This window comes from Zea mays, chromosome 3, assembly GCF_902167145.1.
Source record: "Zea mays cultivar B73 chromosome 3, Zm-B73-REFERENCE-NAM-5.0, whole genome shotgun sequence".
Classification (NCBI taxonomy): domain Eukaryota; kingdom Viridiplantae; phylum Streptophyta; class Magnoliopsida; order Poales; family Poaceae; genus Zea; species Zea mays.
The window spans coordinates 181,531,990-181,675,372 of NC_050098.1; the positions used below are offsets into that span (position 1 = coordinate 181,531,990).

The following is a 143,383-nucleotide window of genomic DNA, read 5'->3' on the forward strand; positions in this document are numbered from 1 at the left end:
GGAGCTAGCTGTGGTCCCAGTCCCTGCGGGGGGTCAGGACTCACAGCTCGAGCAAATCCACGAGATGCAGGCCAGGCTCGACGAGGGAGCAGGAACACTTGAGCCGTTCCGCCGGGACATCGGGCAGGAATGGGCAGTCCAACCTCCGGCCAGAGAAGCGCGTCATCTACCCCAGGGCGTCCAGCACCGCATCGCCGACGATGTCAGGGCAAGGCCGCCACCGGCTTCCAGCGGGGTCGGCCAAAACTTGGCTGCAGCGGCAATACTTCTCCGCGCGATGCCGGAGCCATCAACCACCAAGGGGCGGCGTATCTAGGGAGAGCTCAAGAATCTCTTGGAGGATGTCGCGGTCCGACGGGCCGAAAGCTCTGCCTCCCGAAGGCAGGGGTACCCCTCGGAGCATCGCACCGCGACTTCCCGTTTCATGCGGGAAGCCTCGGTCCACACCGGGCGCACACGCAACACAGCGCCTGCGGCCCTGAGTCGCCTCGGCAACGAGCACCATCACCGTAACCGTCGAGCCCACCTTGACGAAAAGGTGCACCGAGGCTACCACCCCAGGCGTGGGGGACGCTACGACAGCGAGAAGGATCGGAGTCCCTCGCCCGAACCACTCGGTCCGCAGGCTTTCAGCCGGGCCATACGACGGGCGCCGTTCCCGACCCGGTTCCGAACCCCGACTACTATCGCAAAGTACTCGGGGGACACGAGGCCGGAACTGTGGCTCGCGGACTACCGGCTGGCCTGCCACCTGGGTGGAACGGACGATGACAACCTCATCATCCGCAACCTCCCCCTGTTCCTCTCCGACACCGCTCAGGCCTGGCTGGAGCATTTGCCTCTGGGGCAGATCTCCAACTGGGACGACCTGGTCCAAGCCTTCGCCGACAACTTCCAGGGCACGTACGTGCGCCCTGGGAACTCCTGGGATCTCCGAAGCTGCCGCCAGCAGCCGAGAGAGTCTCTCCGGGACTACATCCGGCGATTCTCAAAGCAGCGCACCGAGCTGCCCAACGTCACCGACTCGGATGTCATCGGCGTGTTCCTCGCCGGCACCACCTGCCGCGACCTGGTGAGCAAGCTGGGTCGCAAGACCCCCACCAGGGCGAGCGAGCTGATGGACATCGCCACCAAGTTCGCCTCTGGCCAGGAGGCGGTTGAGGCCATCTTCCGGAAGGATAAGCAGCCCCAGGGCCGCCAGCCGGAAGATGTCCCTGAGGCGTCCACTCAGCACGACACCAAGAAGAAAGGCAAGAAGAAGTCGCACGCGAAACGCGACACCGCCGACGCGGACCTTGTCGCCGCCGCTGAGTACAAGAACCCTCGGAAACCTCCCGGAGGCGCCAATCTCTTCGACAAGATGCTCAAGGAGCCGTGCCCCTATCATTAGGGGCCCGTCAAGCACACCCTTGAGGAGTGCGCCATGCTTCGGCGCCACTTTCACAAGGCCGGGCCACCTGCGGAGGGTGGCCGGGCCCGCGACGACGATAAGAAGGAGGATCACAAGGCACGAGAGTTCCCCGAGGTCCACGACTGCTTCATGATCTACGGTGGGCAAGTGGCGAACGCCTCGGCTCGGCACCGCAAGCAAGAGCGTCGGGAGGTCTGCTCGGTGAAGGTGGCGGCGCCAGTCTACCTAGACTGGTCTGACAAGCCCATCACCTTCGACCAGGGCGATCACCCCGACCGCGTGCCGAGCCCGGGGAAGTACCCGCTCGTTGTCGACCCCGTCGTCGGCAACGTCAAGCTCACCAATGTCCTCATGGACGGAGGCAGCAGCCTCAACATCATCTACGCCGAGACCCTCAGGCTCTTGCGGATCGATCTGTCCTCGGTCCGGGCAGGCGCGGCGCCTTTCCACGGGATCATCCCCGGGAAACGCATCCAGCCCCTCGGACAACTCGATCTACCCGTCTGCTTCAGGACTCCCTCCAACTTCCGAAGGGAAACCCTCACGTTCGAGGTGGTCGGGTTCCGAGGAACCTACCACGCAGTGTTGGGGAGGCCATGCTACGCCAAGTTCATGGCCGTCCCCAACTACACCTACCTCAAGCTCAAGATGTTGGGCCCCTACGGGGTCATCACCGTCGGCCCCACGTACCGACACGCGTACGAATGCGACGTGGAGTGCGTGGAGTATGCCGAGGCCCTCGCCGAATCCGAGGCCCTCATCGCCGACCTGGAGAGCCTCTCCAAGGAGGCGCCAGACGTGAAGCGCCATGCCGGCAACTTCGAGCCAGCGGAGACGGTTAAGTCCGTCCCTCTCGACCCCAGCAACGACGCCTCCAAGCAGATCCGGATCGGCTCCGAGCTCGATCCCAAATAGGAAGCAGTGCTCGTCGACTTTCTCCGCGCAAACGCCGACGTTTTTGCGTGGAGTCCCTCGGACATGCCCGACATACCGAGGGATGTCGCCGAGCACTCGCTGGATATCCGAGCTAGACCCCAACCCGTGAAGCAGCCTCTGCGCCGATTCGATGAAGAAAAGCGCAGAGCCATAGGCGAGGAGATCCACAAGCTAATGGCGGCAGGGTTCATCAAAGAGGTATTCCATCCCGAATGGCTTGCCAACCCTGTGCTTGTGAGAAAGAAAGGAGGGAAATGGCAGATGTGTGTAGACTACACTGGTCTAAACAAAGCATGTCCAAAAGTTCCCTACCCTCTGCCTCGCATCGATCAAATCGTGGATTCCACTGCTGGGTGCGAGACCCTGTCTTTCCTCGATGCCTACTCAGGGTATCACCAAATCAGGATGAAAGAGTCCGACCAGCTCGCGACTTCTTTCATCACACCTTTCGGCATGTACTGCTATGTTACCATGCCGTTTGGTTTGAGGAATGCGGGTGCGACATACCAAAGGTGCATGAACCATGTGTTCGGCGAACACATTGGTCGAACGGTCGAGGCCTACGTCGATGACATCGTAGTCAAGACGAGGAAAGCCTCCGACCTCCTTTCCGACCTTGAAACGACATTCCGGTGTCTCAAGGCGAAAGGCGTAAAGCTCAATCTCGAGAAGTGCGTCTTCGGGGTCCCCCGAGGCATGCTCTTGGGGTTCATCGTCTCCGAGCGGGGCATCGAGGCCAACCCGGAGAAAATCGCGACCATCACCAACATGGGGCCCATCAAGGACTTGAAAGGCGTACAGAGGGTCACGGGATGCCTTGCGGCTCTGAGCCGTTTCATCTCGCGCCTCGGTGAAAGAGGCCTACCTCTGTACCGCCTCTTAAGAAAGGTCGAGTGCTTCACTTGGACCCCTGAGGCCGAGGAAGCCCTCGGGAACCTGAAGGCGCTCCTCACGAACGCGCCCATCTTGGTGCCCCCCACGGCCGGAGAAGCCCTCTTAATCTACATCGCCGCTACCACTCAGGTGGTCAGCGCCGTGATCGTGGTTGAGAGACGAGAAGAGGGGCATGCATTGCCCGTCCAGAGGCCAGTCTACTTCATCAGTGAGGTACTGTCCGAGACCAAGATCCGCTACCCACAAATTTAGAAGCTGCTGTACGCGGTGATCCTGACGCGGCGGAAGTTGTGACACTACTTCGAGTCTCATCCGGTAACTGTGGTGTCATCCTTCCCCCTGGGGGAGATCATCCAGTGCCGAGAAGCCTCGGGTAGGATTGCAAAGTGGGCAGTGGAAATCATGGGCGAGACAATCTCGTTCGCCCCTCGGAATGCCATCAAGTCCCAAGTCTTGGCGGACTTTGTGGCTGAATGGGTCGATACCCAGCTCCCAACAACTCCGATCCAACCAGAACTCTGGATCATGTTTTTCGACGGGCGCGGGCCTGCTCTTCATCTCGCCCCTCAGAAAGCACCTATGCTACGTGCTACGCCTCCACTTCCCGGCGTCCAACAATGTGGCCGAGTACGAGGCTCTAGTCAACGGGTTGCGCAGCTCGTCATCGACCAAGTCATGAAGAACTCCCACTGCCGCAACCCGAAGATGGAAGCCTACTGCGATGAGGTTCGGCGCCTGGAGGACAAGTTCTATGGGCTCGAGCTCAACCACGTCGCCCGACGATACAACGAGACTGCGGACGAGCTGGCTAAGATAGCCTCAGGGCGGACAACGGTTCCCCCGGACGTCTTCTCCCGAGACCTGCATCAACCCTCCGTCAAGACCGACGACACGCCCGAGGCACCCTCGGCTCAGCCCGAGGCATCCTCGGCTCAGCCCGAGGCACCCTCGGCCCCCGAGGGTGAGGCACTGCGCGTCGAGGAGGAGCAGAGCGGGGTCATGCCTAATCGAAACTGGCAGACCTCGTACCTGCAATATCTCCACCGAGGAGAGTTACCCCTCGACCGAGCCGAAGCTCGGCGATTGGCGCAGCGCGCCAAGTCGTTCGTCTTGCTGGGGGACGGGAAGGAGCTCTACCACCGCAGCCCCTCAGGCAACCTCCAGCGATGCATATCCATCGCTGAAGGCCAGGAGCTCTTACAAGAAATACACTCGGGGCTTGCGGTCATCACGCAGCGCCTCGAGCCCTTGTTGGAAACGCCTTCCGACAAGGTTTCTACTGGCCGACCGCGGTGGCCGACGCCACTAGAATTGTCCGCACCTGCCAAGGGTGTCAGTTCTATGCGAGGCAGACACACTTGCCCTCTCAGGCCCTGCAGACGATACCCATCACCTGGTCGTTTGCTGTGTGGGGGCTGGACCTCGTCGGCCCCTTACAGAAGGCACCCGGGGGCTACACGCACCTGCTGGTCGCCATCGACAAATTCTCCAAGTGGATCGAGGTCCGACCCCTAAACAGCATCAGGTCCGAACAGGCGGTGGCGTTCTTCACCAACATCATCCATCGCTTTGGGGTCCCGAACTCCATCATCACCGACAATGGCACCCAGTTCACCGGCAGAAAGTTCCTGGACTTCTGCGAGGATCACCACATCCGGGTGGACTGGGCCGCCGTGGCTCACCCTATGACGAATGGGCAAGTAGAGCGTGCCAACGACATGATTCTGCAAGGGCTCAAGCCGCGGATCTACAACGACCTCAACAAGTTCGGCAAGCGATGGATGAAGGAGCTCCCCTAGGTGGTCTGGAGTTTGAGGACAACGCCAAGCCGAGCCACAGGCTTCACACCGTTCTTTCTAGTCTATGGGGTCGAGGCCATCTTGCCCGCAGACTTAGAATATGGTTCCCCGAGGACGAGGGCCTACGACGACCAAAGCAATCGAGCTAACCGAGAAGACTCACTGGACCAGCTGGAAGAGGCTCAGGACATGGCCTTACTACACTCGGCGCGGTATCAGCAGTCCCTGCGACGCTACCACGCCCGAGGGGTTCGGTCCCGAGACCTCCAGGTGGGCGACACAAGCTCACGCCTCCCTGGGAAGGGCCGCTCGTCATCGCCAAAGTTCTCAAGCCCAAGATGTACAAGCTGGCCAACAGTCAAGGCGAGGTCTACAACAACGCTTGGAACATCCGACAGCTACGTCGCTTCTACCCTTAAGATGCTTTCAAGTCGTTCGTACACCTCATTCACACACAAAGTCTAACCATCAAGGAAGGGTCAGCCTTGCCTCGGCAAAGCCCGACCCTCCCTCGGGGGCTAGAAGGGGGGAACCCCCTCCACGTCAAAATTTTCCTCAGAAAAGATCTTTTCTGCCAGAACGTCTTTCGTGCTTTTCGACTACTTCGAAAGTGGGATCCTGAAAACGACGGAGTACACGTAAGCAGCCAAGGCTGACCGAGCCGAGGGACTCCTACGCCTCCGGGATACGGATACCTCACTCATCACCTTCTGCGATAAGTAACTCACGTTCGGATAGGTGATTCCGCGGACCGAACAAGTCTTCACGCTCGAAAACTCTTCTGCCGAAACGATTTTTCGGGCCTTCTCGACTATATCGATAGCAGAACCCTACGGACGAGTAAGAGTACACGTAAGCGGCAAGGCCGACCGAGCCGAGGGACTCCTACGCCTCCGGGATACAGATACCTCACTCATCACCTTCCGTGAAAAGTAACTCTCGCTCGGACAAACAATTCTGTTACCGACAAATAAGTCCAGATACTCGAAACAAGAGGAAAAGAAACGCAGCTTTACAACACGACGACAGTATGTTTGGGCCTCGGCGGCCGCAGAAAACATACGCACACTACAAGATAAACCGATCTTGCAGGCTCGGACCTCGACGGAGGGGGAGCAGCAGCACCCTCGGCGTCAACTACACCTTCGGCGAAGTTCGACCTAGCCTCGGACGGCAACGCGGTCGGAGGATCTCCACTCCGAAGGACGACATCAGCACCGCGCCCGGGCCATCGCCGCCAGGGTCTTCTCCAGGAATCCGGCTCGAGCAGACAGCTCGGCCGGCCACCCCGAAGCCTCAGCCAGCTGTCCCCCGAGGACATCAGCCCGACTCGTGGCCTCAGCAACTCGACTCCAGCGTCGGTCCCACCAGTGGACAGCCCGGCCAGGCTCCGGCCGACGAAACTTTCTTTTCGAGCCAACTCTGCCTCTGTCCATGCTGACACCGCTGCCTCCGGCTTCGTCTCATCGAAGAGCGGCCGAGGGTTCCTTTAACTAAGCAAGAGAAGCCTCGGGCGGCAAGGCCGACCGAGCCGAGGGACTCCTACGCCTCCGGGATACGGATACCTCACTCGTCACCTTCGCACGAGGCAACTCACACTTGGTTAAGCGGTTCAGTTAGCCGACAGGCGAGTCCTAGTGCTCGAAATGAGGAAAAAACACGGCTCCGTGCCGAAAATACATACATGTTCCGGCCCCGACAGCCACAATGAACAAGACACCAGCACTCAGGGTGCCATTACAAACGAAACTCCAGTTCCACCTCTGCAGGTACGAACAACCCCCACGATTGGAGGGCCTGCGGAGCAACAGAAGGCCGACGGATGGCTCGCCGCCGCTCGCTCCAGCAGCAGCGACGACGACTTCTGCTCCGAGCGGCCGAACAACAGCAGCGATGACCTCAGGGCGGATGCTGCTACCATAAGGCCCTTGCCCACGTCCCCGCTCGAGGGGCGAGGACGAGCAGAAGGCCGTAGAGTTGGAGGTCAGTCCGCGGGCGGCACCGACTATCTCGTCGGTGGAGAAACCTCTTCCGGCTGCCGCGGCGGAAGGTGGTGCCGGAAGCAGCGCCGAAGCCGCTCGGACCGGAGAGCCGGACACGCGGCAGCTGTCAGCGTCACGAACGGCGAACGCCCTTCCCCCCGATCGCTGAGGGAAGGAGCGGGCCGCTGCCCGCGCGGAGACCGGCCCCAACTCGGCGCACTCCCCTCCCCAACACTAATGATGAACATCCCGAAGCTGAGGGAGGGGCAGAGGTCGCAGCCTGGCTTGCTTCTCCCAACCCAGAAGCTGGTGGTCACCATCTCGGGTGACCACCGGCGAGGGGATGCTACCGGGCTGCCTGATGAAAATCCTTGAAGCCGAACGATGGCTGAAAGGTACCAACTTCTACGAAGTTGCGTTCCTCCAACGACAAGGCGGAAGAACTGCGAGTGTCCCCCATCCGGGGGCTCGGAAGGTGGAAAGACGCGATGCATAAGGGGAGCGCGAAGACATGGTTGCCTTTCAAGGAGTCACCCTCCTTTTAAAGGCAACTCTCCCCACTTGCATCCTCAGCCACCGCGGGCTGAGTCTTCTCCAACACGCTCCAAGGTCCTCCCCCTACAACACGGGGGCTGGGTCCCACGCGTCATGCAAGCTAGCCCAGGGCTGAAGAAGCCAAACCGCCACACGCGGTGCACGCAACTGCCCAGCGGTTACGAGCATTCCTCCACTTTCGCCCAAACCAGTGGGTGAAAGGGCGGACCGCCATGTAGGCGGCATGCAACCACACCAAGGGGGCGCACCCTTTCGACTTCGACGCGTCTAGCATGGAGGCCCAGGCCCACACGTCATGTAACCAGCGCGCCGGTTGCTACGTGCAAGAAACTGCACCGCCACTCGCGCCACTACCGTGCCTCCTCGACTGCGAAACCAGTACCGCGACTCGAGGCAACCCTACGCATGAACCAACAGTGCCAACCAGGCACATCGGTCACGGGTCAGTCAGCCGCGGGAGAAGGCGTGGCGGTCGATACGGCGAGAAATGGGCCGGCAGTAATGGCGGTGGCAGGCGGGCGGAAGCAGCGGTCGAGTCGTCAGCCAAGCTCACGTCCCCTCCTGGGATAGCGAGAGAACCCTCTCCCACGGCGTGAAGACGGCGCGCCCGTGTTCCGTTCCTCGAACGGCTCGCGCACACGCAACGGCTGCCCCGCGAACCACTCGTCCCATCACATTAACTCTGCGACAGGATAGGCGACACCTTTGGCGGCAGAAGCAGGCGACGCTTCGCTTCTGCCATAATGACCGCGTCAAAAAAGGTGCGCCACATCGTTCGATTTCGTATCCTTTTCCTCTTCCTCTTTCTCTCTCTTACAACAGGGACCGGGAAAGGGGATACCTCGAAAGGGATCCTTCTCCGCGAAGGAAGCGGGCCCCGAGCCCCCTACTGATCAGAGGTTCGAAGGCTGGCCCCTCGGAGGGGTTCAACAGCCGCCTCAGAGCGCTCGGGCTCCACGCCCACTACTGGTCAGAGGTTCGAAGGCTGGCCCCTCGGAAGGGTTCAACGGCCGCCTCAGGCCACTCGGGCTCCGCGCCCACTACTGATCAGGGGTTCGTAGGCTGGCCCTCGAAGGGTTCGACAGTCGCCTCAGACGCAGAGCGAGGGATGACCCTGGGTACGTTCGATACATAACCAAGGCTCGGGCTACGCTCCCAAGGTACCCTAGGACATTTCCGAGACCAACGGGAACGATTTTGTAACGGAATCCCATCAGAGGGAGGCATTGAGCCCTCGGACCCCGTCAAAAGGGGACCGAGTCCGGCAAATCACCCGCAGGTACTTTTGGAGCGCGCCTCCGGGCCACTAGCCGACCCCTAACAAATGGGGCACGAGCGTCCACTCGGATTACCCATTAGGAGCTCACTGGAGACACCATGTTCGGCGCCCTCCAAGGGCAACATGGCGCTTTTCCCCCCTCCTCCTTGCGGAAAGGCGACGCAGGGGCGTATGTAAAAAAGTCGAGTCTGTCCTTGACCGTCCTCTCGCTCTGTGCGGAGGCTCGGGGGCTGCTCTCACAAACCCGGCTCCAGCCAAACCGTTGACAGCGTCAACATACCAGCCCGAGAACTTTGGACCCGACCGTGCACCCGGGCTACAGCCAGCTCGCATGAGGGAACAACCAGACTGGCCGAAGCATCGCGAAACACATTAAGACCTCGAAGGAGTCAAACCACTCCTTCGAGGCCTCGGGGGCTACACCCGACGGGTGCGCTCGCGCGCACCCACCGGAACGAAATGCAACCGAGAAAGGCCGGTCCCCTTGCAAAAAAGTGCGACAAAAGCCTCCAAGCGAGTATTAACACTCCCTTTGAGGCTCGGGGGCTACTGTCAGGGACCATAATTAGGGGTACCCCCAAGACTCCTAATCTCAGCTGGTAACCCCCATCAGCACAAAGCTGCAAAGGCCTGACGGGTGCGATTAAGTCAAGGCTCGGTCCACTCGAGGGACACGATCTCGCCTCGCCCGAGCCCAGCCTTGGGCAAGGGCAGTCGACCCCGGAGGATTCACGTCTCGCCCGAGGGCCCCCTCAAGCGACGGATACACCTTCGGCTCGCCCGAGGCCCATTCTTCGCCGAGAAGCAACCTTGACCAGATCACCACGCCAACCGACTGTATCGCAGGAGCATTTAATGCAAAGGTGGCCTGACACCTTATCCTGACGCACACCCTTCAGTCGACTGAGCCGAAGTGACCGCAGTCACTTCGCCGCTCCACTAACCAGTCTGACAAGAAGACAGCGCCGCCCGCGTCGCTCCGACTGCTGTGCCACTCGATAGAGTGAGGCTGACAGCGGCCAAGTCCGGCCTCGGGCGCCATAGGAAGCTCCGCCTCGCCCGACCCAGGGCTCGGACTCGGGCTCGGCCCCAGAAGACGACGAACTCCGCCTCGCCCGACCTAGGGCTCGGACTCGGGCTCGGCCCCGGAAGACGACGAACTCCGCCTCGCCCGACCCAGGGCTCGGACTCGGGCTCGGCCCCGGAAGACGACGAACTCCGCCTCGCCCGACCCCAGGGCTCGGACTCAGGCTCGGCCCCGGAAGACGACGAACTCCGCCTCGCCCGACCCCAGGGCTCGGACTCGGCCTCGGCCTCAGCCGACGGTCTCCGTCTCGCCCGACCCAAGGGCTCGGAATCGACCTCGACCTCGGAAGACAGACTCGACCTCGACCTTGGAGGAGCCTCTGCCTCGCCCTACCCAGGGCTCGGACCGACCACGTCACAAAAGGGGCCATCATTACCCTACCCCTAGCTAGCTCTGGCTACGGGGAACAAGACCGGCGTCCCATCTAGCTCGCCCCGGTAAAACAAATAATGATGGTGCCCCGCATGCTCCATGACGACGGCGGCTCTCAACCCCCTTACGGAAGCAAGGAGACGTCAGCAAGGACTCAACAGCCCCGACAGTTGTCCTTCCGCAAGGCTTCAACGCTCCTCCGACGGCCACGACATCACACGAACAGGGTGCCAAAACCTCTTCGGCTGCCACGACGGCATGTACTTAGGGCACTAGCTCCTCTCTGCTAGACACATTAGCACACTGCTACATCTCCCATTGTACACCTGGACCCTCTCCTTACGCCTATAAAAGGAAGGTCCAGGGCCCTCTTACAGAGGGTTGGCCGCGCGGGGAAGGACGGGACGGTGCGCGTAAGCCTCTCGCTCCCTCCCGCGCGGACGCTTGTAACCCCCTACTGCAAGCGCACCCGACCTGGGCGCGGGACAAACACGAAGGCCGCGAGTTTCCCCTTTTACGCCTGTCTCCCTCCGGCTTTCCCCCCTTCGCGCTCCGTCTCGCGCCGACCCATCTGTCCGGTGTGCCATGAGTCTAACGGCTAACTGTCAGAACTAGCCATTGGAAACGACCGTTGGCGCACCGGTGGCGCACCGGACTGTCCGGTGCGCCATTGCGCAGTTAGATGCCTGTAACGGCTAGTTGGTGGGTGAGGGCTATTTATACCCCCTCCACCCACCATATTCAATGTCTTGCACTCCACATTTATTCCAGCACATTGCTAGAGCATTGCAAGCACCAAAAGCCTAGTGAGGAGATTAGAGAATCTTAATCCGCGTTTGTTCCTCATTAGCGCTAGCGAGAGCCACCTAGAGCACACACCACTTGCATTAGGCTTCTCTTGGTCAAGCGAAAGTCTACGGCTTGTTACTCTTGGTGATCGACATCACCTAGACGGCTTGGTGGCGTTGGGAGCTCGGTGATCACCGTGAAGATCTTGTTGGTGACCCGACTCAAGTTTGTAAGCGGTCTCGAGGGATCCACCGCGCTGGAGTGGCAAAGGATCATCTCATAGTGAGCACTTGGTTCTTGCGAGGACCAAGGGGGAGCTATACCCTTGCGCGGGTGCTCCAACGAGGACTAGTGGAGAGTGCCGACTCTTCGATACCTCGAGAAAAATTGGAGGAGTCTTATAAACCTTGCTTTACATGCCACACTTAATTCAAGCACTTTACATTGTGTATTTGTTTAGCAAGTATTTGAAGTATTGTCTTAGCATTGTTGCATTTCTAGTATTATATTCTTAGTGCTAGTTGTTGGGGTGAAGTTGGGCTCTTGCTTAGCTCTTGCTTCGGTTTTAATTAGTGTTGATTTTTAGAAAAGCCCAATTCACCCCCCTCTTGGGCATCGTGATCCTTTCAATTGGTATCAAAGCCTTGTTGCTCGTAGATTAGCTTAACCGCTAGAGTTACGATGTCCGGTGGGGATGGACCTCCTCCTGTTTTTGATGGTGAAGATTTTCCTTATTGGAAAATTCGTATGGAAGCATATTTAGAGGCTATAGACATTGGTGTCTATAAAGCCGCCACACAAGGATTCCCCGAACCTAGAGATCCCACAAATCTTGTAGGTGATGAGTTCAATTATGAGAAATGGAATGCTAAGGCCAAAAACACCCTTTTTAGAGGCCTTTGCAAAGATGTGTTCAATAGAGTAAGAAATCATAAAAATGCTCATGATTTGTGGATGGACATTTGTGCTCTACATGAAGGAACTAGAAGTGAGCGTGAGGAGAGATATCACATAGCCATGAGAAAGTTAAATTCTTTTGAAATGCTTGCTAATGAAAATGCAAATGTTATGTACTCACGTCTCAATATTCTTGTAGAGGAAGTTAATGGATTGGAGCTTACTCAAATCTCACAATCGGATGTTGTGAGGAAGATTCTCAGTGTCCTCCCAATAGACAAATATGGACACATTGTCACTGTGTTACATCAAATGGATCTTTCAGTTACCACACCTACACAGATTTTGGGAAAGATCAATGCCCATGAGATGTACATGCACATCAACGACAAAGAAGAATCATCTTCCAAAAGAAAGGATTTGGCTCTCAAAGCAAATCTGAAAGAAAAGGAAAAGCAAAAATACAAGTTGAGGAAGAATCCTCAAGTGATGATGACCTTGATGCAAACATTGCCTTGATGGTAAGGAAGACCACCAAGATGTTGAAGAAGCTAAATAGAGAAGACATCAAATTTGATTCAAGAAAGAAGAAATTCTTTTCCAACAAAAGAAAGCCCATTTCTGAGATGGACTGCTACAACTGTGGTGAGCTCGGTCATCTTGCCCATCAATGTAACAAGCCCAAGAAGAATAAGTTCAAGGGCAAGAAAGAAGATGACAGCAATGATGAAAAGAAGGAAAAGAAATTCTTCAAGAGGAAGGATGGGAAGCAAAAGAGGTTCCACAAGAAGAAGAATGGAAAGGCATATATTGTTGGTGACTGGCTCACCGACATTGAATCATCAAGTGGATCTTCTTCAAGTGAAGAAGAGAATGATGAAAAAGTTATCGCCATCGCCGGGGACTTCTCTTCACCACCACCATCGCCATCATCGACTTCTCACCTATGCCTCATGGCTAGAGGTGAACGGAAGGTACAAAATGATATTAATATTGCTGATGATAGTGATAGTGATAGTGATGAGGAATTTGCTTCACCTTCATATGATGAACTAGCTGACTTGCTTAAAGAATATACTCAAATTATTAGAAAGTCAAAAGCTAAATGTGATAGGTTGAAAAATGAAAATGAATCTTTAAATGCCAAATATGACATAGTTATGAAAGCTAGTGATGAAATAAAAGAAGAAAATAAAACTATGTCATCAATTGTAAATGAGCGCACAATCTCCCTAAAAGATGCTAAGGATAAATGTGACAAATTAAATGAAGCTAATAGGGAGTTGCAAAATAGACTAGTAAAAATCAAGGAAGACTATACTCAAATTAAATTTGATCATGACAATCTTCTTGTTGAAAATGAACTTTTATCTTGCAAAACACATGAGGCTATTAACCCTGTTGTTAAGATTGATGTAGCAACCTCATGTGATGATTTGAGTCAAGAAGAGCAAACTAGTCTACATGCTGAATTGACTGAAAAAGTTGAAGTCCTGACTTTAGACAACCAAAAAATGAAGAAATACTTGACTGATGCAACTACTAGAGGAAAGGTTGCTATTGAGAACAATGATTTCAACAATGAGTTGGCAGTGGATAATCAAAGGCTTAAAATGAGGTCAAGAAACTAAAAAGTGAAAATGAACATCTTGCAACAAGTGTGCAAAAGTTCAACAAGGGTCAATACCTCCAAAATGAGCTGCTTATGGACACTGTCATGAAAAACAACAAGAGTGGTACTGGATACAATGCTTTTGTGCAAAAAAAAGCTACCACTCAATACAAGCCAAAGCAGACTCACAGGCCTATCAAATGCTTTGAGTGTGGAAATGAAGGTCATTTTGCCCACAACTGCAAAGCCAAACCACCAACTCCCTTGCCTAAGCACTCAAGACCATTTGCTTTCAATGCTCATTATGTTCTAAGAAAGGTTGCAAATGGAAAGGTCAAAGTTACATTCCTAGGTCCACCAAACAAGAGTAGACCTAGACAAATCTGGGTCGCAAAGTCCTTGATTGAGAGAGTCACTGATCCTATGCAATATAGGGCCCTCCAAACTCAAGCTTGACTTGTCTCTGGATGTAGGTGAACTACAAGACCGGTGGGAGCCATTGGGTTATTGACAGTGGATGCACACAACATATGACAGGCAACCCACGGATGTTCACCTCACTTGATGAGAATGTTGATGGACAAGATAAAATCACATTTGGAGACAATTCAAAAGGAAAAGTGCAAGGACTAGGCAAGGTGGCAATTTCAAATGACTTATCAATATCAAATGTTCTCTTGGTTGCACCTTTGAGCTTCAATTTATTATCAGTGGGTCAACTCTGTGATCTTGGACTTCAATGCTTATTCACTCCAACAGAGGTTATTGTAACAAAGATGGATGATGAATCAATGGTGTTCAAGGGATTTAGATACAACAACCTCTACTTAGTGGATTTCACTTCAGAAGATGCAGACTTAAGAACTTGCCTCTTCACCAAAGCTTCACTTGGATGGCTTTGGCATAGGAGGCTTGCACATGTTGGGATGAGCACACTCAAGAAGGTATTAAAGAAAGACATGGTTAGAGGATTAAAGGATGTGGTGTTTGAAAAAGACAAGCCATGTAGTGCATGTCAAGCTGGAAAGCAAGTTGCTAATACACATCCTACTAAAGCTTTCATGTCAACATCAAGGCCACTAGAACTACTTCATATGGATTTATTTGGACCTACAAATTATGTAAGTGCCGGTGGCAACCTCTACTGTCTAGTGATTGTTGATGACTTCTCAAGATACACTTGGGTGTTCTTTCTTCATGACAAATCTGAAGTTGCATCTATATTCAAGAAGTTTGCCAAGAAAGCACAAAATGAATTTGATTGCAAGATCAAGAAGATTAGAAGTGATAATGGCAAAGAATTTGACAACACCAACATTCATGAGTACTGTGATGAAATTGGGATCAAGCATGAAGTATCTGCCACATACACACCTCAACAAAATGGAGTTGTTGAAAGAAAAAATAGGACCTTGATCACTCTTGCAAGAACAATGATTGATGAGTATAACACACCGGAGATGTTTTGGGCTGAAGCTGTCAACACTGCTTGTTATGCATCAAACAGGCTATTTCCTCACCGGCTACTTGCGAAGACTCCCTATGAAGGGCTAAATGGGAAAAAGCCAGACGTCTCCTTCTGGGTGTTTGGGTGCAAATGCTACATCTACAAGAAACACCATCACCTAGGGAAGTTTCAAAGATGTTGTGATATTGGTTTTCTTTTGGGTTATTCATTAAAGTCCAAAGCATATCGAGTATTCAACCATGCCACTAGTGTGGTAGAAGAAACATATGATGTGGAATTTGATGAGACTAATGGCTCCCAAGGAGCACTTGAAAATCTTGATGATGTAGGTGATGAGCCACTTAGGGAAGCAATGAAGAACATGCCTATTGGAGCTATCAAACCAAAAGAAGATGAAGAAGAGGTGCAAAACATTGACAGGTCTTCTTCATCAAATGTACCACAAGATGATGAAAAAGATGAGAGACATGCAAATGAAGATACATTTGTCTCTCATGAACAAGCAAGGGTACAAGCCGAAGATGTTGATGCTCCAGGATCTTCTTCCCAAGTGGTTAAGAGGAGAAACTCATCACTACTTCAAGCTCATCCTCAAAACCAAATCATCGGGAGTCCTTCACAAGGGGTTATTACTCGATCACATAGACATGCCTCTTTTATTGAACATCACTCCTTTGTTTCTTGTGTTGAGCCTACTTGTATAGATGAGGCGCTACAGGATCCAGACTGGGTGAATGCCATGCATGAAGAACTTAACAACTTCACTCGTAACGAAGTTTGGACCCTGGAGAAGCCTCCACAAGATGCAAGAATCATTGGAACAAAGTGGGTGTTCAGAAACAAACAAGATGATCAAGGTGTGATTGTAAGAAACAAGGCAAGACTAGTTGCAAAGGGATTCTCTCAAGTTGAAGGCTTAGATTTTGGAGAGACCTTTGCACCAGTTGCTCGACTGGAAGCCATCCGTATCCTACTTGCATATGCATCATGCTATGATATAAAACTTTATCAAATGGATGTAAAAAGTGCATTTTTAAATGGCTTCATAAATGAACTTGTATATGTTGAGCAACCGCCTGGATTTGAAGACCCTAGATATCCTAACCATGCTTACAGGTTGTCCAAGGCGCTATATGGGCTAAAGCAAGCTCCAAGGGCTTGGTATGAGCGCCTTCGCGACTTCCTCATCGAAAAGGGCTTCAAGATCGGGACCGTCGACACAACTCTTTTCACAAAGAAACATAATGGTAATATTTTCATTTGTCAAGTATATGTTGATGATATAATCTTTGGCTCGACATATGACTATCATTGCAAGGAATTTGGTGAGTTGATGTCGAAGGAGTTCGAGATGTCAATGATTGGTGAGCTAACGTACTTCCTCGGCTTTCAAGTCAAGCAAATGAAAGATGGTAGCTTTCTCTCACAAGAGAAGTATACCAAAGACTTGTTGAAAAGGTTCAACATGGAGAAGTGCAAACCAATCAAGACCCCCATGCCTACAAATAGACATCTCGACTTAGATGAGGGAGGTAACCCGGTTAATCAAACTCTCTACCGTTCTATGATTGGTAGTTTATTGTACCTTACCGCATCTAGGCCCGATATTATGTTTAGTGTCTGCATGTGTGCTAGATTTCAATCTAATCCTAAGAAAGCTCATCTTCGCGCTGTTAAGAGAATTCTTAGGTATCTCAGGCACACCACAAGCGTTGGTCTGTGGTATCCCAAAGGAGCTACTTTTGATTTAATTGGCTATTCCAATTCAGATTATGCCGGTTGTAACACTGATAGGAAAAGTACTTCTGGGGGATGCCATCTGCTTGGTAGATCACTAGTTTCATGGACATCCAAAAAGCAAAATAGTGTTGCCTTATCAACTGCCGAAGCGGAATACATTGCCGCAGGTGCTTGTTGCACACAAATTTTGTATATGAAACAAACTCTTCTAGACTATGGCGTAGTTCTAGAAAAGGTACCTTTGTTGTGTGATAATGAGAGTGCTGTTAAAATTGCTAATAATCCTGTACAACACTCTCGCACCTAGCACATTGATATCCGTCATCACTTCCTTAGAGATCATGTTGCTAAAGGAGATATCATTTTAGAAGGAGTGAGGTCGGAAGATCAATTAGCGGATATTTTCACTAAGCCACTTGATAAGACCCGCTTTTGCATGTTGAAGAATGAACTAAATATTCTTGATCTCAGAAATTTTATGTAAAATGTCAAATGGTGTTGTCAAGCTTGCATTGCATGTTTAAATTTCTTGTATTGCATCTAGGGCTTGTCTAACCTAGCTGAGATAACCGCCAACAAAGCGAGTGAAAAAGCTTAACTCGGATCAAACTTGACAAGTCTTAGTTTTAAGCTTTTAGCACTTAAATTCTTACTTTTTATGCAATTGTTGGTTCTTGAAATATGCATGAGGTACTGCACTTAGGGGGAGTATTCAAAACTCAAATCACTCATGAAAACCCCTAGTGCAAGCCAAAATGCAAATTTCACCATTTGTCTATTTTCTCTAAAAATTATCTAGCTTATGGCAAAATATTTTGAAAAATATGAGAAAATATATGAGGGTGCCAATACCTGTCCCAACAAGTGTTATTTTGTGTGTTTATAAGTTGGGATTTGGTTTGGTTGGGAACTAGATAGAAAATTTAAAAAAATTCAAATTTTCCCTCTGTCTGGGCTCACCGGACAGTCCGGTGCACCGGCTGCCGCGCGCTAAAACTCCTTTCTCCTGTGCGTTGTCTGGTGGTTCACCGGACAGCTACTGTGCGATGTCCGGTGTGCACCGGACAGGCACTATAGACTGTCCGGTGTGCCCATATCGCGTTTTAAAAAAAGGCCTCCAGCCCGAGACCGAGCTAGAGGCTCATTTATCCCTCTGTGCTCTCGGTTCTCTGCGACTGCTCCCCCTCGCCGGCGATCTCCCCTCCCCAGCGGCGATCCTCCGGCGACCCTGTGCCTGCGCTCGTCTCTTCTCCCTCGCTCGGTGAGTAGCTCTCAGCTCTCCTCTCCCTCTGTCTCTTCAATCTATTTCTTTAGACAGTGAGCCAGTGCACCACCCTTTGTGTGCCAATTCCAATTTCCTGTGAAATCCAGTGAAACCAAGTGGTCATATGTGTTTCTCTGTGTGCCTTGAGTATCCTTGCAGGTTTCTAGCTCCTTCGAGAGGGTTTTCCCACCTCAAATAGCCATTTCACCGAAACCCTAAAACTCCGCCCACCACGTGTTCGGTGAAATGCGCAAACCAGCCAAAAATGCTCCAATTGAACCCAAATTTTTCAGGCACCTTCACAACACTTCCAGTAACATATTTGCCAAATTTCACGCCAATCCAAGATTCCAGGCTTTAATTTTTACCAAATTCCCCGTTTCGAGCGATCATTTCTGAGCCGAGTGCCCAAATCTCTTTTTCTTCGCCTAAATTCAAACCAAGCACACACTTCAGTCATATTCACCTATATAAACCTATTCGTGAAGTATCGGCTCAATTCCATGTCGTTTCGTGCCTCAATTCAAATTCCAAACCTCCTATGGCACTGTTTATCGTTCAAACGTCGTTTTTCACCTCTCGATCGTCTCATCTCCTGTTTTCTGTGCCATATTTCTCTGTGTATGTATTTATTCACATTTCATATACTTATGACTATGTGACTAATACGTGCTCACCTCTTCTGCCATTTCAGTGACCTTGATTGCCCGTGTGCCGTCTCCTGTCCTGCCTGGATCGTCACCTCTCGTGTGAGCTTTCCAGGTAGTCATCTCATCCTTTGCTATTCTATCGGATATTATCGATCTGTGCTTAGTCTCTCTCTCTCATTTACAGTCATCAGTTCAGGATGTCGCGCACGAAGAATGTGTCGGCGCCAGGGGGAGGCGATGATGAGGATCCTCGTCGCCCCTTCAGGCAGGTCAAGGGCAAGACAATTTACTTGGAGCAGCAGGAAGGCCGCAAGAAGCGGCGTACGGACAGAGCAGCCCGTGCAGCGGCAACAGCAGCAGCAGCAGCCGCTGCGCAGGTCGAGCTTGGAGATCAGCCACAGACTCCGTCAGATCAGATTGCATACCGTGTTCATCGTCTCGCCTCCCGGCCTCACTCCTCCACTCACACCACTGCTTCCACTCCACCACCCACTCTGCCTGCTCCCGTCACCCCAGTTGCGCCATCCACCACCACAGCCATACCCGCTACCTCCACTATGCCAGCTTCCACTGCTCCTCCTCCCGCTCCCGCTTCAGCTCCTCCTGTCCCTCCACCTCGATTCCGAGAGCGCGATGAGACTGAGGTACGACCACTTGTTGCGGATCCCAGACTTTTTGACCTTCAGCGTGCTACAGCGGCACGGGTACGTAGGTTCAGATACGTACCCGTGGAGTCTTGGTTACCAGCTCAGAGGGACCCTGCAGCAGTTGACCTATTCAACACCCGTATTCAGGAGTCTTTTTTTAGAGCTCAGATGTCTGCACAGATAGCTCTGCGAGTGCATCGGCTCTTGGACCTTCCAGCTTTTCTGCTCGCCGCCGGTGCTGACTCTGAGGCGCACCTCACATATCTGCCTGGCCTTCTGACCCTTTTGACTACCAGCGGCAGGTATGTTGAGGAGTGGGTCCGAGTCTTCTACGCGTCTGTATGGATAGACCCGGATCATCACTGGATGAGGTTTCGTTTTGAGCGAGAGTATGTCACCATTACTGCCAGTCAGATTCGCCAGCTCTTTGGATTTCCCGAGTCGACGACTCGACTTCACAGCCTATGCTACGACACTTCTGACCCTCCTCGTCGCCCTCACGGCGGTGTGGCTCCGGGAACAGCTCACGTCGCGGCTCAGTTCCGCCCGCCATTCTCAGATGGGTCGCGACGTTCACCGGCAGATTTTACTACAGCAGCCAAGTACTTATTTGAGCTCATCAGATGGACTCTTCTGTCGAGGATGGGATACAGGGAGGCTACCACACATATCCAGCTCTGGCTCCTTGGTGCCCTGGTCTCTCACTCTGAGTTTGACGTCATGGATTTCCTTGTTTGTGAGATCGAGGACACTGTTTTGGATGGCATTCGTGCTCGTCGACAGTTGCCATATGCTCACTACTTGTGCCACATCTTTGCGCAGCTGATTCGGCCTCCACAGTTTCAGGGCACGCTTGAGGCCTCACGCCTTGTTTTTGGATCCTACCGTCCTTCGCCTGAGGCTCCTGTGCCAGCTTCTGCTCCTGTTTTTGACTCTCAGGTCGAGGATGCTGCTCTTCGTCAGTTCGACACTCAGGATACAACAGTTGATGATGATGATGATGATGATGATGATGATTTTGGGGTTCCTCCTCCTCCTCCTCCTATGCCTCCACTCTCACATGATCATGAGGCTGGGAGTTCTAGTGCTACCCCTGCTGCCCCTTTGGCTATTGACCCTGCTATTGCTTCGATTCTCCAGTCTCTCACTTAGCAGTAGGCTCACCTGGCAGCCGAGCAGACCCGGTTATCCGAGAGGATGCTCTCGATGTTTCAGACCATACAGGACAGGCAGGATTCGCTTCAGCAGCAGCTACTCCAGGATCGGGCTGAGAGCAGGGCATTCATGGCTCTTATGCTACAACATTCTGGTGTCTCAGTTCCTCCAGTTCAGTCTGCTCCACCTCCTCCGCTTCACGCTCCTGTTGTGCCAGCAATTCAGTCAGGACCCCCTGCTCCTACTGTTGGTCCTTCTTCTCCGCTCCGGCCAGTCACTCTGGCTTTCACGTCACCGGTTCTCAGCTCTGTCTGCCCTCAGCCGCCAGTGCCACCAGCATCTGCTGTTACCACTACTGCTGTGGCAGTATCTGTGACCACTTCTGTTCCGGTAGCTCCTGCAGCGCGGCCTTAGTCCGAGTCAGTACCAGCTCCAGCTTCTACCACAGATCCTGGATCCGAGACTGACTCTGACCCCCCACCGGCGTTCGCTCTGCTGCCTCGACCGCGACCGGATGCGCCCTCACCGCCTCCTCCCGCTTCAGATGTTTAGGTTCGAGTGCCCTTTTGGTGTTTGACGCCAAAGGGGGAGAGATATGAGTTGTGAGAGCTAGGGGGAGTTAGAGAGTTAATAGAGAGTCATTTTGATGTAATATATGTGCTTGCTACTCTCTATACTAGCTTAATGTTTTTGGCTCACAAACTCGATATATACTCTCGTTGCTTATGATTGACTGTGTGTATTATGTTTTCACCTTATATTTTACACCAGTCTTCTAGTTCTTGATTCATTGATTTAACTTCACTTTTATATGAACAAGAATCTTATGATGTGTATGCGCTCACTCTTATTATTATGGTACACGTTCTTTCTGTCAAAGATTACTGAGTATAACTAACCATCCTTTCTATTGACAGAAACTTCAAAACAAACTACTCTCACAAAACTTGTAGGGTTGTCATCAATCACCAAAAAGGGGGAGATTGAAAGCATCTAGGCCCCTGGTTGGTTTTAGTGATTAATGACAACGTAATATTATATGTGACTAACGTATGTTTTGCAGAGACAAATGGTAAGTTAGGTCGCATTACAGGTAGAAGTACTACAACGGTGAAAACAATCCCAGAGATAAGAACTCGAAGCGACGGCTAAAACGATGAAACAAAAGGTGAAGGACTACGGAGTCCGAGTGTCAAGGAGATGTGGACACTCGTGATTTAGTTAGGTCTTTTATTCTCTTTTAGCCGTACTATAAAGAGGGGTTGTCGATGAGTAGTTTGACCAAGAGAGTTCTAGTGTAGTGTTGGTGCACAATCACACTCACATACAGTGCTAGGTGTCACTCTAGAACTCACTCACAAGTTAGAACTGAAAGTCGCCTAGAGGGGGTGAATAGGGCGAAACTGAAATTTACAAAGTTAATCACAACTACAAGCCGGGTTAGCGTTAGAAATATAATCGAGTCCGCGAGAGAGGGTGCAAAACAAATCGCAAGCGAATAAAGAGTGTGACACGCAGATTTGTTTTACCGAGGTTCGGTTCTCGCAAACCTGCTCCCCATTGAGGAGGCCACAAAGGCCGGGTCTTTTTCAACCCCTTCCCTCTCTCAAACGGTCCCTCGGACCGAGTGAGCTTTCTCTTCTCAAATCAACCGGGAACAAAACTTCCCCTCAAGGACCACCACACAATTGGTGTCTCTTGCCTCGGTTACAATTGAGTTTTGATCACAAGCAAAGAATGAGAAAGAAGAAAGCAATCCAAGCGCAAGAGCTCAAAAGAACACAACAAATCACTCTCACTAGTCACTAAAGCGTTTGTGGAATTGGGAGAGGATTTGATCACTTGGGTGTGTCTTGTATTGAATTCCTAGCTCTTGTAAGTAGTTGGAAGGTGGAAAACTTGGATGACTTGAATCTGGGGTGGTTGGGGGTATTTATAACCCCAACCACCAAACTAGCCGTTTGGTGGAGGCTGTCTGTCGCATGGTGCACTGGACAGTCCGGTGCACACCGGACAGTGTCCGGTGCGCCAACCACGTCACCAGGTTGTTGGGTTCTGACCGTTGGAGCTCTGACTGCTGGGCCCGCCTGGATGTCCGGTGGCGTACCGGACATGTACTGTAGAGTGTCCGGTGCATCGTCTCGCGCGTGCCTGACTTCTGCGCGCTCTGGCGTGCATTAAATGACTCTGCAGGTGACCGTTGGCGCGAAGTAGTTGTTGCTCCGCTGGCTCACCAGACAGTTCGGTGAATTATAGCGAAGCGAATTCCCGAAGCTGGCGAGTTCAGAGTCGCTTCATTCCTGGAGCACCGGACACTGTCCGGTGTACACCGGACAGTCCGGTGAATTATAGCGGAGCGCCTCTGGATTTTCCCGAAGGTGAAGAGTTCAGCGTGAAGTCCCCTGGTGCACCGGACACTGTCCGGTGGCACACCGGACAGTCCGGTGCGCCAGACCAGGGCACACTTCGGTTATCCCTTGCTCTCTTTGTTGAACCCAATTCTTGGTCTTTTTATTGGCTAAGTGTGAACCTTTGGCACCTGTATAACTTATAGACTAGAGCAAACTAGTTAGTCCAATTATTTGTGTTGGGCAATTCAACCACCAAAATCACTTAGGAACTAGGTGTAAGCCTAATTCCCTTTCAATCTCCCCCTTTTTGGTGATTGATGCCAACACAAATCAAAGCAAGTATAGAAGTGCATAATTGAACTAGTTCGCATAATGTAAGTGCAAAGGTTGCTTAGAATTGAGCCAAATAAAAATACTTATAAGATATGCATGGATTGTTTCTTTAATTTTTGACATTTTGGACCACGCTTGCACCACATGTTTTGTTTTTGCAAATTCTTTTGTAAATCCTTTTCAAAGTTCTTTTGCAAATAGTCAAAGGTAAATGAATAAGATTTTGCGAAGCATTTTCAAGATTTGAAATTTTCTTCCCCTGTTTCAAATGCTTTTCCTTTGACTAAACAAAACTCCCCCTTTTTGAAATTCTCCTCTTAGTGTTCAAGAGGGTTTTAAGATATCAGTTTTGAAAATACTAACTTCTTCCCCTTTTGAACATAATAAGATACCAATTTGAAATTTACCAATTGAAAATCTCTTTTTAAAGTTAGGTGGTGGTGCGGTCCTTTTGCTTTGGGCTAATACTCTCTCCCCCTTTGGCATGAATCGCCAAAAACGGAGTCATTAGAGCCCTTAGAATTACTTTCTCCCCCTTTGGTCATAAATAAATGAGTGAAGATTATACCAAAGACGGAGTCCTTTTCCTTTGGACTCAGGCTCTCTCCCCCAAAGATGGAGAGTTGCCCAGAGCGACGGCGAAGGATGAGTTACGGAGTGGAAGCCTTTGTCTTCGCCGAAGACTCCAATTCCCTTTCAATATACCTATGACTTGGTGTGAAATAGACTTGAAAATACATTAGTCATAGCATATGAAAGAGACATGATCAAAGGTATATGAATGAGCTATGTGTGCAAATTAACAAAAGAAGTTCCTAGAATCAAGAATATTTTGCTCATGCCTAAGTTTGTTAAAAGTTTGTTCATCAAGTGGCTTGGTAAAGATATCGGCTAATTGATCTTTAGTATTAATGTATGAAATCTCGATATCTCCCTTTTGTTGGTGATCCCTTAAAAAGTGATACCGAATGGCTATGTGTTTAGTGCGGCTATGCTCAACGGGATTGTCCGCCATGCGGATTGCACTCTCATTATCACATAGAAGAGGAACTTTGGTTAGTTTGTAACCGTAGTCCCTAAGGGTTTGCCTCATCCAAAGTAGTTGCGCGCAACAATGGCCTGCGGCAATGTACTCGGCTTCGGCGGTAGAAAGAGCTACAGAATTTTGTTTCTTTGAAGCCCAAGACACCAAGGATCTTCCCAAGAACTGGCAAGTCCCCGATGTGCTCTTTCTATTGATTTTACACCCCGCCCAATCGGCATCCGAATAACCAATTAAATCAAAAGTGGATCTCTTAGGATACCAAAGCCCAAACTTAGGAGTATGAACTAAATATCTCAAGATTCGTTTTACGGCCGTAAGGTGAGCTTCCTTAGGGTCGGCTTGGAATCTTCTCCACATGCATACGAAAAGCATAATATCCGGTCGAGATGCACATAAATAGAGTAAGGATCCAATCATCGACCGATATACCTTTTGATCTACGGACTTACCTTCCGTGTCGAGGTCGAGATGCCCATTGGTTCCCATGGGTGTCTTGATGGGTTTGGCATCCTTCATTCCAAACTTGCTTAGAATATCTTGAGTATACTTCGTTTGGCTTAGGAAGGTGCCCTCTTGGAGTTGCTTTACTTGAAATCACAAGAAATACTTCAACTCCCCCATCATAGACATCTCGAATTTCTGTGTCATGATCCTACTAAACTCTTCACATGTAGATTCGTTAGTAGACCCAAATATGATATCATCAACATAAACTTGGCATACAAACAAATCATTTTCAAGAGTTTTGGTAAAGAGTGTAGGATCGGCTTTTCCGACTTTGAATCCATTAGTGATAAGAAAATCTCTAAGGCATTCATACCATGCTCTTGGGGCTTGCTTGAGCCCATAAAGCGCCTTTAAAAGTTTATAGACATGGTTAGGGTACTCACTATCTTCAAAGCCGGGAGGTTGCTCAACATAGACATCTTCCTTGATTGGTCCGTTGAGGAAGGCACTCTTCACGTCCATTTGGTAAAGCTTGAAGCCATGGTAAGTACCATAGGCTAATAATATACGAATTGACTCAAGCCTAGCTACGGGTGCATAGATTTCACCGAAATCCAAACCTTTGACTTGGGAGTATCCCTTGGCCACAAGTCGGGCTTTGTTCCTTGTCACCACACCATGCTCGTCTTGCTTGTTGCGGAACACCCATTTGGTTCCTACAACATTTTGATTAGGACGTGGAACCAAATGTCATACCTCGTTCCTAGTGAAGTTGTTGAGCTCCTCTTGCATCGCCACCACCCAATCTGAATCTTGGAGTGCTTCCTCTACCCTGTGTGGCTCAATAGAGGAAACAAAAGAGTAATGTTCACAAAAATGTGCAACACGAGATCTAGTGGTTACCCCCTTATGAATGTCGCCGAGGATGGTGTCGACAGGGTGATCTCGTTGGATTGCTTGGTGGACTCTTGGGTGTGGCGGCCTTCGTTCCTCATCCTCCTTGTCTTGATCATTTGCATCTCCCCCTTGATCATTGTCGTCATCTTGAGGTAGCTCACTTGCTTGATCTTCTCCTTCATCAACTTGAGCCTCATCCTCATTTTGAGTTCGTGGAGATGCTTGCGTGGAGGAGGATGGTTGATCTTGTGCATTTGGAGGCTCTTCAGATTCCTTAGGACACACATCCCCAATGGACATGTTCCTTAGCGCGATGCATGGAGCCTCTTCATCACATATCTCATCAAGATCAACTTGCTCTACTTGAGAGCCGTTAGTCTCATCAAACACAACGTCACAAGAAACTTCAACTTGTCCGGAGGACTTGTTAAAGACTCTATATGCCCTTGTGTTTGAATCATATCCTAGTAAAAAGCCTTCTACAGTCTTAGGAGCAAATTTAGATTTTCTACCTCTTTTAACAAGAATAAAGCATTTGCTACCAAATACTCTAAAATATGAAATGTTGGGCTTTTTACCGGTAAGGAGTTCATATGATGTCTTCTTGAGGATTCGGTGTAGATACAACCGGTTGATGGCGTAGCAAGCGGTGTTGACCGCCTCGGCCTAAAACCGATCCGATGTCTTGTACTCATCAAGCATGGTTCTTGCCATGTCCAATAGAGTTCGATTCTTCCTCTCCACTACACCATTTTGTTGTGGGGTGTAGGGAGAAGAGAACTCATGCTTGATGCCCTCCTCCTCAAGCAATCCTTCTATTTGTGAGTTCTTGAACTCTGTCCCGTTGTCGCTTCTTATTTTCTTGATCCTTAAGCCGAACTCATTTTGAGCCCGTCTCAAGAATCCCTTTAAGGTTTCTTGGGTATGAGATTTTTCCTGCAAAAAGAACACCCAAGTGAAGCAAGAATAATCATCCACAATAACTAGACAATACTTACTCCCGCCGATGCTTATGTAAGCGATCGGGCCGAATAGATCCATGTGTAGGAGCTCCAGTGGCCTGTCGGTCGTCATGATGTTCTTGTGTGGATGGTGAGCACCAACTTGCTTCCCCGCTTGGCATGCGCTACAAATCCTGTCTTTCTCAAAATGAACATTGGTTAATCCTAAGATGTGCTCTCCCTTTAGAAGCTTGTGAAGATTCTTCATCCCAACATGGGCTAGTCGGCGGTGCCATAGCCAACCCATGTTAGTCTTAGCAATTAAGCAAGTGTCGAGTTCAGCTCTATCAAAATCTACCAAGTATAGCTGACCCTCTAACACTCCCTTAAATGTTATTGAATCATCACTTCTTCTAAAGACAGTGACACCTACATCAGTAAATAGACAGTTGTAGCCCATTTTGCATAATTGAGAAACGAAAAGCAAATTGTAATCTAATGAATCTACAAGAAAAACATTGGAAATAGAATGGTCAGGTGATATAGCAATTTTACCCAATCCTTTGACCAAACCTTGATTTCCATCCCCGAATGTGATAGCTCGTTGGGGATCTTGGTTTTTCTCATAGGAGGAGAACATCTTCTTCTCCCCTGTCATGTGGTTTGTGCACCCACTGTCGATGATCCAACTTGAGCCCCCGGATGCATAAACCTACAAAACATGTTTAGTTCTTGACTTTAGGTACCCAAATGGTTTTGGGTCCTTTGGCATTAGATACAAGAACTTTTGGTACCCAAACACAAGTCTTTGACCCCTTGTGCTTGCCCCCAACATACTTGGCAACTACCTTGCCGGATTTGTTAGTTAAAACATAGGATGCATCAAAAGTTTTAAATGAAATGTTATGATCATTTGATGCACTAGGAGTTTTCTTTTTAGGCAACTTAGCACGGGTTGGTTGCCTAGAACTAGATGTCTCACCCTTATACATAAAAGCATGATTAGGGCCAGAGTGAGACTTCCTAGAGTGAATTCTCCTAATTTTGCTCTCGGGATAACCGGCAGGATACAAAATGTAACCCTCGTTATCCTGAGGCATGGGAGCCTTCCCCTTAACAAAATTAGATAATTTCTTAGGAGGGGCATTAAGTTTGACATTGCCTCCCTGTTGGAAGCCAATGCCATCCTTAATGCCAGGACGTCTCCCACTATAAAGCATACTACGAGCAAATTTAAATTTTTCATTTTCAATTTCATGCTCGGCAATTTTTGCATCTAGTTTAGCTATATGATCATTTTGTTGTTTAATTAAAGCCATATGATCATGTATAGCATTAATATCAACATCTCTACATCTAGTGCAAATAGTAGTGTGCTCAACGGTAGATGTAGATGGTTTGCAAGATTTTAATTCTACAACCTTAGCATGCAATATATCATTTTTACTTCTAAGGTTGGAAATGGTAGCATTGCAAACATCAAAATCTTTAGCCTTAGCAAGCAATTTTTCATCTTCATCTCTAAGGCTAGCAAGAGATATGTTCAATTCTTCAATCCTAGCAAGCAAATCATCATTATCATTTCTAAGATTGGGAATTGAAACATTACAAGCAATAGAATCAACCTTAGCTAACAAATTAGCATTCTCATTTCTAAGGTTGTCTATAGTCTCATGGCAAGTACTTAGCTCACTAGATATTTTTTCACATTTTTCAACCTCTAGAGCATAAGCATTTTTAACTTTAACATGCTTTTTGTTTTCCTTGATTAGGAAGTCCTCTTGGGAGTCCAAGAGATCATCCTTCTCATGGATGGCACTAATTAATTCATTTAATTTCTCTTTTTGTTGCATGTTTAAGTTGGCAAAAAGAGTACGCAAATTATCTTCCTCATCACTAGCATTATCATCGCTAGAAGACTCATATCTAGTGGAGGATTTGGATTTAACATTCTTCTTTTTGCCATCCTTTGCCATGAGGCACTTGTGGCCGACGTTGGGGAAGAGAAGTCCCTTGGTGACGGCGATGTTGGCGACGTCCTCGTCGTCGGAGGAGTCGCTAGAGCTTTCGTCGGAGTCCCACTCGCGACAAACATGGGCATCACCGCCCTTCTTCTTGTAGTACCTCTTCTTCTCCTTTCTTCTCCCCTTCTTGTCGTCACCCCTGTCACTGTCACTAGAAATAGAACATTTAGCTATAAAGTGACCGGGCTTACCACATTTGTAGCAAACCTTCTTGAAGCGGGGCTTGTAATCTTTTCCCCTCCTTTGTTTGAGGATTTGGCGGAAGCTCTTGATGACGAGCGTCATTTCCTCGTTGTCGAGCTTGGAGGCGTCGATGGGTGTTCTACTCGATGTAGACTCTTCCTTCTTCTCCTCCGTCGCCTTAAATGTGACCGGTTGTGCTTCGGACGTGGAGGGGCCGTCAAGCTCGTTGATCTTCCGTGAGCCCTTGATCATAAATTCAAAGCTCACAAAACTCCCGATTACTTCCTCGGGAGTCATTAGTGTATATCTTGGGTTACCACGAATTAATTGTACTTGAGTAGGGTTAAGAAAAATAAGTGATCTTAGAATAACCTTAACCACCTTGTGGTCATCCCATTTCTTGCTCCCGAGGTTGCGCACTTGATTCACCAAGGTTTTGAGTCGGTTGTACATGTCTTGAGGCTCCTCCTCTTGGCGAAGACGGAAGCGACCGAGCTCCCCCTCGATTGTTTCCCGCTTGGTGATCTTGGTTAGTTCATCACCCTCGTGCGCGTCTTGAGCACGTCCCAAACTTTCTTGGCGCTCTTTAATCCTTGCACCTTGTTGTACTCCTCCCTACTTAGAGAAGAGAGGAGTATGGTTGTGGCTTGGGAGTTGAAGTGCTCAATTTGGGCCACTTCGTCCTCATCATAATCCTCATCCCCTACGGATGGTACCTGTGCTCCAAACTCAACAACATTCCATATACTTTTGTGGAGTGAGGTTAGATGAAATTTCATTAAATCACTACACCTAGCATAATCTTCACCGTCAAAGGTTGGTGGTTTGCCTAATGGAACGGAAAGTAATGGAGTATGTCGAGAAGTGCGAGGGTAGTGTAAGGGGATCTTACTAAACTTCTTGCGCTCATGGCGCTTAGAAGTTATGGAGGGCGCGTCGGAGCCGGATGTAGATGGTGATGAGGTGTCGGTTTCGTAGTAGACCACTTTCCTCATCATCTTCTTCTTGTCCCCACTCCGATGCGACTTGTGGGAAGAGGGTTTCTTCTCCTTCCCTTTCCCTTTGTTGCGGGACTCTCCCGATGAAGCTTTCCCGTGGCTTGTAGCGGGCTTGTCGCCGGTCTCCATCTCCTTCTTGGCGTGTTCTCCCGACATCACTTCGAGCGGTTAGGCTCTAATGAAGCACCGGGCTTTGATACCAATTGAAAGTCGCCTAGAGGGGGGTGAATAGGGCAAAACTGAAATTTACAAAGTTAATCACAACTACAAGTCGGGTTAGCGTTAGAAATATAATCGAGTCCGCGAGAGAGGGTGCAAAACAAATCGCAAGCGAATAAAGAGTGTGACACGCGGATTTGTTTTACCGAGGTTCGGTTCTCGCAAACCTGCTCCCCGTTGAGGAGGCCACAAAGGCCGGGTCTTTTTCAACCCCTTCCCTCTCTCAAACGGTCCCTCAGACCGAGTGAGCTTTCTCTTCTCAAATCAACCGGGAACAAAACTTCCCCGCAAGGACCACCACACAATTGGTGTCTCTTGCCTCGGTTACAATTGAGTTTTGATCACAAGCAAAGAATGAGAAAGAAGAAAGCAATCCAAGCGCAAGAGCTCAAAAGAACACAACAAATCACTCTCACTAGTCACTAAAGCTTTTGTGGAATTGGGAGAGGATTTGATCACTTGGGTGTGTCTTGTATTGAATGCCTAGCTCTTGTAAGTAGTTGGAAGGTGGAAAACTTGGATGACTTGAATCTGGGGTGGTTGGGGGTATTTATAACCCCAACCACCAAACTAGCCGTTTGGTGGAGGCTGTTTGTCGCATGGTGCATTGGACAGTCCGGTGCACACCGGACAATGTCCGGTGCGCCAACCACGTCACCAGGCCGTTGGGTTCCGACCGTTGGAGCTCTGACTGCTGGGCCCGCCTGGATGTCCGGTGGCGCACCGGACATGTACTGTAGAGTGTCCGGTGCGCCGTCTCGCGCGTGCCTGACTTCTGCGCGCTCTGGCGCGCATTAAATGACTCTGCAGGTGACCGTTGGCGCGAAGTAGCCATTGCTCCGCTGGCTCACCGGACAGTCCGGTGAATTATAGCGGAGCGAATTCCCGAAGCTGGCGAGTTCAGAGTCGCTTCATTCCTGGAGCACCGGACACTGTCCAGTGTACACCGGACAGTCCGGTGAATTATAGCGGAGCGCCTCTGGATTTTCCCGAAGGTGAAGAGTTCAGCGTGAAGTCCCCTGGTGCACCGGACACTGTCCGGTGGTACACCGGACAGTCCGGTGCGCCAGACCGGGGCACACTTCGGTTATCCCTTGCTCTCTTTGTTGAACCCAATTCTTGGTCTTTTTATTGGCTAAGTGTGAACCTTTGGCACCTGTATAACTTATAGACTAGAGCAAACTAGTTAGTCCAATTATTTGTGTTGGGCAATTCAACCATCAAAATCACTTAGGAACTAGGTGTAAGCCTAATTCCCTTTCAAGAACGAAAACCGATTTGAGAATCAGCTGAAAAACAAGAGTTAGGGTTTCTGGCCCTGGGGCACCGGACTGTCCGGTGTGCACCGGACTGTCCGGTGCACCCTCTGCTAGGTGGGGCCAGGCTGGTTCGGGGAAAAAGCTTCCCTTCATAGAAACCCGAGAGCGCATGTTTCAGAAAGGAATTTTAGTGGCGCACCGGACAGTGCACCGGACAGTGCACCGGACAATGACTGTTCACTGTCTGGTGTGCCATGAGTCCAACGGCTAACTGTCAGAACTAGCCGTTGGAAATGACCGTTGGCGCACCGGTGGCGCACCGGACTGTCCGGTGCGCCATTGCGCAGTGAGATGCCTGTAACGGCTAGTTGGTGGGTGAGGGCTATTTATACCCCCTCCACCCACCATATTCAATGTCTTGCACTCCACATTTATTCCAGCACATTGCTAGAGCATTGCAAGCACCAAAAGCCTAGTGAGGAGATTAGAGAATCTTAATCCGCGTTTGTTCCTCATTAGCGCTAGCGAGAGCCACCTAGAGCACACACCACTTGCATTAGGCTTCTCTTGGTCAAGCGAAAGTCTACGGCTTGTTACTCTTGGTGATCGGCATCACCTAAACGGCTTGGTGGCGTTGGGAGCTCGGTGATCACCGTGAAGATCTTGTTGGTGACCCGACTCAAGTTTGTAAGCGGTCTCGAGGGATCCACCGCGCCGGAGTGGCAAAGGATCATCTCGTAGTGAGCACTTGGTTCTTGCGAGGACCAAGGGGGAGCGATACCCTTGCGCGGGTGCTCCAACGAGGACTAGTGGAGGGTGCCGACTCTTCGATACCTCGGGAAAAATTGGAGTCTTCTAAACCTTGCTTTACATTCCGCGCTTAATTCAAGCACTTTACATTGTGTATTTGTTTAGCAAGTATTTGAAGTATTGTCTTAGCATTGTTGCATTTCTAGTATTATATTCTTAGTGCTAGTTGTTGGGGTGAAGTTGGGCTCTTGCTTAGCTCTTGCTTAGGTTTTAATTAGTGTTGATTTTTAGAAAAGCCCAATTCACCCCCCCTCTTGGGCATCGTGATCCTTTCACAGGGAATACGAGTGGGACGTCCGATGACGACGAAAACGATGGTGCGCACTGAAAGGGAATTAGGCTTACACCTATTTCCTAATTGATTTTGGTGGTTGAATTGCCCAACACAAATAATTGGACTAACTAGTTTGCTCTAGTCTATAAGTTCTACAGGTGCCAAAGGTTCACAATAAGCCAATAAAAAGACCAAGAAAAGGGTTCAAACAAGAGAGCAAAAGACAACACGAAAGGCACCCTGGTCTGGCGCACCGGACTGTCCGGTGTGCCACCGGACAGTGTCCGGTGCACCAGGGCACTCGAGGCCAAACTCTTCACCTTCGGGAATTTTCAAGGGCGTTCCGCTATAATTCACCGGACTGTCCGGTGAGTCACCGGACTGTCCGGTGCACACCGGACTGTCCGGTGTGCCAGCGGAGCAACGACTACTTCGCGGAGCAACGGTCGACTGCAACGCATTAAATGTGCGCCTACGCGCGCAGAGGACAGAGCAGCGACAGAAGGCGCACCAGACAGTCTACAGAACCTGTCCGGTGCACCACCGGACAGCCTAGAGGCCCCACAAGTCAGAGCTCCAACGGTCGAACCCCAACGGTCTGCTGACGTGCCTGGCGCACCGGACAGTGTCCGGTGGCGCACCGGACTGTCCGGTGCGCCATGCGACTGCAGCCTTCCAATAGCCATTTTTGGTGGTTGGGGCTATAAATACCCCAACCACCCCACATTCAATGGCATCCAAGTTTTTCCACTCTTATACACCTTACAAGAGCTAGCATTCAATACAAGACACATCAAAGAGATCAAATCCTCTCCCAACTCCACACAAAGCTTTAGTGATTAGAGAGAGTGATTTGTCGTGTTCACAAATCGCTTCTTTTCTTCCTTCATTCTTGTGATCAAACTCAATTGTAACCAAGGCAAGAGACACCAATTGTGTGGTGGTCCTTGCGGGAACTTCGTGTTCCGTTTGATTGAGAAGAGAAGCTCACTGGGTCTAAGTGACCGTTTGAGAGAGGGAAAGGGTTGAAAGAGACTCGGTCTTTATGACCACCTCAACGGGGAGTAGGTTTGCAAGAACCGAACCTCGGTAAAACAAATCATCGTGTCTCACTCTTTATTCGCTCATGATTTGTTTTGCGCCCTCTCTCTCGGACTCGTTTCTATTTCTAATGTTAACCCGGCTTGAAGTTGTGTTTAAGTTTGTAAATTTCAGATTCGCCCTATTCACCCCCCCCCCCCTCTAGGCGACTTTCAATTGGTATCAGAGCCGATGCTTCATTAGAGCCTAACCGCTTGAAGTGATGTCGGGAGATCACGCCAAGAAAGAGATGGGGACCAGCGAAAAGTCCATTTCAAGCCACGGGAAGGCTCCATCGGGAGAGTCCTACAACAAAGGGAAGGGGAAGGAAAAGGAATCCCCTTCACATAAGTCGCGTCGGAGCGGTGACAAGAAGAAGATGATGAGGAAGGTGGTCTACTACGAGACCGACTCCTCATCGCCATCCACCTCCGGCTCCGACACGCCGTCCGTAACTTCTAAGCGCCATGAGCGCAAGAAGTTTAGTAAGATCCCCCTACGCTACCCTCGCATTCCTAAACATACGCCCTTACTTTCCGTCCCATTGGGCAAACCACCAACATTTGATGGTGAAGATTATGCTAGGTGGAGTGATATGATGCGATATCACCTAACCTCACTCCACAAAAGTATATAGGATGTTGTTGAGTTTGGTGTACATGTACCATCGTAGGGGATCAAGACTATGATGAGGACGAAGTTGCCCAAATTGTGCACTTCAACTCCCAAGCCACCACTATACTCCTCGTCTCTCTAAGTCGAGAGGAGTATAATAAGGTGCAAGGGTTGAAGAGCGCAAAGGAGATTTGGGACGTGCTAAAGACCGCGCACGAAGGAGACGAGGTGACCAAGATCACCAAGCGGGAGACGATCGAGGGGGAGCTCGGTCGCTTCTGGCTTCGCCAAGGGGAGGAGCCACAAGACATGTACAACCGGCTCAAAACCTTGGTGAACCAAGTGCGCAACCTCGGGAGCAAAAAATGGGATGACCACGAAATGGTTAAGGTTATTCTTAGATCACTTGTTTTCCTTAACCCTACTCAAGTTCAATTAATTCGTGGTAATCCTAGATATACACTAATGACTCCCGAGGAAGTGATAGGAAACTTTGTAAGCTTTGAGCTAATGATCAAAGGCTCAAAGAAAATCAACGAGCTTGATGGCCCCTCCACGTCCGAAGCACAACCGGTCGCATTCAAGGCGACGAAGAAAAGAAGGAGGAATCTACATCAAGTAGAACACCCATCGACGCCTCCAAGCTCGACAACGAGGAAATGGTGCTCATCATCAAGAGCTTCCGCCAAATCCTCAAGCAAAGGAGGGGGAAGGATTACAAGACCCGCTCCAAGAAAGTATGGCTACAAGTGTGGTAAGCCCGGTCATTTCATTGCTAAATGTCCATTATCTAGTGATAGTGACAGGGGCGACGACAAGAAGGGAAGAAGAAAGGAAAAGAAGAGGTATTACAAGAAGAAGGGTGGCGATGCCCATGTGTGCCGCGAGTGGGACTCCGATGAGAGTTCCTCCGACTCCTCCTCTGATGAGGATGCCGCCAACATCGCTGTCACCAAGGGACTCCTCTTCCCCAACGTCGACCACAAGTGCCTCTGTTGGAACTTGCTCTCTGCTGCAAGGGGATCCAACGGTGGGAGTAGTGACGTAAACAGGGTTCTCGCGCAAGATGGCAATAGCTCTGTTAATCTAGCCTCTCACGGGCACTGTGCGGGGGTATTTATAGGTATCCGAGTGCCCAGCGTCTTGTGTTAAGGACGCATGTGCCCTCAGACACCTAGGTTATCCCCAGAATATTCCCATAAAGTGGGGTTACAGACTGTCATTACAGAGGCGCCTTTACAAATTAGGCCCGTAACACGCAGTGGCCACGCAGGGCCTGCGACAATGGGCCGGATCACCCGTGGGCCTCCATGCTGGACGAGGCCGCACGGGGAATGACCTCGTTGTAGGTCTTGCCCCGATGTTGTATGGAGCGAAGGATGCCTTCGCCCGTTGTCTTGTCTCCGTTGGACCGACGACCACGGCGAAGGCCTCGAGCGGAGGGTGACGTCTTCGCCTTCGCCCCAACATTTGCCCTCCGAGGGACCAGTTCGACTAAGTCATCTGGTGCCGAAGACATCGCTAGATGGTGGAGACGCTGCCCTCGCTCGAAGTGGTTCCGCGGGGGTTTTTGACATGACCGTTGATTGACACCGTACTGTTGGACTGCGGGTTTCCCGAAGCGCCGCGCCCTATGTATAAAAGGGGGCGGGGGCAGCGCTTTTTGAACTTTATCCTTCCGTGCTCCGTGAAAACCCTAGCCGCCTTTTCCACCGTCTTGCTGCTCGTCTGCCCTCCTTGCTCCTGTTCGCCGGAGATCTGGCTCGAGTGAAGCAAACTGCCCGCCGTCGCCGACGGTATGTAGCGATGTCGACCTCTTCTTCTTCCGCTGCCGCTACGCCGCCGGCCGACGCGTCGTCTGAGGAAACGCTGAGTACTTTGGCGATGGAGGAGTTGCGCGCCGGCGATACGATGGATTTTGGTGTGTCGTGGATGTCGTCGGTCTGCGTGCAAGATATGCAGCGGTTGGGTTACTTTGGCAGCGGAGTCACCCGTGTCCCGGGGACGGAGGAAGTCCCCGCGCCGGAAGGTGAGTTGGTTGTGTTCGAGGCGTTCTTCGCCGCCGGTCTCCGCCTGCCTGCGCACCGATTTGTTGGAGAAGTCCTGCGCAGATTTAGCGTTCAGATCCATCAGCTGACTCCGAATGTCGTGGTGGCACTGTCGAAGTATGTCTGGGCGACGACTTCGTACGGCGGACAGCCATCAGTCGAAGTCTTCGCGAAGTACTATTGCCTGCACTGGCAGAAGAGGATGATTGGGGATGAAGTTGCTCAGTTTGGGTCCTGTACGTTTACGCCAAAGACCGGCAAGACCACAATGGAGGTAGTGGAGTTGGTTCCCTGCGCCCGCAACAAGTGGGGTAATTGGCAAGATTTTTGGTTCTACGTTGCGGAGGGTACCGTCGAAGACCATCCGGGGCTCCCCGTGTCTGAGATGTGCTCGCATTTCTACTCAGCATACCCGCCTTTTGAAGTGGCGGAGGAGGATGCGGACGAAGGGGCCCTTCGGTGCGCCGCCGGCCTGAGCAGTGGGCGGGATTTGGTTGAGGAATTTATTGCGTACGGGGTATGGCCTTTGGCGCATGGCTGGGCGTTGGGCGAAGTGTGCCCTCGCCGGATGCCTTCCCATGGTGGGAAGCTGGTGCGAAGTCCCGCCTTCGCGCTGGATCTGCATAGCCGCGATCCGACCGCCTTTGTGCGTGAGGCGGAGGATGGGGCGGTGCAGATCATTGGTCGGTACGTGCCAAGGACAGAGGGCCAGCGTAGCTGGGATATCCGCGGGTCGAATGACCGTTTGAATAGGGTTTTTGAATTGAATCGACTGCCGTATGGCGGTTATCCCGGCCAGGACGATGTGGATCGTCGCGGGAAGAAACCGGTGGTAGAGTCTGGAGACGACCCCGCGCCGGTGGCCGCCCCATCCTCTAAGAAGAGGAAACTAGGTACTGCTATGGGAGGACTTGGGGTTTCCGATGGTTTTGCTAGAGAATTGATGAGGACATGCGCGGCCCCGGGGGGAAGGATGTCTTCGCCCGAGCTCCGGGAGTCTTCGGCGCGGATGTTGAGGGTTACCGGGGGTTGGTGGCCTAGGAATGTTCCTATCCCCCGCGCGGCCGGCGAAGACTTTTTTACATCTCGCATGGTTCGTGAGTGGAAAGTGTTTCCTTACGGGCGGAATATTGCTGTTGTTCTGTCGGCAGTGATGGACAAGGATCGCCAAGGAGCGGCACAGAAGCGCCAGGCGGTCGTCAGGCTTCATGAAGCCAGGCCAAAGAGGCAGCGGGGGGCTGCGAAGGCTACTGCCCCCGGTGGAGGCCAGCCGCCGCTGGCGGCGAAGTCGGCCGTCCCTGCATCCAGCAGGGCGCCGGAGGTTGCGGCTGCCGCCGGTGGTTCCAAGGCTGCGAAGGCTGCACCGGCGTCCGGCAGGGTGCCGGAGGCCGTGAAGGCGGCCCGAGGGTTGCCGCCGCCGGGCAAGCGCGTCGCCGACTTCGCCACCGACATTAGTGTGGACGACTATCTTGTTGGTAAGGCGCTGGCTCGTCTTTTTTTATTGATTTGTTGATACGTCGCAGGGTCGGACGAAGGCCAACTTGTCATTGTTCCGCCTGCCGCGGCGACCACGGCGGCTGCCGTAGTGCCAAAGGCGAAGGGTGGTGCTCTTAGTGCTGGCGGCGAGATGCCGGCACTTGCTGCTGTGAGGGACGAGGCGGGCACTGTGTCCCGTTGGCTGAAGGAGATGAAGGAGGCACTAAGTCAGGTACGTGGAGCTAGACTTCGGTTCGGTTTTTTTTCTTCGGCTTCGTTGGGGCTGTGGTCTTACGTGTGTTTTGCAGGCGGCTGACTTCGCAGACCGTGCGGCGTCGGGGGCCCTCACGGCAGTTGTGTCTGCCGAAGTCGAGAGACTTCGGACGCAACATGCCGATGCCGTCCGGGAAAAATCGGCCGCCGACAGCAAGTGCCGCAAGCTGGCAGACAAGGTGGCCGCGCTGGAGGGGGAGAAAGCTGACCTCCGGCGCCAACTGGCGGAGGAGAGGAGGGAGGCCAATGAGGCCCTCGCCAAGGCGCAGGCTGCGTAGGCGGAGGCCAATTTGGCGCGGGTGGAGGGCGGTCTTGCCAAGGAGCGCGCCGAGCAGTTGGAGGAGCGGCTCCGCGCCCTGCAGAGCCGTGTGGAGAGGGCCGAAGCCGCGACGCGCACGGAGGCTGAGCGGACTCGCAAACAGCTTATGGATTCATACCATGAGCTGGGCGCGCGGACCGCTGAGTTCGAAGTGCCGGACCGAGAGCCCGGACTTCGCTGCCTGGAGTGGGTGCAGGAGGAGTTGCAGGCGCTCCCCACCATCGTGGAGGGGTTTATGTCTTATGCTTCCCTGGTCACCTGCGAGGGGGCGATGAACGCGCTCTCTCGCGAAGGGTGCCGGCACTACGAAGTCTTCGACCAAGCTGATGAAGATTTCGAGCGTGATATCTATAAGGTCGAGGACTCTGTAGTGAAGGAATCCGCCGGAGCCCTCTACGACCGGATGTGGGGCCCCCACGGTCGAGAGGTGGTCAGGGAACGGGCCGAGACGACGAGGGGTCAGGTAATGTCTGGCCTTTGTTTGGTGTTTGTTGGGTGTGGGCTATGTATGGGTTTGCTGAATTTGTGTGCTATGTTTCAGGCGGCGCGTGGTGAGAGGGTGGATGACTTTGGGGCTTTGAACAGCACGCTGCCTGACCCGGAGTCGATCCCGGCGGAGGCCGCCCTGGAGCCGCTCCCGGAGACCGCCGAAGGCGCCCCTGAAGCCCCCGCAGCCGCCGCGGCCGGCGAAGGCCCACCCCCGGAGACCGCCGAAGGCGTTCCTGATGCCCCCGCAGCCGCTGCAGCCGGCGAGGGCCCGCCGCCAACTGTTGCGTCGAGGGTTGAAGACCCTACGACGGTGGCGGCGGAGGCGACGGCGAAGGCTCCCGCGACGGCTGGGTCTTCGCAGGTGGCGTAGTGGGTGTGGGTAGTTAGGGAATTTTGGATATGTTGCTGAATCTTGGTTGCTGCGCAGGTTCAAGATTTTGGGCCTGCGCACACAACTGCCTCTACTATTTTTTTGGCGGCTTCGACCGTGGATGATGGTAATAAATCGGATGGGTCTACATCTAAGTTTTCTGATTTTGGTGACTCTGGGAGCTCGGTTGTGTGGACTGAGGAGTCGTCGGATGAGGACTTGGACTACTTTGCGGCCTTGGATGTGGCAGCGGTGGAGGCTTCACCGCGCGCTGTGGATGCAGAAGATGTGCCTGGTCCGAGTACTGGGCGTAGGCGGCGAAGGGCGGTTGCGAAGCGTAGAGTGAGTGGGGCGGACGGCGGTCGACTTCGTGTGAGTAGGGCCGGCCGGCAGGAACTGTTGTCCTTGCCGGCCGCCGTGAGTACAGGTGAGGGTGAATTGCGGAGTCTTTTTGCGGGTGAGGAGCTTAGGACAATGTTATTCAACTATAGGGAGATGGAATTATTCCGAAGGCTGAGCCGATGTAGAATGTGATGCCCTCGCTTGTACATGTGTAATGGCTTGTATGATGAAGTTGTGTGCCCTCGCACATTCGGCTATGCTAGCGAAGGCGTTACGTACTTGGTCAGGTGTAATTGTTATCGTGCTAGCCCGGCTGCGCCCGTAGGCGACTTTTGCACGGATAGTCTCCGCGGTAGACTTCGGTTTCTCGCACTTGTTGTGCTAGTCTGGCTGCACCCTTAGGCGACTTCTGCACGGAGTTGTCGCACGCAAGGGTGGCTAGCGCTGAGCCTCGCGGTGACTTCGTATTGGTCGAATGTCGAAGACCGTCGTCGCGGTCTTTTTTCGACGCATGTTTTTGCGGGGGATTTTTCACTTTTATATTACATGGCTCCGCCTCGTTAAAAACCTCACCCCCCGGGAGGAAAAGAGTGCGGGCCAGAATAAGATTGTTTTTGCGAATTACAAAGGCGAATCAGCCCTGATGAGTCAAACAAAAAATTTGCGGAGGTTGTCGATGTTCCAGGAGTGCTCCAGGTCTTCGCCGTTTGGCGTTGTGAGCATGTAAGCGCTGGGGGAAGCTTTCGTCTTGACTATGAAGGGGCCCTCCCACCTGGGCTCCAGCTTGCCCCGGGACTCTGTCCGAGCTGTTCGGACGAGTACGAGGTCCCCTTCGCTGAATTCCCTCGGGATGACTGCGTGGTCACGCCATGCCTTTGTCCGGGCTTGGTATTTGTTTAGAGCCTGCAGGGCGAAGACTCGGTCTCCATCGATGAGATCCTTTGAAGTGGGCTCGTCCACGTCGAGGACGGCTGACGGAACTGTTCGCGGGGACCCATGTTTTATTTCTTGTGGGGTCATGGCCTCCGATCCGTATAGAAGGCGGAAAGGAGTGAACCCGGTCGCCCTGCACTCAGTCGTGTTTAGTGCCCAGACCGCCTCGGGTAACAAATCGGCCCACCTGCCCTTTTTTCGTCGAGGAGCATCTTTTTGACAGCTGTGAAGATTTTTCCATTGGCGCGTTCCACAACTCCGTTGGACTGCGGGTGATAGACTGAGGCGAAGGCGAGCTTGGTGCTGATGGAGAAGCAAAAATCTTTGAAGTCTTGGCTGTCAAACTGCTTGCCGTTATCGACTGTTAGTTCGGACGGTACTCCGAAGCGGCAAACAATGTTTTGCCAAAAGAATTTTTGGGCAGTCTTTGATGTTATTGTGGAGACAGCCCTTGCCTCGATCCATTTGGTGAAGTATTCGACAGCGACGAAGGCGAACTTAAGGTTCCCCTGAGCCGTGGGTAGGGGCCCGACGATGTCTAGGCCCCAGCGCTGGAGAGGCCATGTGTGGGCGATCAGCTTTGTGAATTGCGAAGCGCTGCCTGATCGAGGGGAAAACTTCTGGCAGGCTTCGCAGGACCGTGTGACCCAATTTGCGGCGCAAATCATTGCGGGCCAGTAGAAGCCTTGGCGGATCACCTTAGCAGCTAGGGCCCTTGGCCCTACGTGAGAGCCACAGGTACCACTGTGGACTTCGCGTAGGATCTGGACACCTTCGGTTTCGGTGACGCATTTGAGCATTGGCTGACTGACCCCCTTCTTGTAGAGTTGGCCCTCAATCAGTGCGAAGTCCCGGCTTCGATGTTTGAGGTGCTTGGCCTCATTGATGTCGGTTGGGTGATAATACCCCTGTAGGAACAGAGTTATTGGTGCCCGCCAGTCTTCGGTCATGATAAGGTTGACTATGCGGTGGCCCTCGTTGTCATTGGTTATTTGGAGCCCTTCGGGGCTCCGGACGGCTGGTGTGCCGATGACATGGTAGAACACGTCGGAGGGCAGGGACTCGCCTCTGGCGGCAGCCTTAGCCAATGCGTCGGCCTCTTCATTCTTGGCCCGGTCCACATGTTGCAAAGTGAATCCCTTGAATTGTCTCTCGAGACTTCGGATGGCCGCGAGGTATTGCATGAGTGCGGGGTCCTTTGCTGCATAGTCTTTCTCGACCTGGCCGGCGACTACCTTGGAGTCTATTCTGATGATGCAAGTGGTGACCCCAAGGGCCCTCAGCTTGCGGAGACCGAGGATGACTGCTTCGTATTCTGCTATGTTATTTGTGCATCTGTCGGATTCTAGAGCGAAGATGAGGCGAGCCGCATATCTGTGCTTGACTCCGGTTGGTGAGGTGATGACTGCCGCGGCGCCTGCCCCCGCATGGCACCATGCGCCGTCGCAATGAATCGTCCAAACCTTCTCTGCGGACGGGTCCGGCTGTGTTATTGGCCCAGTCCAGTCGACGACGAAGTCTGCCAGGACTTGTGACTTGATGGCTGTCCTGGGCTCGAAATTGATGTGGTAGCCGGAGAGTTCGGCCGCCCACTTAGCAATCCTCACCGATGCTTCCGAGTTTCTGAACAATTCGCCGAGTCCCTTGTCTGAGGTGACCCGGACCTTGAATGCTTCAAAATAATAGCGCAATTTGCGCGAAGACATAACGACTGCGTAGGCAATCTTCTCCAGTTCTGTCATGTTACATTTGGACGACGTCAGCACTTCGGAGACGTAATAAATTGGGCACTGCCTGATCGCGCCCTCAACTGCCTGCTCCTGCACCAGTGCCGCGCTGACCGCATGCGGCGAAGCCGCAACATAGAGCAACAGAGGTAGTGAAGAGTCGGGGCTTGTAAGGACTGCCAACTCCGACAGGTACTGTTTTAATGAGGCGAAGGCCGCTGCCTGCTCTGGTCCCCAAGCGAAGTCTTTTGCACCACGGAGAGTTTTGAGGAAGGGGAGACTTCGCTCAGCGGATCTGGAGATGAATCTGTTGAGGGCGGCCAATCTCCCCGTCAAGCGCTGGACGTCTCTGGCGGACTGCGGAGGCGTCATGTTTATGATGGCTTGAATTTTGGTTGGGTTGGCCTCGATGCCGCGGTGTGATACCAGGTAGCCCAATATTTTGCCTTGACGAACGCCGAAGACGCACTATTCCGGGTTTAGGCGGAGTCGTGCGTCTCGCATGTTCGCGAATGTCTCGGCGAGGTCAGTGAGATGGTCCGCCTTGCTCTTGCTGGCGACGACGATGTCGTCCACATATGTGAATATATTTCTGCCAACTTGCCCTTCGAGCACTATCTTGGTAAGCCTGGAGAAGGTGGACCCGACATTCTTGAGTCCCTCCGGCATTCTGATGAAGCAATATGTGCCGAAGGGGGTTATAAAGCTGGTGCTAGCCTTGTCTTCCTCCTTCATGTATATCTGGTGGTAACCGGAGAAGCAGTCGAGGAGTGACATGACTTCGCATCCGGCCGCGCTATCGACTATTTTGTCGATCCGCGGCAACGGGAAGTTGTCCTTTGGGCAGGCCTTATTGAGACTGGTGAAGTCGATGCACATTCGCCACTTCCCGCTCTTTTTCTGCACCATCACAACGTTGGAGAGCCACGTGGGGTATGCCACCGGCTCGATGAATTTGGCTTCCAGGAGGCGGTGCACTTCTGCCTTGGCGGCCTCTGTCTTCTCGTCGGACATCTTGCGAAGCCGCTATTTTTTCGGCCTCACCGAACGGTCGATTCCCGAGCTGTGCTCAATTATGGATCGGCTGACCCCGACCAGGTCGAGGGCTGACCAGGCGAAGACATCTTTGTTCTTGGACAGGCAGCAGAGGAGCTTCTCCTCTTCATGCGAAGTGAGGTCTTCGCTGATAGTGACTGTCTGCTTGGGCGTGGCCTGGTCGAGGGGGATAGTCTTGGTCCCGTCGTTGCTCTGCAGCTGTGCCTTGTCGTGCTGTTTATCGGTTGGGCTGGCGGGCGCGGGGACCTCGCGCTGGGCTGTGAGGCAGTGCACGTTTCTTTGACCAGGCACGAAGTCCCGCTCTATGTTGCGCGCAGTCTGCTGATTGCCGTAGACCCTGATGACGCCTAACGGACCTGGTATCTTCATACATAGGTACAGTCCGTGAATGGCTGCTTTGAACTTATTGATAGAGCCCCGGCCCATGATGGTGCTGTACGGATATACCATATCCACAATGTCAAAGGTCACTTGCTCACTTCGGGCATTGGGTGCTACACCGAAGGAGAGAGGCAGCTCTATTTTGCCGACAGGAAAGGTGCCCTTGCCGCCGAAGTCATACAACGGGTTATCCGAAGGCTTGAGCAGGTTGTGGCTTATGCCCATGCGATCGAAGGCGTGGAGGAAGATGATGTCCGCCTGACTGCCATTGTCGACTAGGACTTTGTGTAGGTCCCAGCCTGCCACGCTGCAATTGATAACCATGGCGTCGCAGTGGAGGGCGCTGCGCAGGTCGACGTCTCGTGCGTCGAAGGTTAGCGGTATGTGGGACCACTTTGTCTGCACGACTGGGCCAGTGATGGCGACGTGGTTGATGCTGCGGTAGTGGTCCCGCTTCTGCCGCTTTGTGTCGAAGTCAGTGTTGGACCCCCCAGTTATCATGTGAATGACTCCGCGATACGGCTGATTGGCGAAGTCTTCCTGCTTTGGGGCGTGGGGGATGTTTTGATGTTGCTGGTGTGGTGGTGGGGGTGGGGGAGGTACGATTTGTACTTCCTGATGGTGTTGGTAAGCGTGGTGCGGTGGATGCAGGGCGGGGGCGTGGATATATGGTGGAGGGGGTTGGTGGTAGGTGTGCGCGACAAGTCTGGGGTTGTCGGCTGGCTGCGCCCGTGCCATCCTGTCTTTGGTGGCCTTCGTTTCTGGGCAGTCTTTGGTTTGGTGGGCGCAGTCTTCGCCATGGAAGAGGCAGTAGAATCGGCGCGGCGGCTACGCACGCCCCCGACCCCTACCGCGAGTTCCATTTCCGCGGCCCTAGGGGGGATATTCCTGGCGACGAGGGGCCTCAGCAGCGGGGTGCTGGTTGGCGATGTTGTGCACTTGCTGTTGGTTGCGGCCGTCTCGACCGGAGTCTTGCTGCGGAGTCCTCGTCCACGTGCGGCTGGACTGTGGAGCATCTTTGGGCTTCCTTTGGGACTCAACCTTGCGCTGGTGGAGCTCTTCGGATTTGGCGTATTTTTCAAACAGCTGATATAATTCCTGGAGGTTCTTGGGTGGATCTCTGATGCAGTGGCTGTAGAGGACGCCGACGCGAAGGCCACTGATAGCGTAGTGGATAGCAATCTGGTCATCGACTGAGGGCAGCTGTGACTTGAGTGTTAAAAATTTGCGGTAATACTCCCGCGGAGTCTCCTTTTCCAGCTGCTTGCAAAGCGAGAGTTCGGCCAAGGCGTCAGTGTCTGGGCGGTACCCTTGGAAGTTGAGCAGGAACTTGTCCCGGAGGCTTCTCCAGGAATCAATGGACAGCGGAGGCAACCTGGTGAACCAGGTGAGAGCTGGGCCTTCGAGGGCGATGATGAAAGACTTGGCCATTGTGGCGTCGTCTCCTCCGGAAGATGCAACGGCGACCTGATAACTCATTATGTATTGTGTTGGGTCGGTGCTGCCGTTGTATTTGGGATAGGTCCCTGCCCAGAAGTTGGCGGGCCAAGGCATCACTTGCAGGTGTGGCGCCAGGGGACTTCGCTCGTCGAGGTAGTTGACCCCTTGGAAAGGCGCGGCGTGCCGGAAGGTGTGGTCGCGCTGGGGGAAACGCGGGTCTTCCGGTTGTGCGCGTTGTTGCAGGGGTGGCCCGTGCTGCAGGCCGAGGTGGCCTTCGCGCGTGTCTTCCAGTTGTGCGCGCTGCTGCAGGGGTGGCCCGTGCTGCAGGCCAAGGTGGCCTTCGCGCTGCATCAGCGCGATCTCCCGCTCGAGGTCCTGGGCCTTCTGCTCTTCGTCGCGTATCATTCGTCGTACCTTGGCTAGTGCGGACACGCGCTAGCGCTTGGCCTCCAATATCTCTTTCTGCCTCTAGAGATTGCGGTTCTTGAGGCGCAGGGCGCGCAACTGTAGCTGTTCTTCCGCTGAGACACCGAGGACTTCACCGTCCTTGGTGAGGTCCGCGCCCTTCGGTGGGGCGAAGCCTGGGGGAGGCTGCGATTGTCCTTCAAGGCCGCAGGTGCAGAGAGTGTCGTCTTCACGGGTGCGGAGAACGTCGTCTTCAGTGGCCTCTTGGTGGGTGGATTGGGTGAGGGCGAGGGCCTTGCCCTTTCTCGCGGCAAGTAGTGCTGCCTTCGCAGCCTCGTCAGCCTTCGAGCTAGCTTTCTTGGGTGCCATCACGGGTGGTTTTTTCGTAGCACGAACGGTGGGCGCCAAATGTTGGAACTTGCTCTCTGTTGCAAGGGGATCCAATGGTGGGAGTAGTGACGTAAACAGGGTTCTCGCGCAAGATGGCAATAGCTCTGTTAATCTAGCCTCTCACGGGCACTGTGCGGGGGTATTTATAGGTATCCGAGTGCCCAGCGTCTTGTGTTAAGGACGCATGTGCCCTCAGACACCTAGGTTATCCCCAGAATATTCCCATAAAGCGGGGTTACAGACTGTCATTACAGAGGCGCCTTTACAAATTAGGCCCGTAACACGCAGTGGCCACGCAGGGCCTGCGACAATGGGCCGGATCACCCGTGGGCCTCCATGCTGGACGAGGCCGCACGGGGAATGACCTCGTTGTAGGTCTTCGCCCGATGTCGTATGGAGCGAAGGATGCCTTCGCCCGTTGTCTTGTCTCCGTTGGACCGACGACCACGGCGAAGGCCTCGAGCGGAGGGTGGCGTCTTCGCCTTCGCCCCAACAGCCTCATAGAAAAAGACGGCAAAAGGAAGAAGGTAAAATCAAGATCCTCCACTAAATATGAAACCTCTAGTGATGAGGATAATTGTAGTGATGAGGAGGATAACTTGCGCACCCTTTTTGCCAACCTAAACATGCAACAAAAAGAAAAATTAAATGAATTAATTAGTGCTATTCATGAGAAGGATGATCTCTTGGACTCCCAAGAGGACTTCCTTATTAAAGAAAACAAGAAGCATGTTAAGGTTAAAAATGCTTACGCTCTAGAAGTAGAAAAATGTGAAAAATTATCTAGTGAGCTAAGCACTTGCCATGACACTATTGCAAACCTTAGAAATGAAAATGCTAAATTAATTGCTAAGGTTGATTCTAATTTTTGTGATGTTTCAATTCCCAATCTTAGAGATGATAATGTTAACTTACTTGCTAAGATTGAAGAATTGGATGTCTCACTTGCTAGCCTTAGGATTGAGAATGAACAATTGATTGCTAAGGCTAAAGATTTTGATGTTTGCAATGTTACTATTTCTAATCTTAGAAATGAAAATGATATATTACATGCTAAGGTTGTAGAATTAAAATCTTGCAAACCCTCTACATCTACTGTTGAGCATACTTCCATTTGTACTAGATGTAGAGACATTAATGTTGATGCTATCCATGACCATCAAGCTTTAATTAAGAAACAAAATGATCACATAGCTCAACTTAATGCTAAGATCAATGAGCATGACTTAGAAAATGAAAAGTTTAAATTTGCTAGAAGCATGCTCTATAGTGGGAGACGCCCTGGCATCAAGGATGGCATTGGCTTCCAAAAGGGAGACAATGTCAAACTTAATGCCCCTCCTAAGAGATTGTCCAACTTTGTAAAGGGTAAGGCTCCCATGCCTCAGGATAACGAGGGTTACATTTTATACCCTGTCGGTTATCCCGAGAGCAAAATTAGGAGAATTCATTCTAGGAAGTCACACTCTGGCCCTAATCATGCTTTTATGTATAAGGGTGAGACATCTAGCTCTAGGCAATCAACCCATGCTAAATTGCCTAAAAAGAAAACTCCTAATGCATCAAATGATTCCAACTTTTCATTTAAAACTTTTGATGCATCTTATGTTTTGACTAACAAATCCGGCAAGGTAGTTGCCAAGTTTGTTGGGGGCAAACACAAGGGATCAAAGACTTGTGTTTGGGTACCCAAAGTTCTTGTATCTAATGCCAAAGGACCCAAAACCGTTTGGGTACCTAAAACCAAGAACTAAACTTGTTTTGTAGGTTTATGCATCTGGAGGCTCAAGTTGGATCATTGATAGCGGGTGCACAAACCACATGACAGGGGAGAAGAAGATGTTCTCCTCCTACGAGAAAAACCAAGATCCCCAACGAGCTATCACATTCGGGGATGGAAATCAAGGTTTGGTCAAAGGATTGGGTAAAATTGCTATATCGCCTGACCACTCAATTTCCAATGTTTTTCTTGTAGATTCTTTAGATTACAATTTGCTTTCCGTATCTCAATTATGCAAAATGGGCTACAACTGTCTTTTTACAGATGTAGGTGTTACTGTCTTTAGAAGAAGTGATGATTCAATAGCATTTAAAGGAGTGTTAGAGGGTCAGCTATACTTAGTAGATTTCGATAGAGCTGAACTCGACACTTGCTTAATTGCTAAGACTAACATGGGCTGGCTCTGGCATCGCCGACTAGCACATGTTGGAATGAAGAATCTTCACAAGCTTCTAAAGGGAGAACACATTTTGGGACTAACAAATGTTCATTTTGAGAAAGACAGGATTTGTAGCGCATGTCTGGCAGGGAAGCAAGTTGGAGTTCATCATCCGCACAAGAACATCATGACGACTGACAGACCGCTCGAGCTCCTACACATGGATCTATTCGGCCCGATTGCTTACATAAGCATCGGCGGGAGTAAGTACTGTCTAGTTATTGTGGATGATTATTCTCGCTTCACTTGGGTATTCTTTTTGCAGGAAAAATCTCATACCCAAGAGACCTTAAAAGGATTCTTGAGACGGGCTCAAAATGAGTTCGGCTTAAGGATCAAGAAAATAAGAAGCGACAACGGGATGGAGTTCAAGAACTCATAAATCGAAGGCTTCCTTGAGGAGGAGGGCATCAAGCATGAGTTCTCTTCTCCCTACACGCCACAACAAAATGGTGTAGTGGAGAGTCAGAATAGAACTCTATTGGACATGGCGAGGACCATGTTTGATGAGTACAAGACTTCCGATCGGTTTTGGGCCGAGGCGGTCAACACCGCCTGCTACGCTATCAACCGGTTGTATCTACACTGAATCCTCAAGAAGACATCATATGAACTCCTAACCGGTAAAAAGCCCAATATTTCATATTTTAGAGTCTTTGGTAGCAAATGCTTTATTCTTGTTAAAAGAGGTAGAAAATCTAAATTTGCTCCTAAGACAGTAGAAGGCTTTTTACTAGGATATGATTCAAACACAAGGGCATATAGAGTCTTTAACAAGTCATCAGGACTAGTTGAAGTTTCTTGTGACGTTGTGTTTGATGAGACTAACGGCTCTCAAGTAGAGCAAGTTGATCTTGATGAGATAGGTGATGAAGAGGCTCCGTGCGTCGCACTAAAGAACATGTCCATAGGGGATGTGTGTCCTAAGGAATCCGAAGAGTCTCCAAATGCACAAGATCAACCATCCTCCTCCATGAAAGCATCTCCACCAACTCAAATTGAGGATGAGGCTCAAGATGATGAAGGAGAAGATCAAGAAAATGAGCCACCTCAAGATGACGGCAATGATCAAGGGGGAGATGCAAATGATCAAAACAAGGAGGATGAAGTTCCAAGACCGCCACACCCAAGAGTCCACCAAGCAATTCAACGAGATCACCCTGTCGACACCATCCTCGGCGACATTCATAAGGGGGTAACCACTAGATCTCGTGTTGCACATTTCTGTGAGCATTACTCTTTTGTTTCCTCTACTGAGCCACACAGGATAGATGAAGCACTTCAAGATTCGGATTGGGTGGTGGCGATGCAAGAGGAGCTCAACAACTTCACTAGGAACGAGGTATGACATTTAGTTCCACGTCCTAATCAAAATGTTGTAGGAACCAAGTGGGTCTTCCGCAACAAGCAAGATGAGCATGGTGTGGTGACTAGGAACAAAGCCCGACTTGTGGCCAAAGGATATTCAAAAGTCGAAGGTTTGGATTTCGGTGAAACCTATGCACCTATAGCTAGGCTTGAATCAATTCGCATATTACTTGCCTATGCTACTTACCATGGCTTTAAGCTTTATCAAATGGACGTGAAAAGTGCCTTCCTCAACGGACCAATCAAGGAAGAGGTCTATGTTGAGCAACCTCCCGGCTTTGAAGATAGTGAGTACCCTAATCACGTATATAAACTCTCTAAGGCGCTTTATGGGCTCAAGCAAGCCCCAAGAGCATGGTATGGATGCCTAAGAGATTTCCTTATCACTAATGGCTTTAAAGTCGGAAAGGTCGATCCTACTCTATTCACTAAAACTCTTGACAATGATTTGTTTGTATGCCAAATTTATATTGATGATATTGTATTTGGGTCTACTAACGAATCTACATGTGAAAAGTTTAGTAGGATCATGACATAGAAATTCGAGATGTCTATGATGGGGGAGTTGAAATACTTCTTAGGATTTCAAGTGAAGCAACTCCAAGAGGGCACCTTCATTAGCCAAACGAAGTATATTCAAGACATTCTAAACAAGTTTGGAATGAAGGATGCCAAGCCCATCAAGACACCCATGGGAACCAATGGGCATCTCGACCTCGACACGGGAGGTAAATCCGTCGATCAAAAGGTATACCGGTCGATGATAGGCTCTTTACTTTATTTATGTGCATCTTGACCGGACATTATGCTTTTCGTATGCATGTGTGCAAGATTCTAAGTCGACCCTAAGGAAGCTCACCTTACGGCCGTAAAACGAATCTTGAGATATTTGGTTGATACTCCTAAGTTTGGGCTTTGGTACCCTCGGGGATCCACATTTGATTTAATTGGTTATTCGGATGCCGATTGGGCGGGGTGTAAAATCAATAGAAAGAGCATATCGGGGACTTGCCAGTTCTTGGGAAATCCTTGGTGTCTTGGGCTTCAAAGAAGCAAAATTTCGTAGCTCTTTCTACCGCCGACGCCGAGTATATTGCCGCGGGTCATTGTTGCGCGCAACTACTTTGGACGAGGAAAACCCTTAGGGACTATGGTTACAAATTAACCAAAGTTCCTCTTCTATGTGATAATGAGAGTGCAATCCGCATGGCGGATAATCCCGTTGAACATAGCCGCACTAAACACATAGCCATTCGGTATCATTTTCTAAGGGATCACCAACAAAAGGGAGATATCGAGATTGCATACATTAACACTAAAGAACAATTAACCGATATCTTTACCAAACCACTAGATGAACAAACTTTTAACAAACTTAGGCATGAGCTAAATATTCTTGATTCTAGGAATTTCTTTTGATGTTTTGCACACATAGCTCATGAATATACCTTTGTTCATATCTCTTTTATATACTATGACTAATGTGTTTTCAAGTGAATTTCAAACCAAGTCATGGGTGTATTGAAAGGGAATTGGAGTCTTCGGCGAAGACAAAAGGCTTCCACTCCACTCCATCAAGTATTCACCCTTCGTCGTCGCTCCGAGCAACTCTCCAACTTTGGTATAATCTTCACTCATATGTTATTTACCAAAGGGGGAGAAAGTAGTTCTAAGGGCTTATATTTCACTCTAAGTATTCGTTTTTGGCGATTCATGCCAAAGGGGGAGAAAGTATTAGCCCAAAGCAAAAGGACCGCACCACCACCTAATTTTAAAACTAATGATTTTCAAATTGGTATCTTATCGTGTTCAAAAGGGGGAGAATGTAGTATTTTCAAAATTGATATCTTAAAACCCTCTTGAACACTAAGAGGAGGATTTTATTGAGGGGGAGTTTTGTTTTTAGTCAAAGGAAAAGCATTTCAAACAGGGGGAGAAAATTTCAAATCTTGAAAATGCTTCTCAAAATCTTATTCATTCACCTTTGACTATTTGCAAAAGGAATTTGAAAGGGATTTACAAAAAGAACTTGCAAAAACAAAACATGTGGTGCAAGCGTGGTCCAAAATATTAAAAATGTAAAGAAACAATCCATGCATATCTTATAAGTATTTATATTGGCTCAATTCTAAGTAACCTTTGCACTTACATCATGCAAACTAGTTCAATTATGCACTTCTATACTTGCTTTGGTTCGTGTTGGCATCAATCACCAAAAAGGGGGAGATTGAAAGGGAATTAGGCTTACACCTATTTCCTAATTGATTTTGGTGGTTGAATTGCCCAACACAAATAATTGGACTAACTAGTTTGCTCTAGTCGATAAGTTCTACAGGTGCCAGAGGTTCACAATAAGCCAATAAAAAGACCAAAAAAGGGTTCAAACAAGAGAGCAAAAGACAACCCGAAAGGCACCCTGGTCTGGCGCACCGGACTGTCTGGTGTGCCACCGGACAGTGTCCGGTGCACCACCGGACAGTGTCCGGTGCACCAGGGCACTCGAGGCCAAACTCTTCACCTTCGGGAATTTTCAAGGGCGCTCCGCTATAATTCACCGGACTGTCCGGTGAGTCACCGGACAGTGTCCGGTGCACACCGGACTGTCCGGTGTGCCAGCGGAGCAACGGCTACTTCGCGGAGCAACGGTCGGCTGCAACGCATTAAATGCGTGCCTGCGCGCGCAGAGGACAGAGCAGCGCTAGAAGGCGCACCGAACAGTCTACAGAACCTGTCCGGTGCACCACCGGACAGCCCAGAGGCCCCACGAGTCAGAGCTCCAACGGTCGAACCCCAACGGTCCGCTGACGTGGCTGGCGCACCGGACAGTGTCCGGTGGCGCACCGGACTGTCCGGTGCGCCATGCGACTGCAGCCTTCCATCGACCATTTTTGGTGGTTGGGGCTATAAATACCCCAACCACCCCACATTCAATGACATCCAAGTTTTTCCACTCTTATACACCTTACAAGAGCTAGCATTCAATACAAGACACATCAAAGAGATCAAATCCTCTCCCAACTCCACACAAAAGCTTTAGTGGTTAGAGAGAGTGATTTGTCGTGTTCATTTGAGCTCTTGCGCTTGGATCGCTTCTTTTCTTCCTTCATTCTTGTGATCAAACTCAATTGTAACCAAGGCAAGAGACACCAATTGTGTGGTGGTCCTTGCGGGAACTTTGTGTTCCGTTTGATTGAGAAGAGAAGCTCACTCGGTCTAAGTGACCGTTTGAGAGAGGGAAAGGGTTGAAAGAGACTCGGTCTTTGTGACCACCTCAACGGGGAGTAGGTTTGCAAGAACCGAACCTCGGTAAAACAAATCATCGTGTCTCACTCTTTATTCGCTCACGATTTGTTTTGCGCCCTCTCTCTCGGACTCGTTTCTACTAACGCTAACCCGGCTTGAAGTTGTGTTTAAGTTTGTAAATTTCAGATTCGCCCTATTCACCCCCCCTCTAGGCGACTTTCACGCACATGATGTGAAACGTCCTCGTGGACGTGCAATAGCCACCGCACGAGTCGGTGTCGGGGCTGGTGTCGGACGAATACGGGGAGGAGGCGTCTGCTACTACGCCCTATGCCGAGAATGGGGTGGCGCGGAGGTTGAGACATGAGGGAAGAGAGAAAAGAAGTAGAATGTGCAGATGTATAGATGACCAAATGGGCTGTGTCTGGCGAGTCGGCCCGAGGCACGACCCATTTAATAGTGTCTGGGTCAACCCAGCACGAGCGTCGTGCGGTGCTAGGGTCGTAGCCTCGGCCCGTAGTGCTGGCTCAGTCCGACACGATTATTTTTTATTTTACAAAAAAATATATATACATATGTACATTTTATATTCAATACTACAAACACTCGAGCATGATGTTCTACTGGTTAGACAACTTCACCCTGTGTCTTCCAGTCTTCTTCCATTAGGGTGTGGTTTCAAACCCCACATGCTGCACTGATTTTTAATATTTTACGTTGAAGTAGATATTGAGATATTTTAGGCCAGCTCGGCTCGTTATGGCTCGTTGCTGTAACGAGCTCGGCTCGTTAGGAAGCTCGAGCCACCTCGTTAGGCTCGCGAGCCACACAATCAAATACAAATATATATATATATATATATATATAACGAAAAATCATATTTTAAGTGTTTAACACCATAAACCCAAAACCTTTATAATAACATTATCATATCATCGTTCTAGCGCTTCTAATCGTTAACTAGGTTAGTGCCCGTGCGTTGCAACGGGAACATATAATATCATGATAACTTATATATATAAATGTGTTATATTGTTATGAGAAAAGATTTTGTAATCAAGTGGTGATCCTGGCTATACATATAAATTTTGTTATTTTAATCTACCTGTTTCACCACTACATTGCAACCATCAATATCATGCAGACCTATATATAAAACGCGAGTGCACAACAATTACATGAAAACAAACAATATATCGACAATTGTAGAGATATTGACTGTCTCATACCAAGATGTTATGGCCTCGATCTTGGCTCCCTAATAGTATTTCAGTAGGAGAATAGGCGATGGTATGAAGATCGTGTAACTTTGTAAATGAAACTTAAAGAATTGTTGGCTTACATTGATGTCAGATAAAATAAAATGTTATCTGTCACGATAACTGGTTCAATCGGGAATTTAACATCTACTCGAGCGACAATATTGTATTTCTGCAGTAGCCCATAAAAATCCTCATCATGGTAGTCGTCGAACAACCTGAAGCTATATTAAACATACTTTCCGCTGTAGCCCATAAAAATCCTCATGAAAATATATGTTGCCAGAAGCTCAAAAAAGTTATTACTTTGTAAAGCCTTTTATTCTCATCAATTCTCATGTCGTCATCGAGTTTCTGATCAATTATCATGTCGTTTACTTTCTAAAGCCATTTAATCTCATCAGTCATCATGTCGTCATCGAGGTTCTGATTTCAAGTGAGCTTATGCGGACAGTCTCCCTAGGTTGTTATATGTTTCATGTTTGTTGACGCGAGAGGTACTATGGGACTGCTACAGATAACTGTCGATGCTTCTTAAGAAATGCAAGTGAGTGGTTGTCTCACAGAGCAACCGATGTAACTGGAAAAGAACATGAAGAGAAACACTAAAGGGTGTTTGCCTTTGTGTTGAATGGTATATTCGGAAAAGAACATGAACAGAAGCAGATGACAAAGAGAATTGTGAACGGATCCAAGTGCACCGAACTCAAAGTATACTACCAGCTAAGCCTCCCCACTATCATTTTATCTAAAAATTAGCATCAACCGAAATATACCAGAAGAATGCATATAAACTTTATACCCCAATAAAAAACCCCAATACACACAAGCTCGACATTGTATTACTTAACATATGTTATATAAAATAAAAGTTATATTAGAGGAAGCATAAGAACAACAAGAGACTACTTTCATTCAGAAAATGAACCAAGACCAAGTTACTTTTTGTAATAATGTATTATCTTTTTTTCTTCCATACTATTCATGTGCTTATACTTATCAACCATTACTAAGCAAAGAAGGGAGTAGGAGATGTGTAGAAACAATCATGCTAACCTTTGATAGTAGAATACAACACCTCTAAAATGCTTAAGTGGATCCAAGAATGGGAGAGCCTCTAATTGTCGACAAGCTAGAAAATTATTCAAAAAAATAAAAGTTATATTAGGGGAAGCATAAGAACAGCAAGAGGCTACTTTCATGTCAGAAATGAACCAAGACCAAGTTGTTTTTTGTAATAATGTAACATAGCAAAAGAGTAGCCTAAAACAAAAATTTATCCATGAATTGAACTAAGTGTTGATGGTGATTGGTGCAGCCAACTCAGGAGAAGGACCGGGCGTGGTAACGGGTTACCCCCGGTCCCAACCAAAACTGGCCGCTAGATGCTGAGCAAGAGTGTACCTAGTTGAATGCACATTATATTTAGAGGTGTAATCTCTATTTTGTAAATCACATTGGCTCTACCCTATGTCAAATATTTATATTTGTAACCATCTATTTAAAAAGAAACACACAAAAACAAAAAAATGAACTAAATAAATCATAATTAAGGTGGCCCAAGAGAGAGGACAGACGCATTTCTATTGCTTGTCCTATGCTTCCCACGTGCGGACAGAGAGCAAAAAGAGCTAGAGACATAAATAAAGGCTCTATCAGAATTTATACTCGAGACTCTAGCTCTGCTACAACTATGTTCGGTGGTTTTTATTCCGGCCGCTCGCATGGAAATAATTTTATGTCAAGAACACAATACGTATATATCACAGTATACTGTATTAGTTGGTAGTCAGGGCTGAACTTTCCTAATAACTGAATTGAATTGGACACTGAACACAAACAAAGAAGCTAAAAGAGCGCAGGACGACAGACGACAGTTACCACCTCATCATTGCAAAGAGCCGAGCGAGGAGGGATGCATCAACTGTGTCTACAACTATACGTACTGAAAATTCAGAAGTAGCATTTGTTTATTACTTCATTGTGGTCGTAAAAGTGTGACTAACTTTCTGGTTACCGTTTTCTGAGTTTCATTTATAACTGATGGGTTTATATAGTTTCTCATACTCTTTCTAGTAGTGAATGTTTGGATATTTTTTCATCTTGCAGGAAAATACCTAGGGATTTGACCGAGGCATCACTATCTGGCGCTGGGCTGGATTATCCATTGTAGCAGCATTAGCAATGTTTTTTGGAATAGTATGTTTTTTGCCCCCCCCCCCCCCCCCCCCCCTCAGTTTCGTCTGTAATCAGTTGCAGTTGTTGCTGGCACTTCTTTTTCTGTCAAAGACTTTTAGCACCAAAAAATTAAAAGCCAGCATGATAGGTCTTCTTTCATGCTCCAATTGGTGGTTTTAAACAAGTGTATGGAAATGAATCAATTAAAACATTGACGCTACAGAAACAATAGGAGTGAGGAATGAAACATTGTTACTGAAGTCAACTATATATGCTACAGAAAACCAAATGATAATGCACTTATATCTGCAATTCTACATAAGCAAAAGGAGTGAAGTAGTCCCAAATATGGCCTTAGTTACATTCTAACATTCTGTATCCAAAATATTCCACTTGGACACACTAAACATTTCAGTTACATTTTGTATCCTAAATATTTGTTGCTCTGGATCCAATACATCGTGGGTTGACATTGTTTAAATATTGCAATGTGCTTTACATGCTAGCAGTTTGAAGTTGACTTGATTTCTCATTCAAGATCTGCGGGCTTTATCTTATTCAATGGTGGACTTTGAGTTTTGAATGAACACAATGATGATTTTATATTGCAGGAGTTGAGCAGTTACTTAGCAGTCAATACTACCACATCTGTGATCGTTGATAGGAGTTCAGATGGGGAGTTTTTACGGATAGATTTCAATATGAGGTAAGCCCTATGGCATCCCTCAAGTGTTGTTTAGTTTGGTGTTAAATATAGCAATATGTTATCTACTTATGTGCCCGTATGGCCATATGGTTGGATGAATTACATTGCTACCCATTAAACTTCCCCATCGACTTGATCCCCATCGACCTCAGCTGCAGGATCGCCTCGGCCGCCCTGGTCCTGCAGGTGTCGGACAGCGAGAACTTCCCCACCAGATCGCCGTTGCAGATGTGAAGGGTATCGACCACCCTGACCGACATCCCCGACAGCCGCGGCGGGTGATGTCGGCGGCGACGAGGAAGAGGCTTGCCCTCGGAGAAAACTGTTGCCGGTCGCTGGCTCGATGCCTCTTGTGTCCGGCAGAACCACTCCCTTGCCTTCTCTCTCTCTCCCCCGCTGCCCCCTCAGCGGCTTTGCTCTCCCGTGTTATGTGTGGAGGAGCCTGGAGCCCTGCGCCACGGAACGGAAGCTTCTGCCGGATCTCTCTCTGCTAGGCCGCGGATTACTAACGCCCGCTGGATTTGAACTTGTTTCTAAGCTTTCTCTTGCTTCGGCTCTCGATTCCGGGGAGCGGTTCTGCTGGACCGGGACCTCTACCACTCCACCTGAGTTTGGGGCCTTTCCGCCTTTGTATGCTCCGTGACGACAACATTATTCTACCACGACGCTTCAGGGGCTGGAGCTGTCGCCCCCTATCGCGGGGGTGCCGATGGAAGGGGAGAATTGGCGACATTAGCGGATCCAGAAGGTGGAGGTGTACCTGCGTCGGATGAACCTGCTGCAGGACCAGGCCAGGGCGGCGCTGGAGGAACTCAGGTCCGCGCCGCACGCTGGGGGCATGAACACTTGATTGTCTTGGGTTCAGCATCTCCTCCAGCGTCGCGTCTTCATGCAGATAGCGCATCGTCCATATAGTTCCGAGGCCAAGGGATCACGGCCCGGGTTGTTACGCTCGACGGAGATCAGCATGAACCATATTCTGTTGCGATTCGCGGGGGATAGATACGAAGAAGAAGACCCCTCTGGTCGTTCGCGTGACCCCATTGGTCAGCCAGGGATTCGTGAGCCGCACGCGTTGGCATTTCTTTATGCAGTTGACGGATCGGACGGAGGGGCGCACGGGCGATAGCGTGGGGACGAACGGTCCAGATTGATCAAAGGCAGAACGCAAGGGAGGCAGGCTACTCTTGCAGCCTTAATATAGTAGTATAGATATTAAATTAAATAACCAAATATTTATTAACCTACGGATTTATAAACCCTTATTATAATAAGATAGCAACAAGTATCATTATAAAACAATTCATCATCCATTCCACAAACATGTAACATTATTGCACAACACTAACATCATATGTGCTAGAAACAAAGTTCACAAAAACATAACCAATAATCTCTACTACTCCTTAAGCTCTTAGTGTAGGCGTCCACAACACCAACGGTGCACGGTTCTGCCATCTATCCCAGCTTGAAAGGTTCCGAGATCCCCGCCTCTCTACGCTGACCCGCCCCTTGCGCCGCGTCTCTCTCGCTGCGTCCTTCCGTAGTCTCCTCCCGCAATCAACGCGTCCTCGCCTTACCATGCCGATCTAGCCCCGGCTCTCCATGGAAGGTGTGACCTCTGCACCCAACTCTCCAGGGAAGGCGCGGTCTACTCTCCATGGCCTCCCGCAATCAACGGTCTCTCGCCCCACCGCGACGACCCTGCCCTGGATCCCCATGGAAGGTCGTGGAAGGTGCGACCGAGCCCCAACTCAACATGGAAGGCACGATCCACTCTCCTCGCCCCATCATCGGCGTCCACTATCCATCGAAGAGTCCTGCCTTCCCCACAGATGGCCGGCGAACCCATCGCCACCGTGCCATCGGGGCCTGAATCCGTGGCCGAGGCCGACCGCCTCCTGGCGCTGGCCGAGTCGGAGCTCTCCACGGGCAGGCATGCCCTTCGCGCGCAGGTACGCCCTCCGCGCCGCTCGCCTGTACCCGACCTCCCCACGTGCCCCAGTGGTGGCCACCGCCGCCAACGTGCTCCTCGCCGACGCCTCCTCCCACCACGCCGCGCTGCTGCTGCCCGAGCCCGACGACCCCGACGCCTCGCCGCTCTCCGTCTCCGAGCTCTGCCGCCACTTCAAGTCGCTCATCAAGTCCCTCCGCGTCGGCCTCGACGCCACCACCGCAGCCGCCTACCCCTCCGTTGCTGCCGCCGCCGAGGAGGCACTCGACCGCGCCACCAAGGCCTACGAGGCGCTCACCGCCCCTGCCCCTGGGACCTTCTGGACCGCCTGCGCCGGGTGCCGCCTCCTCCACGAGTTCGAGCGCAAGTATGTGGGATACTGAGTGCGATTAAGGTTCATCAAGTGAAATTTAGATACTGAGTGCGATTTCGGTTTCAGCTCTGGAAATTGTTGATCAATTAATTGTGGGGGGGAAGCGTCTCTACTTCCTTCTCGGTTGGTCAAGGCGGACAAGCGGTCGTCGGTCTGGTATCCCCTTCCTGTGTCCTCTCTCCTCTGTGTAGATGGCGAATTTGTGGAGTCCGAATAATCTGAATGTTCTCGCATTCTTTACATAATCCCTTGCTAATTTATGGCAAGTTTTATTTGTTCCATTTGTTTTATGGTATGATGATCTGGATCTGATGAGCCCATTCAAATTCTTTTGTCGAGCCGCCGTCCCTCTTTTTCTACTGTTTGTTTGTGCATCGGAATTGCTGGATCTATACCAAAATCTAAAAAGTGTAGGCTATACAGAGAATTAAGAAGTTGTCTTGACCTCACTGGACCTAGAGACTACTCATCACCAGAGGAAATGGTATTATGCTCTGATAATATATTCTTAAGGATTAACCATGTTATTTTCTTTTTTCTAATTGTGCTATTACATTTAGGTACAAAGACTAACATCAGCTTCTACTGTACTAAGGAGGGTGTTGGATAACCCAGCACTCCAGGACTGTCAAGAGAATAATGGATTTGGAGACATGATGGATGAAGATGTTATAAGCAATATTTCGGTTCGCTTGAAGTTAAGCCTTACTGTTTAGGACTTCACTCTCCCAGTGACACCTACTTTACCTGTTGTTTTTGGTCTATCCTGGCAAAATTCCTTTTTACTGTGTTTCATTTCCATTTCTGTGATGTGCTCAACTTTACGTTTGGATAAAAGTTAGTAAGGTAAAGTAAACACATTCACAAATTCAAGTACTGAGAAGAAAAAAATGTACGTTTCAAAGTAGTTGTCCAAGTTATGCCAACTTGCTTTTATGTAACGACAGCAAGAAAACTGATCTAAGACCTGCATTGTGGTGAATTTTGCAGCTGTCCGGCCGCATGTACCGCGTCACCTTCACCAACCGGCTCAACGGGGCCGCAGGCGCGGTGCCGTGAAGCAGATACGGACCGCCGGGAAACTGTACCTCCACAAGTAAAATATTTATTTAGCCCTCTGTCTTTGTTTTTTCCATATTCTAAGTTTATACCTGATAACACATTTGCACATACTTGATGCATTTGTCTATGGTATTTTCTTTTTATAAAGTGAATCATCTTGACAATGAAATAGTGCATTTATCAGTTTTGTAATGGGACATCACTCCTCAAGTATCCAGAAGGTAAACTAGATGTAGTTCTCATACATCAATTGGGCAAGTTTGAGAGATAGTTGTCCCAATTTGTCCATAAATTTATTTACCTGTACCTCCACAAGTAAAATATGTATTTAGCCCTCTGTCTTTGTTTTTTTCCATATTCTAAGTTTATACCCGATGTATAAATCTACAGATACTTTCTTACCTTTGTTTAGTTACGATAACCTTTATTCATCAATTATTTTGTATACTTTTCTAACCTATGTAAATTTAGAGGTTAATTTGGATTGTTTAATATTTAAATGTTGTGGGTGGATTAAGGGGTTATTTAGTGTTTTAAGTACAAATAGAGGAGGACAATTCATGCACATACTTTAGCTTTTTATTGCAATGATAGATAATTTATATGAAGTTTAGGACTTATTTTGGATATAATATGTCAGAATGACAGAGGTGAATCTCTAGATATAGGTTCAGGAGGGGGTTAATTGAAGCCATTTTTGTAATGAATATGGTGGGTATCTTTTTTAACCAAACAAAATGGATTTGATGGCTATGGTCTTCTATGAGGATTACTGGATTAGAGTGTACAACTACGTTGATTGCTACCAAAATAGTATCTAATCTAATTAGTAAAATGACGTATCTCTTTTCTGACACGTTTGCGACACTGAGGCCGACTCAAATATCTCATTAAACAACATGTGCATGTCTACGTTTATGTGTAATGCTCATGTCGGCTGCACATAGGCGTTTCTTAGCTTGATCTGATGGTGATCAATTGAAAATTGTTGTTGTAGATTTTCCTGGAGATCGAATTGTCCTTTTGTGATCCTAGGTTTGGATACAGTGTTGCGATTTTTTGCTCTCCCACCGTAAGAACACAAGATGTGGATAGAAAATTGTTGATAGTCTTGGTGTTGGTTGGACTTACTTTTAGTGTCCCTATAGTGAATTACTTTCGTGTCTTCATAGTCAATTCAAAGCTCCTTACAGACACCTCATGTTTCACAGTGTACCACATTTGCAGGTACATAATGCGCTCGACCACATTAATGTTGTTGTTAAGAGTCAAACGGTGGTTTGTGTTCACAACTGAAACCATTGGATTTTGTTTTTGACATCCTGAAGGAGGAATTAACCGAGAGCTTGCTGCCGCAAAAAAGGTTGCTTTGCTACTTCTATGAATCTTCAGACTTAAGTTCATACAAGTTCAAAAATAAGGACTTAAGTTCATACCACATCTTTTTCTGGACGTGCACTGGCAATTCTGGCAGATTTCTCACATCTGAGATCGAGAGAAGAAAGCATTTTCAAGGTTGTTCCAACCCTCAGGAGAAGGGTGACAAAATACATTTCTATAATCACATTTTGTTATTTTCCTTATAAAAGTGTTAGTATGGTTTTTTTGATATGCCACGAGTCGTTATTAATATTGTTGACCAGACGTATTGATGTTTTTTTCTCTTGTAGGAGAATAGCTGATCTGTTGATGTGCTTGGCCTTAAGACTGCTTTTGCAACCTTCATGGGTAAGGCAAGTAAACCTTCCTCCTTTGCCTCTCTGATGCTATGTGTTATGTAATAATGGCATAACCCCATCGGTCGCTTAGTAAGCTATCTTGTCTGTTATTAACTTACATTAAAATTCTACCACAGATTCCCATCAACAAGAAAAACAAGAAAGATAGCTACTAGGAGAAGCTTTAATACGCTCGATACCTGACATGATGAGTTCCTCAATCAAGTAAGCCACATCTCCCACGAGCATGTATCTTTCTGGATGTCTGGTTACAATAGCAGCTACTCATGTGGTTGAGAATAAAATACAAAAGATAAAGATAAATATTCAGATGATCGTCAGTATAGTCTCATCCACGACAAGTTCATTATGATTTACATAGACTTCATTTTTACACCCAAAATCAAAAGAAAATAAAAGAAAACCGGCATAACCTTGTCTACGTTTCGGTTTCGTTGTTAAGTGCAGTGCATGCATGTTGCATGATCTGAGTACTCTAACGCTAACCGAAGGATTCACCATCTTGTCCCCCTTTCAGGTTGGCCCATCGGATCCTCAGCGCTTTTCGTTCATTTTGGTCGGGAACAAGATTGATTCAGATGGCGGGAGCAAACAGATGGTCAATTTTCCTGAATGCGCAAGCTTTCTCATATATATAGATTCGAAATACCCTGCAGTCTCTTTGCCTTTCCCGTAGGTTCTGGAGAAGAAAGCGAGGGAATGGTGCGCCTCCAAGGGCGATATTCCATACTTCGAGACCTCTGCGAAGGAGGACCACAACGTCGACACTGCTTTCCTATGCATCGCTAGGCTCGCCTTGGAGCATGAGCATGACCAAGACATGTAAGTAAAAGCATCTTCTGTTTCTTGTTCGGGTACAAAGTTCAGTCCATGTCATTTTTTTGGATTATGGTCTTGTTGAAGTTCTACCAAAACGCATTTACTGGTTTTTTATTGGGAAAAAATAGCAAAGAAGAACCTTTTTTATAACAAAAAGGGAGCAAAAAAGATGCTAGGAGGGTTCAGGTCATCCTGTGTCCGTGCAGGTTGCCAAATCCTGGCGACTCCCAGATTGATTTGCAGTTCTAATCATAGATACGCGTTTGATATTTGTCCGTTTTGTGTGCCCCCAGTTACTTCAAGACAGTTGCGGAACAAGTCCCGGACACTGAACAGACAAGCAGATGTGCTTGCTAGGAGCCAACCATTTCCTGGAAGGCTGTAACTACGTGAATGTTACTGAAGGACTGGCCCCCGATATGTTCCCTCGCAGTTTTTCTTTTGAGCTCCAGTAACTTTATTACTGTTCTGTGTTGCTCTCACTGGATTTTAGCACTTCTGTAAGTTGTCATCTTTTAAAGTTAAGAATTTTTACATAAGTCTTACACATCAAACAAATCCACCATATACATTAAGATGCAATGCTTATCGACCACTCAAGTAATATGCTCTTGTAACCTAAATTAATCAAAATTGTGCAATGATTAGCAACCGACTTGTACTAAGGTAGAAAAATAACAAGTAGAAATTTATAATACATAATATCATGTATTGCATCTGAGTACAAGCACGTGTAGGTCCACCAAATAGGTTTGATACAAGGAAACAAAATGAAGAACTTTAAAAGACGATAACAAAAAGATAAAATGAAAATTAGATTCTTTAATTTTAATATATCTTATCATAACATGTTCATTCTGTAGCAACGCACGAGCATTCACCTAGTCAAATATTAAATATGCAATGTAGGTATGTAGCCATGCAATAATGTAAATATTAAGCACATGACACATCTAAATATGTCCATATCACAGATCACAACTACGAGAAAACAAGACTATTAGAGATGAGACGACACCAACGACTAGATAAATTTGTATTGTGGCTTAGCTCGTTTGGCTCGCAAGCTAACCCGAGCTGGCTCATTAGAAAATCGAGCTAGAATACTAGCTTGACTCGCTACAAAATTAAAACGAGCCAAGTCGAACCGAGCTACTAACAAGCCGAGTCAAGCGAGTTATCGAGCCATGAGTATTTCGTCTTGCCCTAAGGAGAGAGAGAAAAAACGCTGACGTCCAGCAAAAATACATTTTTAAAACGCCATAGTCACGGATTCGGTTGAACTCCGAACCATGAAAGTGCAAGCCCAATCCGCTCCTCCCACGGCCCACGTCTCGTCAGTTTTTTCCTTTTTCCCGTGGCCCGTGGGTGTGCGTCCTAGGTGTGCGGCGGGCGGTGCGCCGTGCGCCTCCTCTCCTCGCCGCGACGCTGCCGTGTTCGCGATTCAGCGCCGTGCTCGACGCCCCTCCTCTCCTCAGAAGTCAGCGCCGCATCTCCGGTTGCAGAGACTTGCGCTGCCACATCTCCGCTTTTCGTCCTTCAGTTGCTCGACGCCCCTCCTCCCCTCAGAAGTCAGCGCAGCGTCTCCACTCTCCACGCCGGCGCGTCGGCGACGCGGGTCCTTCGAATAAGACGGTTTGTTCTCGCATCGGGCGTCAGCCGGATTCGAGGGACATAGATGATGGAAGTCGATCTTGGGTGCCACCACGTCGAAGCGGCTTGTGCTGTGTAGATCCGGCGAAAGCGCGCAGGCAAAGCCCGGGTCTGCGTCGTCATTGGCCTCATGATCTTCGTATTGCCATCGCGCTAAAGGTTGGCTGATTGGCTCCTTCTTTCTCGGCCCCACCTCTCTCTCATTTATCGTGTTTGAAATTGCACGTCATCTTCGAATTGAAGAATTATATGTTTAATTATCTAGATTCCATCTTCCTGTGATCCCTTTTTGCGTCCCAACCGAAGAACTGCGTAATATGGTTTTCAGTGCTACGTCTAAGCGACCTGATCTTAATCTAGATTTGGTCGAGAGGTATTTTTATTGGGAAATCGCTAAACGATGGCCAACTATGCTTTTGCTTGTGTCAGTTATTTCAAATTTGCTGATCACAGTGCTAGGACATTTACCTAGGCCTGAACTTTGACATAGTCTTTAGAGACTACAGATTGATATTACTAAATAGGAGTAATTGGCAGTACATGCTAATTATCAGTGCCGTTCTGCAGGGAACGAAGGCGACGAGGTCTTAAACTTTGATTGATATATGCGGATATGAAAATGCATGCAACTACATGCTAGAAGTCTGTCTTGGTTGTGTTGGAGAAAAATTCTTTGTTACGTTTTTGTTGATAGCGTTGAGTGCCAAAAATGGAGCTTCTCCCTGTTGAAGTCGTTGGCAACATTCTTTCCCATCTTGGTGTTGCGCGTGATGTTATGATTGCCTCTGCGGTATGCCGCAAGTGGCGAGATGCATGCAGGAGGCATCTCCGTTTGCTGTCCTTCAACTCCAATGACTTTCCACGGGACATGACTACACGTCAGTTGGAGATTGTCATCACACAGACTATATTTCAGACTATGGGGCTGCAACGCCTTTCGATTCACATTGATAACACCCATGAGTTCTCTGCAGCACCAGTGATTGCATGGCTCATGTATACCAGGGAGACCCTCCGAAGCCTGTCTTACAATGTCAGGACAATACCCAATGTAAGCATTCTTGAAAAGTGTGGTAGGCAAAAGCTCGAAGTGCTAGATTTGGAATTGGACCATAACACCATCACAGGTGTCGAACCAAGCTATCAGAGGTTCACTTGTCTGAAATCCCTTTCCCTGAGGCATGTCAGCATTTTGGCCTTGGATTTGAGCCTTTTAGTTGCTGCTTGCCCAAGAATAGAGTCATTAGCACTTGATGTCCTTGAGGTTGTCACTTCAGAATTACAGTCTACGATGGAGCTCACAAGCCATACATTGAAAAGTCTATTTGCAAAATCGGTAGGTGTAGATAAGATCATACTTGATGCAGATAATTTGGAAGTTCTGCACCTGAATGCTTTAAATCTCGATCTGTTTGAGCTTAACGGGAAAGGAACACTAAAACATTTTAAGATTGATGATGTCAGTGTTACTCATTTGGATATTGGGGACAATACTGATCATTTGGAGGCAGTAGACGTGAGCAACTTCACAATAGTCTGGCCAAAATTCTATAGCATGATATCCAGGGCATCTAATTTGCGTATGCTACGATTTTGGGGTGTTGTGTTTGATGACGAGGATGAGATCGTGGATTCAGAAACTATAGCTGTTTCATTTCCTCTTCTTAGGCATCTTTCATTGAGTTATGAATTACGAGATGGGTTACTTCACTACAGCCTTCAGGGATCATCATTACTGGAGAATGTCTCAGTTCTGGAACTTGGTTGGACAGTAATAAGTGAGCACTTTGGACCCTGGGTGTTTGGTATGATTGGAAGGTGTCCAAATCTCAAGAAACTTGTTATTCATGGTGTTCTTTCTGAGACAAAAACGCGAGAGGATCGCCAGATGTTAGCAAGCTTTACCTCATTCATAGTCTGTGTCATGAGGAAGTATGTGCATGTTGATGTACAATTTGAGTATGAGTGACAGCTACTAGGTTGGGTGGGCATCTTGTCATTGTTCAGATGAAGCTGTGCCATCAGGTAACCTCTTGCTTATTGTGGCTTCAAAATATTTTATTCAGCATGGTCTTATTACAGATTCTCAGTTCTCTTTGTGTTACTAGCTTTTTATAAATGGTTTCTTTTGGGTCTAATGTATGTCCTGTAAGAGTGTTACTTTGTATGCAAAACCCTTGGCACCATAGTTATTAAGGCGGTAAGGCGACATAATGCGATCGCCCCCTTATGACCTTTTAGGCGGTAAAGTGTAAGGCGAGGCGATGCCTTAGTTATAATCAATAATTGAAAGGTAATAAGCAAGCGGCCTAGTAGGCCCATTTCGGTATAGTAGGCCCAGTTTAGCCTAGTAGGCCCATTTCAGTCTAGTAGGCCCAGTTTAGCCTATTAGAAGAGAAAAACATAAGAAAAAAAACCCAACCCAACCCAACAATTTTAGGGTATGACCTCACCTCCCACACACGGCAGATTCTCCCTCCCCTCCTTCATCACAGCCGCCAGCTCTCCTTCATCACAGCCGCCAGCTTCTCCCTCCTCTCTCCTTCTCCGCCAGCAGCTTGTCCCTCCCCGCCAGCAGCTTCTCCCTCCCTGCATCTCTCCCTCACCGCAGCAGCCATGTGCCGCGCCCTGCACCGCGACCCACGCGCTGCCTCTGCCGCTGTCACCCGTGCACCACCGCCGCGACCTGCGCGCCGCCGCCAACGTCGTCTCTTCCCTTAAGACATCCCTACATCACTCCAAGGCGTCCTCATAGCGCCGCCTTAGAACTCTCCAAGGCGCCAGGGTGACGCCCTACTCTCCAAAGCGGATGCCTTAGGCTCCAAGATAAGGTGACCAGGACACCTTACGGTAGTACGCCTTAGCGCTTAGGCGTCGCCTAAGCGACACCTTAGGGACGCCATAACAACTATGCTTGGCACCGAACATAACTTTTCCAAAACAATCTATTCAAGTCAGGTGTTTAGGATTTTGATGTAGTTAATATTGGAACAATAGTAGCCAACAAGGGATTAAGTAATTTTAGGGAAGACCTGGTGCAACGGTAGAGCCTACCGTCTGTAACCGGAAGGTCCCGGGTTCGAGCCCCAGCCTCTGCATGTTATGCTGGTAAGGCTTGACGCTTAAAGATACCCTTCCAGACCCCGCACATTGCGGGAAGCCTGCGGCACTTGGACGCCCTTTTTTTAGGGAAGGATCTCAATAATGTAATTGGCTGTTTTTTTGTTCATGATTTGCTTATAAAGAGCCAGCTTGGCTGTACCACTTATATTAGAATAGGCGACTGGTTGGGGTGAAGCTCCATCTGCTTTGTGCTTAGGGAGAACAAGAGTTGGGAGAAGTAGATTGATTGATCTATTACTTGTATTTTCCATATTGCATCAAGGACTTTATATATAAGTCAGATTACAATCGCCCTTTGCGCAAGTTATCAAACTCACTATATTTAACTAAATCTATGGAAAATATTTGCTAATAAAATATCTGAACTAAATCTAGCTATTCCTTATTTAGTCGCCTATATGTGTGCCTCCACATAACATCACTACCACCCTCGACCAACAACTCATCCTTGAGCTGGAGAAGGGGGTATTGCTGAGGAAGATGGCTGGTGTTTGCACTGAACAAGGATTTGGCGAACACCACAACGGAATTGGATCCAGAGCGGTTTTTTGGGTAATGGATTGGTGACGTCGTTGTGGGTATGCAACAAGGGTGGATGGGACGTTGATGGAGCACCCATGAACTTCTTCAGGAGGCCAACATGGAACACATGGTGCAGGTGAGCCCTCTGCGCAGGGGTACGCAATGTCGTCCGGTACGGCTCATATTAACGCTATCGGTGCTTGCCTTTAGATGAGACACCCAATGATGGTGTGAATGTGAAGGCACACCCAATTACCCACTTGGGAGGATAAGGCATGATGGCCTCAATCATACATCTTCTTAGTCTTAGCTTGAGTTTGCTCCAATCGAAAGCGGACATCTTCTAAGCACTATGCGTGCTCTGCCAGGTTTGTGCCATGGTGGGGACATAAATGTTCGCTACCTTGTAGGAATGCAGAGGGGGTGTCACAACCATATACGAGCTTGGACAAGGTTTCCTTGAGTGTTGTATGGAAGGACGTGTTGTTGATGTACTTGACCTATGGCAACCAACATACTTATTGCCAAGGCCGATCACCTGTCATACATTGGAGGTACACCGTGATCTTGTTGATCATTTCTGTCTAGCTGCACAGTAGGGTTGGAAAGTTGGTCTCATGCATAGCTTAGAGCCCGACTCCTAGAATCGGGCTTGCCAAAATATAGAAGCGAACATGATCGGGGACGACGGAGGTCAGAATGTCGTGAAGGCGGAAGATCTCGACGAAGAATATCCGCTATCGATTCAACAGAGTAGGGGTGGCTCATGGATAAAGTGGGCATACTGCGATTAACCATCATCAAAATCATCGATTTCACCCATCTTCGACAGCCCTTCAATGAAGTCGAGGGCTCAAGGCTGGTATTGCTCTAGATGGTGGTGAGCACTGACATGGAATGGAGCAGGCTAGCTAGGGCTAAGGTCTCTGTCTTCTTGTGCTGACAAACACCATAGTTCCTGACATAGTCACCCTCGACGATGCAATGCTCCTGTGGAACATGGAAATTGTGGTGGAAGTTGTCTAGTCTTATGTACCCAGTGGTGGACATGGGCCTAAGGCCCTAGTCGTTGGCCCAATATCACCTTATACCCATAGTGTTAGGGCCATAAACATGAGCCTAGCAAAAAAACAAGTAGGACCTAGCGCATGCTTCGGCTTTTGTTTCTAGTTCCCTCGCGGTTGTCGTCCGTGCCTGTGGACGGAAGACTGAAGACCTAGGGGCATAGAATCACTGAGTCGCGCCTCCGCTAGTTTGTCATCTATCGTCACGCCATTCCGCTACCGCGTCGACAGGTAGCCGCCAAAGTCACCACGCTTGCCTCCGCCCCGGCTAGCCACCCACAACCCAGTGGTGGAGGACACGCCAAAATCAAGATGTCGCTAATGCAACAATGTCATAACAGTCAAGCATCAAGTTGTACCACAACACATTCAGTTTCACGCCATTGCGAGGCATATCGTTGAGCAGCCGGCATGCGTCGTCCACAAGCCCCGACTTGCATAACCCATTGACGACGACGGACACGACGAGTGGCAAGACGGAGTCTAGGCATGAGCCGAGCGCCCGCGTTAGGAGGCCCACGACGTCCACGAGGCGCTCGATGTGGCGGAGCGAGGACGTGAGTGAGCACAGGTCGAGGTCGACGAGGCAGGACACGATGGCATCGAGCGCCTCGGACGCGCGACATGCTGCCTTCGCGTTCGCGTCCGCTCGGATGAGCATGTTGTGGAACGCCGCCACGGCGTGCGGCGACGCGCCATGCGGGATCGAGGAGGCGGTGAGGTCCATGAACCACTGGGAGGCAGGCGTGAGCAGGACAGGAGCACGAACCTATTGGCAGCAAAGCGCCGTGCAGTAAGGAGCTACACGAAGGTGGGAACATGGACAGAGGTGGTCTTGGACGCTGGGCGCTTGGGAGGGATAATAATTTTGTTTTTCTTTTATTAATATCTTATTGGGCTGGGTAAAGGTATTGCCCAAGCAATACTGGGCCATATTAGGTCCTCTGCCCTTGCCACAACCCATGGGAAGACCGAAGGGGTCAGAGTTGCCGAGTCGGCGCCACCACCACTGCCCACCACGACGACCTGGAGGTCCTCGCGCAGTCGCGCTGGCCTCCAGAACTGACCACGCGCCCACCGCCCACCACGTTACGCTCGTGCCCAGGCCGCTAGGCGGCTGCTGCATCATGCATTCACACATGTGTGGTTGCGGCATGCCGACACCGCCCACTGGTGACTAACCACCTGACCCTACCAACCCATTGCCCACCGGCTGGCCTCCCTCCCTCAGTCATGGTAGGACGAAAAGTTCTAATTTCTCTTTCTCTTATTAATTTTTATTCAAATTCAATAGATTGATACTGAAACTGAAATAAAAAAATCAAATATGGATGATGGTTATACATCTCTTATATTAAAAGCTACGGGGATTCTTGGTCCCTCGGAGCAGCCACGTCGCTCAGAAAATGTTAGTCGTTCGATCTCAACACCCGATCTCTCTCAACGTCCGATGTTTGAATCAACGCGATGGTGCACAAGCCCAACGCTCGCTTCGCTCTTTCGTCCTCGCGAGGCTGCTGCCCACCACCAGCGTCTTCTCTCTCCCGTCCTCGTGAGGCCACCGCCCACCAACGCTACCGCTGCGTCCTACATCGTCTCGCCCTCGCCCACCTCGTCGTCCGGAGCTTCGCTCTCCCATCCTCGCGAGGCTGTCGCCCACCACCGCCGCCTTCTCTCTCTTGTCCTCGCGAGGCCGCTGCTCAATAAAGTTGTCGCCGCATCCTGCATCCCCCTCGCCCTCGCCCACCACCGCCGCCTTCTCTCTTCTGTCCTCGCGTGGCCGCTGCTCAATAAAGCTGTCGCCGCATCCTGCATCCCCCTCGCCACCTTGTCGTCCGGAGGACCTAGCATCCAGATCCGTCGCCCGAGCTGCTATACCCGCCGGTTGTCACCATCTATTTATTCATTGTTAGAAACTTGGGTTTAGTGCTCAGGAGATTTCCACATGTAAGATTTTCATCTACTTGAGAAGATATGGCAGAGACATACCTTTGTTATTTTGAACTGAAACATTGTCGAACACTGTTAGGTGTCCATCGATGTTGTTGGTGTTAGGTGTCCATCGATGTTGTTGGCCTGGTAGATGAGTGGGTTGCTCGTTGTTTTGAAGAACTTGATTATGTAAATGTAAATTATGGGGAAATGACACTTTGCTGACGTGATGAAAGATCTTCCATAGGTAATTACTCTGGTAGCCATAAATTTTCCCTGTGGAAGTGGGAAGTTGTGTAACAAGATGGTTTATAACATCTATACTCTATATTGTTACTGAATACAACATGTAGAAATTTATTGGAAAATTCACTTTTGTTAATTTAATAGAAAATCCCCCAGGTTGTTGTACCAAAGACTTACCATAGATACACATCTAGAAAAGTTCTTACCACACAAGAGAGAGAGAGAGAGAGCACATAGGACGATGTTGGACCATTGGTCAGTGTAGGAGTCATTTGCTATCTGAAATAGGTTAGTTTGGAAATCATTTCTTTACATCTTATAAATACTATCCACATCTTACATGATCGAACATATGCATGCACTCACTTGCTGAAGGTAAGGAATAATGCTCTTCAGTCTTCACCATCTTTTCCATAGTATTCCTGTCTTACATGATTGAAAATATGTGTGCACTCATGTCACCTTTTTTAGAGAAAGTATCTTCATGCTATATTTATTGTTATTTGCAGTTGCTTGATACTGGGTTCTTCCACATTGATCCACATCTAGGCAATATGATCAGAACACCTGACGGAGATTATGTTGCAGAACTGTATCAACTCCCTCTAATTTTATGTTATATTATATTTGGTAGGAATTTCTACTGGGTCTGAAACTTGTAACATACAGTTTTCTGAAGATCTACGAAAGATAGTGGATACTTATCAGATGAGTGCTTGCACTGCCTTTCAAGTCATCCGACTAATCGCGATTAGTCGGGCTGGTCGGTTTAGGGTGGCCGATTAGGGAAGCCGACCCGATCAGAACACCTGGTCGCCCTGGTGTTGATGAATTTCAGTTGGATGAAGATCTTTAGGTCACTGGTAGTGTGGTAGTAAGTGTTTCTTTGCTGTTTTGAACACCTGCATTACTTTAGGGTCATTGGGAGCTACTGTTTTAAGTTGGATGAACAAATGTCTTTTCTTAAATGAGTATTGCAGAATCAATGTTTTCAAGTCGGACGACTTGCTGGTCGTTCTGGCTGACCGACTAGGGCGATTAGTCGGACGACTTGGGTGATTAATCGTGATTGGTCCAAACCGACTTGGACGATTAATCGCGACTAATCACGATTAATCGGACGACTTGAAAACATTGCATAATTCATGTCATGTTTACCCTTTATATATAGTTATCTACTATGTTATATACTCTATACAAATATGGTCTTATATACCATATATACTCTATACATATGTCCTAGATGAACAAGACGACTAGTAGACGACCAGGGTCGACCAGAGGTCGATTAGTTGACCTAGTCGTCGACTAATCAAGATTAGTCGCCTAGTCGGACCCCTAGGTCGATCAGTTGGTCGCTCGACTAGAAAACATAGTGCATTGCAAAAGTTACTAATGCTTCCATCCTTTTGGAAGCTTTGATGTTGTCATTTTTTATTGAAAGTGGTGAAGTTGGAAGAATAAATATTGTTGAGGGTGTTGGGGTATGTTACTTTTATTTTATGTATGTTGTCAGTTAGCTGATCGAAGGGCGGGCCTGGTGCAGCGGTAGAGCCTACCGTCTGTAACCGGAAGGTCCCAGGTTCGAGCCCTAATGCATATTATATGGATAAGGCTTGGTGCTTAAAGATACCCTTGCACAGACCTCGCACAGTGCGGGAAGCCTGCGGCATTGAGTACACCTTTTTTTTGTCAGTTACCTGATCATTTGTTTCACCCTCCCCACCCAAGTACACAATGTTGTATTCATGTGAGTGGACAGGTTCTAATTTTAAGAGCAATTTCTCGATGGCCATTATTCAGATTGGTCCACTCAGATGCTGGCCAGGTGGATTGTGGGCCTGTTTGGTTCGCTACCTAACTTGCCACACTTTGCCTAACTTTTCTGCCTAAGGTTAGTTCTTCAATTCGAACAACTAACCTTAGGCAAAGTGTGGCGCAGTTAGCCACGAACCAAACAGGCCCTGTGTCTATCAAGGTCAATAGGTGATATTGACGTCGAGGAATTTATAGTTCCTGTCCCATATGTGAAGCAAGTAAATGTGCATAACATATATGAACTATTTATATAGGTGCAGTGGTGGAAAAGGTTTTTCATGCTAAAAGATTCCCCTTGTTATACAAATCTGCCATTTTTTTGCTTGTAGCATCTGCCCGTTTTTTCCCTGACAAACGTGTCATCAATTAATTTGTAAAAAAAATGATAGATTAAGCGGCGATCGGCATGCTCTGCCGTAGCACCGACTCGACACACGAGACAGCGTGTGAGCAGAAGACCGAGGTGAGATTTCGTACACACTCATCCCAAACGGTCTGAATCAGAAGGGGAATCGCTGGCGCGTAGGCTATGAATACTGTGAGACAAAAGAGATTTGATATTTTATTGCTAGCTGCAGATCAGAGAACCTGAAGTATATTGATTTCATAGGTGGTTCTTGCTGGATCATGTAAAGCTCCATCTCTTATAATAGCTTGAACTTATACATATTTGGTACTTGTTTTAAATTTATAATGCACAAATTATTGATATTCGTATAGATGAGATGATATGATATGATCCATGATGTTCTTCTGCTACTTCAGAGCTCTCTTTGTTCTCTGTGACTGACAGCAAGAGATGAACCAACGTGTTTTGTTGCATTGGGAGCAGAGGCTGGAGATAATCGTAGGAGTTGCCAAAGGTGTTGCTTATCTGCAAGGACTAAGAAAGGAAGTGATACACAGTGATCTAAAACCATCCGACATACTCTTGGATGAAAACTAGAGAGCTAAAATTGCAGATTTTGGCACCACAAAAGTGTTCGTGGATGGCCAGACGAATCCAACACTTGTACAATAGAGTATGGCTGAAACCTGACCTCCTCGTCTGCTGTTTCAATTCAAGTACAGTAGAATCACTTGGTAACATGCATATATAACATCAGTTAGCTATGATGTAAGCTTCCTAAGAATTTGTTTTTTTTCATAGTAGTATTTTTCCCCAAACTAAACTGCAAGATAAAGTTGTGGTAACAAAGTGTAGGATTTATCCTAGCCACCTACTCTATAGTGCACATTTTTTGCTTCTGTTCTGTTCTCCATGCGCGCCAATCCGTCCTCAACTTACTGAACTTTTTTTAGATTAATAGCTTACTAAACTGTTTATATTGGCAACAGGGGACACAGGGCTCTAGAGTACACTGTTTGAGATCCAGTGTTTCAAAGTCCAGCCAAAAATGTTGAAATTCAGGTTCAGTTCAGAACTAAGTTTCAGTTCTGTCTAAGCCATGATAGTGTTCAATTTAGTTATTAAATAATTGTTGTTCTTTGGTTACAAACAATTGTACTTTTTAATTGTTGAAACATTATACTTTTGGTTAATTCCAAAGTATTAAATAATTGTAGTTGTTTGATGAATTTGGACAATGATGATGATGATTTAGAATCTGATCCAGAGTTTGATGAATGATGATGAAGAGATGGTATACAATACAATCAGGGTAGGGGCAAAAGTTTAGGTAAGGCATTACATGTTCTTCTATAGCCCATTGGTCTTGCCATATGATCTGTGAAAGAATACTCATAGAAAATCTGTGAGTGCTACTTATATTTTGCTACCTTTGTTAGATTGTTCGAAAGCAAAAAAAAATAAAAAAATAAAAAGAAGACTGGACCAATACTAGAGGAGCTATGGGACATTTTATCACTCCAGGTTTTGTAAGTACCTCAGAATCTATGGAAAAATTGAGACTGTCTAATTACAAGAATTGAATATTTGAATTCCAGTTTGATTGATAGTTGAAGTATTGACGAATCTGCAATTGAAATCATTAGCCTTTAATTGATTTGGGATTTTAAGTATACTGTATAGATGCTACATTCTTTGTGTCACATATATGTTTGCTTTTTTTATCAATATATTATGACAAAAAAATGCTAGAGTCCAGATAAGGCATGCAACGTGCGCCCAATTTTCTAGTATTCTTCACAATGAAGAGGACCAAGATAACATGGAAGATGCGGATGCATGGACTCACTAGTCATTAGTTATTTATTTTCGTGTTTACCGTGCAATGTTCTTAACGTTTCAGTTTGATCATTTATCTTTATTTTAGTTAATTCTCGGTGCAATGTTAATGGGATAGTTTTTGCCAATAGTTGCAAACATAATGGGTAGTTTTCACTGCTAAGTACCCTAGTCATGAGCAAAGCCTGGGTCTGCTACTGTTTGTAACCCTTCATGGGCGTCGTTGTGCGCTGCAGCTAAGATCACCGGAGCAGCTAATGGCTTGTTCGCTGCGGCTTTAATCCGACTGCGGCTGCGGCTTCTACAGTATTTTCTCTCTAGGGATTGCAGCTGCAACAGTATTTTGCAGCTGCAACAGTGGTTTTTGTAGTGCAGCCGAACGCGCTCTAAGATCACCGGAAGGAGAGTGTAGTCGCTGGGCATGAACATGTGCTGGCCAAACATAACGAGTTCCGAGGTCCGACCCTAATGGCGTTGTGCAAGGCCCACAAAAATGCTGGGTCTGCTTTAGTTGCTGCTTGTATGCTGTGAGCCTGTGACTAAGGAAGTTGAACGATGGTGTTGAGACGGCAAAGCAGGTAGCAGCAGTGCCACATTGGCTCATTGTGCCTAGATAGTGTGTCTGCCAACATGTTCAAGCATCCTGGCTTATGTTCAATAACAGAGCCAAAGCCCAGGATCTTACATTGACTCTATCCATCTTTTGTGATGTCATGTTCCAGAAATTCTGATTTTGCAAATTTATGGTGGCTGAACTGCTCCCCCCTCCCCACCCCACCCCAATACTTCAAACATCTCTCACTGGTGGGTTAATGTAAGCTCAATGTAAATCCAAAGCAAGCACCTAGAACTAGAAGCCCATTGCAGTTTTGGGCTTCTGGCATTAGCTTTATTTGTATTCACATGTCTAGTAATACAGTTGATTCTTGTTAGCGTCTATCAGCACACCCTTCAGAGCAATAATACTATGGTTCATTGCCCTTGTATGCCACCCAATATTAGAAAGACGTATAACTTTCTGTTTCATTTTGTGCATTTGGCAAATTTGCAACTGATCCTACATCACGAGGACTGCTTTGTAAATGTCAGCTCGGGTGCATGTCGGATCTACATTGTTAAAGAAAGTTCGTGTTGACATTTTCAATGACTGCATGCCATATGCATCACTGTAGAGGCTCCTTTTCTCGAGCAAAATCATTCCCTTTCTAATATTTCAACTGGAATTAATTGCTTGTGTTGAGATTTATTGCCCCATACAACATGATATTAGAATCTTTTGATATATTCGTGAGACTAATTTTGAATGAAAATTCTTTCAAATACTTTAAAGTATTTTATTCGGAAAAGGTGTAAATTGACAGCTTCATGCTCGCAGTAAAGTGTATGATTGATTACCCTGGGAAATTCGGCATTCACCATTGCCACTTTTTACCTTGACATTCCACTCCAAAGGATTCCATGCTAAATTGATAATTACTCCACATGTCAGCATCAGTGCTTAATCCTAGTTATCCAAGAGAGTTTGTTATGAAATCTAGGATAAGTGTTTGTGCTGTTATCCCGTTTGAGTTTTCGTTTTACAGTTGTTTATAAAACAGAACATGTTCTATGGCGGGCCATGTCGAATTTATGGGTCCGCTCTGGCCTGCCAATAGGTGCTCCTTACTATTGATGCAGGTTCACTTGCTATTCACGAATTGTCATTTAACAACTTGCACTATCGGATGAATGCTGGATTTGGGCTGGGTTGACAAATTCTCGGTTGCACCGTTCTACTATCATTTTCTGCATGAACTGCTTATTAAGTTCTGCACCCCCAAAACCCAGGATCTGTTGTCCATTGCTAGTTAAACTAATCCATTGGCTGCTATTATGGGAATCTCATGTTAACCACCCTATTGAAATATGGTCCCCTCTCCTGTTGACCTGTTACCTGTGTTTCATAAAATATGATATGATGAGACAACTCACTGGGTTGATAGGAAAGTTCAAACTATTGACTTTTCAGTGGCAGTTGCTTTGCTATACAAGTTTAGAGGTGAGAATTTCGTAGCGGCATTGGCATTAACCAGTAACGCACTAGCACAAAATCTTTCTTTTCACTCTCAGAGTCAAGTGGATGAAAAAAAAAGAGGATGCAATCCGTGGAAGCATTTGGATTATCCATATTCTGGCCACTGAGCGTGAAATTTCCAACTGGCAAGTCATGTCAAAACCAAAAAAAAAGGTTCCAGCGAAATTTAGGAGACAGAATGAGATGTAAGTGGTGCAAATCCAAGACTATGATGTCGTCGCGAATTGTGATGTCATGTATATAATAATAGAAATTGCCGTATCTCGTTTTCGCTCTTGTAATTTGCCATTGCTGGACGGCAGAGAACGATTCGCGAGAGCTTCAGGTCCATCTCCCTCTTCTTGCGTGTAGCTCACCTGCTGATTCCCCAATATTCTCTGCCCAATAAAAAAACTGGAAAAGAGACTGTACACCGCAGGCCTATTATTGCATTTGCAAAATCTACCGAATCTCTCTCTGAACAACTAGTTGGACTGCCTGGCGACCTTCTACTGGCACTGGTTGAGGTATACCCTAAACAGGTGGCAGTGAGAGAAACCAATAAGAAATTTCTATAGCGAATGGACTTGGTTGGGCTTCTGCAGCTCATAGATTATTAAGCAATTTGGTGAGGTGGACTGAGGAGCTGGCCAACGAGTATAAATGCAACTTCTTTTGTAGTTGTTTATGGTGCGCTTGAGGCCCTACTTAGGGCACTAATGACAAGTCACAAAAATGTGCTTAGTGTGCTTCCCTATCTGCAGTTATCCACGACAACCTCAGGATCCAGGAGGGGACGATGGGCGAATGGCAGCCAAGACGCCAAAGTGAGGGTTTCCGAGTAGGCTCTCTGCTTCGGATTAAAGACATCTGTTCAGACTGCTGTAACTGTAATCCACGTAGACAAAACCCTGTAGAAACCGGTACGGATTAAATCCAAGCGAACAAGCTGGAATTAGCATATCTGAGGAAACAATCATTTAGATATTTGGTGCATAACAATGCACTGATGCTGACCCATGTAGACAGGGATAACTCCAAACAAACCCATTTCTAGAGCTGAAAGTTGGACCGTGCCGTGCTAATCTTTTTCGAGCAAGCATGGCACGAAATAATTTTGGGCTAGGCCGTGTCACACCCAGATACTAAAAGCTAGGCCCGGCACGCCCGAAGCACGGCAGACCCATGATCATGCCGTACTGGTCTAAGCACGGCATGGACAAAAAAACTTGTATATACCTAAAAATACATCTTCAAAATATCCATAACTTTGCTATAGACTAAAAAATCATATGAGGAAGAGAAATCAATGTTTTCTATAACTTTTGTGAAGAGATAAAAAATATTAAAGCATGAAATAATCATTTAAACGTTAGTTTTCTAATTCGTGCCTCACTTCATGTCGTGTCGACCCAAGCACTGCCCATCTAGTTATGCCGTGCAGTGACAGTACATCGTGGCTAAGATTGTGGTCCGGCTCTTTTTTTTCGTGCCGGGCCGACCCCAAATGGTCCGGCCCAAACTTTCACGTATGCCCATTTCCAAGCACATACTAGGAATTATATATATGCTCCATACCCCTAGGATTTATATTTTCACACTGCAGGTTGTATCCCTATCATATTTCGTGGTGCTTTTGCTGCTTCAGACTAAACAAAGTTAGTTACTTGCGATGACAATTATAGATGCATGTAGTATTGTGGAGTGAGGGTATAGAGTTTGACGAATCTAATCAACTCTCATGTCTCTCTTAGTCCTATCTAACGCTTTCTGCCTTTCTTGATCTGCCCTTAATAACATGATAGGACAAGAGATGGAAGTGCAGAACAACTTCTCTCTCTCTCTGTTCTCTTTTGCCCCTCTCCTCCATGTCTATCTCCTCTCTATTCAATGCTCCTTTTGTTTGAGTACTTGCCGTCTCAGAGGCGAGGGCCAGAGGGCGGCCAATGAGAGGTACAAAGGAGTGGAGTAGGAGACAGAAACGCTGACAGAAAAAAAGTCCTAGCACGTCCCTCTCTCATCTCTCCCTCCCTCTGCGTCTCCCCTCCCCAACAGCACAGCTGGCTGTTACAAGCCTGTGAAAAAAAGAGAGAAGAAGACGGCAGGACGTGTTCAAAAGGACAAGATCTTCTTTGCAGTACAGTGGATGAAACTCCAAGGCTGATTCAATTCGCCACTACTCATCAAACAAGGGAAAGCAGCGTGCGGTGTGGGGAGCTGAGAAGAGAAACAAACAAAGAGGATGAAGGGGCTTCTGCTGCGCTTGCATGCTTGCTTTTGCCACAAGGATGGCAATGGTATTGGTATTGGTATGCCGTATGCAATGCACGCAGCATCTATCTCCGATCCTTTCTCTGGCTTGGCTCCCTCCCCCGCCTTCTCTTTTATACGAGAATTTTGTCACCAGCATGCATATATAGACTTGTGGACGTTATAAAAGTGAATATTTTCTACACACGGAGGAGAAAGTATGTCTGCTAAAAGGATTAAAATACTCTTAGTACTGGTCTCGTCCATCGTCAATCGCTTATTTGCAGTAGTACGCTATCGATATGCGCCTGGTTTGCCATCGATACGTGTCTCAAAATTTATATTATCTTTCTAGCATCTTAGCTAACTGAAAATCCAGAAGCCACCGATAGCTACAGTTTTGATATAGGAATTATCTTCATTTGCCATCATATGAGAAGATACGATTTTTTATGATGTAATAAACCCTCCTGTGCAATTAATATATTGTCGAAACTTTATGATATTTTTATTTGAGTATTTTAACGACCTCAAACAAGGGAACTATAAAGCTTTAGATCTCATAAAAAAAATATAAGATTCATATCAAAATATCTTCGTTCGACACTGTACGAGGAAAAAATATTTTTTAAGATGACAAGTATTTGTACGCACTTAGACCATTTAATTTTCCAGCAGCTTACCTATCATCATCCTCATATTCAAACTCTAATCTGCCATCAGTGTAGTCTACAGTACACAATTGTGTTTTGGATGATCATATAGGTGAACTGCTGGACACGGTCTTATTGTGCTATTTCTGAAATAAAAGTTACTCCCTTCATTCTAAATTAAAATTCGTTTTAACTTTTTAATAGATTCATACAATAATTAATATATATGTTTCGTATAGATATCTATATGTCTAGATTTATCATCTATTTAAATATAAACATAAAAGTATAGAGCTAAAAACAGTACTCGCTCTGTTCTAAATTAAAATTGGTTTTACATGATTAATGGATTCATACAATACTTTATGTATATGTTTTATATATGTGCCTAAATTTATTATCATAAATCATAAATTTAGATATAAACATAAAAAATAATAGATAAAATGAATAATATTTTGGAGGGAGTACTATTTAAGGGGAGGGAGTACTAAAATTTTACAGATAAAAAACGTGGCGAAGCTAGTAGCAGCCATGGTAAGACCAGACATATCACGCGCAAAGAGGCAGCCTAGTTCTGACACCGAGCTTTGCCATATACGTAGTTTGTGAGGTATGCATGTGGCAGGTCTAATGATAAGGATGATTGTCGAATTGAAATTTATTTATTTTAACTAGGGTATTTTGTTCTTTTAACTCGAGATTCTCTCTTCTTCTATGTTAGAAGAATATTTTTTAGTGATAGTAAGTTACTTGTAAAACCATTTTTTTCTGCAATATCCACGGGACTAAATGAACTAGTGAAACTTGATGTACGCTAACCCATCGTTCGCTGATGTCACAGATACAATTTTGCTCTTTTATATAGTCCATCGCCACCGCCCACAGCGCTTCCTGCTGGTCTCTTGTTGGTCGTAGAACTAGCAGTGGCCATGGTGCAAGGCGAGGAGAGTTCTTGGAGGATGGAGAGGGCAGCGCTGCCTCTCAACCAGGCGCTCGCGTACGGAGTCCAAGCCCACGCCGCCGCCGCCGCTGCACCGCCGACCTGCTTCCTGTACTTCCTCTCTCTCTCTTCTCTCGACTTACTTCCGGTTTGTCTTCGATATACCCCTCTGGCTCTGCTAGCTAGCTAATCGTCTTCTACCTCGCCTCACCCAACAACCCAATTCCAAGAGGCCGCATCCGCATGCAGCAGAGCTCTGCCGCTGCCCGCAACCTTTTCCGCGTCGCAACAAGGCTCGCAAATAACTGGCTAGCTCCCCCTCCCTCCCAGCACCAAACCGTATTTTCAAATGCCTGGGTGCGCAACTTCTTTGAAGTATATATTTTTTTTTCTCGCCCTCCTTTTATCCGTCTTTATAACAGACCGATTCCACGAGCTTATGCCGCGCCACTTTGGTTGGATTACACCTCCGCCGCACGCACCGAAATTTTTTTCTTAATGCTCGAGGCCTGAATCCTGCGAGTGCGAGTGATTTGTTTGGGCACCAAGATCGATCGCCGGCCGGCACCATCGTCTTTTGGCCCTCATCCTTATCTGCTGCCTGCCCCAGAGCCACGGCTACAGCAGCTACAAGCCTCGTGCTTTAGGCAGTCTCGGCCTTTCCATTCTTGAAAAGGCTTTATCTGCTACTAAAATATGTACAATATATTTGAGAGTATGATAAACACGTATGTACAAAAAATAAAATTTAAAAATGTCTTTAATATGGGTATTTGAGTATAGAGAACGTGATTTAGAGGACGTTGTTGGAGAGAAATGAAATATAGAGGATGAAATCTTTTAGAGGAGACTGTAAAAGGCAGATATAGAGGATGAATATAGAGGACGTTGCTGGAGACAGCCTAAGACCAGACATATCACGCGCAAAGAGGCAGTCTAGTTCTGACACACCGAGCTTTGCCATATACGTAGTTTGTGAGGTATGCATGTGGCAGGTCTAATGATAAGGATGATTGTCGAATTCAAGTTTATTTATTTTAACTAGGGTATTTTGTTCTTTTAACTCGAGATTCTCTCTTCTTCTATGTTAGAAGAATATTTTTATTGATAGTATGTTACTTATAAAACCTTTTTTTTTTTGCAATATCCACGGGACTAAATGAGCTAGTGAAACTTGATGTACGCAAACCCATCGTTCGCTGATGTCACAGATACAATTTTGCTCTTTTATATAGTCCATCGCCACCGCCCACAGCGCTTCCTGCTGGTCTCTTGTTGGTCGTAGAACTAGCAGTGGCCATGGTGCAAGGCGAGGAGAGTTCTTGGAGGATGGAGAGGGCAGCGCTGCCTCTCAACCAGCTGGCGCTCGCGTACGGAGTCCAAGCCCACGCCGCCGCCGCCGCCGCCGCGGCTGCACCGCCGACCTGCTTCCTGTACTTCCTCTCTCTCTCTCTCTCTTCCCTCGACTTACTTCCGGTTTGTCTTCGATATACCCCTCTGGCTCTGCTAGCTAGCTAATCGTCTTCTACCTCGCCTCACCCAACCCAACCCAATTCCAAGAGGCCGCATCCGCATGCAGCAGAGCTCTGCCGCTGCCCGCAACCTTTTCCGCGTCGCAAGAAGGCTCGCAAATAACTGGCTATAGCTCCCCCTCCCTCGCTCCCAGCACTAAACCGTATTTTCAAATGCCTGGGTGCGCAACTTCTTTGAAGTATATATTTTTTTCTCGCCCTCCTTTTATCCGTCTTTATAACAGACCGATTCCACGAGCTTATGCCGCGCCACTTTGGTTGGATTACACCTCCGCCGCACGCACCGAAATTTTTTCTTAATGCTCGAGGCCTGAATCCTGCGAGTGCGAGTGATTTGTTTGGGCACCAAGATCGATCGGCCGGCACCATCGTCTTTTGGCCCTCATCCTTATCTGCTGCCTGCCCCAGAGCCACGGCTACAGCAGCTACAAGCCTCGTGCTTTAGGCAGTCTCGGCCTTTCCATTCTTGAAAAGGCTTTATCTGCTACTAGCTTCGCCTTCGCCTTGGCTTCTATAGCTCGGGGGGCGGGCCGCGGCGGGCGGGCGATGACTGATGGTCTCTGTGCGCTACTGCTTGGGCAGGGACTTCCAGCCTGCGGCCGCATCCGCTGCCTACTTCGGGTTCGGTGAGCTGGAGGAGGCCCTCATCCACGGTGGTGGCGCCGCCAGCGCCGGCGGCGGCGTCGATCCGGGCGTGATCATCAAGAACGACGTCGCGCAGGCAAAGTGTAAGTGTTTTTTTTTTTGCCTTCTCCGTCTTCCTTCTGTCTCAGGAGTCCGGCCGGACTGGGCTACTTGCCAAAAAGGCTCGCGTTCGATCCTTGCTCGGCTGCGCACGGGCACAGCGCCGCACAGGGCGAGACATGCCTCGCCTTTTGTGTTCCTGCCGGTTTCCATTCCTATGCAAACACAGTGTGCATAGTATGCAGTGCGATGCCGATGCCACACAAACATGGAATCCTCTCTTCGCCGACTGTGTGCATTCCCTCTTAGCTCCTCTAGTGTCCCATGGAGAGAGAGAGAGAGGAGAGAGATGCATGAACAGGGAAGGCATCGACGACACTCGGTAAGTCCCCCGTGTTAATTCTCTTTGTATGTATGCATGCAGCAGCGGCAGGATATCTCGCGGGCGCTGGCACCGGCAGGCCCCCCACGCTGGAGATCTTCCCTTCGTGGCCAATGAGGCACCAACAGCAGCTGCACAGTGTAAAGGCCCCGCCACCTCCCGATGTCCCATGATCACTGATTCATGCATGCACGCATTCATTCATTCATTCATTCATCGCCTCGCCGCGCGCCCGTCTCTCGTCGTCTCCTCCGCTGGCTCGTCATCGTCGCTGAACCCAAGAAAAGATGTGGCTGTTTTTCTTGGTGATTCGCTCTCTGCATGTGGTCTGCACTCTGCATCTGCACCTGCAGGCTGCAGCCAGCCACGACGAGGCGAGCTAAAGAGGATGAAGACGAGAGAGGGAGATCGAGAGCTAGCGACGGTCGTTGTCGATCGGTTCCCTTTTTTGTTACCGCACTTGGATTTACCGCAGCAGCAGACATGGCATAATAAATCCTTTTACCCGCCGCTCACTGTTGCTGTGTAATTGCTGAACAGGGGAATTCGCAGTCAGTAGGGAGCACCGGCACTGACTCGAGCTCAGCTCAGAACACAATGTCTCAGATGGAGTTGGTGTCCCCAGCCTCCTCTGCGCCGCGGCAGGAGGTCATGATGGTGACCACTGATGATTACAGCTACAAGCCAGGCCTCGCCGCTGCGCCCGCTGCTGCCGCCCCGCCGAGCTTTCAGCAGCACCACCCGCTCCCGCTGCAGCTGCACGGAGGAGAGGGAGGGGGAGACCATGACAAGGTACCACTGCCTCCTCCGCCTGACCGCTCTGGCCTGGCTGCCCCGCACCAATGTCCAGTGCACACAGCGCAGCGCAGAGCCACAACCCTCCATCTTTTACTGTCACAGCATGCACCGGCCCCGTCCGTGGTACTAGCAACACCACCCCCCCTCCTACAGTCCTACTAGGTAGACGGCTAGCGGCAGTACACCAGCTCCAGCCAACCACCAAGAGAAGAGCTCCGCCCAACACGACTCACCCACCAGTCTCTTCAGAATGTTGCTGTCCAGTCGTTGAAAAACTTGGTCTTTGCGGTACGCACTGTGGTCCGTAACATGCTGTTCTTTCATGTCACACGACACACACCAACGCCGGCCGAGGCAAATGCACGTACGGCAAAGCCGCCAGTGGTGTGCGTGGTGAGGTGTGGTGTACGGTACCCCCACCCCAGCCGCTCTGCAGCTTACCTCATGGCCATAGCAGTATAGTTAAGGGGCACTGGGCCAGGCTAGGTTGCCTCTAAACACGAAGGCATTCCATGCCATGCATGCGTGTCCCTTGCGTCGCGATGTCATGTGGGATGATGTGGCCTGATTGCTTGATGCTTGGGGGGAAACCAGGCAGTCCTGCTGCATGATTGGACTAATGACATCTCTGGTCAATCCTACGGAGAGGATGCGCGAAATGATGGCGCCAGGGACGAGGGTCATCCCTAACCTCCCTTTTGTCTCTCTCCCGCACCCTCGCTCGCTGCACCAGAGAAAAGCCGTGGCTGCCAACAGCGGCCGGCGGCTCACTGAGCTTTCGGGGACAGCTACAGCCAAAAGCTAGTATTTGTGTTTGGAGAAGATGGACAGTGGCCGTGCTGCTGCGCATCCATCGACGCGATAGATGATGAACGACATGAGCTTTTTGCATTGGCCTGTTTCTTTCTGTGCCCTGTGCTTGCCTTTAGTTGGCGAGATGGCCACTGTGTTGATGTGGTGGAGTGGAGGAGAAGGGGACGGAAAGGGAAACGCTACTATACTATACTATACCAGTACATGGCTACATGCATGCTCTAATTCCGCTGGCCTTCTCGTGGCGTCCTTTGCACGTACAGAGGAAGCATGGATCCACAAGAAAAGATGGCAAGTTGGTAGATGCCAAGGTAGGATATACATAGCTCTGCCCCCTTGCTTGTTGGCTTGTTGTTGCATGGTCACTCCACCACTTTGCATGGACCTGCATCTGCTTCGTTTTGCTCCCACTACTCACCATCGAACTTGAATCGCTGTGAATCCTTCGTGTCCCTGCAGACGGAACGGCGGCTGGCGCAGAACAGAGAGGCTGCGAGGAAGAGCAGGCTGAGGAAGAAGGTGCATATGACTGTGACTGCCAGTGCCACCCATGAAACTCAGTGACTTTGTTCTGTTTCAATCAGCGAAAAGAACGCATGGTCCTGGGATATTGCTGAGAGTAATAATATACTAGCCTCGTCCTTTCACTGCAGGCTTACGTGCAGCAGCTCGAGACTAGCAGGATCAGGCTTCAGCAGGTCGAGCATGAGCTCCAGAGAGCACGGTCACAGGTTCGTTCAAGCCCGAACTCCCAAACACCTCTGCTGATGACCACCTGATGCATCGGATGGAAGTTCGTATCGTTCAGAGCTTTGATATGTCGTGGGCTTACCGTGGTCCAGGGCCTGTTCGTTGGAGGGTGCAGCGCCGCCGGGGACATGAGCTCTGGTAATGCTCAGCACCGTCCGTCCGCTTCCTCCATTCATTCGCAGTACCACTGCTCCAAAGCTTCGAGCTTTTTGCCATGCAGCTGTGGCCTGCAGCTGCAGCTTAGCTGCCGCAGCCGCAGCAGGCCGCAGCGCGGTTACCGAGATGCATGGCCGGCCGGCTTCGTTTGGCGTGTAAAACGTGTGCTGCCAACTGACTAGTATTAGCGGACTATTAACTCCGGTTTTATCGTACGTACGTACCATGCATGCAGGCGCCGCCATGTTCGACATGGAGTACGCGCGGTGGCTTGACGACGACACCAAGCGGCTGGCGGAGCTCCGAGGCGGGCTGCAGGCGCACCTGCTGGACGGCAACCTGGGACTCATCGTGGAGGAGTGCATGCAGCACTACGACGAGCTGTTCCAGCTCAAGGCGGCGCTCGCGCGCTCCGACGTCTTCCACCTCCTCACCGGCTCCTGGGCCACCCCCGCCGAGCGCTGCTTCTTCTGGATGGGCGGCTTCCGCCCGTCCGAGCTGCTCAAGGTACGCGGTCCTACTGCGTGCCATCGCCATGCCGTCCGTCCGTGCACCCGCGCCGTACTGAGCCTCTTTTTTCTTTGGCATGCAGATCCTGATACCGCAGCTGGACCCGCTGACGGAGCAGCAGCTGCTGGGGATCTGCAATCTGCAGCAGTCGTCGGAGCAAGCGGAGGAAGCTCTCGCCCAGGGCCTGCACCAGCTGCACCAGTCCCTGGCCGACACAGTCGCCGCGGGCACGCTCAACGACGGCGCCGCCGCCCCCAACTACATGAACATCATGGCCGTCGCACTTGAGAAGCTCGCCAGCCTCGAAAATTTCTATCAACAGGTCACCATCTTTTTACCCTCCATTTCCTGCATCGTTGACCGCCATCCTCAAGATCTTATTCTCACTGTAGATCATGGTCAGTAAACCATTTTTTTAACACCAAAAAAAAATTACACGGCGAGAGAGAAAAAACTAGCATAAACTTTCAAGTACATTAGTCCTTCCCTGTCAGAACTGCACAGCAACGTAACAGTTGCAATGGAGCTGGTCCTCGTCCTACGAGCTACAGGGTCTGGTCCTGCTTTCTCCATGGCAGGGGCAGCCCAACCTTTTGTCAGAAAGCTAGCTTTAAGGGCCCCAAGCGTAAACCTGCAGATAAACGGATAACCATCATTACCACTTTCCAGCACCCATAATTAGCTTGTAATTAAACAACAAAAAACAGGCTAATGCCGCTGGCGACAATTATTGCATGTTTTCTAGTGTGTTGGTAGGGACCAAAGAGGGCAAGGCTTTGATCCCTTTTGTTTAAGTGAAGATTTGGCGAGGAATTGTTCCTGGTCACACATGTGTACTGGCAGTACATACACGTAACGTACACACATGTATCTTTCTACAGAAAGTCAATGGCCGGATACTTACACAGTTGGCACTGTGTGTAAATAATGTCCCTTGTGTGTTTGTCTTCTCTGGGCCGGCCATCTCATTTTTGTTCCATTATTTTATTAAAAAAACTCCTTTTTATTCTCCCCCGTCTCTGTTTGCTGGCGCCTCTGAAGTACAGAGGGCCCACAGCCAAAATACTAGAGGCCTGGTGTTCCATGCCTTGAAAAAGTTGCAAGATTCAATCCATGCATAGTGGTCAGGAAAAGGACACAGACACCTAAAATTCAGCCCCATGGACAACAAGAAGCCTAAAATAAAGATGGGGCTTGCTGTTCCATCAGAAGTTGTTAAAGAAATGGTCAGGCCTTTCTATCGATCATCTCCTCTCTCAGGGAGTAAAAGCTGATTGCGACCTCCATTTTGTTAGTTTGTTTCAACTTTCCTGAGCTTTGATTCCTTTTGTGGACGGAACTTTGCTAGAAGGCAGATGTAAATTAAGCATACTTTTAGCATTTAAAAATTATTCTGGAATAAATGCACTTGTAGATCATGGATCACCTAGTTTTAAAATTGTTCTAGTACAAGTGCACTTCTAGATCAATGGACCACCTAGTATTTGTAGATTTTGCTACCCTGTATTTCTGAAGTGCAATTATTACATGTTAAAACAATAGGAGTGTATATATGTAATTTTATAGTAGCATTGATGTCTCCAAAACATTCTATAAATCCACTTATTTTAGAGCTTAAAGTATATTTCCTAGATTCATGATTGGAGCAATGATTTCACACAAAGCCTTGCAATGAACAAAGTCGCTAGGAGCACAGTATATTTAGATTATAAAGGTGCATATGAAGAAGATTTGCAACAAACACGATCACAGATGATATTGTCACCCTTCCTTTTTCCCCCTCTCTTTCAGGATAGAGGCTGCTTATTCTTAATAATATCAGATTTCTTGTTGCTTTAGGTTTGGCTGAAGATTAAAAAGAAATGATAAGGACAATACACCATCAGTATGAAAATAAATGCTACACTATCTAAACTCCAAACTTTGATAAAAACAAGAATTCATTAGATTAAGCTTAAGCAGCAACTGGGAACTTTCAGCAATTGTCCAAACTAGAATATAACTGGGAAAAGACAGAAGAACAGCACTAGAATAGATGCAACTGCATGATCCGAGAATGCCCTGTCATTCAAGATAATGGAAGCGCCAATGTGCTCATGTGCAGCATAGCAAGACAAGGAACAACACTGATGCGACATCTCACCTTTTCATATATGTGTTTGTTCGTGTTCCAACTGCAGGCCGACAATCTAAGGCACCAGACGTTGCATCAGATGCGCCGGATCCTGACCACTCGGCAGGCTGCGCGGTGCTTCCTCTCCATTGGGGAGTACTACAGCCGCCTCAGAGCTCTCAGCAACCTCTGGGCTTCCCGTCCCCGCGAGTAAGATTCAGACTTGATCAACTGCAAAAACTGGAGTTTATTGTTGATCAACTGCACTGTAGTTGTTCCCAACTCCCAAGCATGCCTTAATCACATGTATTCCTTCGGGTTTTTTTTTGAAAGATAGAACCACTTGTTTTCAGATTTCATTATATGAAAAGTCAGAAATGGACATGGCTGACACTGGCATGCATTATTTCTCGTGTAACAGCAACTTCATCGGGACAGAGAGCCTCAGCCCCACAGCAACGGAACTGCAAGCCCTGCACCACCAGCAGCAGAACCAGTTCGCCGGATTTTGAGGCCTCACCTGGTGAGGGAGGGTGTAAAACTTTGGCCGCGAGGGTGGTGTTACAAAGATTAGAGGTTTTGAGAGGGAGATGCATTGTAATGTTCTATCATTAAAGTACTGAGAAAGCAACATCACTAGGCGAAAAGGGCGGGGAGAAGGAATTGCTGTAGTGCGATGTTGGGTGGCTCACCTGTTCATATGGCTCTTGAACTGATTGAAGGGTTAGCACCGCAGAATTTTTGTGCGTGTCAGGAGAGAACAAATCAGTTACACAAGATTCTGGCTGCTCACTTGCCAGAGAGGACTAACTGCAATTAGAGTGACAGATTAACCATTAAATACCTTTCCAAATCAAGTATTTTAGCAAACACATTGTCGGTAGTAGACTATCTCCAAGGACAATACTGGACAGAAAATAATCCAGTCTGTAGTCCAACATAAAAAAATGCAACAGCTACCGGTGGGAGCCGATTTCCTGTACTAGATTATATGCTGAGCACTGATGGAAAAGAAAGACTGTGACATGGTAATATGTCTGAAGCCAATAATGCAATAAAAAAATGACACTAAAGAAACATGGGCAGTTAAACAAGTTAAATGGTGCAGTCCCTCTGTTTCAAATTGTAAGTCGGCTATGGCTTTTCTAGATACATAATGACTTAAAATTTAGCCAGAAATATCAATATTCTGCAATACATGTAGAAACAGCATTAGGAATCTTACATAAACTGACAAGCAAATTGTAAGATGCAAGATCAGAACTATCGATGAGCAAATGAAGGAAAGGAGAAGCAGCTTTCACATGATCTGAGATCAACTTATCACTTATCAGTTGACTCAATTCCATAATCAGTTCTGCTACCAATATCATCAACCATGAACACTTAAATTAGGTTGTTGTTGCACGAGGCACAAGAATTTACATCAGAAGATATCACAAACAACAGTCATGAAGCTTTGTGAAATCTTCACTCCTACTGAAAAAGTTCTGATTCAAAAAGACCAGAAAAATGGTAAAAGGATAAAAGGCCACAAGGGCGTACACAACAGAAAATATGTAAGTCAAAAGACTTCACAAATCACAAGATAAGGTTGAAATTAATGAAATGTGGACACGACGAAAGAAAGTTTGGATTGTAGAAAAGCTGAACATTAACTACCGAATCAAGTGAAGAAAACATAGCAGCAATATTGAATGCAGGCTGAACATAAGAAACATATCACATATAGCTATAAATGAGAAGCCAGCAGCCCCCTAAATCCCCTCCATTCCACTTTTCCAAAACAAGCCCCAAAGGTTAGGCAACAGCCCTTCCCTGACAAGCATTCAATGATAGGACTGTTATATTACAAAAAAGGAGGCCAAGAGACTAATGGAGTGTTTGGTTTGAAGAATTATATAGTCCATCATCTTCTCACTCCTCACTTTTTTGTTTGGTTTGTGGAATGGAGTGAGTTAATCCATCACCACCTCATTCCTCATAGTTAGTTGTTTAGTACTAATATGTGAAATGAAGTCATCCCACCAAATTTGAGGAATGGACCCATGATGCACCACTTCATTTTGGATAGAGTGATTCATCAAACCAAACACCTCATAAATCTTCCGTAAAGAACTAACTGTGTAAAGCTACAGTACTAATATAATTCGATACATATAGTTTTTACAACACAATTACCACAAAATGGTAACTTGAACCATAGGCATTCACTAGGACAGGAGCAAACAATACAACCAAATGTACAATGCATCTTAAATATCTGAACACGCCTGTCTCTTGCTGGTCTAATTTTATTTCCGGTTATAATCCGAATGGATAACAGAACTCACATCTGCTTCCCCACTTCTTTTAGAGGGGAGCAAATGTTTTGACCATTCCTCCAAGCTTTTGCGGTGAAGAGTGTTCATGCTAATAGAAGGTCGCTTCTCATGGATCATTTGCTCAGCAGCTTTCCAATCTTCAGCCAATCCTAATGCGACAAGAAGCGCACACATCACACAGACACTTCTGCCATGACCTGTTAGAGATATAACACGCCATCACATAAAGAAATCCAAGCGATCAATATTATTGGACTTAAGTTCAATTTGATGGCATATTAGGTAAGTGAGGAAGTGGTAAGAACAAGACTTAATAAAGAGGTTTTATTTTAAAATTAGTAACAGGGAAGTTTAAGCTAAGAGCCAAACCTAAAAGTCCAGCCAAAGCACATATCCAGAGCTTAATTTTCTTTCAATGTTTAAGCTTAAATTTGGCTAAAAAATCTCTTTAAAGTCTGATACTATTATAAGACTATCTACACAACATATATGATGACCCTTATACTGTCTGAATGTAATGCAAATGCTGTTCAGCTTATACATGGCATTTTTACTTCTTATGATCTTGTTGCAGATAAGAACAACTAAATAAGACATGGCAAATAGTCGCATGAAATAAGATGACACCAGAAATGAAAAAAATAACATATCAGCTTACTGTTGTCTCCTGACTCCAGTTGCTACACAATATATGGTTCGCCAATACATGAAATTCCATTGTGGATCATCATGATCTCAACAGTTATCTAAATATGGCTAATCCACAGAAATACATTTAAGAACATAAATATATCTATTTGCAAGAAAGACATATATGAAAGACAACACAGTTCCTTATCCAAACATAGGCAGAAGAGCAAAATTACCATAGGCACAGTGGACATAGACAGGTTTGTTCTGTGACCGCTGTCTCACAGCCCATCGCACGGCAGACTCAATTTGTGATGGTTGAGGAGCCCTCGTATCCCAGGTAGCAACACACAGATATGCATTGTTAGATATAGTTGAGCTTTTTGGCAACTCACACGTGCAATCTATGATTGCAGGGTCACCTGGTGGCAGGTGTTCAACCGAAGAAGGCCATCCTCCAACAAACACTCCATCTGCAACCTCAGTGTATAAGGGCTCGTTTTTCACAAATCTTCGTATCAGCACAAACAGGTGAATGAAAAGAAGAAATGGTGAGAAGATGATCCATGACCACAGCGGAAAACTTCCATCGGATGCCTTGCCAAGAAGTAAAGGAAGATCAATTGATGGGTGGGAAGCTATGGAGACTAGTATTGCAATCACGGATGCATATATGAGAGGAAATGAGATAAGGATCACTCCTAATCCTTGGAAAAAACACGCCACAGAAAGCAGGACAGCAGCCTTCAGTCCAATCAACCTTGATATTCCCCAACCCATCTCTGCAGGTAATTAGACATGGACTGAGTTCAATAATCAAGGAAGAACAAGAACAAAAAAAAAGTAACTACTATTTAAAGCAGCCTTAGAGTAGTTTCACAATAAGAAAATATAGCTTGTCTATCAAACACAATATTCAGTGATGTAAACCATAGCTTTATTGCCACGAATGAACATACTGCTTCCTTTACATCCCAGAAGGAAGGCTCCAGGTAGCTAATTTGGTTCTCTCACCCCTGCCATCTTTCTAACTTTGCACTTTAAAGGTCCATTCAACTGTGCTGGATCAGATACACAAATACAGAAAGCACTGCATTTAGAGAGGTCTGGCATTAAATGACACTAATACAATGCCCGTACATTGCAACGGCACACAATCAATTTGATGGTATTGGTTGGGGTGAGCTAGGCCCTAACATCAATTTGATGGTATTGATTGGGGTGGGCTAGGCCCTAACAGCAATGTGCAACGGCTGAGCAACACGTCCAATAAGGCAATGTGGTGGATCCTCCCAATAAAAATAACCATACAAAATAAATTTAATATCAAAGTGAACATATGATCCGCATACTAGATATTAACTGATAAGAACAAATATTTAGCCAAAAGGCTGAGAAAAAATGAGTTGAAAATGAGTATGGCCCCCTTTTTATAGCTCGCTCTGTCACTCGTCCTCCTTCGGCTAGCGGAGTGATACTATGTAGAAGCGCTGTGTTGCGTGCAAGTTTCGTCATGTTGGGCTTGGATGATTTCTCACAACCCACCTATAGGATAACGGCCCACCACTAGTAGGCTAGAAGTGGGGGGGAGTAACAGACCGATGCGCTTCGCACGTGACACACGACCCACGAAATTGGTGCTTTATAGGAGTAGAGAAAAAAATACCAGATGTTGCCAAGTTGCAAGACTAAGGATGAGGGCTGGCTTGGAGTCATTAATTGAAAACAATTAGCATACCCCGGACGTTGTTGCGGAAATTGCGAATGAATTGGAATTAAATTAGACTATATATAATTACTTATAATCCGCCTATGTTGTCTCAGCATATCTTAGCCATAGAATCAAAGGAGGGTGGATGAAGTGATATCAAGCATCTAGCGTTCTATATGACAAGATGGTACCAAAGAAACTAAAAGGCAAATTTTATAGGACAGTGATTGTACCTGCTATGTTGTATGGTGTAGAATGTTGGTCTACAAAAAGATGGCATGTTCAACAAATAAGTGTTACGAAAATGTGTATGTTGCATTGGATTTATGGCCATACAAGAAGGGATCAAGTTCCGAATGATGATATACGTGATAAGCTAGAAGTAGCACCAATTAAAGAAAAGCTTGTCCAACATCGGTTGAGATGGTTTGGACATGTCCAACGGAGACCTTTAGACACGCTAGTGTGTAGTGGGATCCTAAGACGCGATAACAATGAGAAGAGAGGAAGACCGAAGTTGACATGAAAAGAGACAATTAAAGGAAATTTGAAAGGATGAGATATAACCGAAGATTTAGCCTTGAATAGGAGTGTACGGAAACAACTATCCATGTGCCCGAACCTTGACTTGTTTGATTGTTTATATTGGGTTTTCACTCTAGCCTACCCCAACTTGTTTGGGATAAAAGGCTTGGTTTTTGTTGCTGCTGCTGCAACGGAATGGTAAATTACCTGGTAACACAAAAAAGTTCCTTTTGGTGGCAAGATATACTCAGGTTGTTGGACTCATATAAGGGGCTTGCATCAGTTAACATTCAAAATGATGGGTTTCGCTATTTTTGGGAGGATCTTTGGCTAGGAGCTATCATTACCCTGAGCTATTCTCCTTTGCAAAGAACAAAAAAAACTCTCTATCGTTACTATTCATCGTTACTGTTTATCGATGATATTTAGCATAACTATTTCATCGTCACTATTCATCATTACTATTCATCGATCGTCCGATCACCCTAAATTTCAACTGCTCATCCATCATGCTATCCAGCTCACCTAAGACCTGCCAGACTAATACTCCAGTTATACGAACTCCGATGACTGTGATTTTCCTTCCAGTAAGAACTTTCCATCTGGTCGTCACCCATCCCAAATTTCTCCAAGTTGAGCACGCTTAACTTTGAGATCCTTTCGAACCAGGTTCCAAACTCAGATTCCAATAATTCTTGTTTCTAAATTCTTATCAAATTATTCCCTATCCAACCATGTCATCCCTTAAACATGGTTCATATTCCAGAAAACTCCCAAAATACTCTTGTTCCATATTCTGCCTATAATTTCCCTATTCGGACTAAGTCAGATGATTCATTCGCCACCATTCTTACCAACAGTGAACTCTACCGTACTACACCACATACACCCAGCTATAAATACACACAGTTATAAATAGACCCGGTTACCCTCTCCATCTCCACACACTCAACACCCTCAGTCAAGGCAAACCCCCACTCACTCAGTTACTCCGCTCTGTCGGCTACACGCATAGTTTCGCTTCGCCTCCAATCCACTCTCCTGGTAAGCACCTCCACTCCACCACCAGTAATATCACAACATCACATGACACGGATTCTGCTCAAGACTCTACCCATCCATATATTGTCATTCTGACCGCTATACTAAATATTTGTTGATATATTTGCTGGTTTGTATGTTTGCTTGTTCATGTTGCATAGTTATCGGAGCGTTCGTGCCGTCTCGTGAAGGCCAGATCTGCAAGTCTACGCTAGATGGTGGAGCCAGAAGTCAGTTCCGCGAGCTCTCACCCTTTCGCCGGTTAAGCACGGCAAGCTCACGGAATCCCTTTGATGCATAAATTACCTATGCTTTTTCAACCACAAACTTTAGCCTGTTATTTTATGCATGATATGATTTTGCTAAGAGACAAGTTATTATGGCCACCCAGCCTTATAACTTGCCGCAATCAATCTTTATACTCCTTGACATATTTGTTACAAATGATTTGAGAAAAGGTGTGAGTTTTTAAAAGAAAATGTTTTTCAAAATGGGTATGATGAAGGGTTGTCACCCTTATCACCTTTGAGCGGGATAATCAGGGTTTGGGGGAGGGCCTAAGGTGATGGCTTAGCTGGTTCAGGTGTGAGCATGAAGGATTGTCCCTCTCTCCTAAGGATCGGTTTGTCATCACTCCTTACCTATACTCTTATCAAGTACAACCACTCGAGACTGTATGGGCAGTCACTCAATCTGAACTTGTACGGTCCGAACCCTAGGGTTATGACGGCTGGAGAGCACCGGGAGGATAAGGAAGGGGAATGTTTTGTCCGGTTTGGGCATGGTGGTGGCCTGACTCCTTTCGGTATAATCGTTAAGGTAAGAACATGCAAGGAAAGAGAGATTCGGCATTCGGATCTCACGACGGTGAGATTGCAGAAATCGAACTAGTGGGTAAAGTGTACACCTCTGTGCAGAGCTTGAAAACCTATTCGAATAGTACGCGTCCACGGATATGGATGAGTCATGGCATGGATTTGACAATTAGTGTTTTGTTTTCCAAAAATGCTTTTGAAAAGTGGTTTTAAAAGGTCTGACGGTTGAGCCGTGAGCTATGGTGGACGGGAAGTCCAGTAGCTGTTTTTGAAAACGAAAACCAGTGGGAAATTGCTGATATACTGGATGGTTTAGTCCAGGGGATTTTGTTCTATATTGAAAAAAACTTTCTGCTCCTTTGGAAGAGGATGCGCTAGGAAAAATATAAAATGTTTTACAAAATAACCCTGCATCAAATATTGCTCTTTCTGCAAAATATACTGAACTCCACATATTCCATGCATTATATCTGATTTCCCCATTCCGTGGGTGAAGGTGGGCTGCTGAGTACGTATCAATCTTGCTTATTTGTTGTTTTTCAGAGAAGGAGATCGTTGATCGGGTAAGAGTTACGCCTGTTCCCAACCTTGCTTGTGGCTGTTGGACCGCTGATTTGTTTCACTGCGTATATCGGGCTGCTTCAGCCCACTCTGATGTTATGTCCCGAGTTTTGGACTAACTCTTAAAGTTGATCGCCACCTTTATAGGTTTGTCTCGTTTAATCAGATCTGGAATCATCTGATGTATAAATGTGTTTACTAGCCTCCTGGACTAATAATTGTATCACATTTGAGTCCTAGAGGATTGGGGCGCTTCACCTAAGTCATGAGTAATCTTTGGAACACCTATTTCTGTGAGATAGCCTTTTTTAACTTAATGGCAGGAGCTCTGCCTCTCAATTAAGAAGAAAGGAATTAATCCAGTTTTAAGGAAAACCGGGCCCAAAACCTACACATGGTGCACAAGCAACCCAAACAATGGCAGCCCCACACACAAACACCATCTAGGGCACATGGCCTTTTGCCATGGCATGCTCATCTAGTCTAAGTTTGTTTCTGGTTAATCAAGAGGGGCCTTTTTGAAACCTTCACAATTCAGTTGGGCGTTCCATTCTATCCATAAGTGATTATTCTTATTGTGCTGGAGTTTGTGGATTTCAAGAAATGGCCTCATCTTTCAAGGTGCTCAGCCAACAGTTAATGATTGCAGAGAAATCTTCAAAAGATAACTTGTGTTGGTTATCCATGTTGCAGAGAAGAAATTATTTCCTTTAATACAAGAATGACAACACAACTATGTTAATTCTGCTCATTTTTCTCTTTTTTTGTTTTTATATTTTCTAATATATATTATCCAGTAGGGGGGGGGGGGGGGCGCTCCTGGCCTCCTGTTACAATATTATGCCTGCTCAGTTGTATTTTGTTTCCAACTCAGGGTCCTTAGAAGTTCAATGACTTAACATTCAACGCATCTCGCATTTATTAATTTACAAATATGGCCATTAACGACCAAGCTCCACAAATTACCTAGTTGTGATATTTAATTAGCACAATCACATGGCTCTGAAAATTTCATCATTTGAAAAATGCAACCAAAAACACACGGGATACTCTTTGCGCACTTCACACTAACACACAATTATTTCACCCAGATCGCCAGTTCGATAAAAAAAATCTCTGTAAACTAACACAAAATCAACATGATCAGAAGTACAGAAGCAAAACCTTTTCTCAGCTCCCCCTCGAGTCTGTAAATCCAGGAGATTCACGCGCGCTTCTTCCGCGGTTCCGCCAATAGTCAGCCAGACGGCCTCGCCCGCTTCGTCACACCAGCGCTGGCCGTGTCGACCTAGGTTTTCGGGGCTCACCGGAACCGTTGAAAAGAGGGTGAAGACTGAAGACGAGGCCTCTGGAGTCCGGACGTGGCCGTGTGAGTGTGACTGTGTGAGCGCTGAGCGGTGAGCCGTGCGATGGCCCATGGGAAGTCTCCTGTATATGGGCTTGCAGCAAAGCTACAGCCCACAGGCCATGTCTTCTTGTAGCCCGTGGATTACTCACTGGAAAAAAAATACTACTACAATTTTAGCCCACTCAGCTACCGCAGTAGTTAATTTTCCTCAAACAACGAAAGTATTTTTTATCTCTATTAATTTTCTAAAACATTTAATTTTATTTTAAGTGGTTTTGTTAATGCAACACCATGTATTGAGAAGAATGCCTCTAAGGCAGTCTTCAGCAGAGTGTGCATATGACGGTGCAAAACATTATCTGGTAATGTAGACTGCATTGTTTATGAAGTGATGTTTGAAATAAAAGGTGAACGGGGGAGTCTGCTGAAGATGGCCTAACTAAAGTTATATATTAACAAACATACTATTCTAATATATTTTCAAAGAAAATACCTTTAAATCTCTAAATAAAGTTGGAGTTTCGGACTATCCTACAGAACTGGCCGTCAACTAGCCAGTGGAAAGGAATGACGAAGCTCGATCGTTGTCGAAGCTATCTTCGAATAATGAGACATAAGGAGTTACGAAGAGCAAAGAAAATGTGTACGTCTCTTTTGTAAAAGTACATGAAGAACCATTGTATGGGGTGTGGGATTATTGTCGCTAAATGCTGACCAAATTTGTGCAACAGAAAGTTGGTCGACGAGCTTAGTTTTATCAAGAAGTCAATCGACTTAGTAGAGCAAGGTGGTCCAATGGAGTTAATTAGGAGTGCTTATAGCTTATAGTATGTGCACTATAAATATACATTTATCATCATTGATAAGAAACGAAGACACACGTTTTCAAGCAGCGTGTGCTTTCTTATCCTTTCGACATATCGTAACCACTCTCTGAGTGTTTTCTAAGGCAAATGTCGTTTTGTTCTATTGTGGTCTCTAGCTCTGGTATATCCCATCAAGGCTATACAACACTCCACCTTGTTTTTTGGTATATTTATACAAAGCATTGTTGTTTTTAAGACTGCTAGTTATCCTGTGTAACATCAATCTATTTGTTCATTTACGCTTCATATTATAGATTGATCTTACACAACCAGATGTGTATCGCTCACTCGGTTGCTACATTCCACGACGCGCAACTGCAATATTTGCATACGACACCTCGCCTTTTCCTACATGTCTTAGCTCTGTTATTTGTTCTAGATGGTCCTATCATGATCCATTTTCGTACTTATGAGCTTCAGGTCATAGTTATTGGTGTTCCTAGTGGCGTTGGTATGATATATAATGTATATCAGATCATGAATGTTCCTATGAATGGTTTACCGTTTAGCTTGTCCTAGGTTCCATCACATGCATGGTGTGCGTAATCCTGATGGCCTAACCTGTTTCTTCGCGCTTTGGTCATGCGTGTGGCATGCATCGATATAGAACCAATAGTCGTCTAAATCATGCCTTAGTGAAAACGAATCTACATGTGAAGAATTTAGTAGGATCATGACACAAAAAATCAAGACGTCTATGATGGGGGAGTTGAAGTATTTCTTAGGATTTCTAGTGAAGCAACTCCAAGAGGGCACCTTCATTAGCCAAACGAAGTATACTCAAGACATTCTAAACAAGTTTGGGATGAAGGATGCCAAGCCCATCAAGACACCCATGGGAACCAATGGGCATCTCGACCTCAACACGGAAGGTAAATCCGTTGATCAAAAGGTATATCGGTCGATGATAGGTTCTTTACTCTACTTATGTGCATCTCGACCGGATATTATGCTTTCCGTATGCATGTGTGCAAGATTCCAAGCCGACCCTAAGGAAGCTCACCTTACGGCCGTAAAACGAATCTTGAGATATTTAGTTTATACTCCTAAGTTTGGGCTTTGGTATCCTAGGGGATCCACATTTGATTTAATTGGTTATTTGGATGCCGATTGGGCGGGGTGTAAAATTAATAGAAAGAGCGCATCGGGGACTTGCCAGTTCTTGGGAAGATCCTTGGTGTCTTGGGCTTCAAAGAAGCAAAACTCTGTTGCTCTTTTTACCACCGAAGCCGAGTACATTGCCGCAGGCCATTGTTGCGCGCAATTACTTTGGATGAGGCAAACCCTTAGAGACTACGGTTACAAATTAAGCAAAGTTCCTCTTCTATGTGATAATGAGAGTGCAATCCGCATGGCGGATAATCCCGTTGAGCATAGCCACACTAAACACATAGCCATTCAGTATCACTTCTTAAGGGATCACCAACAAAAGGGAGATATCGAGATTGCATATATGAACACTAAGGATCAATTAGCCGATATCTTTACCAAGCCACTAGATGAACAAACTTTTAACAAACTTAGGCATGAGCTAAATATCCTTGATTCTAGGAATTTCTTTTGATGTCTTGCATACATAGCTCATAAATATACCTTTGATCATATCTCTTTCATGTGCTATGACTAATGTGTTTTCAAGTGAATTTCAAAACAAGTCATAAGTGTATTGAAAGGGAATTGGAGTCTTCGGCGAAGACAAAGGCTTCCACTCCACTCCATAACTCATCCTTCGTCGTCGCTCCGAGCAACTCTTCATCTTTGGTATAATCTTCACTCACATGTTATTTACCAAAGGAGGAGAAAGTAGTTCGAAAGGGCTCTAATGATTCCGTTTTTGGCGATTTATGCCAAAGGGGGAGAGAGCATGAGCCTAAAGCAAAAGGACCGCACCACCACCAATTTCAAAATTCTTTAGTCTTCCAATTTGGTTTTAAAGAAATATTTTCAAATTAGTATCTTATGTGTGATATAATTTCAAATTGGTATACCCTCTTTAAAATTAACATTAAAACCCTATTGAACACTAAGAGGAGGATTTCATTAAGGGGGAGTTTTGTTTAGTCAAAGGAAAAGCATTTGAAACAGGGGGAGAAAATTTCAAATCTTGAAAATGCTTCTTAAAATCTTATTCATTTACCTTTGACTATATTGCAAAAGGACTTTGAAAAAGATTTACAAAAGAATTTGCAAAAACAAAACATGTGGTGCAAGCGTGGTCCAAAATGTTAAAGAAAGAAACAATCCATGCATATCCTATAAGAATTTATATTGGCTCAATTCTAAGTAACCTTTGCACTTACAATTATGCAAACTAGTTCAATTATGCACTTCTATATTTGCTTTGGTTTGTGTTGGCATCAATCACTAAAAAGGGGGAGATTGAAAGGGAATTAGGCTTACACCTATTTCCTAAATGATTTTGGTGGTTGAATTGCCCAACACAAATAATTGGACTAACTAGTTTGCTCTAGTCTATAAGTTCTACAGGTACCAAAGGTTCACAATAAGCCAATAAAAAGACCAAGAAAAGGGTTCAACAAAGAGAGCAAGGGATAACCGAAGTGCTCCCTGGTCTGGCGCACCGGACTGTCCGGTGCACCACCGGACAGTGTCCGGTGCACCAGGGAACTCCAAACTGAACTCAACACCTTTGGGAATTCTCAAAGGTGCTTCGCTATAATTCACCGGACTGTCCGATGCACCACCGGACAGTGTCCGGTGCCCCAAGGAAGAGCGTCTCTGAACTCGCCAGCTTCGGGAATCCGCTCCGCTATAATTCACCGGACATGTCCGGTGCACACCGGACTGTCCGGTGAGCCAGCGGAGCAACGGCTACTTCGCGCGCAACGGTCGACTGCAACGCATTAAATGCGCGCCTGCGCGCAGAGGACAGAGCATGCGCGGGTGGCACACCGGACAGTCTACAGGACTTGTCCGGTGCACCACCGGACAGCCAGGCGGGCCCACAGGTCAGAGCTCCAACGGTCAGAACCCAACGGCCAGGTGACGTGGCTGGCGCACCAGGCTGTCCGGTGCGCCATGCGACAGCAGCCTCCACCAAACGGCTAGTTTGGTGGTTGGGGCTATAAATACCCCAATTGTGACAGAACCACCCAAGTAATTAGGCCCACCTACAGTTGTCCTTGTCCAACAGACATCAGACACCCTGTAGATGTTCCTAAGTCACTTGACAAGTTCGGTATCTTTCCTTACCTTACCAGGAACGATTCACCCGTCTTGCAGACATTATAGAACATCGGAGATAAAGAAATGCGGAAGCGATTACATAAATTACATTTATTTTAAAAGCAAGCTTAAGTTATTTTATTACAGACCAGAACTAAAAAGGCGAGTGCTGAGTAGTAATATTATACAAACCAAGGGAGGCACAGACTCCTCCCGATAAGTTTTAAGCAAAAGATCCTATGTGGAGGACCAAGTCCTCCCGCACTTCAGTCTTGTTTTTCTTCATTTGATACCACCTTGGAGCAAAAGCAACAAAAATTTGTCGCTTCCTCACCTAAAAACAACAAAGGGATAAACCCTGAGTATGGAATTACTCAGCAAGTCTTACCCGACTAAGGAAAAGACTCTCAAGGGTATGCTGGGTAAATAGGAGTCAAGGAGAGGCTTTAGCAAAAATCAACTTATACTTTTGCAGAAGTAGCTTACTAAAGTGAGTCCTTACTTTCAATCTTTTAACGCCATATTAAGTATTAATAGACTCTATTTGCATCTAGTCTAATTTCAACATCTCATCAATACAACATTATTTTTATCCATAGTGTTCACATCCTGACTTTAGGTTGCAGGGAAGTGACCAAGTCTTCATAACCGCGAAGGTACGGCGATCCGAATCGATTATACTCAGCTGAGGATCTCCAATCACACGACATATGTAGCACTTAACCCTTGCATATGTCAACCCGCCACCGGGGTTCTTAAGACCAGATCAGGTTCACGCAAACCGAGAGCACAGATACACCACCGTCCAGCCTCTTGCCACGGAGGGTACACGCTACTCTCGCCACCGCTCCACGCCCATTTCGTGTTATCTTATTCTGGCCTTAGTCTGCCCGAGGCAAGGCTTACCCATGACGAGGCATGTGACCAGTTAAAGGGTCCTCGGTCAGCACGCCTACATACGCATTAATCCTTAACCAACCTAGGTAGAACATCACCTGTTCCTAACCCAAGTCTCAATTTAAGTATTTCCATCCTTAGGATTGTGTCTGTTCCTTAGGATGAAAAAACATCATAGGGAACTTTGCAGTAAGATCCCACTATTGCTCCAAATGAAAATATTCTTGCAGGTAGAAGCCATCCTCTCCCGGGTTAGACTGAGGACAACTTCTATCCACAAGATCTAAGCAAGGCTAAGCATTTTTGTAAATCATATTTTGATACTTCACAGAAGTATCTATAAAGGTATGGATATCAAGGAAAGCAATGCATCAAAGGGTTTCAAGCAATTCCTATGAACCTAATGCACATTTCACTAGACTTAAGTGTGCGAAAAGTATTTAAAAACACAAGGAAAGGGGTTGCATGCACCGGGGCTTGCCTTCGTTCACAGGTGAGTCAGGCTCGGATCCGCAGATATCAAAGTAGAAACAATTTCCGGCCTGAGATTCCGAAGGTGGTGGTGTCTTCTCTTCAGTTACTTCGATTTCTTCTTCACGTTCTAATCATAACCATACATATGTATAAGAATGGATGCCATGGGATGCTCATGAGGATGCAAAGATAATATAAACTTATTATCTATGTATTGAGTACAACTTTCCTTCACGGTACTCCGAGAACTTAGGGTTTCCGGAGTCGGTAAAGGAGTTCATAGGGCAGGGAGGTGTTTTGGGGTTTGGGGATCAAACAAGGTCCAAATCAACCTAAATTCTACCCAAGGCTTCTAAATAATATGAGGATCTCATATAAAAATTTTGAGCATTTTTGGGATTACAACTTATCTTTTAAAAATCCAAAACTACTACTTTGAACTACTTTAAATGCCTTAAAATTCTTTATTTAACCTAAAAATCACAAAACTATTTTTACTAAATTCTAGGGAAAATAACAAGCCTAGGAAAATTAGTTTCACAATTTTATCATTTTTCTACATTTTTCTACATATTTCTAAAGTTTTCCTGAAAAAGAAAAAAAGAAAATATTCAATAGTGTTGGGCTGATTCCGGCCTGAACCGGCCCAACAACGCAGGAAGCGCGCGCCCGCGTCCGCGCGCGATGGCAGAATTGCACCGGGGTCCTCGCGTCTTTATCTAACTGTGAACGGGTTCAACCACTATTCCAACGGGTCTCTGACGCTTTACACCGAGCCCCCCCGGATTTCTAATTCTTTGCACGCCCAAGTCCACGACGACGGCAGCGCGAGGAGCACTCCGACGAGGTTCTGGACCGGCCGATTGGGGCTATGGCTGGGTTCTCCGAGCGGCGGCCATGAAATCGGGGCTACCCTGACCATTTCCCCCAACTTAAATGCAGCTAAAACCAACTACGAAGCTCTGGCCACGGTGGCCGTGAGCATGGCGGTTAAAGTGTTGCGTTCCCGGCGATCCCAGGCGGTTTGGTTCGATTAAAGGGGTCGGGGAGCATCGCAGATGCATGAGAACGCTTAAACAAGGGAGCAGAAGACGGGAACTGACCGGAGTATGGCTGGCGACGGTGAGGCTCGTTTCACGGTGGCGGAAATTGAATTGGGGGAAGTGAGCGATTCTCTGGCTATGGGGGCTAATCGGAGACGGGAGTGGTGGCTATGGCTTTGGTACGACCTAGCGCAGCTGGCCGGGGGCTCAATTTATAGGCGGAGCGAGCGGTGGCGCTTGAATTGATGATGGCGCGGTGGCGGCCGGAGATGAGGAAGAAGCCTGGCGCGGTGAATACGTGTCCTATGGCGTGGCAGTAACTCCGGTGATCGATGGACAGTTGGAGGGGGTCGCGGTGATGCGGTGGCGCGGTTAAGACACGCGGCGCACGGTCGGACGGCGGCGGTTCACCGGCGAGCCTATCGCTCCAGCCGTAAAGCAGAGGGGAAGGCAGGGGAGGCCGTCGGAGTGGTGGCCAGCTCACCGGCGGTGAGGATCTTTACCGAGCTATGTTTATCCGATGGCCACGACGCACGAATCACGGCGAGCGGTGATCGACGGTGATGGACCACCGGCGGCGAGCAGAGAGACAGGATCTTCTTCAGTTACCCTTTACTGTACCATGGGACATTCAGGTTATGACGCCTGACAGTCATAGTTTAGGCTCGATTTTCTCACAAATTTTCATGGCAACACCCCCAGTGACCTATAGCAAAGTTGTAGTGCTATAATCCATCTATATCTTTGCTATAATGTGTACTCACAAAAAGTCACTGGATCCCCTTCAAAATTGAGCTCAAAGTTCATCTCAAAACACTGTCATTCTGAATTTCAGACCTCAACTAGTCTGACAGTCCATCTTTGATTGGGTTTTCCTCCAAATTTCTCATAAGATCATGGCTTGAACCCTTAAACAAAGTTGTTCTCCTAAAATTGGGCTACAAACTTGTTGTGGTCACTTTGGCCAAAAACCCTATATTTCAAAAGATACAAGGCTCCAAAGTTGAGCCCTCAACACTGAATTTCAGACTTAGTATAGAACTCAAATGAGGTCCATTTTGCATTTAAGTCCAAAACTTAGGGTTTGGCCTTTAAGTCCACATATTTGTGAACCAAATGACTTAAAATACTTATTTGGCTTGGTTTTTGCACTTTAGCCCAAAAGTGGACTAATTTTGCACATAGGCCCCTAGGGTTTAGTTTTAGGGTTTTCCAGGGTTCCAATTAGGGTTTCTGGTATCCCAGGGGTATAAATGTGATTCAAGTTTATTTTTGGGTTCATTTTATGACTTTTACCCTAAAGCTTTTAGGTTTTCTCAACTTGGGTTAGGTTTTACCCCTTTAATCCCTATTTAGGGTAAAGCTTCCTATCCAGGGTCTTATTTGCAAAACATTAAAACAATACAACTTGTTTGAAATTTTTGCCTAGTGAATGCACTCTAGGTGTGTCAAACATATGCAATGCCAATGCTTATGATGCCATGCTCAAGTTTTAGTTATAGTAACACCAGGGGTGTTACATCCTTCCCCCCATAAAAGAATCTTATCCCGAGATTAAAAGTCCTAGGGTAAGTAATGGAAAAGGAAACGCGGAATACTTTTATTTCCTTAATTCTGGTACAAGGCAGGGGTGGTGTGGGGGTTCATTCCTTTATTGCAATAACTATATACACTTTACAAATTACATGAGGCTAGAAAGCCTGGGAAATTCTTATTCAAGAAGTCTTGAGTTTCCCAAGTAGCTTCATCTTCAGAATGCTGGTTCCACTGTATCTTATAAAACTTGAGAGTTTTTCTCCGGGTAACCCTGTCCTTTTGATCCAAGACTCGTATAGGGTGCTTAGAGTATGTCAAGTCTGGTTCAAGGACAACATCTGTTACTTCAATGGTTCGATCGGGAACCCGAAGACACTTCTTCAATTGTGACACGTGGAACACATTATGCACAGCAGACAATGTTTCGGGTAGTTGAAGTCGGTACGCCACTGGTCCACATTGCTCAATCACCAGGAATGGACCAATGTACCTGGGTGCAAGCTTCCCTTTAACCCCGAAACGCGATACACCCTTCATTGGTGAAACTTTCAGGTAGACATAATCGCCTACCAGAAAGCATAAGGGTTGTCGTCGTCGGTCCGCATAACTCTTTTGTCGAGTCTGAGCTTTCTTCATATTATGAATAATTTTATGAACCTTTTCTTCGACCTCTTTCACCATATCAGGCCTAAAGAAGTATCTTTCTCCAGGTTCAGACCAATTTAGCGGAGTTCGACACCGTCGCCCATATAAAGCTTCAAAAGGTGCCATCTTGATACTTTCTTGATAACTGTTATTGTATGAAAACTCCGCTAGGGGCAAACATTCATCCCATTTCTGTGAGAAGTCCAGAACACATGCCCGCAGCATATCCTCGAGTATCTGATTTACCCTCTCAGTCTGTCCACTTGTTTGAGGATGATAGGCCGAACTGTGGAGCAATTTGGTACCCAAGGATTTATGAAGTTCTTCCCAAAACTTGGATACGAACTGAGGTCCACGATCCGACACTATGGTCTTTGGAATACCATGCAAACTGATAATACGGCCGATATATAATGCTGCATAAGTGGCTACTGTATATTTGGCCCTGACGGGTAAGAAGTGGGCAATCTTTGTGAGTCGATCAACGATAACCCAAATAGAATCATACCCTTTGGCCGTCCTGGGCAGTCCCACAATAAAGTCCATACTTATGTCTTCCCATTTCCTTGTTGGGATTGGCAAAGATTGTAATGGACCAGCAGTTTTCATGTGTATGGCCTTGACACGTCTACAAGTGTCACACTTAGCCACATAGCGTGCAATTTCAATCTTCATCTTTGTCCACCAGTAATGTTGCTTTAAGTCTTGATACATCTTAGTGCTTCCGGGATGAATAGAATAACGACTAAGATGTGCTTCATCAAGAATTTGCTGGCGGAGTTCTTCGTTCTTTGGCACTACTATGCGGTTTTTAAACCATATCACACCTTGATCGTCTTCCTTGAAACATTTGGCTACTCCAGCCCTTATCTTTTCTCGTATGTGCTTCATACCCAGATTATCCTTTTGAGCATCAATTATCCTTTGCAAAATGATTGACTCAAGCTTTAGCTGATTTAGAGTCCCTTGTTGGATTATCCCCAGGTTTAGCTTCTCCATCTCTTGACACAAAGTGTTCTCGGAGGTCTTCACCATAAGACAGTGGCAGGAAGTCTTACGGCTCAGTGCATCTGCCACCACATTGGCTTTGCCTGGGTGATAATGGATCTCCAGTTCATAGTCTTTAATAAGCTCAAGCCATCGTCTTTGCCTCATATTTAATTCTGACTGGGTGAAAATGTACTTCAAACTTTTATGATCTGTATATATGTGACAGATATTTCCCAGCAGATAGTGACGCCAAATTTTTAGGGCATGAACCACAGCAGCTAGCTCCAGATCATGAGTTGGGTAATGCTCCTCATGTCGGCGCAACTGCCTTGAAGCATACGCAATTATTCGGCCCTCTTGCATTAGTACACAGCCGAGCCCACTGCCAGATGCATCACAATATACATCAAAAGGCTTAGTGATGTCCGGTTGAGCCAATACCGGAGCAGTGGTTAATAATGCCTTCAATTGCTCAAAGGCTTCATTACACTTAGAAGACCAATTGAACTTAATGTCATTCTTCAATAAACTTGTGATTGGCTTCACAAGCTTAGAAAAATCTGGTATGAATCTGCGATAATATCCAGCTAGTCCAAGAAAACTCCGGACTTGGTGAACAGTGGTTGGGGGTTTCCACTCCAGAATATCTTTGACCTTGCTAGGATCTACTGCAATTCCTTTAGCCGATAACACGTGCCCCAAAAATTGAATTTCCTCCAGCCAGAACGCGCACTTGCTGAACTTGGCATATAGCTGATGTTCCCTCAGGTGCGTCAATACAATCCGTAGATGCTGAGCATGGTCCTCTTCATTTTTAGAATATATCAAGATATCGTCAATGAAGACTACCATGAACTTGTCCAACTCGGGCATGAACACTGAGTTCATCAAATAGGTGAAGTGGGCAGGAGCATTGGTGAGCCCGAAAGACATTATCAGGTATTCAAACAATCCGTACCGCGTAGTAAACGCGGTCTTCGGTATATCCTTGGGCCGAATACGGATTTGATGATAGCCCGACCTGAGATCAATTTTGGAAAATACCCTCGCCCCAGTCAGTTGATCAAATAAGATGTCGATCCTTGGAAGAGGGTACTTATTCTTGATGGTGACCTCATTCAGGGGTCGATAATCCACGCACATTCGCAAGGTTTTATCCTTCTTCTTAACAAAAATGGCGGGACAACCCCATGGGGACGAGCTTGGCCGGATGAATCCCTTATTCAGTAGATCTTGTAATTGAATCTTCAATTCCGCCAACTCATTAGGGGGCATACGGTACGATCTTCGGGAGATGGGAGTCGTACCGGGCTTTAGCTCAATTACACATTCTACATCTCTTTCAGGGGGCAGTCCAGGCAAATCTTCCGGAAATACATCTGGAAACTCACATACTACCGGAATGTTCTTGATCTCCGGTACAATGGCTTCATATATTCTACCAGAAGCTTTGGCTGGATTGGTTACGGGGAGAGACAAAAGAATCTCTTCTTGATTATAGCTCAACCTGACGGTTCTGAGTTCAGTGTTGAGAATTGCCTTGTGTTGGGTTAACCAATTCATACCCAAAATTACATCTATATCCTGGCCTTTCAGAACAATCATGTTAGCAGGAAAGTTTCGTCCGGCCATTGTTACTGGCACTTCATAGGCCACTTCTCTAGTAAAAATGTGTCCCCCAGGTGAATGAATTTTAAATCCCTCTTTTGATTCATGGCATGCAATATGATGTTGCTCCACAAATTTCTTGCTAATGAATGTATGCGAAGCACCAGAATCAAAAAGAATAATTGCAGGGTGACTGGCCACGGGAAACGTACCCATCATCACCGGCTCTCCTTCCGGTGTAGTGGCCACTTGGGTGTAATATACACGCCCCGTCTTCTTTGTATTTTTCCCCACAATATTTCCTTTGGGTTGAGCTGATCTCCCAGATCCTTGCGGAGCATTTGATTGATTTTGCTTAGGATATGGGCAGTCTTTGATGAAATGTCCCGACTTGCCGCAATTAAAACACCCAGTTGAAGAACTAGGCAAGGCAGGGAATCGAGTGCCTGGGGCACCCGGCTGATTTGGAGTAGTGGGGGTATTGTTGGGGCGAATAATGATTGGCTGTTTGAAAGGGAATAAGGGTGGACGAGAAAAAGTGTGATTTTGGCTTGAAGGCCGGATCACAAACTGTTGCTTCTTCGCCTGGCCCTGATTAGGCCTCTCACCACCGAATCCCTTGTTTTTCCCAGAACTTGCGTATTTTGCTTCAACAGATAAGGCTGTGCTGACAGCCTTTCCATACGTCAAGTCAATACAGGCAGCCATTTTCCTCTGTAGCCGATCATTTAAACCCCGCATAAAACAGTTCTTCTTCTTTAAATCAGTATTCACCTGGTCGATGGCATACTGCGACAGGTGATTAAACTTGTTGAGATACTGATTGACGGTATCTCCTCCTTGTTTTAACTTCATAAATTCCTCTTGTTTCATATGCAGCACTCCTTCGGGTATGTAGTGCTCACGGAAGGCTGCTTTAAACTCTTCCCAGGTGACTTGATGGTTGACAGGTTGAGTAGCCACAAAATTTCCCCACCAAGTACTGGCAGGACCACGTAGTTGCTGTGCTGCGAACAACGGCTTCTGCGTTTCTGAACAACGGAGAAGACCAAACTTTTGTTCAATAACCCGTATCCACTCATCAGCTTCTAATGGATCTTCAGCTTTGATGAATAGGGGTGGATGGGTTTCAGAGAAGTCCAGATAGGTGGTTTCACGGGGGCCTTGCTGATAACCCCTTCCTGCCTGCTGCTGGAATTGCTGTTGACCCGCCTTTTCCCTAAGGAAGCGGGTATTGTCTGCGGTGGCATTCACCAAGGCGGCAATCGCCTCGGCTAATGTGGGAGGAACCGGAGGTGGGTTTGGGGTAACATCCCTTCCCCCAGAAGTTCCTGCTGCGTCCTGTCCTCGAGTCCTGGTCGACATCTGTGGCAAATAACATTTGAAGTAAACATAATGTGCCAGAGAAACCTTCCATTTTACATTACTATAAAAAGTAATGATACAGACTCGATATTACATAACAGGATACATTACCCATTATACAAAAGTTCAACCTATTATACAACAGTACACCCTACAATACACTATTCTACTTCTATTACACCATTAGTCCTGCTTTCCATTACTCTTGGCGGCCTCATCGTCAGGTGTGGGAGTCCAGACATCAACCAACCTCAAAGAAGGAGGGGGCTCAAAAAGGTCTAACTCCCCACCCAGCGCGCGTCCCGCGACGTGAGAGGGTCCGGCTTCCGCCTCGGCAGGGTGTGCAGGCACACTAGGGTGTAATTGTGAGTATAGTACATGGACTTCCTCATGCAACGTATTGCAGTAGACCTACAGGTTGTCGACAGTTGAGCTAAGTTCTTTAATTTGGGCCTGAGCCCTTGCTTCCTTAGCACATGCCAGCAAACGAGACTGTACTGCCCAGTCAAGTGCTAAGTCTCGATCAGCAAGCTGATCCTGCAGGTGACGGATGTCCCTTCTTAGTTCATTGATTCTATCTTCGTCTGCGACCCAAGCATCGGTCCTGTGTTGCAGCGCTGCTTGAAGTCGACTCACTCGGGCTTCAAGATCTCCTATGGAGTCATTACTTCCACTGCTACTGCTTTCATGTCGAGGGGCCAGTTGATGCCGAGGCACTCCAATTGGTCCCGTTGACTTGCGTGCCGTTAGCCTTGTGCGGGGCGGCATCTTTCTAAGGGGGAAAATGTTATTAGTATAATTCTTAGCATGATGCATGTGTAAGTACAGAATCAACCTTAGTCGATTCAACCTTCTATACATTGGACTCTTCCTATCTGGTCTTTAAGATAGACTCTTCAGAATACTTAGGTAAGAAGAGAAAAGAGTTTTTAGGTAAGACTTTTGAAAATCCTTTTGAAGATGCCTCATAATATCTGCAAAGAAGGGCTACGCTCCGATACCAGCTGTGACGGAACCTCCCAAGTAATTAAGCCCACCTACAGTTGTCCTTGTCCAACAGACATCAGACACCCTGTAGATGTTCCTAAGTCACTTGACAAGTTCAGTATCTTTCCTTACCTTACCAGGAACGATTCACCCGTCTTGCAGACATTACCGAACATCGGAGATAAAGAAATGCGGAAGCGATTACATAAATTACATTTATTTTAAAAGCAAGCTTAAGTTATTTTATTACAGACCAGAACTAAAAGGGCGAGTGCTGAGTAGTAATATTATACAAACCAAGGGAGGCACAGACTCCTCCCGATAAGTTTTAAGCAAAAGATCCTATGTGGAGGACCAAGTCCTCCCGCACTTCAATTTTTCTTTTTCTTCATTTGATACCACCTTGGAGCAAAAGCAACAAAAATTTGTCGCTTCCTCACCTAAAAACAACAAAGGGATAAACCCTGAGTATGGAATTACTCAGCGAGTCTTACCCGACTAAGGAAAAGACTCTCAAGGGTATGCTGGGTAAATAGGAGTCAAGGAGAGGCTTTAGCAAAAATCAACTTATACTTTTGCAGAAGTAGCTTACTAAAGTGAGTCCTTACTTTCAATCTTTTAACGCCATATTAAGTATTAATAGACTCTATTTGCATCTAGTCTAATTTCAACATCTCATCAATACAACATTATTTTTATCCATAGTGTTCACATCCTGACTTTAGGTTGCAGGGAAGTGACCAAGTCTTCATAACCGCGAAGGTACGGCGATCCGAATCGATTATACTCAGCTGAGGATCTCCAATCACACGACATATGTAGCACTTAACCCTTGCATATGTCAACCCGCCACCGGGGTTCTTAAGACCAGATCAGGTTCACGCAAACCGAGAGCACAGATACACCACCGTCCAGCCTCTTGCCACGGAGGGTACACGCTACTCTCGCCACCGCTCCACGCCCATTTCGTGTTATCTTATTCTGGTCTTAGTCTGCCCGAGGCAAGGCTTACCCATGATGAGGCATGTGACCAGTTAAAGGGTCCTCGGTCAGCATGCCTACATACGCATTAATCCTTAACCAACCTGGGTAGAACATCACCTGTTCCTAACCCAAGTCTCAATTTAAGTATTTCCATCCTTAGGATTGTGTCTGTTCCTTAGAATGAAAGAGCATCATAGGGAACTTTGCAGTAAGATCCCACTATTGCTCCAAATGAAAATATTCTTGCAGGTAGAAGCCATCCTCTCCCGGGTTAGACTGAGGACAACTTCTATCCACAAGATCTAAGCAAGGCTAAGCATTTTTGTAAATCATATTTTGATACTTCACAGAAGTATCTATAAAGGTATGGATATCAAGGAAAGCAATGCATCAAAGGGTTTCAAGCAATTCCTATGAACCTAATGCACATTTCACTAGACTTAAGTGTGCGAAAAGTATTTAAAAACACAAGGAAAGGGGTTGCATGCACCGGGGCTTGCCTTCGTTCACAGGTGAGTCAGGCTCGGATCCGCAGATATCAAAGTAGAAACAATTTCCGGCCTGAGATTCCGAAGGTGGTGGTGTCTTCTCTTCAGTTACTTCGATTTCTTCTTCACGTTCTAATCATAACCATACATATGTATAAGAATGGATGCTATGGGATGCTCATGAGGATGCAAAGATAATATAAACTTATTATCTATGTCTTGAGTACAACTTTCCTTCACGGTACTCCGAGAACTTAGGGTTTCCGGAGTCGGTAAAGGAGTTCATAGGGCAGGGGGGTGTTTTGGGGTTTGGGGATCAAACAAGGTCCAAATCAACCTAAATTCTACCCAAGGCTTCTAAATAATATGAGGATCTCATATAAAAATTTTGAGCATTTTTGGGATTACAACTTATCTTTTAAAAATCCAAAACTACTACTTTGAACTACTTTAAATGCCTTAAAATTCTTTATTTAACCTAAAAATCACAAAACTATTTTTACTAAATTCTAGGGAAAATAACAAGCCTAGGAAAATTAGTTTCACAATTTTATCATTTTTCTACATTTTTCTACATATTTCTAAAGTTTTCCTGAAAAAGAAAAAAAGAAAATATTCAATAGTGTTGGGCTGATTCCGGCCTGAACCGGCCCAACAACGCAGGAAGCGCGCGCCCGCGTCCGCGCGCGATGGCAGAATTGCACCGGGGTCCTCGTGTCTTTATCTAACTGTGAACGGGTTCAACCACTATTCCAACGGGTCTCTGACGCTTTACACCGAGCCCCCCCCGGATTTCTAATTCTTTGCACGCCCAAGTCCATGACGACGGCAGCGCGAGGAGCACTCCGGCGAGGTTCTGGACCGGCCGATTGGGGCTATGGCTGGGTTCTCCGAGCGGCGGCCATGAAATCGGGGCTACCCTGACCATTTCCCCCAACTTAATTGCAGCTAAAACCAACTACGAAGCTCTGGCCACGGTGGCTGTGAGCATGGCGGTTAAAGTGTTGCGTTCCCGGCGATCCTAGGCGGTTTGGTTCGATTAAAGGGGTCGGGGAGCATCGCAGATGCATGAGAACGCTTAAACAAGGGAGCAGAAGACGGGAACTGACCGGAGTATGGCTGGCGACGGTGAGGCTCGTTTCACGGTGGCAGAAACTGAATTGGGGGAAGTGAGCGATTCTCTGGCTATGGGGGCTAATCGGAGATGGGAGTGGTGGCTATGGCTTTGGTACGACCTAGCGCAGCTGGCCGGGGGCTCAATTTATAGGCGAAGCGAGCGGTGGCGCTTGAATTGATGATGGCGCGGTGGCGGCCGGAGATGAGGAAGAAGCCTGGCGCGGTGAATACGTGTCCTATGGCGTGGACGTAACTCCGGTGATCGATGGACAGTTGGAGGGGGTCGCGGTGATGCGGTGGCGCGGTTAAGACACGCGGCGCACGGTCGGACGGCGGCGGTTCACCGGCGAGCCTATCGCTCCAGCCGTAAAGCAGAGGGGAAGGCAGGGGAGGCCGTCGGAGTGGTGGCCAGCTCACCGGCGGTGAGGATCTTTACCGAGCTATGTTTATCCGATGGCCACGACGCACGAATCACGGCGAGCGGTGATCGACGGTGATGGACCACCGGCGGCGAGCAGAGGGACAGGATCTTCTTCAGTTACCCTTTACTGTACCATGGGACATTCAGGTTATGACGCCTGACAGTCATAGTTTAGGCTCGATTTTCTCACAAATTTTCATGGCAACACCCCTAGTGACCTATAGCAAAGTTGTAGTGCTATAATCCATCTATATCTTTGCTATAATGTGTACTCACAAAAAGTCATTGGATCCCCTTCAAAATCGAGCTCAAAGTTCATCTCAAAACACTGTCATTCTGAATTTCAGACCTCAACTAGTCTGACAGTCCATCTTTGATTGGGTTTTTCTCCAAATTTCTCATAAGATCATGGCTTGAACCCTCAAACAAAGTTGTTCTCCTAAAATTGGGCTACAAACTTGTTGTGGTCACTTTGGCCAAAAACCCTATATTTCAAAAGATACAGGGCTCCAAAGTTGAGCCCTCAACACTGAATTTCAGACTTAGTATAGAACTCAAATGAGGTCCATTTTGCATTTAAGTCCAAAACTTAGGGTTTGGCCTTTAAGTCCACATATTTGTGAACCAAATGACTTAAAATACTTATTTGGCTTGGTTTTTGCACTTTAGCCCAAAAGTGGACTAATTTTGCACATAGGCCCCTAGGGTTTAGTTTTAGGGTTTCTGGTATCCGAGGGGTATAAATGTGATTCAAGTTTATTTTTTGGTTCATTTTATGACTTTTACCTTAAAGCTTTTAGGTTTTCTCAACTTGGGTTAGGTTTTACCCCTTTAATCCCTATTTAGGGTAAAGCTTCCTATCCAGGGTCCTATTTGCAAAACATTAAAACAATACAACTTGTTTGAAATTTTTGCCTAGTGAATGCACTCTAGGTGTGTCAAACATATGCAATGCCAATGCTTATGATGCCATGCTCAAGTTTTAGTTATAGTAACACCAGGGGTGTTACACCAACCACCCCCACATTCAAGTCATCCAAGTTTTCCACCTTCCAACTACTTACAAGAGCTAAGCATTCAATACAAGACACACCCAAGTGATCAAATCCTCTCCCAATTCCACACAAAGATTTAGTGATTAGTGAGAGAGATTTGTTGTGTTCTTTTGAGCTCTTGCACTTGGATTGCTTCCTTCTTTCATTCTTTCTTGCGAACAACTCAATTGTAACCAAGGCAAGAGACACCAATTGTGTGGTGGTCCTTGCGGGGAAGTTTTGTTCCCGTTGGATTGAGAAGAGAAGCTCACTCGGTCCGAGGGACCGTTTGAGAGAGGGAAAGGGTTGAAAGAGACCCGGTCTTTGTGACCACCTCAACGGGGAGTAGGTTTGCGAGAACCGAACCTCGATAAAACAAATCCGCGTGTCACACTCTTTATTTGCTTGCGATTTGTTTTGCACCCTCTCTCTCGGACTCGATTATATTTCTAACGCTAACCCGGCTTGTAGTTGTGATTAAGTTGTTAAAATTCAGATTCGCCCTATTCACCCCCCCCTCTAGACGACTTTCAATTGGTATCGGAGCCCGGTGCTTCATTAGAGCCTAACCGCTCGAAGTGATGTCGGGAGATCAAGCCAAGAAGGAGATGGAGACCGACGACAAGCCCACTACAAGCCACGGGAAAGCTTCATCGGAAGAGTCCTGCAACAAGGGGATGGGGAAGGAGAAGAAATCCTCTTCCCACAAGTCGCATCGGAGTGGCGACAAGAAAAAGATGAGGAAGGTGGTCTACTACGAGACCGATACTTCATCACCTTCCACCTCCGGCTCCGACGCGCCATCCATTACTTCTAAGCGCCATGAGCGTAAGAAGTTTAGTAAGATTCCCCTACGCTACCCTCGCATTCCTAAACATACGCCTTTACTTTCCGTCCCATTAGGCAAACCACCAACGTTTGATGGTGAACATTATGATAGGTGGAGTGATTTGATGCGATTTCATCTAACCTCACTCCACAAAAGTATATGGGATGTTGTTGAGTTTGGTGTACAGGTACCATCCGTAGGGGATGAAGATTATGATGAGGACGAAGTGGCCCAAATCCAACACTTCAACTCCCAAGCCTCAACTATACTCCTCGCCTCTCTAAGTCGAGAGGAGTATAACAAGGTGCAAGGATTGAAAGGTGCTAAGGAGATTTGGGACACGTTAAAGACCGCGCACGAAGGAGACGAGGTGACCAAGATCACCAAGCGGGAGACGATCGAGGGGGAGCTTGGTCGCTTCCGACTTCGCCAAGGGGAGGAGCCACAAGACATGTACAATCGGCTCAAAACCTTGGTGAACCAAGTGTGCAACCTCGGGAGCAAAAAATGGGATGACCACGAAATGGTTAAGGTTATTCTAAGATCACTTGTTTTCCTTAACCCTACTCAAGTTTAATTAATTCGTGGCAATCCTAGATATACACTAATGACTCCCGAGGAAGTAATCGAGAATTTTGTGAGCTTTGAATTGATGATCAAAGGCTCAAAGAAGATCAACGAGCTTGATGGCCCCTCCACGTCCGAAGCACAACCAGTTGCATTCAAAGCGACGGAGGAGAAGAAGGAGGAGTCTACATCGAGTAGAACACCCATCGACGCCTCCAAGCTCGACAACGAGGAAATGGCGCTCGTCATCAAGAGCTTCCGCCAAATCCTCAAGCAAAGGAGGGGGAAAGATTACAAGCCCCGCTCCAAGAAAGTTTGCTACAAGTGTGGTAAGCCCGGTCATTTTATTGCAAAATGTCCTATTTCTAGTGACAGTGACAGGGGCGACGACAAGAAGGGGAGAAGAAAGGAGAAGAAGAAGTACTATAAGAAGAAGGGCGGCGATGCCCATGTATGTCGCGAGTGGGACTCCGACGAAAGCTCTAGCGACTCCTCCTCCGACGAGGACGCCGCCAACATCGCCGTCACCAAGGGTCTTCTCTTCCCCAACGTCGGCCACAAGTGCCTCATGGCAAAGGACGACAAAAGGAAGAAGGTAAAATCAAGATCCTCCACTAAATATGAAACCTCTAGTGATGAGGATAATGCTAGCAATGAGGAGGATAACTTACGCATTCTTTTTGCCAACCTAAACATGCAACAAAAAGAAAAGTTAAATGAATTGATTAGTGCTATTCATGAAAAGGATGATCTCTTGGACACCCAAGAGGACTTCCTTATTAAAGAAAATAAGAAGCATGTTAAGGTTAAAAATGCTTACGCTCTAGAAGTAGAAAATTGCGAAAAACTATCTATTGAGCTAAGCACTTGCCATGAGACTATTGACAACCTTAGAAATGATAATGCAAAATTAATTGCTAAGGTTGATTCCAATGCTTGTGATGTTTCAATTCCCAATCTTAGAAATGATAATGTTGATTTGCTTGCTAAGATTGAAGAATTGAACATCTCTCTTGCTAGCCTTAGAAATGAAAATGAAAAATTGCTTACCAAGGCTAAAGAATTAGATGTTTGCAATGCTTCCATTTCTGACCTTAGAAGTAAAAATGATATATTGCATGCTAAGGTTATAGAATTAAAATCTTGCAAACCCTCTACATCTATTGTTGAGCACACTTCCATATGCACTAGATGTAGAGACATTAATGTTGATGCTATCCATGATCACCTGGCTTTAATTAAACAACAAAATGATCATATAGCAAAATTAGATGCTAAAATTGCCGAGCATGACTTAGAAAATGAAAAGTTTAAATTTGCTAGAAGCATGCTCTATAGCGGGAGACGCCTTGACATTAAGGATGGCATTGGCTTCCAACAGGGAGGCAATGTCAAACTTAATGCCCCTCCTAAGAAATTGTCTAATTTTGTTAAGGGCAAGGCTCCCATGCCTCAAGATAACGAGAGTTACATTTTGTACCCTGCCGGTTATCCCGAGAGCAAAATTAGGAGAATTCACTCTAGGAAGTCTCACTCTGGCCCTAATCATGCTTTTATGTATAAGGGTGAGACATCTAGTTCTAGGCAATCAACCCATGCTAAATTGCCTAAGAAGAAAACTCCTAGTGCATCAAATGATCACAACATTTCATTTAAAACTTTTGATGCATCTTATGTTTTAACTAACAAATCCGGCAAGGTAGTTGCCAAATATGTTGGGGGCAAGCACAAGGGGTCAAAGACTTGTGTTTGGGTACCCAAAGTTATTGTGTCTAATGCCAAAGGACCCAAAACCATTTGGGTACCTAAAGTCAAGAACTAAACTTGTTTTGTAGGTTTATGCATCCGAGGGCTCAAGTTGGATCATCGACAGCGGGTGCACAAACCACATGACAGAGGAGAAGAAAATGTTCTCCTCCTACGAGAAAAACCAAGATCCCCAACGAGCTATCACATTCAGGGATGGAAACCAAGGTTTGGTCAAAGGTTTGGGTAAAATCGCTATTTCACCTGACCATTCCATTTCCAATGTTTTTCTTGTAGATTCTTTAGATTACAATTTACTTTCCGTTTCTCAATTATGCAAAATGGGCTACAACTGTCTATTTACTGATATAGGTGTCACTGTCTTTAGAAGAAGTGATGATTCAGTAGCATTTAAGGGAGTGTTAGAGGGTCAACTATACTTGGTAGATTTTGATAGAGCTGAACTCGACACTTGCTTAATTGCTAAGACTAACATGGGTTGGCTCTGGCACCGCCGACTAGCCCATGTTGGGATGAAGAATCTTCATAAGCTTCTAAAGGGAGAGCACATTTTAGGATTAACAAATGTTCATTTTGAGAAAGACAAGATTTGTAGCGCATGCCAAACAGGGAAGCAGGTTGGTGTTCGTCATCCACACAAGAACACCATGACGACTGACTTGCCACTGGAGCTCCTACACATGGATCTATTCGGCACGATAGCTTATATAAGCATCGGCGGGAGTAAGTACTGTCTAGTTATAGTGGATGATTATTCTCGCTTCACTTGGTTGTTCTTTTTGCAGGAAAAATCTCATACCCAAGAGACCTTAAAGGGATTCTTGAGACGGGCTCAAAACGAGTTTGGCTTAAGGATCAAGAAAATTAGAAGCGACAACGGGACGGAGTTCAAAAACTCTCAAATTGAAGGCTTCCTTGAGGAGGAGGGCATCAAGCATGAGTTCTCTTTTCCCTACACCCCACAACAAAATGGTGTAGTGGAGAGGAAGAATAGAACTCTATTGGACATGGCAAGAACCATGCTTGATGAGTACAAGACTTCGGATCGGTTTTGGGCTGAGGCGGTCAACACCGCTTGCTACGCTATCAACCGGTTATATCTACACTGAATCCTTAAGAAGACATCATATGAACTCCTAACCGGTAAAAAGCCCAATATTTTATATTTTAGAGTCTTTGGTAGCAAATGCTTTATTCTTGTTAAAAGAGGTAGAAAATCTAAATTTGCTCCTAAGACAGTAGAAGGCTTTTTACTAGGATATGACTCAAACACAAGGGCATATAGAGTCTTTAACAAGTCCTCAGGACAAGTTGAAGTTTCTTGTGACGTTGTGTTTGATGAGACTAACGGCTCTCAAGTAGAGCAAGTTGATCTTGATGAGATAGGTGATGAAGAGGCTCCGTGCATCACTCTAAGGAACATGTCCATTGGGGATGTGTGTCCTAAGGAATCCGAAGAGCCTCCAAATGCACAAGATCAACCATCCTCCTCCACGCAAGCATCTCCACCAACTCAAAATGAGGATGAGGCTCAAGTTGATGAAGGAGAAGATCAAAGAGATGAGCCACCTCAAGATGACGACAATGATCAAGGGGGAGATGCAAATGATCAAGACAAGGAGGATGAAGAAGCAAGGCCGCAACACCCAAGAGTCCACCAAGCAATCCAACGAGATCACCCCGTCGACACCATTCTCGGCGACATCCATAAGGGGGTAACCACTAGATCTCGTGTTGCACATTTTTGTGAGCATTACTCTTTTGTTTCCTCTATTGAGCCACACAGGGTAGAGGAAGCACTTCAAGATTCGGATTGGGTGGTGGCGATGCAAGAGGAACTCAACAACTTCACTAGGAACGAGGTATGGCATTTAGTTCCACGTCCTAATCAAAATGTTGTAGGAACCAAGTGGGTTTTCTGCAACAAGCAAGACGAGCGTGGTGTGGTGACAAGGAACAAAGCCCGACTTGTGGCCAAGGGATACTCCCAAGTCGAAGGTTTGGATTTCGGTGAAACCTATGCACCCGTAGCTAGGCTTGAGTCAATTCGTATATTATTAGCCTATGCTACTTACCATGGCTTTAAGCTTTATCAAATGGACGTGAAAAGTGCTTTCCTCAATGGACCAATCAAGGAAGAGGTCTATGTTGAGCAACCTCCCGGCTTTGAAGCTAGTGAGTATCCTAATCACGTTTATAAACTCTCTAAGGCGCTTTATGGGCTCAAGCAAGCCCCAAGAGCATGGTATGAATGCCTAAGAGATTTTCTTATCACTAATGAATTCAAAGTCGGAAAGGCCGATCCTACTTTATTCACTAAAACTCTTAACAATGATTTGTTTGTATGCCAAATTTATGTTGATGATATCATATTTGGGTCTACTAACGAATCTACATGTGAAGAATTTAGTAGGATCATGACACAAAAATTCAAGATGTCTATGATGGGGGAGTTGAAGTATTTCTTAGGATTTCAAGTGAAGCAACTCCAAGAGGGCACCTTCATTAGCCAAACGAAGTATACTCAAGACATTCTAAACAAGTTTGGGATGAAGGATGCCAAGCCCATCAAGACACCCATGGGAACCAATGAGCATCTCGACCTCGACACGGAAGGTAAATCCGTCGATCAAAAGGTATACCGGTCGATGATAGGTTCTTCACTCTACTTATGTGCATCTCGACCGGACATTATGCTTTCCGTATGCATGTGTGCAAGATTCCAAGCCGACCCTAAGGAAGCTCACCTTACGGCCGTAAAACGAATCTTGAGATATTTAGTTTATACTCCTAAGTTTGGGCTTTGGTATCCTAGGGGATCCACATTTGATTTAATTGGTTATTCGGATGCCGATTGGGCGGGGTGTAAAATTAATAGAAAGAGCGCATCGGGGACTTGCCAGTTCTTGGGAAGATCCTTGGTGTCTTGGGCTTCAAAGAAGCAAAACTTTGTCGCTCTTTCTACCGCCGAAGTCGAGTACATTGCCATAGGCCATTGTTGCGCGCAATTACTTTAGATGAGACAAACCCTTAGAGACTACGGTTACAAATTAACCAAAGTTCCTCTTCTATGTGATAATGAGAGTGCAATCCGCACGGCGAATAATCCCGTTGAGCATAGCCGCACTAAACACATAGCCATTCGGTATCACTTCTTAAGGGATCACCAACAAAAGGGAGATATCGAGATTGCATATATTAACACTAAGGATCAATTAGCCGATATCTTTACCAAGCCACTAGATGAACAAACTTTTAACAAACTTAGGCATGAGCTAAATATCCTTGATTCTAGGAATTTCTTTTGATGTCTTGCATACATAGCTCATAAATATACCTTTGATCATATCTCTTTCATGTGCTATGACTAATGTGTTTTCAAGTGAATTTCAAAACAAGTCATAAGTGTATTAAAAGGGAATTGGAGTCTTCGGCGAAGACAAAGGCTTCCACTCCACTCCATAACTCATCCTTCGTCGTCGCTCCGAGCAACTCTTCGTCTTTGGTATAATCTTCACTCACATGTTATTTACCAAAGGAGGAGAAAGTAGTTCGAAAGGGCTCTAATGATTCCGTTTTTGGTGATTTATGCCAAAGGGGGAGAGAGCATGAGCCTAAAGCAAAAGGACCGCACCACCACCAATTTCAAAATTCTTTAGTCTTCCAATTTGGTTTTAAAGAAATATTTTCAAATTAGTATCTTATGTGTGATATAATTTCAAATTGGTATACCCTCTTTAAAATTAACATTAAAACCCTCTTGAACACTAAGAGGAGGATTTCATTAAGGGGAGTTTTGTTTAGTCAAAGGAAAAGCATTTGAAACAGGGGGAGAAAATTTCAAATCTTGAAAATGCTTCTCAAAATCTTATTCATTTACCTTTGACTATATTGCAAAAGGACTTTGAAAAAGATTTACAAAAGAATTTGCAAAAACAAAACATGTGGTGCAAGCGTGGTCCAAAATGTTAAAGAAAGAAACAATCCATGCATATCCTATAAGAATTTATATTGGCTCAATTCTAAGTAACCTTTGCACTTACAATTATGCAAACTAGTTCAATTATGCACTTCTATATTTGCTTTGGTTTGTGTTGGCATCAATCACCAAAAAGGGGGAGATTGAAAGGAAATTAGGCTTACACCTATTTCCTAAATGATTTTGGTGGTTGAATTGCCCAACACAAATAATTGGACTAACTAGTTTGCTCTAGTCTATAAGTTCTACAGGTACCAAAGGTTCACAATAAGCCAATAAAATAACCAAGAAAAGGGTTCAACAAAGAGAGCAAGGGATAACCGAAGTGCTCCCTGGTCTGGTGCACCGGATTGTCCGGTGCACCACCGGACAGTGTCCGGTGCACCAGGGAACTCCAAACTGAACTCAACACCTTCGGGAATTCTCAGAGGCGCTTCGCTATAATTCACCAGACTGTCCGGTGCACCACCGGACAGTGTCCGGTGCCCCAAGGAAGAGCAGCTCTGAACTCGCCAGCTTCGGGAATCCGCTCCGCTATAATTCACCGGACATGTCCGGTGCACACCGGACTGTCCGGTGAGCCAGCGGAGCAACAGCTACTTCGCGCGCAACGGTCGACTGCAACGCATTAAATGCGTGCCTGTGCGCAGAGGACAGAGCACGCGCGGGTGGCACAGCAAACAGTCTACAGGACTTGTCCGGTGCACCACCGGACAGCCAGGCGGGCCCACAAGTCAGAGCTCCAACGGTCGGAACCCAACGGCCAGGTGACGTGGCTGGCGCACCGGACAGTGTCCGGTGGCGCACCGGACTGTCCGGTGCGCCATGCGACAGCAGCCTCCACCGAACGGCTGGTTTGGTAGTTGGGGCTATAAATACCCCAACCACCCCCACATTCAAGTCATCCAAGTTTTCCACCTTCCAACTACTTACAAGAGCTAAGCATTCAATACAAGACACACCCAAGTGATCAAATCCTCTCCCAATTCCACACAAAGCTTTAGTGATTAGTGAGAGAGATTTGTTGTGTTCTTTTGAGCTCTTGCGCTTGGATTGCTTCCTTCTTTCATTCTTTCTTGCGAACAACTCAATTGTAACCAAGGCAAGAGACACCAATTGTATGGTGGTCCTTGCGGGGAAGTTTTGTTCCCGTTGGATTGAGAAGAGAAGCTCACTCGGTCCGAGGGACCGTTTGAGAGAGGGAAAGGGTTGAAAGAGACCCGGTCTTTGTGACCACCTCAACGGGGAGTAGGTTTGCGAGAACCGAACCTCAGTAAAACAAATCCGCGTGTCACACTCTTTATTTGCTTGCGATTTGTTTTGCACCCTCTCTCTCGGACGCGATTATATTTCTAACGCTAACCCGACTTGTAGTTGTGATTAAGTTGTTAAAATTCAGATTCACCCTATTCACCCCCCTCTTGGCGACTTTCACTTAGACATGTATATTTTTTGAACATTTTGATGTATGGTTATTTACATGTCTTAATCAACTCACGAAAAGGGGTCGGGAGTCCTCCTTAATATTGTGTGTGCAAGAGGGGGCGACATGCGTCGGAGGAAAAAGAAAAATGGGCGACGCCAAGCTTCTTCTCGCGAGGACTCCTGTTCATCGTCGGCCCATCGGGGCGGGTGCGCGGTTCCTGGGCCGGCATCCTCGCGCCTGGCTCCTGTAGCTCCGTCTTCGCGCAGTCCAAAGAAGCAGGCGGTCGGCGCGGCGTGCGTTGGAAGGTTTCCTACAGGTACGCGGTTAGGGTTTGCGGCCGATTTCTTGGGTTCGCACTCTTTTCCCCATCTCGCTTCGCGTCTTTCTCGCCTCTGGTCTCTCCCGTGTTCGTCGCGCGATAGTTTTTGCGGTGGTTGGATTTCTTCTCCGTTTCGTCCGCCTGCTCTTGCCGAGGAGTGGCCTCTCCCGGGTCGCTCGGGTGATTCGGGTCAGATGGATCCGAAGAATCGCAACCTTGACTGGGATCGGTGGGGTCCGAAGGATGCTCCGCAGGGTTCCCAGTCGTGGGGGAAGAATCAGAATCTCAGCTGGCGGTTGAAGACTGGATGGGAAAACCTGATGGCAAAGATGACATCCCTATCTCCACTCCCGGCGATGGCGGCCAACCAGGTATCCTCAAAACCACTCCCCCTACCATTCTGAAATCTGAGAATGAACTGGTGCATAGGGTTTTCTACCAAAAATGTGGTATGGATGGCCATCATGCTAGGGAGTGTTTTAAATCTTTGTGGTGCGAGATCTGTCGCAAGGAAACTCACAACACTGCTCGGTGTGTTCTCCCCAAATAGAACAAACCCAGTATGCCTATTGTTGGTATGGCGGCAGATGGGCTAGGGTTTTACTCTTCTCATTTTGCCAAGCCGTTATCCAACAAACCTATGCGCAGTTTTATTGGTTTGGTTAAAATCGTTGAGGGTTTGATCTCGGTCGAGGATCTTGAGAAGGATTTCAGTTTTCACTTTCCTTGGGGTCGTACTTGGAAAGCTACTAAGTGTCATTCTGGCTTCCTCATGCAATTTCCCTCTCAAGAGAGATTAGATGAGATGATTAATTTCCCTGAATTGAAAATGAAGTTGTCGGGTGCCAAAATCTCTGTTTCTTCTTGGAGTTCTTAGGCTAAGCCTAAGTCCAAATTGCATTCGGTGTGGATTGTGGCTGAGATTGTGCCGGAAGAACTTCAGAATTACCAGGCTATTTGTGAATTGGGATCCACTATTGGGGCGGTGGAAGAAGTGGATATTAACTCTTTAAACTCTAAAGAAATTGTGAGGTTCAAAGTTCTTGTGAAGAGTGTTGCTATGATTCCCCCCATCATTGAAGTTGGTGTCAAACCTTTTCTGTATGACATTTTCTTTAAAATTGACAACATTACTGATGAAGGGTGGAATGATGAATCTATTAATCTGGGTAAAAGGGCTTCGGTTGATAGACAAGGGTTTGGTGACATCTCTCTTGGTAAATCTGCTAAAAAGGCCAAAAGTGGTGATGAGGATTCTGGTAAGGATGTTAAGGGAAAATCCCCCTTAAAATTATCCTCCAGTCATGTCAATGTTGCTGGTTCCTTGTGAGAGCACCTAGAGGGGGGTGAATAGGTGATCCTGTGAAACTTGAAAACTTAAGCCACAAAAACTTGATTAATCGTTAGCACAATAATTGCCAAGTGGCTAGAGAGGAGTCAAAACACAGTAACCACAAGAAATCAATCACAGAGATGGCACAGTGGTTATCCCGTGGTTCGGCCAAGTACAAAACTTGCCTACTCCACGTTGTGGCGTCCCAACGGACGAGAGTTGCACTCAACTCCTCTCAAGTGATCCAATGATCAACTTGAATACCACGGTGTTCTTCTTTACTTTAATCTTTTCCCGTTTGCAAGGAATCTCCACAACTTGGAGTCTCTTGCCCTTACAATTGAAGTTCACAAAGAAGTACGGAGTAAGGGAGAGAAGCAACACACACACAAATCCACAACAAAATACGCACACACACGGCCAAGAATCGAGCTCAAATGACTATCTCAAAGTTCTCACTAGAACAGAGCTCGAATCACTGAGAATGACAAACGAATGCGCAAAGACTGAGTGTGGATGATCAAGAATGCTCTTAGGTTGCTTGGTGTTGTCCTCCATGCGCCTAGGGGTCCCTTTTATAGCCCCAAGGCAGCTAGGAGCCGTTGAGAGCAAATCTGGAAGGCCAATCTTGCCTTCTGTCGTCGGGTGCACCGGACAGTCCGGTGCACACCGGACACTGTCCGGTGCCCGATTTCCTTCCTAAAATGGTGCGGCCGACCGTTGCAGATCTGGGAGCCGTTGGCGCACCGGACATGTCCGGTGCACACCGGACAGTCCGGTGCCCCTTCCGACCGTTGGCCCGGCCACGTGTCGCGCGCAGATTCCGCGGCCGACCGTTGGCCCGGCCGACCGTTGGCTCACCGGACAGTCCGGTGCACACCGGACCGTCCGGTGAATTTTAGCCGTACGCCGTCGGCGAATTCTCGAGAGCGGCCACTTCACGCCGAGTCAGCCTGGCGCACCGGACACTGTCCGGTGCACCACCGGACAGTCCGGTGTGCCAGACTGAGCTGAGTCTTGGCTGCACACAGCCAAGCCTTTTTCACCTATTTTCTTTTCTTCTTCTTTCTGTTTCTAACACTTAGACAAGTATATTAGTACACAAAACCAATGTACTAAGGCTTAGAAACATACCTATACTCTTGATTTGCACTTTGTCCATCCATGAGCACAAATTCACATTTAAGCACTTGTGTTGGCACTCAATCACCAAAATACTTAGAAATGGCCCAAGGGCACATTTCCCTTTCAATCTCCCCCTTTTTGGTGATTTATGCCAACACAACATAAAGCAACTAGAACAAGTGCAATATCACTTCAAATAAAACTCAAATTTATTTTGATTTAATTTTGGCATATATGGATCATCCTTTGCCACCACTTGGTTTGTTTTTGCAAATCAACCTCAAATCTCTATCTCTAAGTCAAACACACATGTTGAAGCATAAAGAGAGTCATTCCAAAAGAGATTGATCAAAGAATTCAAAAACTCCCCCTATTTCCCATAATCAACACTTCTCCCCACAAGAGGCCAACTTTTGACAAGAGAGACAATAAAAGAGTTTTGCCAAACCAAAAGCTCTAATCTACTATTTTCAAAAATTCTCAAGTGGTAGCTGATCCATCTATTGCTTTGGCCTTTATTTTCTCCCCCTTTGGCATCAAGCACCAAACCGGGATCAATCTTGGCCCAGAACCCCATTGCCTCACCAAAAACTTCAATAAGAATACAAAGGCAATAAGAGTACGTGAGATGAACTTGGAATAAGTTACCCTCTCATCGGAGTGCAGTGGAAGTCTTTCATGGTCCAAGTCCACCTTTTCCCTTTCAATCCTCCTTTGAGACTAAAACAAGCAAACTCAAGCACATGGTTAGTCTCAAAGGGTCAAGTTGTAACACATCTCCCCCTAAACATGTGCATCACTTTGCAACGGACTTGTGAGGTCCAGGGAGTGTTTGTACAACTTGAGCACCATTAAGCAACAAAATGCAGAGGGAACATGATCAAAAGGCATAAACACATGTATGCTACAAATCAATCCAAGTTCCGCGAATCTAGGACATTTAGCTCACTACGCAACCTGCAAAAGGTCTTCTCATCTAGAGGCTTGGTAAAGATATCGGCTAGCTGGTTCTCGGTGCTAACATGAAACACTTCGATATCTCCCTTTTGCTGGTGGTCTCTCAAAAAGTGATGCCGGATGTCAATGTGCTTTGTGCGGCTGTGTTCAACAGGATTTTCCGTCATGCGGATGGCACTCTCATTATCACATAGGAGTGGGACTTTGCTCAGATTGTAGCCAAAGTCTCGGAGGGTTTGCCTCATCCAAAGTAGTTGCGCGCAACACTGTCCTGCGGCAACATACTCGGCCTCAGCGGTGGATAGGGCAACGGAAGTTTGTTTCTTAGAGTTCCACGACACCAGGGATCTTCCTAAGAATTGGCACGTCCCCGATGTACTCTTCCTATCGACCTTACATCCATCATAGTCGGAGTCTGAGTATCCAACCAAGTCAAAGGTAGACCCCTTTGGATACCAGAGCCCGAAGCAAGGCGTAGCAACCAAATATCTAAGAATTCGCTTCACCGCCACTAAGTGACACTCCTTAGGATCGGATTGAAATCTAGCACACATGCATACGCTAAGCATAATATCCGGTCTACTAGCACATAAATAAAGTAAAGACCCTATCATTGACCGGTATGCTTTTTGATCAACGGACTTACCTCCTTTGTTGAGATCGGTGTGTCCGTCGGTTCCCATCGGAGTCTTTGCGGGCTTGGCGTCCTTCATCCCAAACCGCTTTAGCAGATCTTGTGTGTACTTCGTTTGGGAGATGAAGGTGCCGTCCTTGAGTTGCTTCACTTGAAAACCAAGGAAGTAGTTCAACTCGCCCATCATCGACATCTCGAATTTCTGCATCATAACCCTGCTAAACTCTTCAAAAGACTTTTGGTTAGTAGAACCAAATATTATGTCATCGACATAAATTTGACACACAAAAAGATCACCGTCGCAAGTCTTAGTAAAAAGAGTTGGATCGGCTTTCCCAACCTTGAAAGCATTAGCAATTAAGAAGTCTCTAAGGCATTCATACCATGCTCTTGGGGCTTGCTTAAGTCCATAGAGCGCCTTAGAGAGCTTACACACGTGGTCGGGGTACCGTTCATCCTCGAAGCCAGGGGGTTGCTCCACGTACACCTCCTCCTTGATTGGCCCATTGAGGAAAGCGCTCTTCACATCCATTTGGTACAACCTGAAAGAATGGTGAGCGGCATATGCTAGCAAGATACGAATTGATTCTAGCCTAGCCACAGGAGCAAATGTCTCCTCAAAGTCCAAACCTGCGACTTGGGCATAACCTTTTGCCACAAGTCGAGCCTTGTTCCTCGTCACCACCCCGTGCTCGTCCTGTTTGTTGCGGAACACCCACTTGGTTCCCACAACATTTTGCTTGGGACGAGGCACCAGTGTCCAAACTTCATTGCGCTTGAAGTTGTTGAGTTCCTCCTGCATGGCCAATACCCAATCTGGATCTAGCAAGGCCTCCTCTACCCTGAAAGGCTCAATAGAAGAGACAAAGGAGTAATGCTTACAAAAATTAACTAATCGAGATCGAGTAGTTACTCCCTTGCTAATGTCACCCAAAATTTGGTCGACGGGATGATCCCTTTGAATCACCGCTCGAACTTGGGTTGGAGGTGCCGGTTGCGCTTCTTCCTCCATCACATGATCATCTTGTGCTCCCCCTTGATCACACGCCTCCTGTTGATGAACCTGTTCATCGTCTTGAGTTGGGGGATGCATCATAGTTGAGGAAGAAGGTTGATCTTGCTCATCTTGTTCCTGTGGTCGCACATCACCAATCGCCATGGTTCGTATAGCAGCCGTCGGAACATCTTCTTCGTCTACATCATCAAGATCAACAACTTGCTCTCTTGGAGAGCCATTAGTCTCATCAAATACAACGTCGCTAGAGACTTCAACCAAACCCGATGATTTGTTGAAGACTCTATACGCCTTTGTATTTGAGTCATAACCTAACAAAAACCCTTCTACAGCTTTGGGAGCAAACTTAGAATTTCTACCCTTCTTCACTAGAATGTAGCACTTGCTCCCAAATACACGAAAGTAAGATACATTGGGTTTGTTACCGGTTAGTAGTTCATATGAAGTCTTTCTGAGAAGGCGATGAAGGTAGACCCTGTTGATGGAGTGGCAAGCCGTGTTCACGGCTTCCGACCAAAAGCACTCGGGGGTCTTGAACTCTCCTAGCATCGTCCTCGCCATATCAATGAGCGTCCTGTTCTTCCTCTCTACCACACCATTTTGTTGTGGTGTGTAGGGAGCGGAGAACTCGTGCTTGATCCCTTCCTCCTCAAGGAACTTTTCCACTTGAAGGTTCTTGAACTCGGACCCGTTGTCGCTTCTTATCTTCTTCACTTTGAGCTCAAACTCATTTTGTGCTCTCCTTAGGAAGCGCTTGAGGGTCCCTTGGGTTTCAGACTTATCCTGCAAAAAGAACACCCAAGTGAAGCGGGAAAAGTCATCAACAATAACTAGACCATACTTACTTCCTCCTATGCTTAGATAGGCGACGGGTCCGAAGAGATCCATATGTAGCAGCTCCAAGGGTCTTGATGTGGTCATCACATTCTTGCTGTGATGTGCTCCTCCCACTTGTTTACCTGCCTGACAAGCTGCACAAGGTCTATCTTTTTCGAATTGCACATTAGTTAATCCTATCACGTGTTCTCCTTTTAGAAGCTTGTGAAGGTTCTTCATCCCCACATGTGCTAAGCGGCGATGCCACAGCCAGCCCATGCTAGTCTTAGCTATTAAGCATGCATCTAGACCGGACTCTTCTTTTGCAAAATCAACTAAATAAAGTTTGCCGTCTAATACACCCTTAAAAGCTAGTGAACCATCACTTCTTCTAAAGACAGACACATCTACATTTGTAAATAGACAGTTATATCCCATATTGCATAATTGACTAACCGATAGTAAATTATATCCAAGAGACTCTACTAAAAATACATTAGAGATAGAGTGCTCATTAGAAATTGCAATTTTACCTAACCCTTTTACCTTGCCTTGATTCCCATCACCGAATATAATTGAATCTTGGGAATCCTTATTCTTGACGTAGGAGGTGAACATCTTCTTCTCCCCCGTCATATGGTTTGTGCATCCGCTGTCGATAATCCAGCTTGAACCCCCGGATGCATAAACCTGCAAGGCAAATTTAGGCTTGGAACTTAGGTACCCAACTCTTGTTGGGTCCTACAAGGTTAGTCACAATTGTCTTAGGGACCCAAATGCAAGTTTTATCTCCCTTGCATTTTGCCCCTAATTTCCTAGCAATCACCTTTCTATCCTTTCTACAAATTGCAAAGGAAGCATTTAAAGCATGATATATTGTAGAAGGTTCATTAACTTTCCTAGGAACATTAACGACATTTCTCCTAGGCATATTATGAACAACATTTCTCCTACCAACATTTCTATCATGCACATAAGAGGAACTAGACACAAACATGTCATGAGAATCAAAAGCATCATGTGCATTACAACTCCTATAAGCATTTCTAGATTGTCTCCTATCATGGTACATAAAGGCATGGTTCTTTTGCACACTACTAGCCATAGGGGCCTTCCCTTTCTCCTTGGCGGAGATGGGAGCCTTATGGCTTGTCAAGTTCTTGGCTTCCCTCTTGAAGCCAAGACCATCCTTAATTGAGGGATGTCTTCCAATTGTGTAGGCATCCCTTGCAAATTTTAACTTATCAAATTCAGTTTTGCTAGTCTTAAGTTGGGTATTAAGACTAACCAATTCATCATTAAGTTTGGAAATTGAGACTAAGTGTTCACTACACGCATCAATGTCAAAATCTTTACACCTAGTGCAAATCACAACATGTTCTACACAAGATGTTAATTTACTAGATTTTTCTAGCTTAGCATTTAAATCATCATTTATGCTTTTTAAACTAGAAATTGAATCATGACATGTAGACAACTCACAAGAAAGCATTTCATTTCTCTTAATCTCTAAAGCAAGTGATTTTTGTGCTTCTACAAACTTATCATGTTCTTCATATAAAAGGTCCTCTTGCTTTTCTAATAGCCTATTCTTATCATTCAAGGCATCAATGAGTTCATTTATCTTATCTATCTTAGTTCTATCTAAGCCCTTGAATAAGCAAGAATAGTCTATGTCATCATCATCACTGGACTCATCATCACTAGAAGAAGCATAAGTGGAGTCTTGAGTACTCACCTTCTTCTCCCTTGCCATAAGGCATGTGTGACGCTCGTTGGGGAAGAGGGATGACTTGTTGAAGGCGGTGGCGGCGAGTCCTTCATTGTCGGAGTCGGAAGAGGAGCAATCCGAGTCCCACTCCTTTCCTAGATGCGCCTCGCCCTTTGCCTTCTTATAGTTCTTCTTCTTCTCCCTCTTGTTCCCTTGATCCTGATCACTATCATTGTTGGGACAGTTAGCAATAAAATGACCAAGCTTACCACATTTGAAGCATGAGCGCTTCCCCTTTGTCTTGGTCTTGCTTGGCTGCCCCTTGCGGCCTTTTAGCGCCGTCTTAAATCTCTTGATGATGAGAGCCATCTCTTCATCATTAAGTCCGGCCGCCTCAATTTGTGCCACCTTGCTAGGTAGCATCTCCTTGCTTCTTGTTGCCTTGAGAGCAAGAGGTTGAGGCTCATTGATTGGACCGTTTAGAGCGTCGTCGACGTATCTCGCCTCCTTGATCATCATCCGCCCGCTTACGAATTTTCCGAGTACCTCCTCAGGCGTCATCGTCGTGTACCTGGGATTCTCACGAATATTGTTTACGAGATGAGGATCAAGAACGGTAAAGGACCTTAGCATTAGGCGGACGACGTCGTGGTCCGTCCATCGCATGCTTCCGTAGCTCCTTATTTTGTTGATAAGGGTCTTGAGCCGGTTGTAAGTTTGGGTTGGCTCCTCTCCCCTTATCATTGCAAATCGTCCAAGCTCGCCCTCCACCAACTCCATTTTAGTGAGCATGGTGATGTCGTTCCCCTCGTGAGAGATCTTGAGGGTGTCCCATATCTGCTTGGCATTGTCCAAGCCGCTCACCTTATTGTACTCTTCCCTGCACAAAGATGCTAATAGAACAGTAGTAGCTTGTGCATTTCTATGGATTTGTTCATTTATAAGCATAGGGCTATCCGAGCTATCAAATTTCATTCCATTCTCTACAATCTCCCATATGCTTGGATGGAGAGAGAATAAGTGACTACGCATTTTGTGACTCCAAAATCCGTAGTCCTCCCCATCGAAGTGTGGAGGTTTACCAAGAGGAATGGAAAGCAAATGCGAATTCGAACTATGTGGAATACGAGAATAATCAAATGAAAAGTTCGAATTGACCGTCTTCCTGTAGTCGTTGTCGTCGTCCTTTTGGGAGGAAGTAGACTCATCGCTATCGTCGTAGTAGACGATCTCCTTGATGCGCCTTGTCTTCTTCTTCTTCCCATCTTTGCGCTTGTGGCCCGAGCCCGAGTCAGTAGGCTTGTCATCCTTCGGCTCGTTGACGAAGGACTCCTTCTCCTTGTCGTTGATCACGATTCCCTTCCCCTTAGGATCCATCTCTTCGGGCGATTAGTCCCTTCTTGAAGAGAACGGCTCTGATACCAATTGAGAGCACCTAGAGGGGGGGTGAATAGGTGATCCTGTGAAACTTGAAAACTTAAGCCACAAAAACTTGATTAATCGTTAGCACAATAATTGCCAAGTGGCTAGAGAGGAGTCAAAACACAGTAACCACAAGAAATCAATCACAGAGATGGCACAGTGGTTATCCCGTGGTTCGGCCAAGTACAAAACTTGCCTACTCCACGTTGTGGCGTCCCAACGGACGAGAGTTGCACTCAACTCCTCTCAAGTGATCCAATGATCAACTTGAATACCACGGTGTTCTTCTTTACTTTAATCTTTTCCCGTTTGCAAGGAATCTCCACAACTTGGAGTCTCTTGCCCTTACAATTGAAGTTCACAAAGAAGTACGGAGTAAGGGAGAGAAGCAACACACACACAAATCCACAACAAAATACGCACACACACGGCCAAGAATCGAGCTCAAATGACTATCTCAAAGTTCTCACTAGAACAGAGCTCGAATCACTGAGAATGACAAACGAATGCGCAAAGACTGAGTGTGGATGATCAAGAATGCTCTTAGGTTGCTTGGTGTTGTCCTCCATGCGCCTAGGGGTCCCTTTTATAGCCCCAAGGCAGCTAGGAGCCGTTGAGAGCAAATCTGGAAGGCCAATCTTGCCTTCTGTCGTCGGGTGCACCGGACAGTCCGGTGCACACCGGACACTGTCCGGTGCCCGATTTCCTTCCTAAAATGGTGCGGCCGACCGTTGCAGATCTGGGAGCCGTTGGCGCACCGGACATGTCCGGTGCACACCGGACAGTCCGGTGCCCCTTCCGACCGTTGGCCCGGCCACGTGTCGCGCGCAGATTCCGCGGCCGACCGTTGGCCCGGCCGACCGTTGGCTCACCGGACAGTCCGGTGCACACCGGACCGTCCGGTGAATTTTAGCCGTACGCCGTCGGTGAATTCCCGAGAGCGGCCACTTCACGCCGAGTCAGCCTGGCGCACCGGACACTGTCCGGTGCACCACCGGACAGTCCGGTGTGCCAGACTGAGCTGAGTCTTGGCTGCACACAGCCAAGCCTTTTTCACCTCTTTTCTTTTCTTCTTCTTTTTGTTTCTAACACTTAGACAAGTATATTAGTACAAAAAACCAATGTACTAAGGCTTAGAAACATACCTTTACTCTTGATTTGCACTTTGTCCATCCATGAGCACAAATTCACATTTAAGCACTTGTGTTGGCACTCAATCACCAAAATACTTAGAAATGGCCCAAGGGCACATTTCCCTTTCACCTTGTCTGAACAATCTGAAAGTATGAAAATGGGGAAAGGTTTCGAAGGAACCAAAGGTTACCTTGATAGTCAGGGTAATGATGATGAAGAGTACAATGAAAGTGAAGATGATTTGTTGGATTCTCAGGAGTTGGATGAATTCATCAAGGATGATGAATTTATTCCTTCCCTCGCTCAAGAGAAAAAGAAATTGAATATAAATATTACTGATGAGGCTAGCAAGAATGATGGTGCTAAAAAAGGAGGGCCTATGGAAGGTGAGGTGGCAGAAGGAGTTAGAAGGAGCAGCAGACTGGAATCTTCTGAGGAATTGAAAATTGATGATAAAGCTGCTGCAAGAGCTATTGCTAAAGATTCTTTCATCAACAAAGGTACGTCCTACAATCCTTTCTCTGTTCTTAATACTGATAATGCTGTTCTTATGGATGTGGCTCATAGAATTGGAGTTGATTTAGGATCTTCTTTTAATGATGTTGTGGAAAATTTAAACCTGATTAAATCTTTAGAGCTATCTAGGAAAAAATTAGTTGTTCAGTCTGTTAAGATTAGTGTTGATAATTCCAATATTGATTACATTGCTTCTGATGTAGATAATAATATTCATAATGATAGTTTGGATGATGATTTGTCTGATCTTGATGATGTTATGGTCCTTAGAAAAGGTCGTAAAATTCGGCACAGGGAAAAAACTGTGAGGAAAAAAATAAAGCTGGTAAATCTCCCAATAATAGGAACATCCCTATTAAGAGGAGAGGCCAGACTGGTGGTCTTGCCCTGATTTGTTCAGAATGATTTGTGTGATTTGGAATTGTCAGGGCCTCAGTAAAGAAGTGAAAAGTGAATTCCTCCGTGATAATATCATGAAAGAGAAAATTAACTTTATTGGTTTACAAGAAACCAACAAGAAAGACTTTGAAGATTCGTGGTTGAATTTCATTAGTGGTAATAGGAACTTCGTTTGGGTCTGGTCTCCCGCTAATGGTAGGTCGGGAGGTTTGCTGGTAGGATTTGATTCGGACATGTTTGATGTTAGAGAGAAAGAGTTGGGTGAATTTATGATTCGGACTCTGGTGATTCAAAAAGAATCAGGATTTATTTGGAACTTTATTAATGTTTACGGGGCTGCTCAAAATGACCAAAAACAGAAATTCTTAAGTGAGTTATCCTCTTTCTGTTCCAAGTGTTCTCATCCAATGTTGATTGGTGGTGATTTTAACATTCTCAGAAGAGATTCGGACAAGAATAAGCCTGGGGGTACTAATAAGTGGAGTTCCCTTTTTAATTCTATTACTGATGTGCATGAGCTGATGGAATTGGATCTTTGTGGTAGACATTTTACCTGGTCTAATAATCATAATCCACCTACTTTTGAGAAGTTAGACAGGTTTCTTGTTAGCCCAGAGTGGGATCTGCATTACAATACTGTGATTGTTACAGGTCTTAGTAGATCTTTTTCTGATCATGTGCCTTTATGCCTTAAAACTGATTTTACTTCTCCTGCTAAAAGAGACTTTAGATATGAGCTTTGTTGGAGGTTGAGACCTGAGTTTAAGTCTTTAGTTGTAAAAAATTGGTCTCTGCCTGTTAGATGTAAAAAAAGTATTGATATTTGGAAAGAAAAAACAAAAAGGTTGAAAAAATGTTGAAAGGTTGGAATATTAATGTTGAAGGTAGATATTTAAAATTTTAAAAAGATTTGATGGAGAAAATTGACATTTTAGATAAAAAATGCGAAATTATGGGTATTTCGGACTCTAAGAGAATCGAAAAACTTGATATGGAGTGGAATCTGAAAAAATCATGGAAGAAGAAATTTGTAAAAAAAAGCAAACTGTTAGAGAAAAATTCATCAATGAGGGTGATGAAAATACTAAATTCTTTCATCTTCTTGCTAAAGGTCAGAAGAGGAGGGTTAAAATTCCCTTCTTGAATCATGATGGAGTCTCTGTTAGTGATGCTGAAGGCATAAATAAAATTGCTACTTCTTATTATAAAGATCTTTTTGGTCCTTCGGTGTTATCTAGTATTAATTTGTCTCATTTCAATATGAACCAGTTGTCAGAATCTGATAGGTCTTTCCCGGCGGCTCCTTTCTCAGTTGATGAGATTAAGAAAGTGATTTATGAGATGAAACATAATAGTGCCCCTGGTCCCGATGGTTTCCCTGCTGAATTCTTTCAAAAATTTTGGGAAACAATTCATCTGGATATTGTTCATTTATTCAATGATTTTTATAACGGAAATCTTAAGATAGAAAGGTTGAATTATGGGATGGTTACTTTATTACCAAAAGTGGATAATGTGGCTGACATGAAGAATTTTAGACCTATCTGTCTTTTGAATGTGTGTTACAAAATTATTTCCAAAGTTCTGAATAACAGGCTTACGGGTTGTATCACAAACAGATACATTATGGATGGGGTCATCTCTCTCAATATGGTTTCATTAAAAACAGATACATTATGGATGGGGTCATCTCTCTCAATGAAATTCTTCATGAGGTTAAGAGGAAAAATCAAAGTGGAGTGGTTTTAAAAATTGATTTTGAAAAATCCTATGACAAAGTAAATTGGCATTTCCTCTATACTATGATGGAGAAAAAAGGTTTTGGGAACACTTGGTGTGATTGGGTCATGAGGATTGTGAGAGGTGGCAAAGTAGCCATCAAAACTAATGATATCCTGGGTCCTTATTTCACTACTCACAAAGGAGTTAGACAAGGGGATCCTTTTTCTTCCCTTCTGTTCAATTTGGTTGCTGATGGTTTAGCTTGTATGATTAAGAAAGCCGAAGATGAGAGTCTGATTGAAGGTCTGATCCCTCATATCATTCACAATGGTTGTTGTTGTTTACAGCACGCCGATGACACCATTTTTCTTATTCAAGATTGCTTGGAAGGGGCCGGAAATCTTAAATACATATTATGTTTGTTTGAAAGCATGTCAGGTTTGAAAATAAATTTTCACAAAAGTGAAATTTTGTGCTTTGGTAATGCTAAAGAGATAGACTATTTGTATGCTGATATCTTTACTTGTCCTATAGGAAATCTTCCTATGAAATACTTAGGGGTGCCAATTGATAAGAAGAAAATTAATAAAAATCTTTGGATCCTCATGATTGAGAAGCTGGAAAAAAGACTAGCTGGGTGGCAGGGTAGATTCCTGAGTCTTGGTGGTAGACTTACTCTTCTAAACAGTTGCCTATCTAATGTTCCTTTATATATGCTCTCGATTTATCCTGCCCCTAAGTCAGTTATCAAAAAAATTGATATTCTTAGGAGGAGGCTTCTGTGGCAGGGGGGTCGTCAGTCCAAAAAATTTCATTTAGCAGACTCGGAGTCAGTGTGCTCTCCCAAAAATCAGGGTGGATTGGGTGTCTTGAATCTGGAGTTTATGAATGATTCCTTACTATCTAAATGGCTTTGGAATATTGAAAATTCGAAAGGCTTATGGCAAAAAATTATTGCCAGTAAATACATTAAAGGAAAACCCCTTATTTTAGTTAAGCAAAAACAAAGTGATTCTCATTTATGGGAAAAAATTCTGAGTTTACGAGACAATTTTTACAAATACTGTAAAACTAAAGTTGGTAATGGCCTGGAGACTAGTTTCTGGAAAAGTAATTGGATTGGTAATCAACCTCTATCTTATCAGTTTCCTGTTCTTTTTGACTTGACCTATGACAAAGATGTTTCTGTTAATGATGTTTTCACATCTAATTTTGAGTCTCTTACTTTCAGAAGAAGGATTGTGGGTAATTTGAGGATGTTATTCGATGAAATGATAAGTTGTTGTAATCAGGTAACACTGTCTGATCAAAAGGATAAAATTGTGTGGAATCTGAGGAAAAAAGGCTTCTCAGTTAATTCTATGTACAAAAAGGAAATGGAAGATCAAATTTTGATTCCATATAAGTTCTTGTGGAAATCTAAATTGCCTCATAAAATCAAGGTTTTCTTCTGGTTAGCGGTAAGAAATAAAATTCTTACTAAGGACAACCTGAAGAAAAGGAACTTGATTGGTTCTTTGAATTGTTGTTTCTGTGGGGTGGATGAATCTATCGATCACCTGTTCTTTCAGTGCCCCATTGCTAAATATATGTGGAGAGTGATTCAAGTTGCCTTGAATTTAAGGCTGATTCCGAATAGTATCAACAATCTTTATGACAATTGGTTATGTAAACCAAAAGACAAAATGGCTCATTTGGTGTTATTTGGTTGTGGTGCTTTATTCTGAGCTATTTGGCGCACTAGAAATGATTGGTGCTTTGGAAAAAGTCATTTACTTGATCCTTCTAACATCATTTTTCTTTGATGCTTCTGTCTGGATTCTTGGGCTACTCGTCAGAAAAGAAGGAGCAAAGAATGGTGGTGCTAGGAAGCAAGCTAATCCGAAAGACGGCAAGTGAAGCTTTCGGTAGGGCCTTGGGGTGGTGCCCTCTTGACAGACGCATTTCTGGTTGATTTGGAAGCTGGAACTTGGAAGATGATGTTGATATTTGTCTGTCTTTTGTTGGCTAGAATGTTCAGTTCCTTTTATGGCTTCTGCCTGTCAGGTTGGGTTGTAAATAAGAAAGTCTTATGTAGTTCATCGTAGGCCAAAACTTATTCTGCTATCTTAGGCTCTTCACTGATCTAGCTTGATAGGTTAGAGTCTAGATAGGGTCCTGGCCGTGTTCGATCTTTTGGGATGATGTGCCGCGGGGTGACGGTTGTTTCAAACTTTCCTATTTCTTAATGAAATAGGGGGCTTCACCCCTTCGTAAAAAAAATCAACTCACGAAAAGAGGACAATCATATCAAAAGAGCCGATTAGTGCAACCAACATTGCCAATCCACATGACCAAGAGAAGTTGATGCTTTATTTATTATTGTGCATCTGCAGAGCAATTCACCGATCACTGCATATCCTTCTCTGGTTGACAGGTCAAGCAAGATGACATGCTTGAAACTTGACCGCCTCTAGCACTCAGATGTGGTCGGAGCCACATTCAAGAGAGATGATTGCATCAGCTACGTATCTCAGCTCTACGTGTGTCGATCGCTCGGACGACCGTCCGCTGGTTTCCCGTATGATGACATATTCTGGTATGCTTGGTAGGACGACTACACCAACTATTCATCGGCATGGCTTACTCAAAGAAGTACTATGCTGGGATGAGCAACTGGACGTGACGGGTGATAGCAGCAGCGGTGCGAGGAGGCGGGCACGGAGCAGCGAGGCTTGCGTTGAAGAGTTGGTAGGACGACTACACCAACTCTTCACCGCCTCTAGCACTCAGATTTTTGTCGGTTCTTGCTTCTGAACATTCGGCTGTTGTTGGTAGCCTCTGAAACAACCGAATCCAAGCTAGACGACCATTCGACCGCACACGAGACTATCTATCAGAGTCAAATGCAAAAGATACACTGACATGCATACGGCATAGTATGGCCCCTGTCAAACAAACATGGACGAAAACACAGAGCTTTGTGTTTAATTACTACTATCTTACAGTTGCTTTATTGTTTGTACAACCCAGGCTCATGAACAGCAGCAGGCCAACGCGGAAGCTCTCGCCCATGCCCCATATCGTCCCTCGCAGACGTTTGTGTCGACCACATGGCATACTGTTACTAACGGTGCTGCTACCGACAGGTACAGGATTTTTTTCCCATACAAGCAACTAAGCAAGCGGACTGGAACTGCACAATTCGAGACACTCGTCAGTCGTCACAGTTCACCACATGGCGCTGCCCGAGCGGCGCAGCCCGCGACCGCCCTTCTTGGCGCTCACATTCTCCCTTGCCTGCTCCACCATCTTCTCCACCAGCTGAAAACAGACACGAAAGCCAATGAGCCATGGCATGAGGGTTTGAGGTCACTTGTCTTGACAAAGCATGTCGATTGTTGCTCTGGCAACTAGCAAATGATCGAGCGTGTCGATTGTTACACCGACAGCTAGCAAATGCTCGACACTCCGTAAAACTAAAGAATAGCGCTATTGAGGGGAAGTTACCTTCTTTTTCTTCGATAGCAGAATCGTCTTCTGAAAAAAAAAAGAAAAAGAAAAAGAAGAGACGTGTCCGATCAGAGCCATGCATAGCGGATAGGAAAAGGACATGATGGCCATTCTTGTCACTACCTGCTCTGCTCTGAGGCGATCGTTCTCCTCTTTGAGGTGGTTCAGTTCAGCTTCGAGCTCCACCGTATACGCCTGCACACCAGCGCCATTTCAGAGCACATGATGGAGTCTGGCAGTCTGCCAATGACCCAAACAAAGACCGACCACGAAACTGACGCGAACAACAGCACGCACACCTGCTTCCTGGCGCGTGACCGGGCCGCGGACTCACGGTTCTTGATCATCCGCCGCTGCCGGCGCTCCACGGTCTTCTCGGTGCACGCGTCCTCGGGGGAGTCGCGCTTCCGCGCGCTGCCGCCGCCGCCGCCGCCGCCGTAGTTCCGGACCGTCCCTGCCCCTTCGTTGCCAATGCAGCTCATCATCTCCGCCTGCGTCATCGCGCTCACCCCGTCCGACGACCCCGGGCTCACGGCGGCCGTCACGCACTGAGACGGCGGCACCACCGCGATGGCCCTGGGGTACCCGTTGTGGTACCCCGTGCCGTTGCCCATAACCGGGTACACGGCGTTGGGCGCCGGCGCTGCCACTTGGTACGACATCGTGGGAGCCGCGTGCTGCTGCTGGATGCCCATCCGCCCGGCTGGGATTGGGGCCATGCCGACGACCGCGTGGCCGTGGCCGGCGAAGGCTCCCCGCACGACGCCGGCCTTCACCAGGAAGTCCTCCAGCGTCATGTCGGCCAGCGTCACCTGCTGCCGCCCGCTGGCGGCGACGCCGCCGCCGCCACCGCCGCTCCCCGTCTGGGGCTGCACCACGGCCTGCGCCGCCGCGTTGGCCTGCCGAACCAATCCTCCGTTCTCACCTGTTCCATTCGCCACGGGCATCATCGGCTCCCGCTGCGTGCCCTCCTGCTTGCTGCAGCCGCCGGTGGCGGTGGCGGCCTGGAACTCCTCGGCGTTCCATATGTTGGCCATGAACTCGTCCATGTTCATGGACCCGAAGTTGCGCCCCGGCTCGCAGAGCGAGCTCTGCAGCTCCTCCAGCGTAAGCGACATGACGGACGACTGCCGCGCCAGCGGATCCACCACTACCACCACCTCCTCCTCCTCGGCAGCGCTCTGGTCGCGCTGATGCGAGGTTACCTCCTGCTCGTCGAGGGTGGCCTTCACGTTCTTGGTGGTCTCCGACGCCATATCATATCTCACTCGACCTGCAACTGCAAAGACTCCTTTTAGCGCTCTGCTGATGCGTCGTCGAACGCGGCACGCGGTCCTTAAAGCCTGCATGCGAAAGCCAGGCAGGCGTGGACGTAGTGATTAGAAACGGTTCGGGTTAGATGGGTCGAGAAAACCCAGGTGCGGCCGTGCGGGTGCCGGGTGGTGCTTGTCGCAGCTGGTGCGGTTCGCTCAGCTGGTTTGATGACTGATCGGCTCTAGCGAGTGGACGTCTCTTCCTCGTTTGGATCTTTACTCAGGGAATTACGAACAGCAGGAGGATCTTGTGTGCTCTCCTACGCGTCGTCGCATGCTATGGCTAACAAAAATACTCTACGCACTCCAAGACCCTGACGACATTCCGCACACCGCACGTGCTTGTTGTCGACTTATCTTTTGCGGCACGAGATCAGATCAGCTAGATGGATAGATACAGATACTGGCGGTGTTATACGAAAACTCGGGCTCTCTTTTTCTGTTCGGTTGTCCGGCAGAGAATCCGACTGCGCGGGTGACGTTGCTCTCCGGCCGTTTCCCAAACGGGACAGGTCACTGCTGATAGAGCCGCGAGGAGGCGTGACCATCTGAACCGGTTTCCTACGGCTTCTGTGGGGATACAGACAGATACAGCCAACCCCGGCCGTGCGCGACGCGCGAGATCTGACGAGGACGCTGTTGACATCTAGCTCGGCTGCCGCGGAGACACCTCCGTCTATATGCGCGGACGTAGCCCGTGATCGTCTACTCCTATTCAAACTCGAAGGACGCGCTACGTACGGTACCAGTATTTGTTCGTGCATGACGTACTTGTCCGGGTACAGTGTACCGCGGAAATAGAGCGTGGCAGCATGCTCTATCTCCAGACTCCAGAGTCCATATGTGTGTGTCAGTGTGTGTCCAGTGACTCTGTACTAGCGTGGAGTCCAAGTCAAGCATGCAGCTGCAGCTTTCGCTTGTAGCGGCTGCAAACGAATACCTGCAGAAACTATTACCTGTGCTGTGCTGTTCTGGTGCATCCGCAGCTGTATCTGTTTGGAACAGACAGACTTTAGTAGCTGCGCGAAAGTGCAGACCAATTGTTGCCATAGGGGACGTTCGTGTCTCTTGTTGATCCTTGCTTTGCCTGATTGAGCGAAGCATAGAGCAATTTGGATGTGCTAGTTCATAGCCGCTTCACCTTGGTTGTTTTACTGACACAACAAGTCAACAACAAAGAAATAATCCTTGTTAGCATGGTCTAGCCAATCTGGCTCGCCTGGCCTAGCAAGGATAGTCTGGCCCAGCGAGGTAGGACGAAACAAGCTGGCAACAAATCCAAACGCGGCCTGGGCCGTCTATTGTTTTAGATGGAGATTGCTTGTATATTGTTACATACTCGCGTCTGGTACGTCCCTTATATCCGATGTTGGCCCCTTGTAGGCCCATGTCAAATTTAAGCTTCAGTACAAACTTACGTAAAAAGAGAAACCAAGATATGAATTATGGCGAATTGTCTATGTCTAAATCTGCGATCCCCAACTACTCGTATGCTGGTTTCTCTCTCTTTCAAGTTTGTTTTCGTTCAGGTTTAAGATGCGCATAAA

The 143,383-nt window shown here is 46.9% G+C and overlaps 4 protein-coding genes, 1 long non-coding RNA gene and 1 pseudogene across 30 annotated transcripts; 3 read left to right on the forward strand and 3 right to left on the reverse strand.

Moving 5' to 3' along the window:
* Nucleotides 1–53,656: 53,656 nt before the first annotated feature.
* On the reverse strand, nucleotides 53,657–57,713 carry LOC103650981 (uncharacterized). Its single transcript, XR_564502.4, has 2 exons — nucleotides 57,396–57,713; nucleotides 53,657–54,883 (listed from the first exon to the last, which is right to left on the reverse strand). It is a non-coding gene; the product is annotated as an uncharacterized lncRNA (long non-coding RNA).
* A 681-nt stretch (nucleotides 57,714–58,394) lies between these two features.
* LOC103650982 (uncharacterized) lies at nucleotides 58,395–59,044 on the forward strand (annotated as a pseudogene).
* A 4,819-nt stretch (nucleotides 59,045–63,863) lies between these two features.
* Nucleotides 63,864–76,528, forward strand: LOC100382494 (F-box/LRR-repeat protein). Of its 17 annotated transcripts, XR_004856972.1 has the most exons (7): nucleotides 63,864–64,394; nucleotides 64,803–66,260; nucleotides 68,249–70,891; nucleotides 70,974–71,123; nucleotides 71,632–73,962; nucleotides 74,279–74,619; nucleotides 74,729–75,825. XR_004856972.1 is itself a non-coding variant. In NM_001175231.1 (2 exons), the coding sequence occupies exon 2, from the start codon at nucleotides 64,945–64,947 to the stop codon at nucleotides 66,202–66,204; it is 1,260 nt and encodes a 419-aa protein (NP_001168702.1). In that variant the 5' UTR covers nucleotides 63,942–64,394; nucleotides 64,803–64,944; the 3' UTR covers nucleotides 66,205–66,338. The 17 variants fall into 17 exon arrangements, 1 of the variants encoding a protein (NP_001168702.1); XR_004856973.1 differs by lacking the exons at nucleotides 68,249–70,891; nucleotides 70,974–71,123 and having other exon boundaries at nucleotides 73,734–73,962; nucleotides 74,279–74,351; nucleotides 74,507–74,619; nucleotides 74,729–76,528; XR_002267882.2 differs by lacking the exon at nucleotides 70,974–71,123 and having other exon boundaries at nucleotides 74,729–76,455.
* A 4,405-nt stretch (nucleotides 76,529–80,933) lies between these two features.
* LOC541670 (liguleless 2) lies at nucleotides 80,934–89,575 on the forward strand. Of its 9 annotated transcripts, none has more exons than XM_008675186.4 (13): nucleotides 80,935–81,138; nucleotides 82,263–82,460; nucleotides 83,142–83,287; nucleotides 83,671–83,765; nucleotides 84,166–84,417; nucleotides 85,500–85,547; nucleotides 85,696–85,755; nucleotides 85,890–85,967; nucleotides 86,079–86,124; nucleotides 86,378–86,649; nucleotides 86,735–86,974; nucleotides 88,833–88,975; nucleotides 89,187–89,575. In XM_008675186.4, the coding sequence occupies exons 1-13, from the start codon at nucleotides 81,017–81,019 to the stop codon at nucleotides 89,275–89,277; spliced, it is 1,791 nt and encodes a 596-aa protein (XP_008673408.1). In that variant the 5' UTR covers nucleotides 80,935–81,016; the 3' UTR covers nucleotides 89,278–89,575. The 9 variants fall into 9 exon arrangements, with proteins under 9 accessions (XP_035821978.1, XP_008673408.1, XP_008673410.1 ...); XM_008675185.4 differs by having other exon boundaries at nucleotides 80,936–81,138; nucleotides 83,668–83,765; XM_035966085.1 differs by lacking the exon at nucleotides 85,500–85,547 and having other exon boundaries at nucleotides 80,934–81,138.
* A 1,266-nt stretch (nucleotides 89,576–90,841) lies between these two features.
* LOC100284443 (uncharacterized) lies at nucleotides 90,842–97,758 on the reverse strand. 2 transcript variants are annotated; one of them, XM_023301899.2, is made up of 4 exons: nucleotides 97,537–97,758; nucleotides 92,679–92,780; nucleotides 91,956–92,501; nucleotides 90,842–91,286 (listed from the first exon to the last, which is right to left on the reverse strand). In XM_023301899.2, the coding sequence occupies exons 3-4, from the start codon at nucleotides 92,497–92,499 to the stop codon at nucleotides 91,060–91,062; spliced, it is 771 nt and encodes a 256-aa protein (XP_023157667.1). In that variant the 5' UTR covers nucleotides 92,500–92,501; nucleotides 92,679–92,780; nucleotides 97,537–97,758; the 3' UTR covers nucleotides 90,842–91,059. The 2 variants fall into 2 exon arrangements, with proteins under 2 accessions (XP_023157667.1, NP_001150810.2); NM_001157338.2 differs by lacking the exon at nucleotides 92,679–92,780 and having other exon boundaries at nucleotides 90,874–91,286; nucleotides 97,537–97,698.
* A 42,216-nt stretch (nucleotides 97,759–139,974) lies between these two features.
* Nucleotides 139,975–141,810, reverse strand: LOC100502540 (ABRE binding protein). Its single transcript, NM_001397530.1, has 4 exons — nucleotides 140,823–141,810; nucleotides 140,647–140,718; nucleotides 140,521–140,550; nucleotides 139,975–140,334 (listed from the first exon to the last, which is right to left on the reverse strand). The coding sequence occupies exons 1-4, from the start codon at nucleotides 141,777–141,779 to the stop codon at nucleotides 140,242–140,244; spliced, it is 1,152 nt and encodes a 383-aa protein (NP_001384459.1). The 5' UTR covers nucleotides 141,780–141,810; the 3' UTR covers nucleotides 139,975–140,241.
* Between the last annotated feature and the right edge of the window lie 1,573 nt (nucleotides 141,811–143,383).

Excerpts from the sequence above, each read along its gene's own strand:
- LOC541670 (XM_008675185.4), top strand. The coding sequence starts at position 81,017 with ATGGTGCAAGGCGAGGAGAGTTCTTGGAGGATGGAGAGGGCAGCGCTG. Across the intron at positions 84,418-85,499 it reads GAGGGGGAGACCATGACAAG|AGGAAGCATGGATCCACAAG; the intron begins GTACCACTGCCT and ends TTGCACGTACAG. Across the intron at positions 88,976-89,186 it reads TGGGCTTCCCGTCCCCGCGA|CAACTTCATCGGGACAGAGA; the intron begins GTAAGATTCAGA and ends CTCGTGTAACAG.
- LOC100502540 (NM_001397530.1), bottom strand. The coding sequence starts at position 141,779 with ATGGCGTCGGAGACCACCAAGAACGTGAAGGCCACCCTCGACGAGCAG. Across the intron at positions 140,719-140,822 it reads GGTCACGCGCCAGGAAGCAG|GCGTATACGGTGGAGCTCGA; the intron begins GTGTGCGTGCTG and ends GCTGGTGTGCAG. Across the intron at positions 140,551-140,646 it reads ATCGCCTCAGAGCAGAGCAG|AAGACGATTCTGCTATCGAA; the intron begins GTAGTGACAAGA and ends TTTTTTTTTCAG.
- LOC100284443 (XM_023301899.2), bottom strand. The coding sequence starts at position 92,499 with ATGGGTTGGGGAATATCAAGGTTGATTGGACTGAAGGCTGCTGTCCTG. Across the intron at positions 91,287-91,955 it reads CTATGTCCACTGTGCCTATG|GTCATGGCAGAAGTGTCTGT; the intron begins GTAATTTTGCTC and ends TATCTCTAACAG.
- LOC100382494 (NM_001175231.1), top strand. The coding sequence starts at position 64,945 with ATGGAGCTTCTCCCTGTTGAAGTCGTTGGCAACATTCTTTCCCATCTT.